The sequence below is a fragment of the Coregonus lavaretus genome (assembly GCF_964263955.1).
Source record: "Coregonus lavaretus genome assembly, chromosome: 21".
In the NCBI taxonomy this organism is placed as follows: domain Eukaryota; kingdom Metazoa; phylum Chordata; class Actinopteri; order Salmoniformes; family Salmonidae; genus Coregonus; species Coregonus lavaretus.
Window position 1 is genome coordinate 10,877,615 of NC_140008.1, and position 144,179 is coordinate 11,021,793.

At 41.7% G+C, this 144,179-nt stretch overlaps 1 protein-coding gene and 1 pseudogene across 2 annotated transcripts; both read left to right on the forward strand.

Annotated features, from left to right (window-relative positions):
• Positions 1–7,739: 7,739 nt before the first annotated feature.
• Positions 7,740–11,718, forward strand: LOC311148826 (ladderlectin-like; annotated as a pseudogene). Its single transcript has 5 exons — positions 7,740–7,815; positions 8,003–8,118; positions 8,495–8,644; positions 11,362–11,470; positions 11,627–11,718. The product of its transcript is annotated as a ladderlectin-like (transcript).
• A 1,872-nt stretch (positions 11,719–13,590) lies between these two features.
• LOC311148532 (chemokine-like protein TAFA-5) lies at positions 13,591–119,669 on the forward strand (the record flags this gene model as incomplete). Its single annotated transcript, XM_084185514.1, has 5 exons — positions 13,591–13,702; positions 80,069–80,218; positions 108,146–108,273; positions 116,964–117,098; positions 119,582–119,669. The coding sequence occupies 4 exons, from the start codon at positions 13,591–13,593 to the stop codon at positions 116,970–116,972; spliced, it is 399 nt and encodes a 132-aa protein (XP_084041640.1). The 3' UTR covers positions 116,973–117,098; positions 119,582–119,669.
• Between the last annotated feature and the right edge of the window lie 24,510 nt (positions 119,670–144,179).

Sequence of the window (144,179 nt, forward strand, 5' to 3'; positions counted from 1 at the left end):
TATTTCATTGTAAAGGACCTAGACGCAGCTGTCTGGTATCATAATCACTTGGACACGATAACAATGAGAGATCAACTGCTCTGCTAGTTTATTCTTGTTGGTTTTTGGTTGCAAGCAAGCTTGCTTTAACACGCTGATGCATGTAATCTCCCGTTAGTAGCGTTTTAAGAAATCCAGCGGTAATGCGTACCACAGCGCTACATTCTGCCTGTTGGTTGCAATTCACTCACACTGTATAGTCTGAAAACATGGTTAAAACTATAATGTTGAGATCATGGATTGTCAGCCCCTGCATCCATAGCTGTCTATGAACTTCAGTGGTTACATTTCTACAGCCCCATCCCTCACCTTTATACCTAAACAGAGGCAGGGTGCCGCTTTGTTATTGATTCAATAAAGTATTGTAGCTTAAAGCCAACAACATATCTTGTATACACTAAGTACAGTTTTACACAGGAAACCTTTAACATGACATACTATGTCCCAGATGGCACTGTCATAATGTGAGTGTAGGTGGGGGTGAAGTCAGGCGCAGGACACCGAGGCTTAGTCCAAAACGTTTACTAAAGTCCACAATAATCAAAGTACAAAACACGATGTACGGCCACAAAACAAACAAGGTGGCTAAAGCGCAATTACGCAAACCACGCGTAATTACCAAAATTTCAAAACATGAAACGAACACAACACGACAGGAAAAACAACACACAAGTAATCCATACAAACACAGGGAACTTATAGGACATGTAATCAACGTTAACCAGACACAGGTGAACAGGACAGACAAAAGCAATCATACATGAAACATCCAACGATGGCAGCTAGTACTCCGGGGACGGCGAACGCCTTTGCCTGCCCGAACCAGGAGGAGGAGCAGTCTCGGCCGAAACCGTGACAGTACCCCCCCCTTGACTCGGGGACGGCCAGGAGGACGCGGACCCGGGCGCGTGGGATGCCCATGGTGGAACTCAGTCAGGAGGGATGGATCAAGGATGTCCCTCCTGGGCACCCAGCACCGTTCCTCCGGACCGTACCCCTCCCACTCCACGAGATATTGGAGACCACTCCTCCGGCGCCTGGAGTCCAAAATGGTCCGGACCCTGTACGCCGGGACCCCCTCGATGTCCAAAGGGGGCGGAGGGGTCTCTCCTATCTCCTCTTCTTGGAGTGGGCCAGCTACCACCGGCCTGAGAAGAGACACATGGAACGAGGGGTTAATATTTTTATACTCAATAGGCAGTTGTAATCTGTAACACACCTCGTTCAATCTTCTCAGGACTTTGAAGGGCCCCACAAACCGCCGACCCAGCTTCCGGCAGGGCAGGCGGAGGGGCAGGTTTCGAGTCGAGAGCCAGACTCGATCTCCCGGTGCGTACACCGGCCCCTCACTGCGGTGGCGATCGGCGCTCGCCTTGTGTTGACGGATGGCACGCTGCAGATGGACATGAGCAGCGTCCCACGTCTCCTCCGAGCGCCGAATCCACTCGTCCACCGCAGGGGCCTCGGTCTGGCTCTCGTGCCACGGTGCCAGGACCGGCTGATACCCTAAAATACACTGGAAAGGTGTTAATCCGGTGGAGGAGTGGCGGAGAGAGTTCCGAGCCATCTCTGCCCAGGGGATATACCTCGACCACTCCTCCGGCCGGTCCCGGCAATAGGACCTCAAAAACCTACCCACATCCTGGTTCACACGTTCAACCTGCCCATTGCTCTCTGGGTGGTACCCCGAGGTAAGGCTAACCGAGACCCCCAGGCGTTCCATAAAAGCCCTCCAGACTCTGGAAGTGAACTGGGGACCTCGGTCGGACACAATATCCTCGGGGACCCCATAGTGCCGGAACACGTGGGTAAAGATGGCCTCGGCGGTCTGCAGGGCAGTAGGGAGACCCGGCAGTGGGAGGAGACGACAGGCCTTAGAAAACCGATCCACAACGACCAAAATGGTGGTATTACCCTGGGAAGGGGGTAGATCGGTCACAAAATCCACCGAGAGGTAGGACCATGGTCGCTGTGGAACGGGCAGAGGATGTAACTTACCCCTGGGCAAATGTCTAGGTGCCTTACACTGGGCACACACCGAGCAGGAGGAGACATAAACCCTCACATCCCTGGCTAACGTTGGCCACCAGTATTTCACGCTAAGGCAGTGCACCGTCCGACCAATACCAGGATGTCCAGAGGAGGGTGATGTATGAGCCCAAGAAATAAGCCGATCACGAACCTCGAGCGGAACGTACGTCCGCCCCACAGGACACTCGGGGGGAGTAGGGTCGGTACGCAGCGCCCGCTCGATTTCCGCATCGACTTCCCATACTACCGGGGCCACCAGACAAGACTCCGGAAGTATGGAGGTGGGCTCAATGGACCTCTCCTCTGTGTCATACTGCCGGGACAGTGCGTCCGCCTTACCGTTCTGGGACCCAGGGATGTATGTGATCTTAAAAACAAACCGGGTCAGAAACATGTTCCACCTAGCCTGACGAGGGTTCAATCTCCTAGCTGCCCGGATGTACTCCAGGTTACGGTGATCAGTCAGAATGAGAAAAGGGTGTTGAGCCCCCTCAAGCCAATGCCTCCACACCTTTAGGGCCTGGACTACAGCTAACAACTCCCTGTCCCCAACGTCATAATTGCGCTCCGCCGAGCTGAGCTTCTTGGAGTAGAACGCACAGGGGCGGAGCTTAGGTGGCGTGCCGGACCGTTGTGATAGGACTGCCCCAATACCTGTCTCGGACGCGTCCACCTCTACTTGGAAAGGCAAAGAGGGATCCGGATGCGCCAGCACCGGGGCCGAGGCGAAAAGGTTCTTCAGCTTAACAAATGCCCTGTCCGCCTCAGCTGACCACTGCAAGCGCACCGGACCCCCCTTTAGCAGAGACGTAATGGGAGCGGCAACCTGTCCAAAGCCCCGGATAAACCTCCGGTAGTAATTAGCAAAACCCAAGAACCGCTGCACCTCTTTTACGGTGGTTGGAGTTTGCCAATTACGCACAGCCGATACCCGATCTACCTCTATCTCCACGCCAGACGCGGACAACCGATAACCCAAAAAAGAGACGGACTCTTGGAAAAACAAGCATTTCTCTGCCTTGACATACAAGTCATGCTCCAACAGTCGTCTCAATACTCGGCGCACCTGGGCTACATGCTCGGCTCGTGTAGAAGAATACACTAGAATGTCGTCAATGTACACCACTACACCCTGCCCATGCATGTCCCGGAAAATCTCATCAACAAAGGATTGGAAGACTGAAGGAGCATTCATTAACCCATACGGCATGACGAGATACTCGTAATGACCCGAGGTGGTGCTAAATGCTGTTTTCCATTCATCCCCCTCCCTAATGTGCACCAAATTGTACGCGCTCCTGAGATCCAACTTTGTGAAGAAACGCGCTCCGCGTAATGACTCCGTCATCGTCGCAATCAGTGGAAGTGGATAACTGTATTTTACAGTGATCTGATTGAGACTACGGTAATCAATACACGGGCGCAATCCCCCGTCCTTTTTCTTCACAAAGAAGAAACTCGAGGAGACCGGAGAAGTAGAGGGCCGTATGTATCCCTGTGCCAAGGACTCGGCTATGTAAGTCTCCATAGCCGCAGTCTCCTCTTGAGACAGAGGATACACATGACTCCTGGGAAGAGCTGCTCCGGTCTGGAGATTTATCGCACAGTCCCCCTGTCTATGAGGCGGTAGCCGTGCTGCCCTAGCTTTGCTAAACGCTAATGCTAAATCCTCATACTCGGGGGGAATGCGCAGTGCGGGCACTTGGTTCGGACTCTCTACCGAGGTCGCCCCTATGGAAACACCTAGACATCTCCCTACACACTGGGCAGACCACTCCGTAAGAGCCCTCTGTTGCCACGCTATGGTAGGATCGTGGGTGCTTAACCAGGGAAGCCCCAACACCACTGGATACGCAGGAGAGTCAATCAGATAAAACTGAATGATTTCCTCATGACCCCCCTGCGTAGTCATCGTCAGCGGCGCTGTGACATCCCTGATCAGACCTGACCCCAACGGCCGGCTGTCTAAAGCATGGACAGGGAATGGAACTTCTACCGGCCGAAGGGGAATTCCTAACCTAGCACAAACTAGCGCCTTATGCTGGGAATGAGGTGCCACCTGTGGAAAACGCACAGGAATGCTCATGTGACCAACAGAGAGCTCTGGGTAAGTGGGGCGCCTACTCACCTGAAATGACTCCCCAGTGCGTGACCTGTTGTCCCCTCTCTCAGAAAACCTTCCCCAGCACCTGGCCGCGGTGTGTCCTCCACGGCCACAGTTGGTGCAGGGGTTGGCCCTCCTCGGGTTCTCCCTCCTCCTCTCTCTAGCGCCAGCACCTCCGAGCTCCATAGGAATTGGCTCAGAGGTGCTGGAGGATGGAATGGACGACCCCCACTCGGGACGTCCGCGGGTGGCCAGCAGGGTGTCAAGCCTGATGGAGATGTCCACCAGCTGGTCGAAGCATAGATTGGTGTCCCTGCAGGCCAGCTCACGACGAACGTCCTCTCGCAGGCTACACCGGTACTGGTCGATGAGGGCCCTCTCATTCCATCACGAATCCGCAGCTAACGTCCGGAACTCCAGTGCGAACTCCTGTGCGCTCCTCTTCTCCTGTCGGAGGTAGAACAGACGCTCCCCCGCCGCCTTCCCCTCAGGTGGGTGATCGAAGACTGCCCGGAAGCGGCGGGAGAACTCAGCGTAGGTGATAGTAGCTGCGTCCATTCTCCTCCATTCGGCGTTGGCCCATTCCAACGCCTTGCCGGATAGACAGGAGATGAGGGCGGAGACGCTCTCGTATCCCGAGGGCGCTGGGTGTATAGTAGCCAGGTATAGTTCGATCTGCAGGAGGAACCCCTGACACCCGGCTGCAGAACCGTCATATGCCCCCGGGAGCGAGAGCCGAATGCCACTGGGTCCCGGTGTAGAGAGAGGAGGACTGGTCGTTGGTGATGGGATAGTGGGTGATGGCGTGAGCACTTCCCTAGTCGCCAAACGACACAGCTTGGTGGACACCTCGTCAAGGGCGGCCTCAAGTTGCTGGAATAAACTGTCTTGATAACGTAATTGTTCCTCCAGCAACCTGGGTGCCGCCTCTGCTCCTGCTGACTCCATAGAGGTGTGTTGTTCTGTCATAATGTGAGTGTAGGTGGGGGTGAAGTCAGGCGCAGGACACCGAGGCTTAGTCCAAAACGTTTACTAAAGTCCACAATAATCAAAGTACAAAACACGATGTACGGCCACAAAACAAACAAGGTGGCTAAAGCGCAATTACGCAAACCACGCGTAATTACCAAAATTTCAAAACATGAAACGAACACAACACGACAGGAAAAACAACACACAAGTAATCCATACAAACACAGGGAACTTATAGGACATGTAATCAACGTTAACCAGACACAGGTGAACAGGACAGACAAAAGCAATCATACATGAAACATCCAACGATGGCAGCTAGTACTCCGGGGACGGCGAACGCCTTTGCCTGCCCGAACCAGGAGGAGGAGCAGTCTCGGCCGAAACCGTGACAGGCACTTTATTCCCTATAGCCGATATAGTGCACTACATTTGACCAGAGCCCTATTGCTAGATTATTATGAGGTTTATGGTGTTTTTTCACTTTTTTTTTCACTCCTGCCATCAAAGACTGTAGAAGACTGATAAGATAGTCCACCAGAACGTACGCAAACTTTCACAACCTCTACACTAGAAGAGGTCAGAGGTTAGGCCACATTTAGTAGCCTGATTGTAGAAGATGAATGTGATAGTAGACTGGTCAGGTTATCAAGGGGCAGACTTTAGACTCCATGGGTGTGTCCCTAATGGCACTCTATTCCAATGCACTTCTTTTGACCAGGGCCCATAGGGCTCTGGTCAGAGGTAGTCAACTATATAGGGAATATGGTTCCATTTGGGACATAAACCATCCATCTATTCTATAGTCCTGTTTTTCCAGAAATACAGAAACTTACCTTGATGACCGGGTTTGGTGAGAGAGAGATGCTTCCCCCTCACAAAGACAGGAAAGGCTAGCTATTCACCCTCTCCTCTCCTCATCTCCTCACAAAGGAATGCTGCTGGTCCTACTGCATATCTCTCCCCCAACACTTCAGCTTTCAGACATTGATCCATCTCCTCCTCCCCTGTCATCTCTTCTCCTCCTCCCCTCATCTCCCCCCTCCTCTCTACTCCCCTGGTCCTGCAGCATATCTCCCCTCCAGCATCTCAGCCTTAAGAAATTGACCCATCACCCCATCTGTAGAATTATAGAATGAATAGAATTAGAATGACAGCCATTCCTGTTCCGTTGCAATGTTCCGTGCTGCCTGGACCGGACCGATAGCCTTAAAGGAGTTGTTGTTACAGGGTGTCATGTTAGGAATGTCTCATTCATTTATTCTCATCAGAAGCCTGGATAAAAAAAATACAAGTTCATATAAAAATCCTTCCTTAACCTGTCTCGTCGTTCATCTACACTGATTGAAGCGGATTTTAGAAGTGACATCAATAAGGGATCAAAGCTTTCACCTGGATTCACCTGGTCAGTCTGTCATGGAAAGAGCAGGTGCAGGTGTTCCTAATGTTTTGTCCGCTCAGTGTATAAATGCCATTTGGGATACAGCCTTGGTAAGCCCCTAAGGCGTGGAGTGGCCCATCTGGTGTAGTGACTTTGGGATGCCTCCTTCTGAAATGTAATTGTGTTTCCAAGCCACTATAATGCGCTTTAGACTAAATCCTTATCAGCGGCAATTAGGTAAAATTAAGTAGAACGTTCAGTCGGGCAACAGTGTTCAAGAGAATCTTCATAACAATATTGTGACGCAGCATGCAACCCATGAATTTGTTTAAAAAGTTGTTAATTTTTTGAATTTTAAATACAAATGACTATCTTCAAATTGGATTGACCCCAACTCTGTCAAACAGGTAGCTATCGGACAGGTCCAGCAGGTCTGTAACGTGTACGCTGGGAGTCAGGAAGCAAGAACAGGGAGTGCATTTAATGGTAAATAAAACTAACCACGATTCACGTACAGACATGAAACACAAAAACAGGGTCAATAACGCATAGGGAAAGAACCAAAGGGAGTGACAGATATAGGGGAGGTAATCAGGAAGGTGATGGAGTCCAGGTGAGTCCCATAATTAAACACAGGTGTGTGTAATGATGGTGGCAGGTGTGCGTAATGAATGTCAAAGACAGGACAGAGAGAGAGATACCAAGTGAAGACATCTGAAGATCTCAGAAGAAGTGAAGCTACAACTGAAGATTTCAGAAGGTGAGATTTAAACATCTGTTCATCTAATACTGTATCTTCTAAATACCAAATGACACCCTATTCCCCTTTTGAAGTATATAGTGAATCTAAGACAAGATATAGGATGCCTCCCATTCCCTATGTTATGCACTGTAGGCCCTGGTCAAAGTGCATGACCTAGGGAATAGGGTGCCATTTGGGAGGCATGCATATTCCTGTCTGCTAGGGTAATCTCTATGTGGTGGAAGAGATGATACCTGGTATTCCTCAGCCCTCCTTAGCTGAATCTGCTCTGATGTGACAGTACTGGAATGCATCAGTGGAATGGCTGGTGGTACTCGAAGAGAGGTTAGGGAAACTCTGCACTCATCTACACTCTGAAGTACTCATTGAATTTGTGTTGATGGCTTCTCTTTCACTGTCTGTCTATCTGTGTGTCTCTTGCTCTCTTTCTCTCTCAGGGGACTATCACCATGGTAATGTTGATAATTCTTCTGCTTCTCAGTGCTGCCTTTGCACTGGGCAATGCCTTAACTCTGGACGAAGCAAGTAAGAGTTCACCTCACACTTTACATCATTAATTTTAATGTTGTAGCAGAGGTTTGTGTTGAATGACTGCTCTACATATAATTTGAGTAGTTATTTATGATGCCAGGTGATTTGTAGATCAGTCAGTTTTGACTCGCCTTTAAATTCGTCTGCAATTTCGAAAGAGTCCTGTGTCTTCTCCTTACAGATGCTATGGTGGTATTTGCAGCAGATGGAGCAAGGCCATGCCCCAAAGGCTGGTACTGATTTAATTCACACTGCTTCATGTTTGTCGAGACTGCAAGGACATGGCCCGACGCAGAGGTATAATGCTTACCCTCTACTGTGAATTAAAGAAGTTCAATTGACATCAACTCGCTTATTTGGTTTGACGTTGTCTTACCACATGCCTCATGTAAAATATTGAACTTCCCCTTTAAGTTACTGTCTAATTTGAATGTTCTATAGGCTTTGCAATATTTATTTAATGTGTGGAGTCAGGCCTCCTGTATATTGGAACCCACAGGCCATGGGTTAAGACCGAGATAAACTAATATATCTAAGAGCCTATTTAAAAGAACAATAGTTGTGATGTCCAATATTTGATTGTGAGTCCTAGAACACAAATTCTCACAAACTGAACAACTGACTAATACTTACATTATGACATGTCTTTGTCCCTGTCTACTGCTTGCTTTAGCGCCACTGTATGTTCCTTGGAGCAAACCTGGCATCGGCGCACAGCTCTAAGGAGTCCCAATTTCTACAGGCGGTGGTGTTGATCAAGATTGGCGATTTCCCTCTTACCTGGATTGGAGGATATGATGCTGTTCAGGCAAATGTGGAAAAGGTACCCAATTGTCATATTTGAGTAAAAGTTAAAATGCCTTAATAGAAAATGACTAAAGTGAAATGTTTACTCTACATGAACAGGTCAGCTAGAGTATAATCACAGATTTACAGGATTTTTGGTATGCTCATCAATGTGTCAAGGGTCTCTTGTGAAGTCAGGGTACATATAATTTACGCCTGACACGATCTCTTTGCATACTCTTAACTCTTGCCTAATATGTTGGCATACATAATATTTTTATTTTGATGACCAATACTGGTATTTTGAATAATGTGATAGGCATACTGCACTGAATCACACAGTATAATGGTTGTTAAAAGCAGAATTTAAAAAAATAATATTACTGTTATATCCACACACTCGTCACTCCCGTTTAACAATTCTAAATCACTTTGGCACAGTAGGTATCGAGTTACTTTCCAATGATGTTGTATAACACATTTGAAATGGGTAATATTTTTACCGAACACTATTGAAGTTTACATAGCCCCTAGATGCTGTCAATTGCCCTACTTTTTAACAATTGCATCTTTTTTAACAACGTGATATTTTGCTTGAAATAACATGTTGGTTAATGAAATAATACAAATAAAGATATGTGATCATTTATTAGCCTAGTGGTTAAAAGTATTTAGGCATATCATGTGAATAAGACCTCATGTGAAAGCATTGCCTAAATAACAAAATACTGTTGCATGTAGGTGTAGATTATTTATGGGTTGATCATATAAAAATATAAAAACATTGTTTCAACAACTCCAAAGCAGTTGCCTGTCTATGGCAGAGGAACCACTGACTTCCTTTTTCTATTATCAAGACACCTGCTGGTAACGCCTAACTGGTTTGGACAGCTCATGAGGGTTCCTAAATTTCTGCCGACTAGGTTTGACTCTTCTGACTAAGGCTTCATGCAGAGCTTATATTTTTATCCGTAAGAGTAATTTGTCTATTCCCAGTACTTAGGACCACTTTTCTTCTCTGAGACCCTTTGTGGATACGGCCCCAGATCTAGGTTTGGAAGATCTTATAGATGCCTACTGCAGTATCCACTGACACATAGTGGGCTAGCATAGTAGGCTAGAGTGAGTACTATAGCATCATACTTTTATTTTATTTTTTTATATCTAAACATGTTTCAGTTTTAACATTCTGAAGGGTCTGTGGCAGTGATTTCAGTTTAGAATGTTGAAGCCTGCATTCCACCATTGACATGAATGGGGATAGAACACACTTTCCATTAGCAAAAAGCATTGTTGAAGCAATCTAAGTTGAGTCAGTCTGCACATTTCCATGTTTGGTTGGTGTTTGTAGCTTAAAAGGATCAAGAGCAGTGGCTAATCCGAACCTGCCTTTGAAGTCTATGGAGCTTTTATGCAAATGTGAAATGGTTGTTACTTCTTGAACAATAATCTTTTGACCAGCAATCTATATAATTTGACCAGCAATCCAAATACTTCCCACTGAAGAGGATGGAGCTTTTATGCAAGTTTACAACGGTTATAGTTCAAAAAGTATAAATGGTATCAAAAAGCAACCTATTCCAGATCGGTCTGCCCATTTTTTTTTTTAAGTTTGTATGGCGTTTCTACCTTAACGCTGTAATCCTTAATGGTGAAACGGCCACTTCCGTTTGCGATATTACAACAAATAATTTGTTTTTTGTAGTTTATTTATTTTTCCCTCTGATATCATTGCACGTGCGATAGAAGAGCACAATATGTACTGCAATTATTTTTTCACCATGCTGCACAGCGCTCCGAAGCTCAGCAACAAAAACAATAACAGTGGTGGGGCAGTCAGTGGTGCTTTTTCCCCCTACTGCGGATTCCATTCTTAATCGGTTGTAGACATGTTATGACAATCATTTTTACCATTGACGTCTATGGCCATTGAATTGCATTGTGATTTTTGAAAATGTGGTTGTAATTTGAAAAGTATGTAGTGTAAAAAAAGTTTATTTTTAAGGAACAGTACCAGTTTTAAAGCTGTTTTAGTAGTGACCGCTTTTACGGTTTGGGCGCTACAGGAGGTGGAGGAAAGACTATAAATCAAATCAAATCAAATTTTATTGGTCACATGCGCCGAATACAACAGGTGCAGACATTACAGTGAAATGCTTACTTACAGCCCTTAACCAACAGTGCATTTATTTTAAACAAAAAAGTAAGAATAAAACAACAACAAAAAAGTGTTGAGAAAAAAAGAGCAGAAGTAAAATAAAGTGACAGTAGGGAGGCTATATATACAGTAAAATAAAGTGACAGTAGGGAGGCTATATATACAGGGGGGTACCGTTGCATAGTCAATGTGCGGGGGCACCGGCTAGTTGAGGTAGTTGAGGTAATATGTACATGTGGGTAGAGTTAAAGTGACTATGCATAAATACTTAACAGAGTAGCAGCAGCGTAAAAAGGATGGGGTGGGGGGGCAGTGCAAATAGTCCGGGTAGCCATGATTAGCTGTTCAGGAGTCTTATGGCTTGGGGGTAGAAGCTGTTGAGAAGTCTTTTGGACCTAGACTTGGCACTCCGGTACCGCTTGCCGTGCGGTAGCAGAGAGAACAGTCTATGACTAGGGTGGCTGGAGTCTTTGACAATTTTGAGGGCCTTCCTCTGACACTATAAGTATGTCGGATTTTAGAAGTTGTTCTTGCTTTCAGCAAGCACATCTAATATGGGATTTCATTGATACTGAGAACTCACTACTTCCCCACAGGACAGGCTATGGTTCTGGAGTGACGGCTCCAAATTTGATCACCAGAGCTGGGCGAAAGATGAGCCCAATAACGGTGCCAGAGAGCCATGCATTCAGATGAACTTTGGAGGTACAGTAAGCTCACTATCAATCACTGATCCATTCATCAAATTAAACTTTATTCATAGTAAGTTTAACAAATAAATCTGACACACACTTGTATTACATTTTTGTGTGTACATCTGAGTTGATTTGAGGTAATTTCTATTCCACATTTCCTCTTAAGGAGAACACCGCTGGAACGATGAATTATGTGGAAAGAGCTATCCCTCTGTGTGCTCCATAAGAACCTGTTCAATCCATCAAACTATCAACTGAAACCAAATATACTACTCCGTAGTGTCAGCATCCTAACTGAACATATTTTATGGTAAAATGTGTTGCTGTAAAATGAAAGTTTTAGTTACTTGTTGTACATAAATGTTGAGTAATGATTTTGTGGTTTGTTGTCAATAAAACGTGTGTCTGCATTTTTCTCATGAGTTTTTATTAAACATGAATGATAGTGCCATAATTGTCAAATCCTTTGAGAGGTTTCTTAAAGAGAGTCTAGGATCTGGGAGTCTATTCAGTGGTCATTTCAATGATTTGATATTTATCTATTGATTCTTGAAGAATATAATTAATAAATGATTCTCTTGTATGACCCAAACGGTTTTATTACTCTACAAACAACAGCTTAAAAATACGTTGTTTTTTTTATGTGGATGTCGGAGCGCAGTCTATGAATTTGAGAGGCGTTACATTTCAATAAATCATCCATTCCCTGTACACCAAGTATTGGGCAGCCGTTTGTTCGAATCCCAGAATGTAGCTTTGCGTTTCCGAACTCTCACTGGGTATAGACGTGAGTACAAGATGTGCTTGTCAGAGCCAAATGTATTAGACTTGTATGGAATGGCGTGATACACAGTGTGATAGGTTTATTCTCTCAGTGAACAGCTAGCTAGTATAATATCATACTATAAAACAGCTGAAGAATCGAACACTAAGTGTGGGGAAAAAATCGATAATGTAATAGTTGCAGGTTGAAAATACAAGCTACACAGGACCTTCTAATCAGCAGGTTAATCATGTGTGGAGTTTTGGCTTGCCTGGTGACATCACGAGGCGGTATAAGTTAAAAGACATAACAGAGTTTGAAACCTCTGCCAATAACAGCACATTTTCAGGTTACATATCCCTCACATTAGGCCCCTCCGCTCTGGTGGATTGATCCACATGTTGCAGTTCCTCCAGGATTTGTTGAGATATTTGCTAGCAAAAAAGCTTTGTTTTTCTGCGGCAATTCCGACATTTTCCATGGCAATATGATTTTGTCCAATTTGTCGGGAAAATGCGCCGACAATGGTCGAGGGAAAAAGTTTGAAGTGTCTTGATTAAACCATATAATGCGCTATTATGTGCGTTGATTGGTTGAAATTGCTAGCACTCTTTTTGTACTGCGGTGATGGGTCAGTCTTGTGTGATAATTACGATGATTTGACAGTTAACTCTTTCACCCATGTAGCCTGCATGTGCCTGAAGTCAAAACGCCCCCGAGACCGGTTGGAGGACGCAGACCTTTGGGCATTATCTGAAAAACGCGTGGTCTCTCTCACTTACTGGTCACGTTCACTATCTTCATATTATTTTGGGGCTTTTCACGTTGCTTGAGTTAACCAACTCTGCTCACTGTTGAGCCAATCTGTCGTCATTCGAGTATCTTTCTTCCCTCTTACGTCACAGCATTAATTTTACGGGGATTTTACAAGACTTCTCCACTTTCTCATTCTCTATCTCCGTGACCAAGTTTCAGATTGTTTTATACCCCTCAAGTGTGTGGCATGAGGTTGCGAGAACATTTCACCCTCTATTTTTTGTCAACGACCTGCTTTCAATTCATTGTATCCATTCTCAGAGAAGACGGATACGTATAACACGTACCTTTGAATCATTCACGTCTAATTCGTAATTGGATCATATCCTATCTGAAGAACATTTACTATTGTAACGGACATCCATCAGGCACCAGACAGCATTCATTTTCACAGTGCATTAGCCTACGCTCGGACACCGGGGTTTATCTTGGACTAGCACACTCTGGAGATGTCTTTTTTGGGGATTACTTGTGGCGAGAGGCGCTCCCTTCGAGGGCGACCTGGCTGGTGAATTGTAAAATTTATTTTCGCTCCGGGGTACTGAAACTCAATGGCTTCGTCTCGTAAACTGGGTCGGCGGAGGAATGTCACTACCTGGCCAAGAATGTCTTCAACTTTCTGGGCTGCGGTTCTACTGACCAGTCTGCTCATCATTTACTGCGGTAAGGAATGGACCGTTTCAGTAGGTTATTACTGCGCACTTGCTGGTGTTGCTGGTTTAAGTGTGTTTTTAATGGATTTATGTCTATATTGGTTTTTGATTGGCTGATTACGGTCTTGGATAGAATGTATTCAGATTGTGTTTGTGAACATTTTGATTGGTAGAGATGAAGATTGAATGTCTTCAACACTAACATTTTCTCTCAGCTCAATGGAAAAATGTGTATAATTGCAGAAAATTTGCTTTACAACAGCAACATTTTCTCTACACCACAAAGATAACTGTCTAGCTAATAGACTATGTTAGAGTTTACACTTCCTCAGTAAAAATACGTTTTTTCCCACCGTTTTTTCTTGTTAACATATGATGGGGGTCCCTGGGTCACCGGTTTGCCTGGGTGGCTGTCCCCGGTCAAGAAAAGTTTGAAAACTCCTGACCTTTCTTCGTTTGCTGTCCGCAGCGCTAGTGCTAAAAGATGCCCGGCGGGAAATTATCCCCACATCGAAGTCTGACTTACCTTGTCAGCACTAGCTCACTATTCCTCTTGTAGAGCACCGCAGTTCAGCAGTGTTTAGGAACAATAGTCACTCTCAATACAATTTGTTGTCACTCATCCTTCCTGCAACAAAAGGTTAACTTTTTTGTAAAAGTAATAAACCATATAGTGCGCCATGAAGGTGTACCCAGCGCAAAACGTGCTGTAAGCCTATACACATTGAAAGCCTGTACACAGTGGTTTTGAAATGTCACAGGTTTTTTACTGTGCAAACATTCTGAGTATGGCAACCAAACTTCTCTCTCTCTCTCTCTCTCTCTCTGTCTCTGTCTCTGTCTCTGTCTGTCTGTCTGTCTGTCTGTCTGTCTGTGGCCTTTCAAATAAATTCAAAGGGGCTTTATGGCCATGGCCAGAAGTACACTACAGTTCAAAAGTTTGGGGTCACTTAGAAATGTCCTTGTTTTCCATGAAAACATACATGAAATGAGTTTGAATAGGAAATATAGCAAAATGAATAGGAAATGTAGACATTGACAAGGTTAGAAATAATGATTTTTAATTGAAATAATAACTGTCCTTCAAACTTTGCTTTCGTCAAAGAATCCTCCATTTGCAGCAATTACAGCCTTGCAGACCTTTGGCATTCTAGTTGTCAATTTATTTGTTGAGGTAATCTGAAGAGATTTCACTACATGCTTCCTGAAGCACCTCCCACAAGTTGGATTTGCTTGATGGGCACTTCTTACGTACCATACGGTCAAGCTGCTCCCACAACAGCTCAATAGGGTTGAGATCCGGTGACTAAGCTGGCCACTCCATTATAGACAGAATACCAGCTGACTGCTTCTTCCCTAAATAGTTCTTGCATAGTTTGGAGCTGTGCTTTGGGTCATTGTCCTGTTGTAGGAGGAAATTGGCTCCAATCAAGCGCCGTCCACATGGTATGGCATGGCGTTGCAAAATGAAGTAATATCTTTCCTTCTTCAAGATCCCTTTTACCCTGTACAAATCTCCCACTTTACCACCACAAAAGCACCCCCATACCATCACATTGCCTCCACCATGCTTGACAGATGGCATCAAGCACTCCTCCAGCATATTTTCATTTGGTCTGCGTCTCACAAATGTTCTGCTTTGTGATCCGAACACCTCAAACTTCGATTCGTCTGTCCATAACACTTTTTTCCAATCTTCCTCTGTCCAGTGTCTGTGTTCTTTTGCCCATCTTAATCTTTTATTTTTATTGGCCAGTCTGAGATATGTTTTTTTCTTTGCAACTCTGCCTAGAAGGTCAGCATCCCGGAGTCGCCTCTTCACTGTTGACGTTGAGACGGGTGTTTTGCGGGTACTATTTCATGAAGCTGCCAGTTGAGGACCTGTGAGGCGTCTGTTTCTCAAACTAGACACTCCTAATGTATTTGTCCTCTTGCTCAGTTGTGCATCGGGGCCTCCCACTCCTCTTTCTATTCTGGTTAGAGCCAGTTTGCGCTGTTCTGTGAAGGGAGTAGTACACAGCGTTATACGAGATCTTCAGGTTCTTGGCAATTTCTCGCATGGAATAGGCTTCATTTCTTAGAACAAGAATAGACTGATGAGTTTCAGAAGAAAGTTTCTGGCCATTTTGAGCCTGTAATCGAACCCACAATTGCTGATGCTCCAGATACTCAACTAGTCTCAAGAAGGCCAGTTTTATTGCTTCTTTAATCAGCACAACAGTTTTCAGCTGTGCTAACATAATTGCAAAAGGATTTACTAATGATCAATTAGCCTTTTAAAACGATAAACTTGGATTAGCAAACACAACGTGCATTTGGAACACAGGACTGATGGTTGCTGATAATGGGCCTCTACACCTATGTAGATATTCCATTAAAAATCAGCCGTTTCCAGCTACAATAGCCATTTACAACATTAACAATGTCTACACCTAACTCTCCCGAGTGGCGCAGTGGTCTAAGGCACTGCATCGCAGTGCTAGCTGTGCCACTAGAGATCCTGGTTCGAATCCAGGCTCTGTCGTAGCCGGCCGCGACCGGGAGACCCATGGGGCGGCGCACAATTGGCCCAGCGTCGTCCAGGGTAGGGGAGGGAATGGCCGGCAGGGGATGTAGCTCAGTTGGTAGAGCATGGCGTTTGCAACGCCAGGGTTGTGGGTTCGATAAAATAATGTATGCGCTAACTGTAAGTCGCTCTGGATAAGAGCGTCTGCTAAATGACTAAAATGTAAATGTACACTGTATTTCTGATCAATTTGATGTTATTTTAATGGACAAAAAAATGTTTTTCTTTCGAAAACAAGGACATTTCTAAGTGACCCCAAACTTTTGACCGGTAGTGTATGTGGACACCTGCTCGTCGAACATCTCATTCCAAAATCATGGGCATTAATATGGAGTTAGTCCCCCCTTTGCTGCTATAACAGCTTCCACTCTTCTGGGAAGGCTTTCCACTAGATGTTGGAATATTGCTGCGGGGACTTGCTTCCATTCAACCACAAGAGCATTAGTGAGGTGTTGGGCGATTAGGCCTGGCTTGCAGTCAGCATTCCAATTAATCCCAAAGGTGTTCAATGGGGTTGAGGTCAGGGCTCTGTGCAGGCCAGTCAAGTTCTTCCACACCGATCTCGACAAACCATTTCTGTATGGACCTCACTTTGTGTGCAGGGCCATCCCCAAACTTTTGCCACAAAGTTGGAAGCACAGAATCGTCTAGAATGTCATTGTATGCTGTAGCGTTAAGATTTCCCTTCACTGGAACAAATGGGACTAGCCGAACCATGAAAAACAGTCCCAGACCATTATTCCTCCTCCACCAAACTCTACAGTTGGCACTATGCATTCGGGCAGGTAGCGTTCTCCTGGCATCTGCCACGCCCAGATTCGTCCATCGGACTGCCAGATGGTGAAGCGTGATTCATCACTCCAGAGAACGCATTTCCACTGCTCCAGAGTCCAATGGCGGCGAGCTTTACACCACTCCAGCCGACGCTTGGCATTGAGCATAGTGATCTAAGGCATGTGTGCGGCTGCTTGGCCATGAATACTCATTTCATGAAGTTCCCAATGAACAGTTATTGTGCTGACGTTGCTTCCAGAGGCAGTTTGGAACTCGGTAGTGAGTGCTGCAAACGAGGACAGGCAATTTTTACGTGCTACGCACTTCAGCACTCGGCGGTCCCGTTCTATGAGCTTGTGTGACCTATCACTTTGCGACTGAGCCGTTTTTGCTCCTAGACGTTTCCACTTCACATTAACAGCACTTAAAGTTGTCTGGGGCAGCTCTAGCAGGGCAGCAATTTGACGAACTGACTTGTTGGAAAGGTGGCATCCTATGACGGTGCCACGTTGAAAGTCACTGAGCTCTTCAGTAAGGCCATTCTACTGCCAATGTTTTTCTATGGAGATTGCATAGCTGTGCACTTGATTTTATACACCTGTCAGCAACGGTTGTGGCTGAAATAGCCGAATCTACTACTTTTAAAGGGATGTCCACCTACTTTTGTATATATAATGTATGTTTACATTGCCAAATTAAGTGAGGTAAATAATAAACAGAAGTGAGAAGAAACAAAAAACTAATATAAATTAACAGTAAATATTGCACTCACTAAGGTTTCAAAAAGATAAAGACATTTCAAGTTTTATATTATCAGCTATGCAGAGTGTTTTAGCAATGTGCAAATAGTTTTAGTACGAGTAGTGGGGGAAGATAAATAAACAGATAAATATTGGTGGTATTTACAATGTTGGTTGTGCTCCACTGGTTGCCCTTATCTCATGGCAATGGGCCTCAAATCTTGCAGTATTTCACCTAACAAATATGGGAGTTTATCAATGTTTGATTTATTTTCAAATTCATTGTGGGTCTGTGTGATCTGTGGGAAATATGTGTCTCTATGTGACCAACCACCTCGTTTCGGTCTTACGTTGCAAAATTTTGTTTTTTACATTTGATGAAAATAGAGACTAAGAGCTACAAAATGGTATATCATACACAGCATTTTGAGGAACAGTGGGAAAGTAATTCTGCTATAAAAGTTGATAATCTTGTAACCTCACTTTTGAGAAAATGGACCTTGAATATTTTGGTAAACCTACTGGAAAGCTCTTTGTCTACGCCTATTCAGCATCGTTCACACCCTCTTAAGCCTTAGCCCGACCCATCTCTTTAAGGATTCACATGTGAGACCAAGTGCTAAACAGAGTGAGTAAGGTTGTGTAGTAAACAACCAAAGATTTCAAGACTAAAATGGTGAAAGTAGTAGCCTACAATAAGGAAAAACTCCAGGTAAAAATACACTTCATCTAGTCCTTGGCCTATATCCTAGTCTGACTTTGGTGCAGGTCATGTTGTTCTTCACATTACCGTCTCTGGTAAACACACACTATATCAAATAATCAACGTTTATTTGTCACATGCACAGGATACAGAAGGTGTAAATGGTACAGTGAAATGGTTACTTGCATAGTAGCCATATCCAAAATAGAAAGTGTCCAGGTAAAGATATTTTATAAATATTTTATAATTATTAGATGATGCTTAACCAAACACACTTGTCTAAATTGATGGGTCATATGAAATAAATGCTATAACCACCCCCCAGCCACATCTAGCTAAGTGGATGGGTCACTATTGTCTAGACATGGACAGATGTTCATGAAATACAATAGATGCCCGTAATCACCCCCAGACACACCAGGCTAACTTGATGGATCATGTAATCCTCTGGTGAAGTGGAGTCTTTTGTTTAGACATGTAGCTAGCTAGCTAAACAATGCACCATAATTCCAACCCATACAGTACAAATGGAGTGTTATAGCTAGCCACCATGCACGAAATGCTGTAGTATGAATCTGCAGGTAGCTAAAGCTAACCAACTAGGTTCAATGTTAGCTAGCTAGCTAACATTAGGCTATAACTACCAATGCAAATAGTTTCTGAGATACAAATAGTATTACTACACAGATCATACACATAACAATAGCTAGTGAGCCAGCAAGCTAACATTCGCTAGCTAGCTAACAGTACGCTTTAACTTGCAATGAAAATGACTTTCTGACAAAATTAGAAATGTATAATATCTGAAAATGTAGCTAGCTAGATGGCAGACTGGAACTACTTTAGCTAAGTAAGATGTCCTGTGTCGTTTCCGTTTTGTTTGTTGCTACAGCTTGTTTGGCCCATTGTGTCAAGTCACTGTTTCACACTGACAGAATGTGCAGAATGTAGTCCATCACAACGTTTTCCCACTGATCTTTGTCGATAGCGCCTGCTAAATTCAGGGCAGCAATGTTGTTGAGAGCAGTAGCATACGCCTTGCTTCCTGAAATGGGTCACATATGGACATACATTTGGCAGGAGGTTAGGAAGTGCAGCTCAGTTTCCACCACATCTAGCTCTCTCTCTATCTCTGAATTCTGTTGGTTGCGCACCTCTGCTTGTCCTTGACTTGTTTTTACAGTGGGAAGCAGAGGTCTTGATGCATCACTTCACAGCAAAAAAAGAGTCTATGTGACAGGATGGTGGTACCAGGCAGTCATTATTTTAGGGACTGTAACTGGATTTGTTTTTGTAATATTGAATGGTAATACATAATGCACCGTTTTTTCATTAGGCACCAATGCAGAAACACCACAGTGTAGTATCAATGTGTTGTCCGTGCACATTTTTTTACATTTTAGTCATTTAGCAGACGCTCTTATCCAGAGCGACTTACAGTTAGTGAGTGCATACATTTTCATACTGGCCCCTCGTGGGAAACAAACCCACAACCCTGGCATTGCAAGCGCCATGCTCTACCAACTGAGCTACATAGGGCCAAGGAATAGGAAATCAATGGCATTGTTTGATTGCCATTGGTTTGTATTCAGTATGGCCCTTAGATCTTGATTGGTATTTTGGGGCTATGGCTTTGAACAGGAAGGGATCCAGTGGATTTGACCCTCCCATTAACACATAATCAATAATGTCTTGGTCAAATCACTAGGGCTTCTCTACCTATTCAGGTCAATGTCCTTAGGCTGAAATACACAAACCTTGATATATGTATAATTTAAGGCACCTTTAACAAATTATGTTAGTGGGTTATGTCAGTTATGCAAGAATATTGAAGAGTTTATTTCCAAAACACTATATCCACCAATTTTCCACATTTGTGTTTTTTCATCAGAAATGATTGCTTATGGGTAGGGTTGCTCCTGTAAGTCACTCTGGATAAGAGCATCTGCTAAATGACTGAAATGTATATGTTCCAAAATTCAGGGAATTTTGCAACCCTACTTATGGGTACCTTCATGTGTGTAAAATATTACTGGTCTCAGATTTTTTAAATGATAGAAAATGTGTTTTTTTGCTATACGCTACATATCCATTGGTTTAGCTGGAATGGAATATTCGTATCCTGTACATTGACTGTGATATGTGCTTGTCTCACCTAGCTATCTTAAGTTGAATGGATAAGAGTCGCTCTGGATAAGAGCATCTGCTAAATGACTAAAATGTCAAATGTAAATGTTTTACATACAGATCTCATATTACTGTCTAGATTTTTTATATATATTGATGTCATAAATGTAGAATTTGGACAGTTCTTATTAAAAATGTAGTTATTTGTTACGTTTGACTGTGTAAAACAGTACTACTTATTTCTCTGAGAGTGAGGTGGATATATATCATTTTGCCCCCCAAAAATGATTATTTGTCTCTCTGACATAAAACAAAGTATTATTGTTTAACATCATTTTTAATGATTACTTCATTTCTGTACTCCATACATACAATTATCTGTAAGGTCCCTCAGGCGAGCAGTGAATTTCAAACACAGATTCAACTACAAAGACCAAGGAGGTTTTCCAATGCCTCGCAAAGAAGGGCACCTATTGGTAGATGGGTAAAAAAAGCAGAAGCAGACATTGAATATCCCTTTGAGCATGGTGAAGTTATTAATTAAACTTTGGATGGTGTATCAATACACCCAGTCACTACAAAACAGTTACAGTGTAATGTATATGATTTGAGAAAACTGAAGATGGATCAACAACATTTTAGTTACTGCACAATACTAACCTAAATGACAGAGTGAAAAGAAGGAAGCCTGTACAGAATAACAAATATTCCAAAACATGCATCCTGTTTGCCACAAGGCACTAAAGTAATACTGCAAAAAATGTGGCAAAGCAATTCAGTCTTTGTCCTGAATACAGTGTGTTTGGAGCAAATCCAACATATTACTGAGTACCACTCTCCATATTTTCAAGCATAGTGGTAGCTGCATCATGTTATGTGTATGCTTGTAATCAGTAATTTTCAGGATAAAAAATAAACAGAATAGAGCCAGGCAAAATCCTAGAGGAAAACCTGGTTCAGTCTGCTTTCCACCAGACACTGGGAGATGAATTCATCTTTCAGCAGCATAATAACCTAAAACACAAGGCCAAATCTACACTGGAGTTGCTTACCAAGATGACAGTGAATGTTCCCGAGTGGCCGAGTACACATTTATTTTAGCACGTGACCTAAATCATACATTTGATAAGATTAACAGACGTAGTAATACAAAAGGCAAATTTAGGTAGCCTCCTAAGAGGCTGAAAAATGGATTCTCTACAAATAATTTACAGGACACCTGGAGATTACAAATCCCAACTACAAAAGACTATTCATTTTTTTCCTCAAAGTAAGAAAAGATATTCAAGAATTGAAACAATTTACTGAATTCAAAAATTCATGATATGGTGATATCGGATCATTCTCCGGTATCATACTTATCATACTTAACCATAGTGAATGTTTCCGAGTGGCGGAGTTAGAGTTTTGACTTAAATCTGCATGAAAATCTATGGCAAGACCTGAAAATGGTTGTCTATAAATAATTTGACAGAGCTTGAATAATTTTTTGAAAATAATAATGGGCAAATGTGGCACAATCCAGGTGTGAAAAGCTCTTAGAGACATACACAGAAAGACTCACAGCTGTAATTGCTGCCAAAGGTGAGTCTAATGTGTTTTAGGGCGGGGCGATATGGCCCAAATATCATATCAAGGTATTGAACAAAAATTGGACGGTTTGACGGTATTTTATGTTTTTAAATAATACAAGTTCTACATTTGCTTGATGAGTAGGGCATGACCCTAGGGTGGCAACACATACAATATATATAGAAAATAATGTGGAAACCCCTTCAAATTACTGGATTCGGCTATGTCAGCCACACCCGTTGCTGACAGAGGTATAGAATTGAGCAAACAGCCATGCAATCTCCATAGTCAAACATTGGCAGTAGAATGGCCTTACCGAAGAGCTCAGTGACTTTCAACATGGCACTGTCATAGGATGCTACCTTTCCAAAAAGTCAGTTCATAAAATCTGCTCTGCTAGAGCTGCCCGGGTCAAATGTAAGTGCTGTTATTGTGACGTGAAAACATATAGGAGCAACAACGGCTCAGCCTCGAAGTGGTAGGCCACACAAGCTCACAGAATGGGGCCGCTGAAGTGCGTAGCACGTAAAAATCGTCTGTCCTCAGTTGCAACACTCACTACCGAGTTCCAAACTGCCTCTGGAAGCAACGTCAGCACAATAACTGTTCGTCGGGAGCTTCATGAAATGGGTTTCCATGGCCGAGCAGCCGCACACAACCCTAAGACCACCATGCGCAATGCCAAGCGTCGGCTGGAGTGGTGTAAAGCTCGCCGCCATTGGACTCTGGAGCAGTGGAAACGCGTTCTCTAGAGTGATGAATCACGCTTTACCATCTGGCAGTCTGACTGACGAATCTGGGTTTGGCGGATGCCAGGAGAACGCTACCTGCCCGTAATGCATAGTGCCAACTGTAAAGTTTTGTGGAGGAGGAATAATGGTCTGGGGCTGTTTTTCATGGATAGGGCTAGGCCCCTTAGTTCCAGTGAAGGAAAATCTTAATGCTACAGCATTTAATGACATTCTAGACAATTCTGTGCTTCCAACTTTGTGGCAACCGTTTGGGGAAGGCCCCCCAACAGTTTTGCGAGCCAGGCCTAATCGCCCAACATCATTGCCCGACCCCACTAATGCTCTTGTGGCTGAAGGGAAGCAAGTCCCCACAGCATTGTTCCAACATCTACTGGAAAGCCTTCCCAGAAGAGTGGAGGCTGTTATAGCAGCAAAGGGGGGACCAACTCCATATTAATAATGCCCATGATTTTGGAATGAGATGTTCGACGAGCAGGTGTCCATATACTTTTGGTCATGTAGTGTACGTTCTAAGGGATTTCAATGGGTCATTCTCCATTTTGATTTTATGCTGTTCAATTCAACCAAAAATAAATTTCAGCATTTTTATACATTTCTTTATTTCCTGCACTCATTTGAGATAATTTTCACACTGCCACATAGGGCTACACGACATGGGCAAACAATCTAGGCCTTATTTTTAACCAAATGTTGCAATTTAGATTTGACTTGTGATTTAGAGCAAAACACTTCAGTGAATTGTTGGAATCATGGAAATACAATGATTTGTCTAATTCTATAGTTAGAATACACTTTGAATACAGTGTTGTTTGACATTATAACGAATGAATATGCCAGGGAGGAGTTATTGTGACAGGGTAGGAACCAAAGTGTTGATAAGTGTTTCCTTGGTGACCCTATAATCTTTGGCTACATTAAATGTTTTGTCTTAACTACTTCATGTAGCTAACATATTCTTTCTTTGTGTAAACCTCGTTGATTTAGAAGATACTGTTGCCTGTTGCACAAACAACATGCTGATTTAGGTCTACACCTTCACTGGTATTATCAGGCTTTATAGCTAGTTAGGTTTGCTCTGACTCACATGTATTAGCTAGCTAGCGATTAGCATTAGCGGCTAACAATTAGTGGCTAACAAGAGTTAGGCTTGCTAAGAAAAGACAAACTAGCTGTTTGCAGATGTAAGAAATACACACAAATGATGTAATTACAAAACGCTAGTGGATTTACATGTATATTAAGAAGCAAAGTGAAAACAGCATCATAATCATAAACATTGTTGCATGTGCTGCATTAACCATGCAGACTGAATGCAAGTGTGTCGTGGTCAAGGAACAACAAATGTGCTCCTTGAGTGACAGGGGGTGGGGCTAGGTCTGTGTGGATAACGGCATGGAGAGAGAGAAAGCGGAGAGAGATGTCTCAAGTAGCGAAGTAAACTATAAAAATGGACGTTACACACGGTGTATCACATTTAACGAACCAAACATTCAAATACCGTTATAGAAGGTAAAGTAAATACCCAAACCGGTAAGTGCATCAATACCGGTATATCATAAAGTACAGTATACCGCCCAGCCCTAACATGTATTGACTCAGAGGGTTGAATACTTATGTAATCAAGATATATATATATATATATATATATATATATATAATTTTCTCATAAATTCTAACATCTCAAAAAAAAAGAAAGAATCTTCCACTTTGACATTACAGAGTATTTTGGGTAGATGGTTGACCAAAAATGACAGTTAAATCTATTTGAATCCCACTTTGTAACACAACAAAAATGTGAAAAAAGTCAAGGGGTGTGAATACTTTCTGGAGGTGATTTGGAATGAAACTCTTCATATCAAGAATATCGATGGAAGCTACCCACATTGCCAGACTACAGCCATCCTGCTAATGCTGTACCTTATGTCCTGTGGTACGATGCAGTAAATGGGGAGACTGAAAAGGGCTGTTAGGTTCCACTTGGATTTCTTTAATGCTAGTATACCCAGGCGTTGTTTGTTTTGGTGGGTCAAAATGGATAGGTATATGTGGACCATTTTCACAGCTGCCTGAAAGCAAAAGCACCTCTGCTCTGTTTGGGATGATTAAAAGCCACTACTCCCTAAATGGCACTGAAAACACATCTCATCCATGAGACCTGTCATTATGGAGCAAGACCACACACACACACACTCTACCTCTTTCCCTTACAATGCATTTCCTTGTTACTCATTCTTGTTGCTCTGAAAAGCATTGGGAGGACTGGCAGCTTGTTAGTGAGAAGGGTTGCATTGATTTCAGTGACTCATGCAGTAGATGACTCCTGACATCAGTTTACTATGTTACTGGCTTTCAGAACCTCAGTCAGTTTGGAGTTGTGTGTGTGCGTGTACTCTGGTACGTCTGCACAGCTCCCCTCTGTCTCTTTCTCTCTCTCTCTTTCTCTCTCTCTCCACACACTCACACACACACACACACCACATACACACACATACACACACACACACACACACACACACACACAGAGGAGCAGAGTAAGACAGCGAGTGGGAGAGAATGTGATTAGAAAGTAGATGAGTCTAATCTAATTACAAAGTCATTTGCATGAATGGTGTCAGGCTAAGGTCGCAGCTGTCCTTATTAGGTCTTGAGTGTGATGTGACAATGGCCACGGATTAAGAATATTAGATTTTAAACATTAGACAAGCTTGGCATTGTGGCCTTATATTGTGTGCTGGCTCCCTCCCCTGGTTGCTACCTGTCATGCAATCTTATCATTCCATTGTGTTCTAATCAATCATGTTAGCGGCACTGGGGGACCTGCATGTTTTAGATTTGGAACCTGATGAAGCCGGATAAGGCAATTCTGTCATATATCTAGAATTTCTCCAGGACATATTGCTACATTGGGACCCACAATGAATGGAAATACATTAATTGAAACCTATAGGGCTTATATGTTGCTCTGGTTTTATGACATCATTGTCTTATCATTTGCGTCCTTATCCTGCCACATGCCTAGTACTGAATTAGTTCCAATACTGTAAAATGGCTTCCTTTCTTAGGGTGAAATGTGTCTTTATTTCTCAGTTCAGTCATTTACTTCCATGCGGGCGCAATCTCATTGGTTTTCTGAAATCAGAAAAAAAAGCTCTCACCATACAATGATCATGAGCCCCTTGAGGAAATGAAACAGGATTTACAGAATCACCATTGTCAGGCAGGGGCGTCACCAGAGTTTCATAACATTCTGGGCTCAGCCCTGAAGACCAGGGGCTGAGAGGCTTGCTATGTGCTCGTGATGTGACAAAACACAATCCACAGCAATTTTTTAAAAGAAGCTATTGATACTCTGTGGCTAAATTATGCTCTCTGGTTTGGTATTTTCAGTGATTTAATTCATTTCTGTACAGACAGGAGTAGACTAATTATATCATTTGGCAAATGTATTTCAACTTATCTGCAGCACTTCCAGCACCCCTTCCTGCTGCTATGATTTCGTCCATGCACTGTGCTCTCCCCAAGGCCAAATAATCAACACTTCTCCTTACTAATTCAATGGATTGTATTCAGTAACCCCAAATGAGGCTATTGCGTAGGTAGGTCTACTGTTACAATAATATAAAAAAGTATCTATCAGCACGTAGCCTATAGAGTAAATTCAGTAAGTCAATGAACAAGTGTTTCTATCTAATCAGTAATTTTTTTCTGTTTAAGCCAATAGTGGTTTCAGCTATATTGTAATATAAATGATATAGGACTATATTTAAGCAATAAGGCCCGAGGGGGTGTGGTATATGGCCAATATAGCACGGCTATGGGCTGTTTTTAGGCACGACCCAATCAGGTAGGCCATAGGCCTAATGCGTGTGTGTGTGTAGAGAAGATCTGCATTGCTTTCAATTGCTAGACTGATGATCATGAGCACTCACCTCAACTTAGCTAACATTTCCCAGCCCAATTGTAACCTAATATCCAAACGGAGATTCCCATGCTTGTCTCAAAGCAGTGCAATGGCCCAATCAGAACGGTGCTGAAATTATCAGTTGACCTACGCTTTACATGTATTATAGGCTAACCAGTGGAGTAGTGCTATATTTTGCTTACCAGAGCGCATTATTTTATTTTTTATTACATCATAATTTCTAAACAAAAGTTGGTATGCTACCGACATGTAGGCCGGTTTGTATAATATAGTTTTAGATCATAGGCCTACATACAATGCATCATCCATTGTCTATGTCTACACAGCCTATTGGCTCAAAGAAAATCGTCTATTTTTTAAATCATAAAACACCAAATTAGGCCTACCTTATTATAAATTAGGCCATTATCAATAGGCCATCATTATAAATTAGGTCAATTGTGACCGATAATTAATCACGTTTTACTGGATCTGCATCTGCATGACAACCATTTGCATGCCAATCATCTGCATGCCAACCATTTGATCCCAATCCTTTTGGGAATATGCATTTCGATCTTCTTTATTGAGGTAAGTAGCCTAACTAATGTTTAATCGAATTTTAGAGTAGATGGAGTTAAACACGGCCACATGCATAGTTAGCCTATAGTGTGCAATGTTGAGTTCTGGCCACATGATATATTTTTTTTCGGCATTTCAGCACAATCATCCTAAATTGTCATAAGAAATTACATGGTATTTTTGGTCTAACAGTAGCGTAACATTATATCTGCTATTATATTCGGTTTGTTATGTAGAATACTAATTAATCGTTAAGTGTTCGTGTGAGACATAGCACCATTCTGAGAAGTGGCGGAACGTCGCACCGGCAGCACTACACACCTGAATATAATGTTTGGATGACTTCGGGAGTTTCACATAACCATGACTCTATGAACTAACTAATAGGTGCATTCAGTTGGCAACAAAAAATGTTTTACACCATTGCAGCAGCACAAAAGATTTGGGGCTGACAAAAATAATTCGGGGCTAAAGCCAGGTCCTGGTGACGTGTTGGATTTTTTTATTTCACACTTGGCAAAGAGCTGTAAAATGGCCCTCAGATATGGGTGTAGTATGAACACAGCAACTTCTCCTTTCTCTATCCTTATTCTCTAGCTTGTTTTAGTCTAGCCCATTCAGACACAAAGGCAGTGTCCACTTCAAAGGGCATTGATGTTCATCCTTAACCTCCTAAACTGTTAGACTTTGACCTCAGAGGCATGAACATAATGTTCCTTTGGGCAGGACGAGGATGTAGCCGAGTTATTAAATGAATGTTTTATCAGTTAGGAACACTTTATGGCCAAATATGTCATTTTTGGAACAAACAGTTCTCTCTTCCACTGAGAGGTGCAAAATGTCACTGGCAGAATGTTAATTGAAACTGAGGAAAATGGAATGTGAAAAACACTTGGTTGTGTTCCATATAGAGTCAAAATGTCCTGGTGTGAGTGTTATTGTGTGAGCGTTATTGAGCATTTTCAGGATGGTTGAACATCATTGTCGGCTGTGCATGTGTAGGCATGGCTTACTCGATCCTGCGTTGGCCAAGACCTGAATGGATACTCTCGGACCCGAGACAACTTTGCACTAAATCAACTCTTCCAGATGTACCACTCAATTAGCACACCACCCAGCATATTTATTTATTTATTTATTTTGTTCGATTGCTTCCTTTTTCAGAGTGTCACCCTGATTACTTTGAGGAACACCACAGGGACGTGTTTGATTATGTTCCCTGGCAGACCATCCATCTATGGACTGGGGTAAACAAAAGAGCAATAACAACTCAACAAAGATAAGATTTGATTTATTCCCGTTCCCTTTTATCACTAGACTATACAATTACCTCAAGCCATTATATTTTAGAAGTCGTCGTTGAACCCCTGTATACGTTATCTTTCCCAAAAGTGCTGACAGTTTGTTTGCAGGGTGTGCAGATTCACCATCATATTTTCAGGATCCCAAGACATCAGAATGAGGCATGCTCAAGTAGGGTTGGGGTCAATTCCATCTGAACTTAATTCACTGAGTGGAAGTCACAAATTGGATTGAAACATCATTCATGATTAAGAAGATGTATAGTTACCTTACTTATCACAAGCTAGTATTAAGGGACATACTCACCCTGAAGCTGATGCCTGATGCTATGTTATTTATACCACAGCATTGATGAATACTAGTTTCTGATTGGCTAGAAGGGCAACATGAATTTCTCCGTCCCTTTTGTTGCAGTCATGACCCACATGTTTCTAGTTTGACCAGCTGTTTTCAGCAACGGATATTTTTGAATTCGGTTGTCATATTGGCAGGTTTGATAAGTTAGGAACAAACAATTTAGCTAGCTTCTAGCCTAGTGTTTGATATGCAATACGATCTCCTCGTAATTAACAGTGACGACGAGTGTCCTGACGAGAAGGCAAACTTTTCTATCTGTGCCAGGCAAAATCAGACATCATCAGCTCATTGTTATGGATGTATACAAATTCATGTCAATAGAAAACAGCTTAAACAAATGCAAATGCAGCTACTTTGCTGTTATTCTGGCTGCAGAGGTTGTGATTGTGTGATGCCCCAATCACATGAACCATAAACACTCCGTTATGTTGCGCCGGATGTCATTCATTTGAATGGGGACGGTCCACAATGAAGGCTCCGTTGTGAGCCAGACGCTGCATACTTTTAAGAACAGGAAGTTACATTTACTTCCTACAAGATGATGGGTTTACATTTTAGTCGACGCTCTTATCCAGAGCGACTTACAGTTAGTGCATACATTATTTATTTATATATTTTTCATACTGGCCCCCCGTTACCAAACCACAGAAGAAGATGATGGGTTTCCATTTACATTTTAGTAATTTAGCAGACGCTCTTATCCAGAGCGACTTACAGTTAGTGCATACATTATTTTTGATATTTTTCATACTGGCCCCCCCATGGGAATCGAACCCACAACCCTGGCGTTGCAAACGCCATGCTCTACCAACTGAGCTACATCCCTGCCGGCCATTCCCTCCCCTACCCTGGACGATGCTGGGCCAATTGTGCGCAGCCCCATGTGTCTCCCGGTCGCGGCTGGCTACGACAGAGCCTTGGTGTCCACATCACCAACGAACTATCATGGTCCAAACACACCAAGACAGTCGTGAAGAGGGCACGACAAAGCCTATTCCCCCTCAGGAGACTGAAAAGATTTTGCATGGGTCCTCAGATCCTCAAAAAGTTCTGCAGCTGCACCATCGAGAGCATCCTGACTGGTTGCATCACCGCCTGGTATGGCAACTGCTCGGCCTCCGACCGCAAGGCACTACAGAGGGTAATGCGTACGGCCCAGTACATCACTGGGGCCAAGCTTTCTGCCAACCAAGACCTCTATACCAGGCGGTGTCAGAGGAAGGCCCTCAGAATTGTCAAAGACTCCAGCCACCCTATTCATAGACGGTTCTCTCTGCTACCGCACGGCAAGCGGTACCAGAGCGCCAAGTCTAGGTCCAAAAGGCTTCTACCCCCAAGCCTCCTGAACAGCTAATCATGGCTGCTGCTCTATTATTTATGCATAGTCACTTTAACTCTACATATTACCTCAATTTTTACATTTTTTAGTTATTTAGCAGACACTCTTATCCAGAGCGACTTACAGTTAGTGAGTGCATACATTTTTCATACTGTCCCCCCGTGGGAAGCGAACCCACAACCCTGGCGTTGCAAGCGCCATGCTCTACCAACTGAGCTACAGGAGGGCTCATCTACCTCAACTAGCCGGTGCCCCCGCACATTGACTCTGCACCGGTACCCCCCTGTATATAGCCTCCCTACTGTTATTTTATTTGACTTACACTTTTTTGTTGTTCTTGTTTAATTTTTTTATTAAAAAATAAATGCATTGTTGGTTAAGAGCTGTAAGTAAGCTTTTCACAGTAATGTCTACACCTGTTGTATTCGGCACATGTGGCAAATAAAATTTGATTTGATTTGATGAAACATTTTCAAATGAAAGGATCCCCACCACAATGTAGCTGAAGAGACAATGCAACAAATGCATTTCAGCTTTTTTATGGGGTCAAATCTCTTCTAGGAATCTTCAGTAATGGTGTTGTTAGAAGTGTTTGTATCTTTCAGAAGGAGTGCTTGGGTTTGTACATGCTGGCTACTCCATGACTCAGCCTCTCTAACCTGCACCATGTTCACCAGCCAGTCATTACACTAATGTAATTACCTCAAGGTTCCGTATTTCTTCACTGCAAGAAGACTTACCTGGAAGCAACTCAATTTTCATTAGGCAAATTAATTCATGAGATGCTTACAAATAGATAGAGAGATTCTTGGTTTGAGTTTATCTTAGACATTATAAAGAAGTGATAGCATAAGTCTTCAATATTCATACAGAATGTGAACATTGTAAACATTTAAATGTTGTGCTTGTCTTATTGGTGGTCTATGTTCTAGCTGAATTTAAACAAGTGAAACAGATCATAGTGAATATGAGAATTTTTCATGTAAAATATACTGAACAAAAATATAAACGCAACATGCAACAATTTCAACAACTTTACTGAGTTACAGTTCATATAAAGACATCAGTAAATTGAAATAAATTCATTAGGCCCTAATCTTTGGACTTCACATGAATGGGTAGGGGCGCAGCCATGGGTGGGCCTGGGAGGGCGTAGGCCCAGCCACTTGGGAGCCAGGCCCACCCACTGGGGAGCCAGGCCCAGCCAATCAGAATAAGTTTTACCCCATAAAAAGGCTTTATTACAGACAAAAATACTCCTCAGTGTCATCAGCTGTCCGGGTGGCTTGTCTCAGATGATCCCGCAGGTGAAGAAGTCGGATGTGGAGGTCTTGGGCTGGCGTGGTTACACGTGGTCTGTGGTTGTGAGGCCGGTTGGACGTACTGCCAAAATGATGTTGGAGGCAGTTTATGGTAGAGAAATTAACATTCAATTCTCTGGCAACAGCTTTGGTGGATATTCCTGCAGTCAGCCTGCCAATTGCACACTCCCTCAAAACTTGAGACATCTGTGGCATTGTGTTGTGTGACAAAACGTCACATTTTAGAATGGCCTGTTATTATCCCCAGCACAAGGTGCACCTGTGTAATGATCATGCTGTTTAATCAGCTTCTTGATATTCCACACCTGTCAGGTGGATGGATTATCTTGGCAAAGAAGAAATGCTCACTAACAGGGATGTAAACAAATCTGTTCACAACAGTTGAAAGAAAATGCTTTTTGTGCATTGGACTAACACTTTACATGTTGCATTTATATTTTAGTTTGGTATATTATCTCTATATTATCTCAAAAATACTTACAAATGTGGAAGACACAGTCCTTTCATGTCTGCTTGAAGTATACATTTGCAAACATGTTCCTGTGAGAATATACTGGCTTGTGCCTTAAAACTTTAAGAACGTCAGGTGGTCTGTTAAAAGGGCCTTTAAACTATTTGGGAGGGTATGAGGCAGAGCATCTCAGAGGAGTCTGAGGCCAAGGAAGATGGCTTTTAAACTTGCTCCCTCTTTCCTTGTGGGGTTGGTTAACTAGCAGCCATTTACAGTGCCTTCCGAAATTATTCACACCTTTTGAACTTTTCCACATTTTGTTGTGTTACCAAGACGACATTGAATGTTCTTGAGTCGTGTAGTTACAGTTTTGACTTAAATCCGCTTCAAAATCTATGGCAAGACTTGAAAATGTCTGTCTAGCAATGATCAACAACCAACTTCACAGAACTTGCACAATAATGTACAAATATTGTACAATCCAGGTGTGCAAAAACTCTTAGAAACTTACCCAGAAAGACTCACAGCAGTAATCGCTGCCAAATGTGATTGTAACATGTATTGACTCAGGGGTGTGAATATTTATGTAAATGAATATTTCTGTATTTAATTTTCAATAAATTAGCTAACATTTCTAAAAACATGTTTTTTACTTTGTCATTATGGGGTATTGTGTGTAGATGGGTGAGAATAAAACATATATTGAATCAATTTTGAATTCAGGCTGTAACACAACAAAATGTGGAATAAGTCAAGAGGTACAAATACTTTCTGAAGGCACTGTATGTGTCAAAACCATTTACCAGGTCAAATTTTACATTTTAGTCATTTAGCAGACGCTCTTATCCAGAGCGACTTACAGGAGCAATTAGGGTTAAGTGCCTTGCTCAAGGGCACATCGACAGATTTTTCACCTAGTCGGCTCGGGGATTAGAACCAGCGACCTTTCGGTTACTGGCACAACGCTCTTAACCACTAAGCTACCTGCCGCCAAATACTGTATGCCATTCTTCTTCAGGTCAAGTAATCTCTATTATCCCAGCATTCCATTGGCAGTCAGCGACACACAATAGCAATACCACAATAAAATGCTTATTTGAATTAATATTGTTAACAGAGCTATGTTTACAGTGTGTACGCATGCACACACACACACACACACACACACACACACACACACACACACACACACACAGACACAATCACTGAGAGGGAAGGCTTTATCCACATTGGAGAAAGAATGTTAAACCCATTCACACACTCGTAGATGTCTATGAAATTAATCGTTCACAATATGAAAAAAGGCAAAACTACTGCTAGGAAGAATCTAGGAAACGTCTCTCAGAATTCCTGGAGGGCCACATCAATGGGAATCGGCTTTCGCTGCTGTGGCAGAAAGCGTCTGAAGGACAAGATGAGGCAGGGAGGAGAGAACAGCTACGGCAAGACATAACCAGTCAGAGGAAATTGTTCAGTCCACTGATTCAACAGCCAAGGGAGTAAACAGATTTCATACAATAAATAAGTTAGGCCCAAACCGGCAGGGAGGGTAACTTCAACGAATGACATGAATATGAATGTAAAAAAGACAGACTAATATTTCCTTGAATTTAAGCTGGTGTTTTACTTTGGGAGAAATACCAACCATATTTTGAATTCAGTCACATCTAGCTTGTATGCAGTAGACCTGTAACATGGAGATGTTACCTGACTGTAAGGTAGCCTGTGGTGAAAGCTACACTAAATCCATTAGTGATAGTCCAGTGTCACATCTTTTTAAAGAATAATCCATTGGATAACTCTGGTGTAATGTGTCATATAGCATCTATATATCGGCTCTGAAGTAACTTCTGAATGTTGTCATTCATTTCCGGGGAGTGAAACTACACTATCAACATCAACAATGTTTTATATTTATGGGTTATGGATATAACTATGAGGGCCCGCACATGCATACCACCCTGCCCACACACATAACATGTGAACACATAGGTTATTATATTATTGCAGAGAGGATGTTTTGGCCCATTTTGTTGTTTTCATTAATTCATTAGTACCCCAAAACATTAAATAATAATAATACATTAAACTTTAATAGCGATTGTCATTACAGACAGAATCTCAAAGCACTTGTTAAGCAAAATAAACAAGAAGTAATTTAAAAAGAGATATAGGCTACAACAGTAGCTGGATCAAATCTGTTTGTGTGCTTCTTGAAGCCTCCAGATGGGCAGCCACAGTCATGAGAGGATCTGGAAGCTCATTGCTAGATGGTCAATGGAGGGGGTGGTCAGGTCAGCATGTCCAAGGGCAGGCAGGTAGGCAGACAGCTCGATGTCATCAGGGCATCTCCATGTCAGGTGTCTATGTGCAGCGGTAGGACGGAGTCAGGCGCAGGACACAGAACTGAGTAATAGACAAACTTTACTCGAAAAGCAACAAATCTAATTTCCACGCAGGGAAATACATAAGCTCACAGCAGACAAAAACACCAAACAACGAACAATCACGCACAACACCATGAGGGAACCAGAGGGTTAAATAGGGAAGCAAATTAACGTGATGGGAACCAGGTGTGTACAATACAGACAAAACAAATGGAAAACAGAAACGTAGATCGGTGGGAGCTAGAAAGCCGGTGACGACGACCGCCGATAGCCGCCCGCACAAGGAGATGCACCAACTTCGGCGGAAGTCGTGACACTCCACTGATTCTATGTATTGGGACTCACAATTAAAGTAATTAGTGATTATGCCAGGTGCTCCAGGCGATCTTCACAAGTCTATTCACTCTAATGCTCTCTGGCTTATAAATCACATATAACGTGGATAATTCCTGCTGATGCATCTATACATGTAAAACATAGCTGTGTTAAGCTTCGTCATTGGCTACTCACGTTGGGGCTAGACCCCCCCCCCCCCCCCTTCTTTCATCATCTTTCTGTCTCTGCTCAGTCGCTTGCCTATCAATGACATAACTGTATTTCTTACACTATGTCCATTTTAATGGCCCCTCAGGGATTAAAGGGTCATTGTGACACTCCAATTTGAACCCATTTCAAGTAAATCACCTTTCTGTTCCACTATGGTTGAAGTGTCTCAAGCATGCTTACTTTGACCACCTACTGATTGGTTGGTCATGCAGGTCCAGAAATCACTTGTCTATCATGTTTCCAATCTAGTCAAAAACGATGAGGTCAAAATAGCCAGTTTGTGATGTTTTCGTGTGGTCACATGACTCATACCCCTCTTTTCAAGCGTAACAATGATATGCTTGTTTACATGCTTCCCCCCTTTATTTTCTGAATAGATCAGTTGAGGCATAATCCGGTGTATGTTTTCAGTATGATTCCAAGTAATACCATGCATAATTCATAGAGCACATTTATACCACATAAAATAATTTGTTTGGATCTTATTTTCATTCATAGGTATTAGGACTTATCTCTCCAAGCAAATGTTTTGACATCTGTTGTCGCAAACATTCTAGTGGGCGGTGACTCAGAAAATCACTTTTACTCACCTAATACCACCCAACAGAGGACAGATGTCGAGATGCTAATTAGCTAATCCGCTGGTACTGTTACAGAATATTTTAAGGTTTAGCATCCACAGCTTTAATGGTGCAAGGTGTGCTTAGTGTGGTATTATGGGCTTACCTGGGGAAAACGTAGCAAACTAACAAATCTGTAAATGGAGGCTGATTTAAACACAATCACCTTTTCCTAAATTGCAAACATCTAATTGGTTGTTCTACCTCGTACCCAGTGGCCGATGGTTGTGATTGTTTTGTGTTCAGTCATTATTTGTGAAATGTCTTTAATCCTCATTTTCCCTAATATTTCTACCTTGATGGAAATTTGTAACACTCAGTTAAGACAGCACTGGATCAGGGGATAATTGATGGGAAGGTTTGGTGGTTCAAGAACTACGAAAACTAAACGGAGTAAAGCTCAAACTTATTTTTAAGGGCAACAGATTCCCTCCACTGGCAATGATGTTAGAAATAACCATGTGGTCGATCTTTTCATCTGCCCACAGAGATTCTCCTGCTAATGTAATAGGCATATTATTCAACCTGCATCTATTAAAGACGAGCACTCTTGGATTTATTGCCCAGGTTTAAGTCTATGGTAAAGGATCACATTAGGCAGATGATATCGCAGTATATGGAATGATTATGCACCCTTGCTGAAGAGAAGGGGAAGGCTGGCTTAATTAAATGCAAGGCCTTGGTTATACATCAACGGCTTCCTCGAGCAGTCCACTTACCCCAGCCCGGTCTTATACCAGGAAGCTGCAGGCTAAGCAACATATTTTTTCACACCAATTTCAGAGACCTTTTCCTAAATAATAAATAGAACTCCAAGCCTGGGGTTTACCTTGAGCAGTTAAGGCTGTGTAGTGGCTAAACCTTCACTTTTTCCCTGCTCTTAAAGACCTTACTTGAACCTATGTTTGCTTCATGCTAATTGCTTACACCCATACTAGATTTCCCATTACATTCTATAAAAGACAAATTAGGGGAAAGCATACTTTCAGTAATCATAGAAACAACCATTGTTAAATCCAACCATAGATCATTCCTGCTGCCAAAACTGAGAGGATAACACAGTGCTTGGTTTAAATCTGAGTCATGCTGTTTTTGAGCTGTGTTGAGAGAAGAAAAATGATGTTTGTCACTGTGGTTCCAGTCACAATATATTTCATGGAGTTAGTGCCCATCTCGGGATAATTCAATTTGAAGCACAGATTCCCTCCAGGGTTGACCCACAGTATTGTTTCGCGCCCGCAGGCCGCTACAATTTCTACACTTCTCAACACTGTAACCCTTGTAAATTGTGTCCCAGTACACGGGGCAGTGGAGGCGATATTGCCAAAAATGTATCAATGTGATGGTAAAGCAATAGAAAAAAGCAACAAATACTTTTGCCCTCCAAAAGGCCGTTCGTCAAAAGGAGGCATTGGCAAAGCCGAGCTTTATGGCTTCTTCCTATCTGCGAGGCATTTGTTGTGTGGGATATCACTGTTACTGAAATTGTTTTTCCCACTTCCGTGACGCATCATTGCCATGTGCAACCAGCCATCATGCCCTTTACGCTGAGCTTTTCTTGCTAAACTAAATCAAGTTAAAGTTAAATGTGCGAGGCATGCCAAAGTGGAGTCTTGCGGTCCCTGAATAATGTAAAGAAATTGCTCTTTTGGCTTGTTCGGGAATCTGCTTGGGGTTGAACTAATTTAAAGAATGCTTTCAAAACAGTTACATAAGCGTAATGACTGTGTTTCCATGCTTTTCCAAAGCTCTCAAAACAAATTACCGCAGGCACAAGACCTGACCTTTCATCCATTCATTTATTTATATTGAGAAATGCTTATCTTTTCCCCATCCAATTTGCAAGCCCAGATTTGTTGGTGCTTTAGCTGTGTTCCGTGGCAGGGTACCTGTATGGGATGAGGAACATCTAACATAGCTTAGGCTTATGTTACACTGCAAGAGGCTTTTACGTTCAAGTGGAACTCTGAGTCCATTGGGTTCCCACTGAATATTGTGGACATTGTCGGGATAATATGAGGTGTGTGTGTGTCTCCGTCTCTCTCTCTTTGTCTCTCTGTGTCGCTCTCTGTCTCTGTCTCTCTCTCTCTCTCTCTCTGTATGTGTGTGTGTGTGTGTGTGTCAGGCAGACAGAATACAGAGAGAGAGAGATAAAGGGAAAGGAGTAGTCTATGTATTTGTCTGTATTTAGTGGGCAGTAGTGTGAGGAAGTAAGCTCTGGAATTAACGCAGTTAGGTAGAACTAGGACTCGCATTTACTAAGCTGGTGTAAACGTCTTAAAAAGTTTACAAAAAGGATACAGTAATGAGCCACTTAATTTCAAACCACATCGGCTTCTGAGGGAGTGGCCTTACATTGATGCAGTCAAAGCTCGGAGTACGCCTGTAGCTACAACCCTAGGTAATACCCCGCTGAGATCCATTCAATGTCGTAATGCCTCGACCATGGGTTAAAAAGACACAGGCTAACACCTGTCCTAGTGTCACTTTCTAATCCTCTTAACTTAAGTATTCTAAACGATTTGCAGCCTTCTACATAAATCTCTCTTTCTCTCTCTCACCCACTCACCCACTCTCACACACACACACACACACACACACACACACACATCCACACATCATACCCAGGCACACCAGCCCTATAAGACTTAAAGCATCTAGTCACTCAGATAACGTCATAAAACCCATTCACAGAATCACCTGCTGTCAAAGGCCGGGGCCCAGGTATGATTTGAGTAGACAGGAAATGCACATCATGTTCAGGGGTTGGTTATTATCTTCCCTTTCATTTAAACCCTCCTCTTCCTCTGTAGAGTTTAGTTCAGTGAGATTGTTTCTGGAGCTCGGTAGCCACAGGGACAGCTGGTTTATGGCTTGCCTTGAGAATGTCCTTGTGTGCTTTGCATAGCAATGACCGGAAAACAGATATAATTTCCGAGCTGAATTTAGAATAAATGTATTCCCATTTGACCTCCAGCAGTAAAATTCATAAAGTGTCCTATCTTTTATGGGTACATTCACTTTTTTCCCCTCCGCTCCCAATACAATGTGTGATGTTGGAGCAGGAAATGTGGCTATCTTCAATGGAATGCTATAATGTCGTTACATCTCTGGCCAAAACTATATTTTAGCCAAAGCATTATTTTATATCAGCAATATCTCAAAAGGATATTGCTTTCTATTTTTTTTTGTACCTATTCAAAGCCCTTGCTGAAATCCAGTGTTCATATTTATCTGAGGTCAGATTGGCAATTGGATCATTAAAACGCACAGTTGAGTTTCTCTGCATATCCCTAATATTTTTTGTGACATTACCGTAAAAAGCCTTAGTTATGACATATTTGAATTTAAGTGCAAGACACCTCCAATCGGTGCAGACACTCCAGATGCACCACTCCAAGAGGCAAAGATCTGTTTTATTGTGTTACATGCTGATAGGGTCATCTTTCGTCAGCAGTGTGATTGACTACGCCAGGGTTCTTCAATTCCGGTCCTGGAGGGCCGAAACACTTCTGTTTTTTATTTCTACCTGGTAGTTAATTGCACTCACCTGGTGTCCCAGGTCTGAATTAGTCCCTGATTAGAAGGAGAGGATGAAAAACAGAGGTGTTTCGGCCCTCCAGGACCGGAATTGAAGAACCCTGGACTACGCTGTCATGGTTGTCATTGATTGTATGATGACAGAGGCGATGTATCACCAGGTGTTGGGATTGGCACGCTGCCACTTGTCTCTATGGGATCTTTGGTTAACTGTACAGTTTGCGCTTGCACTTGACTGGTTCACATCTTCTTAAAAGTTACAAACCGTAAAACTTCAATTAAACGCTGAGTCTCAAATAGCCGCCTGTCCCTTTTAATAGCCGGGCAACGGCACACATTTCAGCAAATAAACGGCCGTTTCAAATAAACCCCAGGTCTAAATGAATTGTTTACAAGGTTACCATGAATTACCATGAATTGTTTACGAGGTTTAATGTTTGATTTGTTACATTAAATAATTCAGTAATGACTCAAAAAAAGGATGGGATTTTTATTGCCAGTAGGAAACAGTTAGCCATTGGCTGCTAACAGCGGAGAACTAGAGGCATACTAAGACAAAGGAAACGTGACACAGTGTCTCAATATTTATTTATTTATTAAAATGCTGGAAGTGAATGCTGGAATTAAACAATTAACTATGCAAATGAGCAAAAGCTGAGTGCATTAAGGAAATAGACGCCTGGCTCAAATAGAAGCCTGTCTCTAGTAAGTGCCTCTTGTATTCAGTGATTTAAGCCAATAAACGCCCGGGCTATTCATTGAAGTTTTACGGTAGCTATAACTGTGTAGCCTAACCTCAGAGCCCATTATCAGATCTCGCACAAGCTAGCTAACTTGATTTACTTCTCGGAGAGGAAGTCTGAACTAGCCAAACTAGCGGACAGAGGATTTTCCCATATCTCTGAACCAACTAGGGTGACTACATTTAAAATACCCAAATGCAGAAAAAAAAGACACACACACACAGATCCCCCTCCCGCTGCACCGAAAAGCTAATTGAAGCGTGCCTATGGACTACTCTTTTGCCTCGTGCAAAATTTGGTCATGCAAAACCAAAATACCAAATGTGTGACTGTTTTTATGAAAATAAGGGAATATTTGGCCACGGAAACATTTCTGGTTGGTCTCGGGGAACGTAAAACAGGTAGGAAGGGAGACTTTGAAAACTGGATTGTTTGAAGTAGGCTAGCAGCAAATATGTTTAATGAGCAACTAATGAGCATGGAGAGCCTCACAAGTTTGAAGAAATCCCCTTATATATTTTCTGTCTAATACGGCTATTTACTTACTTTTGTAGCTCTTCGTCAGAAGCACGCTTTTTGTAAGTAGTTACATTCTGTTTTGTTGTATCCATGTAGTGAAACAGAATGTAAGCTCGCAAGATCAGGATCGTTCGTACGAGGCTAGCGGAACGCAGGACAAAGGGCCAAAATGCGGGACTGTCCCGCACAATCCGGAACATGTGGTTAACCTAGAACCAACCGAACTAGGGTTCACAGCATTTTCCCATATCTCTGAAGTAGCAATGTTAAATAATTACTACACTGTTATTATAACATTATCAAACAATATCAATATCAGAATGGTTTGTGTGAATGCTTCCCTATGGGATATTGAAGAGTACATCACACATCAAGATACTGATGATTGGGATAGCTATTAAGGTACGAACAGCAAGGGTAAAATTATGTACCTATAACTAAAGGTACAAAGGACATACCTTACAGGGTACCACTACAGTGACAAGCATTTGTACCCCTTTAGTAAACAAATCTACACCTTTATTTCTGAGACTATATATCCTATGGAGTGACTTATACCTATTGCCGGCCCATCCATTAGGCGGCTGCCTATGGCTGCAGTCACAAGGGCGGTATTCTCAAAGCTAAACTGACCAAAAGCACCTCCAACAACCCATAAAACTTCACATAATTCTGCCCAAAAACAATTACAATTTCTCTCAACCAGTGGCATATAGGCTTTTAAGGTGAGCGCATATGCCACCCTGTGATAAGCAGTTCCCACTTTGTCAAAGGCAGGGGCGCAAAATATTTAGCTTGTCCATTCACAGCACTCCTCTCCAGGGTGCTGTTGGAGAGACGCATCGCTGTGGCGCCCCACCAACATTCTGTCAAAACAAATCAACTAACACAAATCATGTAGCAGATATAGCCAGGGCCGGCTCCAGGCATAAGCAAACCTAAGCGGTCTAAACTTGTAGTAATCATGGCCGAATACCGACTGGGCACGCAGGGCATGTGCCCAGGGGGCCCTGACATCTAAACTTGTAGCAATCATGTCCGAATACCGAACAGGCATGCAGGGCAAGTGCCCAGGGGTCCCTGACCTCCAGGGGGCCCCCATTGATTTATGTTTGTAATAAAGCCTGTTTGTGGGGAAAAACTCATTCTGATTGGCTGGGCCTGACTCCCCAGTAAGTGGGCCTGGCTGCCAAGTGGGTGGGCCTATGCCCTCCAAGGCCCACCCATGGCTCCACCCCTGCCCAGTCATGTGAAATCCATAGATTAGGGACTAATGCATTTATTTCAATTGACTTATTTCCTTATATGAACTGTAACAAAAAAAAAAATAGAAATTGTTGCGTGTTGCGTTTATATTTTTGTTCAGTATAGAGACACTACATAACCAAAAGTATGTGGACAAATGCTTATCAAACATCTCATTCCAAAATCATGGGCATTAATATGGAGGTAGTCCCCCCTTTGCTGCTATAACAGCCTCCACTCTTCTGGGAAGGCTTTCCACTAGACGTTGGAACAATGCTCTGGGGACTTGCTTCCATTCAGCCACAAGAGCATTAGTGAGGTCGGGCACTGATGTTGGGCGATTAGGCCTGTCTCAAAGTCGGCGTTCCAATTCATCCCAAAGGTGTTCGATGGGGTTGAGGTCAGGGCTGTGTGCAGGCCAGTCAAGTTCTTCTACACCGATCTCAACAAACCATTTATGTATGGACCTCGCTTTGTGCATGGGGGCATTGTCATGATGAAACAGGAAAGGGCCTTCCCCAAACTGTTGCCACAATGTTGGAAGCAGACCATTATTCCTCCTCCACCAAACTTTACAGTTGGCACTATGCATTGGGGCAGGTAGTGTTCTCCTGGCATCCGCCAAACCCAGATTTGTCCGTCGAACTGCCATTTGGTGAAGCGTGATTCATCACTCCAGAGAATGCGTTTCCACTGCTCCAGAGTCCAATGGCGGCAAGCTTTACACCACTCCAGCCGACGCTTGGTATTGCCCATGATGATCTTAGGCCTGTGTGCGCTGCTCAGCCATGGAAACCCATTTCATGAAGCTCCCGACAAACAGTTATTGTGCTGACATTGCTTCCAAAAGCAGTTTGGAATTCGGTAGTGAGTGTTGCAACTGAGGACAGGTGATTTTTACGCGCTATGTGCTTCAGCATTCGACAGTCCGGTTCTGTGAGGTTGTGTGGCCTACCACTTTGCGATTGAGCCGTTGTTGCTCCTAGACGTTTCCATTTCACAATAACAGAACGTACAGTTGACCGGGGCAGCTCTAGCAGGGCAGAAATTTGATTAACTGACTTGTTGGAAAGGTGGCATCCTATGATGGTGCCATTCTGCTGCCAATGTTTGTCTATGGAGATTGCATGCCAGTGTGCTCGATTTTATACACCTGTCAGCAACGGATGTGGCTGAAATAGCCGAATCCACTAATTTGAAGGGGTGTCGACATACTTTTGTATATATAGTGTAACTAGCATAGCTTTCACCATTATAGTTAAATCACAATGGATTAATTTTTGAATGAAGCAGCTGCCTGTTAACTGTCATGAGTCGGTGGAGAAGCGAGCTTGCTATGTTGTATGCAGCTTTATTGTTTTAGATACAGTAGCTAGAACAATTCTGATGGAAAGGTGGTGGATTATACCAGGAAAAGTTTGGTTGTCACTAGTTACCACTGCCACAATGTCAAAATATCCTATATCGTAAAAACGAATGACATTTTTTTTTCTTCAGATTTTAAGAATACATTTTTTTGAAATTTGGCGGGGTTTACCTATAATGATGAATTTGTGGCTGTGGTAACTAGTGACGACCGAAAAGTTCCCTCTCTTTTCCACTTCTGTCGGCTCCCCCACGTGGAGGTTTGTCAAGTTCTAGGCCACAAGTAGAAATGGCAGGTTTGTTGGTACCAGGTCAGTAAACAGCAGGGACGTCTTTTGTTCTAGCAAGGGAAGGAACGTTCTCCTACTGTGCTAAATGCCTATGGGCAGTCAGATTTCTCAGTGTGTCTATACCATTAGTCACTCTAACTCAGATGTCATTAACATGGCATAAGTCATGGCAAAATGTGTAGAATTGCAGGAAATTAGTTTTAAAACTGAAAGAATGTCTCTCACCCCATGGAAAATGGGTGGAATTGCAGGAAATAAGCTTGAAAACGGAAAAAATGTATCTCTGCCCCATTGCAAAATGTGTAGGATTGCATGACATTTGTAATAAAATTGCGAACTTTCTCTCCGCCCCATGGAAAATGTGTAGAGCTGCAGAAAACTTGCTTCAAAGCTGCAAACCCTAACCCTAACCAACCAACTCCCACTTAGGGCCCCCAAAAGGCTAGAGTCGGCCCTGGATATAGCCTATGGTATGTGGCCTTTTCTGTAGCATACTGGCTGGAGATAAAATGTATGACAATGTAATGAGACTGACACTTTTTACAGCATGCACGTGTCTCCGATCAAATAGCCTAACCTAAATGGCGCCCAATCAAGTAAAAAATGCACTGACATGTTAACAAACACCATATCCTAAAAACAGGACAGGTCAAAGTAAAATGGACAATCAGGCTACTCACAACTGCTGTCCAGGAGTTTCACCCCGTGGGCTAAATTGTCATGATCAGTGGTTTCACTTTTTGTCAAGCTAGCGAAAAAAAAAGTACTTCCGCATTTCCGACTGTGTAAACACATTGATTCTCATTGCAGATAGGCTCAGGATAACTCCTGATAAAGTTGGGTAGCAGATAGTCAGTGCTTAAATAGCCAAATTGATTAGTCACAGGAATCAGAACTAATAAAGCCAATGCAACTGCCTGTTTTACAAACGGTAGGCCTACCACATGGATGGGCATTCATAAAAATCCATTGCGGCTGACACTCATACAGTAGACGTCCATGTTTGGTTCAGATTTGGTCAGGTCTGGACCGGCCTTGATTTGGTCCAAAAATGTCAACTTTTATTCAGAAGTGAAAATGAACCTGATTTCAACATCTGGAAAATACATATTTTCAATGTCCGGAAAATAAGTAATTTCAACTTTCATTCAGAGCTGAAAATGTACCTGATTTCAACGTCCGATAAAGACGTATTTTAACCTTTCATTCAGAACCTAAAATGAACCAAAATTCTACGTATTTAAAATACTATTTTAGATCTCTTTTCAAGTTAATTTCGCTTACTGAGACTATTGTAGATTTGCATGGCAGCTTAACGGCCAGGACTGGGCCTCCTATACCAAACAATACTTTCAATATGGAATATGACTTCATGTTTAAATTACAGTATGTGTCTTTTGCTTTTAAGGAAGTAATTGCTGCACCAATAGCACAAATAACAATAATCACCCCCCTGTAATTCATAACTTGGTTTGAGGTGTCTCTTCGAATTTTCCAATTCAGCCATTGCTGTGAGAGAGAACTGAACACACACGTACACACACACATGCAATCTGAAAGTGAGGTAATCATACTCCACACATGGTCCTCTGTAGCTCAGCTGGTAGAGCACGGCGCTTGTAAAGTAGTGGGTTCGATCCCCGGGACCACCCATACACAAAAAAAAAAAAAATTATGCACGCATGACTGTAAGTCGCTTTGGATAAAAGCGTCTGCTAAATGGCATATTATTATTATTAGATTTGTGACACTTGGAGACCTTGATTTGATTCTTCTGTCTATCTTTGACAGTTACCTTGACAAGTTACCTTGAGGCTCGACCTCTGTTTATCTCTGAGAGCTTAGAACTTTTCACATAGGCAAACAAACTGTCCAATAATGGATGAATAGGTCTTGTTATGCTAGACACCACAGGAGGTTGGTGGCACCTTAATTGGGGAGGACGGGCTCATGGTACTGACTGGAGCAGAATATGTGGAATGGTATCAAACACATGACTTCCAGGTTCCATTATTATGAGCCGTTCAACCCTCAGCATTCTCCACTGTTAGACACACATCATGCAAACAGATGCTCTGCCCTTAGATATTGGTTATTTTAGTGGTTCTTATACTTTTTTTCCCAACAACATATTCAGTGATGCTTTGCTCTTCACAACAAGCCTATTTCAGATGTTTTGACGTGTGTCCTTGATGCATCACTAAAGGAATGAATCCAAAAATAATAACCCACCCACCTGCACAAGCTGCTTCATGTGTAAAGCAACCTGCTTATCGGGTAGTGTTGGCGACATGAGCGGTACATCCCAGGTGTCTGCATGACAGGTTACTTCAAAAGGTGGATTTACAGTGCAACACTTCGTCTACATTGCCAAACAGCGAACCATCATCTTCAAGGTCACCAACTCGTTACTGGGATACCATCCCAGTGCAGGCATCAGGAGCCAGCCTTAACATATTCAAGTTCCCTCCAACTGCCATATCTCATCTTCTTTTATTCTCCCTGTATTCATCTCCTTAGGATACCAAGGACACTAATGGCTGTTCCTCTTATGTGGGAGACATTAAAATCTCAGTGTCATTAATGTTGTCTACACTGGTACTGGCTGGATATCATTAATGTATTTGACAACGAGCCACCTAGAGGGACAAGTATTGCATAGGGTATAGTAGTGTTGCCAATGGCCATATTATTATAATAAACTGTAGAGCTGAGAGCTGTTATCAACTTGCACTGGAAATACATTTAGAATTGACCAAGAAAGGGAGGTGGGTGGGCATAATGCTTATGTATGACTGCATCTATGAATTGTTGTGGCTCACAAAAGGTTTTCAGGCACAAATATGCAACTGTATGGTTGTCTAGGCGTTCACCGTATAATTTATTTATGAGCTATAAAAAGTCTAGAAAGGTAAACAAACAGTGGTGATGTGTAAATTGCATTTTTGAATTCATTTCTATGCAGAGCCTCCACCCTCACAAACATGCACAGACACATACTCTTGTGGTGGAGGGACCTGAGAGGTGTTTGTCAGCAGAGTCAATCAGAAGCTTTATCTATACTCACCCTGTGCTTGAATACAAGGAGTGACACACAAACACAAAATAACGTTTTGCAGCACCCACCACAAAACCCACTTCCCAAAAACTCAAGATAAGACAAAACAATGCAAAAAACCCTAACCCTAACCAACCTATCATAGACAGTGACATACCGGTATACACACACCACCTCCCACTACTCACAGCCTGAGACAAAACCCTGCAAGATTACACGGCAAGAAACCCTAACCCTAACCAACCTATCACAGACAGTCACATACCGGTATACACACACCACCTCCCACTACTCACAGCCTGAGATAAAACCCTACACGCTACACCCTACACCCTACACGCTACACGCTTACTCCGTCAGACTGCATTACAGCCTCAGAAACAGGGGGTTAAAAAGGGGCGTGACACTTATAGAGGGAGCAGAGGGGGGTTGGGGGACTCATTTAAAACGTTACTCTGCCCAGATTCTTTCTAGTTCAGCAGGTGTGCTCTCTCTTCACCGGCTCCCAGGCCTCCCGGTGGTCACCACATGCCAATTAAATTCCATTACTCAAGAGGAATCTCACACCGCCACAAATTAATTGCAGAGTGGAACAAAGGACAGAAAAGAAAGGCGTACTCTAATCTTCAGTGTAATGTTACTGCCTCAGGCATCTACAAAGCCCTTACTCTGAACCTCCCCATTGGTTGGTGGCTGGGATCATTTCGAGAAATGCACCACGCACCCCATTTCAGTAAATCCAGTTTTACGCAAGGCACCCGTACTAATTTATTGTGTGCAATACGCTCACATTTACATACATTTTATGGTGATTGAAGTGTATGCGGATTGTTTGCATATTCGATTCATATTGAGAAAAGGATGCAGTGGATTCTTTCAGCAGTTTACCAACAATACGGTCTGTGAAATGTCACAAGTTTCCATACAGTTAATCATGTCTTCCTCACACATGCAGTTTACCCTTGAAATGTTTTGCAATAAGTGCAGGACACTAAAATCTAGTTAAAGTTGACTGCTCTCAAAACTTCCTACATTTCCTCATGCCAAACAATCTCTGAACGTCAGAGATACGGAATGCAATAAAATGGCACCAACATGTGGAGGGTTGGGCAGTTCCATTTTCTTCATGATTTGAAGATGGGATGATGTCTAAGACTGTCCAGGTTGATATCTCACTTTCTGTTCACATGAAATAAGAGACCATTGATGGACATCAGTGAGAGAAAGGTAATCGATGAGAAAAAAGCACACAATCAAAGGGTGGCTGGGGACATTGATGGAGTTTCATGACAGATCCGGAAGTGTTGAAGGATTCGATAAGGTCCTGGGCCTCTGTTAACTCTCCTGTCCTCAAAAGCTTTGCGATCAATCTCCCTGCTCTAGAGTAGCAGTGGTTGGTGTTTAAATCTGTAGAGATGGGCCCCAGGGGTCTGTAGCTAGAATTATTTCAATACTTCCTTTCCTTGTGTCCTTTCCCTCACAGCCACTGATCAGACAGGATTACAGAGGTGAGTGTCGTCTGGTGGAGTCCTATCCAGTCCTGTCTGCAATCAGTGGTCATGGAGGGAGACTCATCAACTGTCCCCTACCTGTATCCTACAGAGTGCTCCACATCCATCAGCATTGCAATCATTATCCATTTTAACATGGTAAGATTAAATTCAGTTCATGAACTGGAACCTCCCTCATTGAAATGTATGGTCTCTTCCCAATACATTTAATGCATTGAACTATTGACCCCGATGTCTAATTACTGAAGCCATCCTTCTCCCACAACCCTCCTTGCCTCCTTGTCTGCCTCAGAGCACCCCAGGCCCATCTTTATCAGTGCAAGGCCAGATGCATCATGGGTGGTTTAAGCCATCCATTATCAACACAAGGCCAGGTGCTTTGTGGGACGGAAGATCAGAGGTCTCCCAGGAAGCTGATTGGGTCCTGTTCCAGTGGGGATGGAGAAGCCTGGCCGATAGCAAAGAGGCACAAGGGACAGAAGGCCAGCACTGTAACTTATGGCAATGTGATGATCTGCATTAAAAAGGCACACACTATTAGCTAGCTATGTGGCTATTTCTCGACTACGCCATTCTGCAGTAAAGAAAAACTGTTTGGCAGTAATAGCAGTTAGACAGAAAGTATGTCAAGGGAATGTTCTTTATGTTTCAGTGACTATATGTGGACCCAGCAACTTCCATACGCACGTTGTTGGAAACAGGTTGGTGTGGGCAGAAATATGTATTATGAACATACAACAATCCCTACACTATTCAGGCTACGGTAGTGGTGTAAGCCTTGGAGAGTGTACACAGTATTCAATAGTCAATTGCTTTGACATTTCTGGTCAATAATTCAACCAACATAGACATGGCCTGTTCCTGAAAATGCCCCCACACAAGGATACGTTTTCTGCAAGGTATCATCACGATTCAATTTCTGGTTGATCTTTGATAATGCTCTTATGAAAAAGTCAATGCCAATTTGTTACTGGTAAAGCAAATATGTAGAATTAACTACAAGATCTTTGATTTTGGCAAATCTATTTTATTTACGGAAATCCCATTGAGACCCAAGCATATTTTTTCAAGGGATCCCTGTACACAATCATACAAATTCACAAATTCATAAATGTCACTATTTCTAAAACAAGCCATAGAAAGTTGGTTGCAATTTCAATTTAATCCTCCAGAAACGACAGAACAAATAATGCAACAAATATTGTGGTTAAATTCAAATATACTAATTGACAAAAAACCTTTATTTTTTGACAAAATTTTTAATAAAGGTATAATCTTCGTAAATGATATCATCGGTAGGACTGGTGGAGTTATGTCGCACATGCAGCTAACAAAAACATATGGAAATGTCTGCTCTACCCAAAATGACAACCAAATAATTGCAGCCTTACTGCAAAAATGGAAGAGGAAAGTGGAAGGGGGAGAAAGTAAGGAACTTGTCTGTCGGCCTTGCATTAAAGAACATAATTGGTTAAGGAAAACTGTGATAAATAAAAAAGTATATCAGTTTCATTTAAGGACCAAAGGATTGACAGCCGTCCCATATAGATTGCAAAATAGTTGGGAAGAGATTTTTGACGTACTGATCCCATGGCATAGTGTTTATGAACTGACACGCAAAACGACACCGGATTCAAAAATTAGAATCTTTCAATTTAAATTATTATATAAAATTCTTGCTACCAATAGAATGTTATTTATATGGGGGATAAAATCTTCCCAGCTCTGCAGATTTTGCTGTGAGGAGACAGAATCATTGGATCATTTGTTTTGGTTCTGTCCATTTGTAGCTTGTTTTTGGACACAGGTCCAGGAATGGCTAAAGGATTGCAATATTTACCTGGAGCTAACCTTGCAGATAGCATTACTGGGTGATCTGAAAAGTCATAGTCAATCGATCAATAATATAATAATACTTTTAGCAAAAATGTTTATTTTTAATTCACAATCTGTAGAAACAATGAGAATAGAAAGGTTCAGAACTTTTGTAAAACATCACAGTACAGTTGAAATATATATGGCAAATAGAAATCCTATATGGATGGTGTTAAGAGATAGATGGGTGGTGTTGAATGGAGTTGAAGGATGGGACTAATAACAACTAACAACAAATAATAACAAGATAACTAATAATGTAAGCATACTGTGTCCATAATAAGTATATAGGTTGTATGTTGGGAGCTTTTGGGAAAGAGCACAGTTAGAAAGATATGGCATATAGAAGCATACCGGCTGGACATCATGAAAATGATCGGAGAGGTTGAGGGTAGAGGAAGTTCAGGAGTAAAAACAAATTGACTGTGTACATAAATTTAGATAGTAAGTATGAGCTGGAAGTAGAGGCCTAAGCATTGTTGTTCACTAATTTACCCCAAGTAGGGAAAGGATGGCGTGGTTGAAAAGTAATAAAGTGGAGTATATATTAAAAAATATATATATAAAAAAATAAAAAAATAACAATATTTACAATTCCAAGCAATAAAAACAAACAATATTTATAAGCAATTTAAGAAAAGTAACTTAGAAAACACGATCAATCCTCAGTAAATAAAAAAGTAATCAACCAGCCGTCTGAACTACCCTAGCAGCACCAATTCATGGAACTTTAGAGAGTTCTGGAGACTAAACACAGATCTACCTAACTCTGTGGAGACCGAAGGGATCTCCAGAATTAGCCATCGCTGTGATCTGGTCTAGTGACTCATATGTCTGTAATTTAACAATGAAGTAAGGTATGGCGGATGTTTGCACAAGAGGGCTTTATAAACAAAAAGAGAGCAGTGCATTACGAGACTTAAGAGAAGGCCAGGCTACTTTCTGATACAGTGATGTGTACTGAACCTATCACCCGTAATAAAGCATATTACGCTATGATAAACTGCTTCCATTGGCTTCAATAGAGTGGCAGCTGCATTCATATAGACAATATTGCCATAGTCTAATGCCGGAATGACCGTCGACTGAATGATTTTATTTTCTGCTATTTAACAAAAGGCATGTCTTATTCCTATAAGGGAAGCCCATTTTTCGTTCTTAACTTCTTAACTAACTCATCAATTTGAAAGATAGCTTTTCATCAATCAAGATACCCTGATATTTATATCAATGTGGGAACCATTTTTTTAAATAACATATACTTAGTTTTACCTGCATTAAGGACCAATTTCAGTTCAACAAAGGCTTTCTGTAAAGCAAAAAAAGGCAGATTGTAGTCATGAAAGAGCCTTGTCAGTAGCCTATAATCTAAAGATAATTTGCTCTGCAGAATGACCTTTTATAATGTTTTTCAAGTACATGTACCATGCTGCCATGGAGACAAAGGCAGAGAATCATGCGTGGTTAGGCTTTTCTACAGGGCTACAAAATGTATAATTTGTTCCCATGGATGAGTATACAGTATTTGCTGTGCACTCTCCTAAAATAACTATATTATGACACACAGTTATTAGAAGAGCCAATAGTGTAGGTCTACCTTAGGAGACAAGATAGTATATAAGATAGATATATTACAGGTACAAAAACGTTGGAAAAGGGGAGGACACCTTAAAGAAATATACACTATATATATATATACAGTATATATAAAAAAAGGAAAGGTGTGGATTGTTCTCCATCCTCCCCAGATTAAGAATATATAATTTTCATAATCAAGGCACGCTTTGTTTAAAAGCTATTGGAGATTGAAATACGAAATCTTAAAAATATTTTTTGTAAATAGAAAAAGGTGTTGATTGTTCTCTACCCTCCCATGATTCAGAATATACAATTTGCGTGGTTATTGACGAGAGAAAACCGAATATCCAATATAAAACTAATTTTAGCTCGGTGTCTAAAACATGGTCCAGCTATAGCAAGTGAAAAATATTCCCAATCCCTTGCTGAGTGAAAATCGCCCACAAATCGATTTCATTCATAAACTCAAGCTAGCATCATCAAAGCAACTTTGTAACGGACCCGTTGGTGTTTTCAAATCTGTGTGCATCATCAGCTGTCAGACAGACAGATGGACAACCAGTAGCCAATATATAAACCGTTAGAACACACATTTGTCTGCTGAATTACACTTTTTTATTCTGTATCACTCAACTCTCAGTTATACAGACTCTTGTTTATAATAAGAGGGATATAGATAGGCCTGTTTGTATTGTTGATGTGTTGCTGTAGTCGTGGATGGATCAGAGGAACAGATAGGCCTAGAACGTGTGCAAGGAAATTATCAATAACAAGCGTCTTAATTAGGATACCTGGAGAAATCTGACCTGCAATGTGTAAACAAAGCCGCTGTACTTTGAAGTGACACAAATGGCCAATTAATTAATTCATTTTCATCTATCTATTTCAAGATATATTAAACAAGAAAATAAAACATTTATTTGGGACTTACTGAGTCTGGCTTTAATCCTCTGACTGAGAATTAGTGTTTAATTTGTCCTTTTGTCCTTTTTAATTGAATACCACTTTCTCATATACCATTTAGAAGCAAAAATATCATTTTTATAGCACTACTGAAAATATATTTCAAAGTGAAAGTGACTTCAGTGCTTTGCTGTGTATTGTCTAAACCTGAGCACAGTTCATGCTTGTAGCAGCTAAGTGTGGCCAACAGTGAGGAAACAGTGAAGAAACAGTGATGGAAACAGTGAGGAAATCAAGGCATGAAAATACAGTACCTACTATACAAACAGTTTCTAACCTTCAGCTCAAGATACCTCAGCATAAAACTAAAGTTGGTGGTACAATGTTTTGCCTTGTTTCTATAGAAACACTGAATATTGTAGAAATACATAACACGGTAATTAGGGGGGCAGGTAGCTTAAGAGTGTTGTGCTAGTAACCGAAAGATCGCTGGTTCTAATCCCCGAGCCAACTAGGTGAAAAATCTGTCGATGTACCCTTAAGCAAGGCACTTAACCCTAATTGCTCCTGTAAGTCACTCTGGATAACAGTGTCTGCTAAATGACTAAAATATAATTATTTTGGGGGCTAATGGAACCAGACTGTAGAGTTTACCTGCCATGATTTATTTTGAGATGTTCATTAGGATAGAAATGGCTGAGCTCTCTATTGCGTCTCTTCTTCAGTCCAGCTAAAAATATGAAATACTGAAGAACAAAGCATGACTCTGGAGGAAACACTGTAGGCCTAATGAATAAGAAAAGCTATACATGAGTCAAAACATAATCTATGCCTATAGACAGGTGTCAATGTGTCTGGTTCGTGTTAAGATACGTTTTTTTATTTCCAAAGTATAACTGAAATCAGAATGGCAGCATTGGCATCAATGGCTGCAGAAAGCATCATGTTGTAGTTTACTGGCTTGCGTCATCACTCAACCTCTTGCCTCCAGTAGTCTGACAATGACAATAACACACCGTGTTTGATAAGATGGCATTACCAAGGCTTTAGTTCAGCAGGCTAACATAGTATTGTGGTTTGCAGGAGACACGGGTTCTAACCCAACCCAGTCCCAGACAGACACAGACAGTAACACCAGCAGTTGTCCAGCTCTCTTTTTATTTTAACCACTTTAAAATGGACATATATCAATAATTTCAAAACTCACTACATTGTAATACACAATTTATAAGCCCATTTCATAGAGAGTGTTAACACTGGACTATATTTAGTAACTTTCTTTGAAGAGATGGTGATTGGGTCTAAATAGGCGTTTGGTAGTATTAATTCAGTGTACTTGTCTTTAACTGCCATTTCCCAATAGTCAGACTCTTCCCATACGGCAACTAATTTCTCTCAGCTTCAGAAGCCAAATATTTAGGCTGTCTTCTTCCAGTATCCAGAAAAATGGATTTGCACAATATGAGATATCACCTCATTTGCATATTTTAATAAAATATTTCAGGAAGATAGTAATACCAGAAAGTGTTATATTTCTGTCTAAATTCAACTGGTAAAAGTTGATTGTGATATGATTAAGGGTGTGGTGCCTGTCCTTGAAACCGTTTACTGCAGTGGGCTAAATCAGGGTCACATAGAGGGTTTATTGGTAGTCTTAAACAAATCTACTTTGAAACAAAAGTATACACCTCACACACATGGTTATGGGCTTACAAAAAGAAGACACCTGTACCATGTCAGATATAGAGTTGAAATGTATTCAATGTTGAGTTTTCACCCTAATATTACACTATATATACATCAAAGAAGACTGAAATATAACAAAACAGTTTGACATAGAAACACCAGATTTTCGTTGGGTTTTTGAAATAAAGTTTATTCATAATGAAATTATGAACAATATGAATAACATTCCACCCATGAGGCCACTAGAGGGCGATTTGGTCATTTGACTGCAGGAAAGTGGTACAGCAACCCCCATAGTGTATTGATGGGTTTCATAAAGGTGTTTTGAATGCATGTAGACTATATTCAAATGTTACTGATTTATTTTTCCCTCATAGTGTATTCCTGCACTCCTCCATTTATTTATGTTACGCATTCTAAGGCATGTGCATAATGGATGCATGCACTCAATCTGGACAGGGACATGAATTAAATGGAAATGAATTAAAAGCTAGGCTGCAACACCACATTAACATTTCCAAATGATCATCGATGCATGGGAGGAATCAAAGTCTTTGTGCGAAATGTGAGAGGTAGTCATGGGTCTAACGGAATCATGTCCCCCGATATGCCCTCAACCAAAAACAGCCTGTGGAATTGCCCGGAGATAAAACATTAATGGCTGTGACGTCACGCAGAGAGCTCAGTGAAAGTCGCTCGTGAAGCTGCGGGTAAGAACGGGGGCAAGCCCGCAAGGTATTGGTATATCGAACAGCATAGTGACGCAGCAGTCTCCACGAGCTGCCCATCATTCATTTCACAAGTTATCAGGGGCTTTGCATTACATGGCACTGGACCTGATGCTCAGCGTAGTCTGTGAGCAGTGAGCTCCTATTTGATGTGATTTCATCTTGACTTCTTATCCATCCGTTTTGGGAATATTGTGAAGAGAGATCTAACTTGGAGACAGCGAAAATGGACGTTTCCCAAACCGGCAGCCACTGTCTAGTTAGTGATATATCTAATGCGGAAAATATCGAGACAAAATTAATTTTACGCAATTGCTGCAAAGTGGTCCGGTGGCGCAACCGTCTCATATCATACTAGGCATCCCGGAGAGTGGGGCTCGCCGAGTCACTGCGCTCCAAGCTCAGAGAATAATTTGCGGTGACAAGCAGGTTAAATTAAAGTGAGAAAATGCCTCACTTCAAATTATGTGATAGTCTAACGACTTGAACTTTTCTCTCCACTATAGGCTATCTAAAGAACGAAAAGGTTGCATTAATTTGGAATTGAAGGGATCATTTAAATTATCTGTCATGGATTGTGCCTATTTTGTATCTTACTTTGAATTTAAGCCAACGGAGTAGCCTTAGGGAATCAACTCACTTTTCTTTTCAACACTGCTGCACTGGATCAGAATGGATGTGTCATTGTAACATACTGCTGCTGCTGAAGACCGCGCTCCGTCGGGTATTTTTGACTTTTTTCCTCAACGATGCAGCTCCTTCGACTAGCGTGGGCTTTAACGGGAGCCGCAGTCTGCTGTTTTGTTATCCTCCTCATTCACTCACACGTTCTAAAAGAAGGTAATTCCTTATCTATCACTCTTCTTGCCTTTGTAGACCACTATTCTGAAACACATTTTCTATTTCACAAGCCTGTTCAAATACCATAGCCTATATTTATTCATGCATTCATGAGTAGCCTACATGCGTTGTGAAGAGGATTGGGGGTGAAGAGGATTGGTGGTCTGTGCTTCAACTATAAGACTCCTCCATGTCGCCTAAAATATTGTTTTTAATAATTCATACATTTGTAAGGTGTAGTTAATAAAATATGTCAACATGTATTATTACATTAAATAACATGCCTGGTGCAGAGAGAGAGAGAGAGAGAGAGAGAGAGAGAGAGAGAGAGAGAGAGAGAGAGAGAGAGAACAGTGGGTTGGGAGCTAGAATAGAGAGGTGTTTGGTTAAATGATTTATTTCGTTATTCTTCAATAGATGGCACCAGAGTCACACTGAAGGACAATGCCATGGTCAATTGTAATGACATTTTAGCAGAATAATTTTTTGTGACTAAGACATACAGTACTCAGTTCGATGTTGCAACTGACATTCGCACTTGAAGAGAATGCCAGCCACATGTTTTGGCGTTTTGTAAGGGTCTGTTGTAATCATACATTTACAGACACAGTGGTTGCACACACTTCATGAACTTTATTTTCATTCACAATAAAATGTGTGTCCACTAATGTGTGAATGCAATTGTGACAGAAAATAATTACATTAAAATGAATGTCATGGGGAGAGTTGTTGCAGGCAAGTCAAACACAAAATAAACTCTCCTTCTTCCTGGGTGAGTGGGTAGTCCACTGCTTTGTGAGAGGTGCCTGTAATGGGTGACGCGGCGTGTCTCTTTCTCCTGCAAGGGGGCTTTGTGGCAAACCATTTCTAATCCCCCTTCGCCCAGTGTTCCTTCCGCATCTTGGTGAGAAACGCCGTTGAGAATGAGCCATTGTGAGCAGTAATTGCTCTCCCATACTGGCTTTTTATGTGACCAAGTGATTAACTGCGAGTTCACAACTTTGTTACAAGATACATTTTTTCATAAGCTTTATTGGAATGGATGAGGTTGTACACATTCTGAAGCTGTGAGAGCATTTGAATGTGGCTGCGTTTGCATTGAGCAGATACAGTGAGACATGCTCCTATTTTCCAAAGCTGGTGGGATGTGGGCCATCTTATTTCTCGCTAAATTATAGTCAAATGCTGGTTTCACACACATTGTGCCCTTGTGTGGGATCTCTTCCTTAGTATTGGCTCATCTCAGATTGTATTTTATTTGATTGTGTACAACATACAGTCTACTTTCGCTACATGAAAAAAAAAAAAAAAAAAACGTATGGAAAAATCACATGATTTCACGTGACATTTCCACATCTTTTGTTTTTGGAGCACTTAACATGTGATGATGTGGATTTTCACATGTGAAATCATGTGTTTTTGGAAGAGTTCACGTGTGATATGTCACATGAAGTTTCACATGTGGGTTCAAATTTTTATCGAGATTTCACAGGTGATGCCCTGCAAACAAAAAAAAGTATTTATGATACACACAGTGCTTTTAACGTAGTGTTTTCAACTTACATATATGACACACTGATATACATAACTACATTGTGTTTTTATTAACACAGCAATTGTTATTCAACATGTGCAAAAGAGTTTAAAAAATAGTATAGGTAATGAATGTGTATAGGAATGCTACAGACTTTGTGGCACAGCAAAAAGGTCAGTATACTTTAAGTACAGAAGTTGTGAGGTCAAATCCCGGGGTTGGGTCTACTTAAACTGAACAGTGATAACATGTGCCAAAAACACATATTTTCACATGTGAAGTGTTCCAAAAACACATATTTTCACATGTGAAATGTAACGTGAAGTGTTCCAAATACACGCTTTCACATGTGAAATGTCACGTGAGGTGTTCCAAAAACAAGTTTTCATATAATTTCAAATGTGGAATGTCACAAAGTGTTCGAAAAACACATTTTTCACCTGTCGTGTGAAATCATGTGATTTTCCACATGTGAAATCATGTGGTTCAACATGTGACAACATGAAACTACACTGTTAGCCATTGCTGTTAATTTTGCAGAAAATGTGTCGTTTTACGGTACATTTCTACAGTAGTAGTGTTTTGCAATATATTTGCTGTGAATCGCAATACAGTTAGGTACTTTTTGTCCCGTTCTGCAAATTAACTTGGCACTCCTCACTTGCAATTGCATTTAAACTTATAAGATACTTGTTTAGATGGGCTTTTGGCACAAACTGTTTGTTTTTTAAATCCTGTAATTTTGTATTACGTTACCGGCTACTGAGTTGCGGTGAAAATAGTGGAAACAACCTTTTATGTATTTTTACAGCTGAACTGTTTTTTTACAGTAAATATACTGTACAACAATTACATTTTTGTCATTTAGCAGACACTCTTATCTAGAGCAACTTACAGTTAGTGAGTGCATACATTATTTTTTATTTTTCATACTGGCCCCCCGTGGGAATCGAAACCACAACCCTGGCATTGCAAACATCATGCTCTACCAACTGAGCTACATCCCTGCCGGCCATTCCCTCCCCTACCCTGGACCAATTGTGCGCCTCCCCATGGGTCTCCCGGTCGCGGCCAGCTACGACAGAGCCTGTTTTCGAACCAGGATCTCTAGTGGCACAGCTAGCACTGCCTTAGACCACTGTGCCACACAATGAACTGTATTCAGGAAGTACACAGAAATTCCAATTCCAATTATTTTAAATACCCGGAAGATGTGGAATTTGGTTCACTTTCTGAAGTGACTGGAACTTAAATGGAATTGACATCAACGTTGGTTAGCACACCTGGGACCGTCACAACAACACCTAGGATTTGAACTCACAACCTCTTGGATACCAGCAACTTGAATTCCCTGCTTCACCTCCAGGTCTGTGGCCGTGACAGAGATCGGCCACAGATTTATTGGCAAGAATACATTTCTGCACTTTGCTAAAAGTTGCTCGAAATCAAGTCAATAATCATGCAATTATCTGACAACACCAATGAAAAAGTAGCTGTGCTCAGGGACACTTCAATCAGATTAAGCATAAATACGTGATTGCCAACACCAGCAGAGCTGGTGCAGATCTGATAGAATCTAGCCCTAAGTGTGCATAAATGCTCTCGGGATTTGAACTTGCAACATTTTGGTCGGGAGTACATTAATGTCTCAGCAGTGCCACAATATGGTTATTTGTAACCAAGAACATGTATCCACACACTCTCAAATATAAGAGTATGGTTATGGTACAGTGGTTGTTCCCTGGTGTACAAAAAGGTCAAAGGTACACATAAGGTGCCTTCATAGGTACACATAGGAACTCACATGGTACTTTTTAGGGTACATGTGCAGATACTCTAGTATAATGGTACATTTTCTACCCAATATATTCAATATAATGCTGCGTTCGTAACCATGTGGGAGGTGGGAATTTACCAGTTGTGAAGTCGTAAATACAGGTTGGATGCATTCATGTGTTTTGAATTTGTTGAGAAATGAAAGTAAGAAATACAAAACGAAGAACGGGAAGCATAGAAATAGCTCACATTGAACATATCTACCGCTTCTTAGACTTGCTTTCATTGAGAATGACAGCTCTATAACACACATTTCAATGTGAATTTGGTCTGGTCGCCCAAAAATGTACATATTGCAGCTTTGTAAGAAATGACAAATTCAAATCAACAAGTTTCCATTAAGTTACTGGAAAATGGACAATAACATCTTTACAGTGCAGCTCATTCTCTTGCAAAGTTTGCAGAACAGGGTCAAAGGAGTTGCTTAACTTGCATCGCCATAACTAACCATCAAACTACTGCAACACTTCCACTGACGGTTGGCACAAATACACATATATTTAACCACTCCCCAACATATGCTAATGAGCCCCAACCAGTACATTGGCCACACCCATATTTTAAAGCGCAGTGATGATCATAGCTTATATTCAAAATATTGGGTAGAAAAATATCCCATAACTACAAGGTACCAAATTGTATTAGTTCAAATCCCATTTAAGGCCCAATTTTGTTCACAGTACAAAATTATACAAGATTTTACAGTAATTGAAATAAAACAATAATTCAGCAGAATACTGTCATTTTATAGAAATAACACTGTCAAGTTTTATACATTTACATTATTTTTACTGCAACTTTAGGCAAAGTGCAGAAATGTATTCGTGGCAATAAATATATAGCCAATCTCCATTATGTCCATAGACCTGGTGGCTCAGCAGGAGCATTATACAATATTACCCCTCACCAGATTATATCAACACTCTAGTGAATGCTCTAATGTGAAATGGTAACCGTAATACCTTTTGATTGGTGAAACAGTGGAGGAGGTATCCTCTCACAACATTGAATGTTTTGGTCTTCATACCCACCATTCATTGACTGAACATGTTTAACAAAGTGTTGAATCTTCTCTCATGTACAGTATGTAGTGATGAGTACCCAATACTGCCTGTAAGTATGTCTAAGCTCTGAGTGAACTCTCAATCATCTATAAATTATTTAACCACAACTGCTACAATGATACCTTATTTTAAAGTGGCAATCCACTGACCATTAACAAATGAGCTACCAACATAAATAACTGCTGAAAAGATACCATTAAAGAAAGTGGAAACCTACTGACCATTTATTTTAAAATGTAGCTTAAGAGAAAGTGGAAACCTTCTGGCTATAAATGTAGCTTAAGAGAAAGTGGAAACCTTCTGGCTATTTATAACACCATATAATCTCCTCAAAAATGCAATACATAGTGAGAATAAAATGTAATTTAATAGAAGGATACATTGGGAAAACAATTTTATTTGCAGTGACTAAAATCTGTAGCCTATCATTGGTATAGTGAGTAGTCTAGCTAATTCAGATAAACTGGGTCTTTTTCTCCCGTTTTTAACAGTATAAGGCAGAATAGAAATCGAAAACAGATTAACTATTTAAAATACAACATAGGGTCGCATGGTCCCCTTCTGTGTCTTCATCTGTTTCTTTCTTGTTAAGCATTTTCAAATCCTGGAGTCTGAGACCTTATGGGAATCTGTGGGAGAGAAGTGGAATTTATGACGATTTAGCATAGACACTCTAGCTGCACATGATGAAACCAAGATTGAACTCTTTGGCCTGAATGCCAAGTGTCACGTCTGGAGGAAACTTGGCACCATCCCTACAGTGAAGCATGGTGGTGGCAGCGTCATGCTGTGGGGATGTTTTTCAGCAGCAGGGTCTGGGAGACTAGTCAGGATCGAGGGAAAGATGAACGGAGCAAAGTACAGAGAGATCCTTGATGAAAACCTGCTCCAGAGCGCTCAGGACCTTAGACTGGGGCGTAGGTTCACCTTCGAACAGGACAACGACCCTAAGCACACAGCCAAGACAACGCAGGAGTGGATTCGGGACAAGTCTCTGAATGTCCTAGAGTGGCCCAGCCAGAGCCCGGACTTGAACCCGATCGAACATCTCTGGAGAGACCTGAAAATAGATGTGCAGCGACGCTCCCCATCCAACCTGACAGAGCTTGAGAGGATCTGCAGAGAAGAATGGGAGAAACTCCCCAAATACAGGTGTGCCAAGCTTGTAGCGTCAGACCCAAGAAGACTCGAGGCTGTAATCGCTGCCAAAGGTGCTTCAACAAAGGACTGAGTAAAGGTCTGAATACTTATGTAAATATGATATTTCCCCCCCCAAAAAACATTAATTTTCAAAAAAAATCTAAAAACCTGTTTTTGCTTTGTCATTGTGGGGTATTGTGTGTAGATTAATGAGGAAAACAAACAATTAAATCAATTTTATAATAAGGCTGTAACGTAACAAAATGTGGAAAAAGTCAAGGGTTCTGATTACTTTCCGAATGCACTGTATTCGGGACAAGTCTCTATTGAGGCTATGTTGAACTAGTTGTGTGAACCAGTTTTAATTTCAAATCAAATCAAATGAAAAGTATTGGTCAAATACACGTGTTTAGCAGATGTTATTGCGATTGTAGCGAAATGCTTGTGTTTTTAGCTCCGACAGTGCAGTATATCTAACAAGTAATATCTAACAATTTCACAAGATATACCCAATACACACAAATCTAAGTAAAGCAATTGAATTAAGTATATATAAATAGCTGATCTACCCACCAAAATAAAAAATAATTATTAATATATAAATATATGCAGTACCGGTCAAAAGTTTTAGAACACCTACTCATTCAAGGGTTTTTCTTTATTTTTACTATTTTCTACATTGTAGAATAATAGTGAAGACATCAAAACTATGAAATAACACATATGGAATCATGTAGTAACCAAAAAAGTGTTAAACAAATCAAAATAGATGTTATATTTGAGATTCTTCAAATAGCCACCCTTTGCCTTGATGACAGCTTTGCACACTCTTGGCATTCTCTCAACCAGCTTCATGAGGTAGTCACCTGGAATGCATTTCAATTAACAGGTGTGCCTTGTTAAAATATAATTTGTGGAATTTCTTTCCTTCTTAATGCGTTTGAGCCAATCAGTTGTGTTGTGACAAGGTAAGGTTGGTATACAGAAGATAGCCCTATTTGGTAAAATACCAAGTCCATATTATGGCAAGAACAGCTCAAATAAGCAAAGAGAAACGACAGTCCATCATTACTTTAAGACGTGAAGGTCAGTCAATACGGAACATTTCAAGAACTTTGAAAGTTTCTTCAAGTGCAGTCGCAAAAACCATCAAGCGCTATGATGAAACTGGGGACCTCATGAGGACCGCCACAGGAAAGGAAGACCTCTGCTGCAGAGGATAAGTTCATTAGAGTTACCAGCCTCAGAAATTGCAGCCTAAATAAATGCTTCACAGAGTTCAAGTAACAGACATATCTCAACATCAACTGTTCAGACTGTGTGAATCAGGGCTTCATGGCCGAATTGCTGCAAATAAACCACTACTAAAGGACACCAATAAGAAGAAGAGACTTGCTTGGGCCAAGAAGCACGAGCAATGGACATTAGAACGGTGGAAATCTGTCCTTTGGTCTGGAGTCCAAATTGCCGATTTTTGGTTCCAACCGCCATGTCTTTGTGAGACGCAGTGTGGGTGAACAGATGATCTCCGCATGTGTAGTTCCCACCGTAAAGCATGGAGGAGGAGGTTGTATGGTGTGGGGGTGCGTTGCTGGTGACACTGTCTGTGATTTATTTAGAATTCAAGGCACACTTAACCAGCATGGCTACCACAGCATTCTGCAGCGATACGCCATCCCATCTGGTTTGGGCTTAGTGGGACTATCATTTGTTTTTCAACAGGACAATGACCCAACACACCTCCAGGCTGTGTAAGGGCTATTTGACCAAGAAGGAGAGTGATGCATCAGATGACCTGGCCTCCACAATCCCCCTACCTCAACAAAATTGAGATGGTTTGGGACAAGTCGACCGCAGAGTAAATGAAAAGCAGCCAACAAGTGCTCAGCATATGTGGGAACTCCGTCAAGACTGTTGGAAATGCATTCTAGGTGAAGCTGGTTGAGAGAATGCTATGAGTGTGCAAAGCTGTCATCAAGGCAAAGGGTGGCTACTTTGAAGAATCTCAAGTATAAAATCAATTTTGATTTGTTTAACACTTTTTTGTTTACTACATGATTCCATATGTGTTATTTCATAGTTTTGAAGTTTTCACTATTATTTTACAATGTAAAAAATTAAGAAAAATTAAGAAAAATATTGAATGAGTAGGTGTTCTAAATCTTTTGACCGGTAGTGTATATAGACGAGCAATGTCAGAGCGGCATAGACTAAGATACAGTAGAATAGTATAGAGTACAGTATATACAAAGTGACTAGTGTTCCATTTATTAAAGTGGCCAGTGATTTCTAATCTATGTATATATGCAGCAGCCTCTAATGTGCTAGTGAAGGCTATTTAACAGTCTGATGGCCTTGAGATAGATGCTGTTTTTCAGTCTCTCTGTCCCAGCTTTGATGCACCTGTACTGACCTCGCCTTCTGGATGATAGCGAGGTGAACAGGCAGTGGCTCGGGGGGTTGTAGTCCTTGATTATCTTTTTGGCCTTCCTGTGACATCGGGTGCTGTAGGTGTCCTGGAGGGCTGGTATTTTGCCGACGGTGATGCGTTGGGGAGACCGCACCACCCTCTGGAGAGCCCTGCGGTTGTGGGCGGTGCAGTTGCCGTACCAGGCGGTACCAACAGGATGCTCTCAATTGTGCATCTGTAAATGTTTCTGAGGGTTTTAGGTGCCAAGCCAAATTTAATCAGCCTCCTGAGGTTGAAGAGGCGCTGTTGCGCCTTCTTCACAACACTGTCTGTGTGGGTGGACCATTTCCGTTTGTCAGTAATGTGTACGCCGAGGAACTTGAAGCTTTCCACGTTCTCCACTGCGGTCCCGTTGATGTGGATAGGGGGATGCTCCCTCTGCTGTTTCCTGAAGTCCACAATCATCTCCTTTGTTTTGTTGACGTTGAGTGAGAGGTTATTTTCCTGGCACCAAACTCCCAGAGCCCTCACCTCCTCCCTGTAGGCTGTCTCGTCATTGTTGGTAATCAAGCCTACTACTGTTGTGTTGCCTGCAAACTTTGATGATTGAGTTGGAGGAGTGCTTGACCACGCAGTCATGGGTGAACAGGGAGTACAGAAGGTGGCTGAGCACGCACCCTTGTGGGGCCCCATTGTTGAGAATCAGTGAAGTGTAGGTGTTGTTTACATTTACATTTACATTTAAGTCATTTAGCAGACGCTCTTATCCAGAGCGACTTACAGGAGCAATTAGGGTTACCTTCACCACCTGGGGGCGGCCTGTCAGGAAGTCCAGGACCCAGTTGCACAGGGCGGGGTTCAGACCCAGGGCCTCGAGCTTAATGATGAGCTTGGAGGGTACTATGGTTTTGAATGCTGAGCTATAGTCAATGAACAGCATTCTTACATAGGTATTCCTCTTGTACAGATGGGATAGGGCAGTGTGCAGTGTGATGGCGATTACATCGTCTGTGGATCTATTGGGGCGGTAAGCAAATTTAAGTGGGTCTAGGGTGGCAGGTAATGTGGAGGTGATATGATCCTTGACTAGTCTCTCAAGCACTTCATGATGACAGAAGTAAGTGCTACGGTGCGATAGTCATTTAGTTCAGTTACCTTTGCTTTCTTGGGTACAGGGACAATGGTGGTCATCTTGAAGCATGTGGGGACAGCAGACTGGGATAGGGAGAGATTGAATATGTCCGTAAACACACTAGCCAGCTGGTCTACGCATGCTCTGAGGACGAGGGATGCCATCTGGGCCGGCAGCCTTGCGAGGGTTAACACGCATAAATGTCTTACTCACGTCGGCCACGGAGAAGGAGAGCCCACAGTCCTTGATAGCGGGCCGCGTCGGTGGCACTGTATTATCCTCAAAGCGGGCGAAGAACGTCTTTAGCTTGTCCAGAAGCAAGACGTCGGTGTCCGCGACGTGGCTGGTTTTTCTTTTGTAGTCTGTGATTGTCTGTAGACCCTGCCACATACAGTGGGGGAAAAAAGTATTTAGTCAGCCACCAACTGTGCAAGTTCTCCCACTTAAAAAGATGAGAGAGGCCTGTAATTTTCATCATAGGTATACGTCAACTATGACAGACAAATTGAGGAAAAAAAATCAAAAAAATCACATTGTAGGATTTTTTATGAATTTATTTGCAAATTATGGTGGAAAATAAGTATTTGGTCACCTACAAACAAGCAAGATTTCTGGCTCTCACAGACCTGTAACTTCTTCGTTAAGAGGCTCCTCTGTCCTCCACTCGTTACCTGTATTAATGGCACCTGTTTGAACTTGATATCAGTATAAAAGACACCTGTCCACAACCTCAAACAGTCACACTCCAAACTCCACTATGGCCAAGACCAAAGAGCTGTCAAAGGACACCAGAAACAAAATTGTAGACCTGCACCAGGCTGGGAAGACTGAATCTGCAATAGGTAAGCAACTTGGTTTGAAGAAATCAACTGTGGGAGCAATTATTAGGAAATGGAAGACATACAAGACCACTGATAATCTCCCTCGATCTGGGGCTCCACGTAAGATCTCACCCCATGGGGTCAAAATGATCACAAGAACGGTGAGCAAAAATCCCAGAACCACACGGGGGGACCTAGTGAATGACCTGCAGAGAGCTGGGACCAAAGTAACAAAGCCTACCATCAGTAACACACTACGCCGCCAGGGACTCAAATCCTGCAGTGCCAGACGTGTCCCCCTGCTTAAGCCAGTACATGTCCAGGCCCGTCTGAAGTTTGATAGAGTGCATTTGGATGATCCAGAAGAGGATTGGGAGAATGTCATATGGTCAGATGAAACCAAAATATAACTTTTTGGTAAAAACTCAACTCGTCGTGATTGGAGGACAAAGAATGCTGAGTTGCATCCAAAGAACACCATACCTACTGTGAAGCATGGGGGTGGAAACATCATGCTTTGGGGCTGTTTTTCTGCAAAGGGACCAGGACGACTGATCCGTGTAAAGGAAAGAATGAATGGGGCCATGTATCGTGAGATTTTGAGTGAAAACCTCCTTCCATCAGCAAGGGCATTGAAGATGAAACGTGGCTGGGTCTTTCAGCATGACAATGATCCCAAACACAGCGCTCGGGCAACGAAGGAGTGGCTTCGTAAGAAGCATTTCAAGGTCCTGGAGTGGCCTAGCCAGTCTCCAGATCTCAACCCCATAGAAAATCTTTGGAGGGAGTTGAAAGTCTGTGTTGCCCAGCGACAGCTCCAAAACATCATTGCTCTAGAGGAGATCTGCATGGAGGAATGGGCCAAAATACCAGCAACAGTGTGTGAAAACCTTGTGAAGACTTACAGAAAACGTTTGACCTGTGTCATTGCCAACAAAGGGTATATAACAAAGTATTGAGAAACTTTTGTTATTGACCAAATACTTATTTTCCACCATAATTTGCAAATAAATTCATAAAAAATCCTACAATGTGATTTTCTGGAATTTTTTTTCTCATTTTGTCTGTCATAGTTGACGTGTACCTATGATGAAAATTACAGGCCTCTCTCATCTTTTTAAGTGGGAGAACTTGCACAATTGGTGGCTGACTAAATACTTTTTTTCCCCACTGTACGTCTTGTGTCTGAGCCGTTGAATTGCGACTCCACTTTGTCCCTATACTGACTTTTTGCCTGTTTGATTGCCTTGCGGAGGGAATAACTACACTGTTTGTATTTTGCCATATTCCCAGTCACTTTGCAATGGTTAAATGTGGTGGTTCGCGCTTTCAGTTTTGCACGAATGCTGCCATCTATCCACGGTTTCTGGTTAGGGTAGGTTTTAATAGTCATAGTGGGTACAGCATCTCCTATACACTTCCTGATAAACTCAGTCACTGTATCAGTATATACGTCAATATTATTCTCTGAAGCTACCCGGAACATATCCCAGTCCGCGTGATCAAAACAATCTTGAAGCGTGGATTCCGATTGGTCAGACCAGCGTTGAATAGTCCTTAGCACGGGTACTTAATGTTTGAGTTTCTGCCTATAGGAAGGGAGGAGCAAAATGGAGTCGTGGTCAGATTTGCCGAAAGGAGGGCGGGGGAGGGGCTTGTATGTATCCCGGTAGTTGGAGTAGCAGTGGTCGAGTGTTTTAGCAGTGTGAGTACTACAGTCGGTGTTGATAGAACTTCAGTAGCCTTTTCCTCAAATTTGCTTTGTTAAAATCCCCAGCTACAATAAATGCAGCCTCAGGATATGTGGATTCCAGTTTGCATAAAGTCCAGTGAAGTTCTTTGAGGGCCATCGTGGTATCGGCTTGAGGGGGGATATACACGGCCGTGACTATAACCTAAGAAAATTATCTTGGGAGATAATACGGTCGGCATTTGCAGTTACACCCCCAAAATGGCTGACTTGCCTTGTGTTCAGAAAAGAAAAAAACATCTCTGACATTGGGTGCAAGAAGCATCATGACACAAGATGATAGGGTCTGGGTTTGTTTACACGCCATGGTAATAGAGATACTAACCATTATTAGAAGAACAGCAACCGACGCTGCATGATGTCAAAAGCAATTTCAACCTAATCATTATTTCCCTGTCTTGACTTGAAGGCCAAACAAAGGAACCTTCATTTGTGGCATGGCCATGTAATGCACTGCGTGATTGTTATTCCTATTTTCAATTTGGAGGAAATTAAAAAAAAAGATGGCGTTTAATGAATATCCCATATCAATGAATGTCACTTTCCCTTATTCCCTCATCCTTGAATAAATTGCATGCCAGTTGCAATTCTATCCCAACTGAATGCAATTGGAAAATATTATGATTCAGGCTATGTAGCAAGTGAAAAAGCAATATCCCCACAGAAAGCTCTCTCTCATTTCCTGCTATAATTTCATTATTTGTGATCATGAGTGGGCCTGGTTATGCCTGAGATGTTTATTCCACAATGAAGAGCATCACATGGTGTTAATTTGCTCTCATTGCTTTTGCCTTTCACCAGTTGATCACTAGTCATGATCTTCAGTTTAAAATGCAATTAGTTTAATCAGCTGTGGGATGGGGAAAAAGTGTGACCGGCCCCTGAGGACTCGAGTTGCTCTACCTGAAATAGGAGAAATGGAAGACACGTTTGGTCTCAAAGTAAGGAAAGTGTGCCTGGTTAACAATGTTTGAATTTCATGCTTAAAACAGATCTTTCTTTTGTCTCTATCTTTCTCTTTGTGAATCTGTACATTAACTTTACTTGTCTTCTTCCAGTTAAAAAGCTCTCTATAAAGTAGTATATGCACAATGCTAGATGATATGTTCAAGAATAACTCACCAAAGGCTTTCTCTGCTAGTAAATGTCAAACTGAAACACAGATTAAACAAGGAAGTGCTCTTGACAAATGGCTCTGAATTTCATATCTGTATATTCATGTACTGTATCTATCCTGCCTATCATCTATCTACCCAACTTTTATTTACAATGTATTTTAATCATCCATCCATCCATCCATCTTCCTTCCATTCATTCATCCATCCATCCATTCATCCATCCATCCATCCATCCATCTTCCATCTATCCATCCATCTTCCATCCATCTATACATCTTCCTTCCTTCCATCCATCCATCCATCTTCCATCCATCCATCCATCTTCCATCCATCCATTCATCTATCCATCCATCCATCAATCCATCCATCCATCCATCCATCCATCCATCCATCCATCCATCCATCCATCCATCCATCCATCCATCCATCCATCAATAATCCATCCATCTTCCATGCATTCATCCATCCATCCATCTTCCATCCATTCATCCATCTTCCATCCATCCATCTTCCATCCGTTCATCCATCCATCCATCCATCCTCCATCCATTCATCCATCCATTAATCCATCTTCCATCCATCTATCCAGTCATCTTCCATCATCCATCCATCCATCCATCTTCCATGCATTCATCCATCTTCCATCCATCCATCTTCCATTCATCCATCCATCTTCCATCCATTCATTCATCCATCCATCTTCCATCCATCCATCCATCCATCTATCCATCCACTCATCTTCCATCCATCCATCCATCCATCCATCCATCCCATCCATCCATCCATCCATCCATCCATCCATCCATCCATCCATCCATCCATCCATCCATCCATCCATCCAATAATCCATCTTCCATGCATCCATCCATCCATCCATCCATCCATCCATCCATCCATCCATCCATCCATCCATCCATCCATCTTCCATCCATTCATCCATCTATCTTCCATCCATCCATCTTCCATCTGTCTCTTCCTCCATCCACCCATGTCTGTAATGTCTACATGTTAATGGTTTTAAATGTATGTAAATTGTAAAGTATTTTTGTCTTTTTCGTAATGTCAGACCTCAAGAAGACTAGCTGTTGTCATAGCGTCAGCTATGAATAAAATAAAATCATCCATCCAACTTCCATCCATCCCTTCTTCCATCCCTTCATCCATCTATCCATCCATCCATCGGTCTTTCTAAGCAACCACAACATTAATTAGGAAACATTGTGTTTGTTAAGGTGGGGTAACATGCAGGTGTATATGTACAGCATACATTGCACTGTATTGATTGTAAAGCGGTAACACTCCATGGACCATTTGTCTACATTTTATGTTACCCACAAAATGGTTTAGGGTAAAATGTGATAAACATTACATTTTTGCTGAATAATCTCAACAGTGGCTGACTTTTATAATGATGTTCACACCATATACAGAAATGCCATCTTTGCATATTCTAACAGAGAGCAGATTACTGACTGTACATTGCACAATAATAATTGGTATTCCCAACAAAAACTATTTGGAATGAAGTGAATGTGCCCTTGCCAAACTGGGAATACATTGAAATAAAAACAGTAGAAGTTACTGACTTCAAAGTCATAATGGTCAGTCAGTAAATATACACACAAACGTTTTTGTATTAATTCCAAGTTCAATTACATTTTAGTCATTTAGCAGACGCTCTTATCCAGCGCGACTTACAGTTAGTGAGTGCATTAATTTTTTCATACTGGCCCCCTGTGGGAAATGAACCCACAACCCTGGCGTTGCAAGCGCCACGGTCTACCAACTGAGCTACACGGGGCCACACAATGCAGGGCCTTGCAGCCTTTCTTGATTTCCAGTCCTCTAAGAACTCTCTCTGAATGCCCTGTAGTAGAAAGGCCAGCCTTGTGATGGAAAGTGACCAGTGGAAATTATGAAACGATCAAGTGATGAAGAACTTGACCAGTCAAAATGACACTTAACGTCTCAACTTAAAGTTATTGTGTGAATGTAGGCTTTTTGAATTTGGTGAAAGTCCTCAATGGCGCCGCCCATTCTAAAACAGACTTCGGGGCACTAGATTCCTCTATGTATCTCTTTATCAGCACCCCATTGAGCGCCTCTTTTTTTCCTAGTCAGTTTCCATCCAACCTTTTTATGCTAGTATGGTACATGTCGTAAAAAAGTTTTTAATGACAGGCCTGATGGAAACAGAAAAATTGTCGGTAAACCAAATGTTGACAAATGATGACAATATTGATATATAATAACCATGGTGTGTGGTCCTCCCTCTACGACTCGGGAAAGCATGCAGTTTATTACGCTACAGATGAAATAAGTTATGATGAACTTCACAGGGTGGTGAAAGTGCACGGTGAAGAGCTTGATGCTCCTTTCCAATAAATATCAAGGGTCTAATTCTGCTGACATGATGATCGATGCTTGGCTGCTGTTTGACAAATACAAATAATACAATTAAGTTATTTTTATGTGCACTATGTCACCACGCACATCCTAACCCTTTTATCCTAACCCAATTCAATTTGATGGAAACACATCTCTGGCGGGAAAATGTGCATATTGCTTTTATGCGGTTTTAGAATATTCACATTAAAATCTGTCACCAATTGGATTGAAACCTAGCTATTGTCTGTTGGCTCTATTTCTGTGCAACATGCTAGATATGGAGGTGTGAAAGACAGCAATGAACTGGAGGTGGTGAGCAGATAGAGCAGGGGAGAGATCGGCAGATAGAAGGAACGCTACTGCCATTCTCTGTGGTTACCATGGGATACCCATTACTAAGTTTCCTTTTTGGCCCTTCGACCGACGCGTCATACATCATCTACATGTTGTCAGAATGAATGACTGCAAATAACTACCTTTCTCTTGGGCTTCAACTGGTGCTGAACCAGGCATTTTCTTCAACATGTGATCCAATAAGTAAAAAGCTCTGTTTGTGGCATTCAGAATGGGGTAGAGAGCTTGGTATTTACAATAGTGTTTCCCAAATGGTCTGTTGAGGCAAATTCCTTTTGGATGGTAGCTTAAGACATGTTCTTGTTAGTAGGGACAAAGGTCTGGTTGACCTGGTGGGTCACAATACATTTTCAAAAGCTTTACAAGGATCACAGTATGTTTATGTCAAAAGTAAAGACCTTTGTCTGTCAATGTTAGTACTTTATTGAAACCATCTAGGTAGATGGAGCGTTTCCATAGTTTGATGACACATCTTTCATGTTTACCTTTAACCGTGCACAGAAGCTACATTCCACTCGAATGCAAAATAATGTTTGACCTCAATGTCACACGTTAGCCCCTTTCTTCATGGAAAGAAGCCTTCACACTTCTGAAGTAGCTCTGTTATCTCCATGTGAGCAGTGAGGGGGTGGGGGGGGTGGGGGGGGGTGATAACCATTATCAGACTCTCTTTCACTGGCTGCCTGAGCAGCGAGAATACCAGTGATGAGATATATTAGCTCCCATATAGCCCTGAGGCTGGGGAATCACAATGTGGCCCAGTGATTGGAGTGGCCCAGTGATTGGAGTGGCTCAGAGTCATATCTTTATACAGGCTGTCAAACGCAATTACAAGGTTAGTTAATGTTATGGCTAGACAGACACACGCACTGCAGATTCCGACATGCTTTTGGGGTTCGTATTGGAGGAATTATTGTGAAAGCCAGGAAGACTGCCCTCTCCTATTTTGTGGCACTTTTGCTGTGGACTCATCTTGCTAATTTATCCTACAATGTGTTTTTCTATAGTGCATTTTGCTCTAAATGTGATTTGAAAGCTGACATCTCTTTTTAAATGTGTCTTGGAATAGCGATCAGTGTTGGCTATAGACCCTAGTAGTAGCAATGGAGCTTTAGTGTAGTCTATCCACCAAGCAGGGTGACATTTATTGTCATGAGTCTTGTCTTGGAGGCAGAATTGAGTGATTTCCCTGTATATAGGCCAGCTGCAAAGTCAAAATTGGCTATATTGTAAAAATGTATAAAAACAATGTTCATTTTTGGTCTTAATTTATGGTTAGGGTTACAGTTAGGTTTAAAATCAGATTTTATGACTTTGTGGCTGTGCCAGCTAGTGACCACTCTGCAGAGCTGCCTCCAGAACAAGATTCATGCTGAGCCTCAGCAGATGTCCACATCTCCTTCTTTAAAACATCTACTCAACCAAACATGAGCCAGTGCACTGCATTACAATATGTCATTTGGACAGGAACATTAACATTGCATATCTTTGGCTTTTTCACTAGGAGTGAAACCTAGTAGCAAAGAACTGAAGTACTCTCCATTGCCAAGTAAATCACATCTCTCTTTTTTACAGAGACATGCAACAAATTTGATGATTTATTTTATTTTATAAACAAATCCTGATTTTTTTGTTTGATTCATCTCAAAGGACAAGCTACTTAGTCTCCTAAATCATCATGAATGTATACAAGCTTGGTGTCCTTGCTGTCTTCAACTCCTAGATGTGTATGTACTTGCACACGAACAAGTGTATATGTGGGCACATATCCTTTGGAACAGACATATTTTCTGATACTGTACTGTGTTAATTTTTTCAATCCACTCCTGTGGGACGGGTATCAATGTCAGTGCTGCCTTTTGGCTGTGGTAAGCCACGGATGGGTGCCAAAATGATCTGGCAAGGGGACAGACAACCAGCAGACTCCCTCCACAGTATACCCAGGCCTCCAAGGGGTCACCACGGAAACGTTCTCTTCTAAGCAGCCCTCTCTATATCCCATCAGCCAAAACAGGGAGGTCAGTTTGGTTTTTAAGCTTGATGAACTTGTTGTTTATGTGTTCCTGTAGCATCCATGTTGGATTGTTGCATTCCATCTCCCTGATTGTTGGTGTGTCAGACGAGGCTATTATTAGCATGTAGATTCTGTCTGTACCTCCATTTCATATCATTGTCCTTGACTATTTCAGTAAGCACTTTACATTAGATCAGAAATAAATTAGCTCCCTATCAAGGAAATATAATGTTTGAATGGGTAGCATTCGTCCTTTAACAGTAAGACGGCTTTTCACACTGACTCGTCTTTGTTGTAAAAGAGGGGTTTTGAATAACATGACATTGTCAGGGGCAAAAGCCTCTTCTGGATGACACAGTTGTCAGTTTGACAGCCATAAAAACGAAGGACTAACTGAAGTGGAGAGTGGTGGTTGATGTAGCAAGCAGTTGCACTGTCACTCGGTACGTACACACACCCAAGACACGTTTATCTTGTCAATGCTGCCGTTGTCGCCCATCACGATTTAGGGGTACTTAGTAGGGCTCAGCCTTATCACTAAAAGACGTTTGGGTGGATTAGTGTCTGTTTGATAAGCTAAATGGATGAGGCTCATTTTTCCTTCCAAACAACATGGTCCTTGATTTCTACTTCTACTTAAGAACAAAACCAGCTTTTTGTTTCCCGTAGAAGAGAGTCAACAACTGAGTGTTTGCCATATTTAATAAGGAATAATTTTGCTTCTTAAGTACATAAACTGTACAATAGGGACATATTAAGGGCTTGGATTGGGTAAGCATCTCTTTTCACCAATGCCATGAGAGAAATAATACATGTTGAACATCTTACATGTTTGAAATAAGACGTCCTAAGCAATTTTCTTAAAGTGCCTATTCAAGGTCAGAGTTTTGCTCACCAAATGATGTTGAAATGCTCTGCATATGAAATTATTATGCAGTACTGCGCTTTGGTATCTTACTGCTTTGCACTGTGATTTTCCTATCCAGAGTTATTTTTGCTATCCTATGTCGGAGCACCTTTGATCAAGCATTTTCTGAGGGTAGAAAGAAGTCAGGGATTGAGATCAGGGAAAAGGAATCGAACCCTGAGAGGAAAGAAAAGACAGGGAAAGTCACACAGGGGGAGATAGTACTAAGACAAGGTGTGGAAAGTTACAGAGGAATGGATCAGAGAAAAAGAGGGAAAGAGAGAGGATGTGTGTGAGAATATTTACCATACAGCTGATCCACAGCACCATGTCTGAGGCTGAATGAATGGATGAAGGCGAGAGGGGAGAGATTAAAGCCTACGCGTTGGGAAGTCTGCATTCAGTCACTGCAGTGACCGCGGGTGCCCTCTCGCATGCTGATGAACTCCTATGAATGGCCCCATGGACTCTCCCTACTCCAATTTCTACCAGGCCCCAACAATTATGGCCTATATGCAGCAAAGGACCACAGACAAACGGCAGTGTTTCTCTGCAGCGAGACCAGAGGGGTATACTACGTACCTGGTTTGAGGAGTTACCGAGGTAACTTTGGTCAACTCTTGAGTTCAAGTCAGGATAACCGGTATCACACAAAAGTGGCTCATCTGTTAGCCAGATTAATTTCTATGGCAACGAATGCTTCAGAACTATCCTGCTCTGGAGCAGGCTAACTCAGAGTTAACTCAATTTATCCTAAATGAAGTGTCTGAGCCACGAGTTGAGGACCAGTTAAATCAGATTCCCTCCCTCTCGCAAATATTCTGTCATCATCCCCTTCATTTGAGGAGACAACCAATTTAAAATATTTTATTAATCAAATGTATTTTTTAAAACAAAAATACATTAAAATACATATCACAATACATATTTTGTAGTGACAGGATGCATTTTAAAGTTCACGTACAGTAAAACGTTTAAATGACATTATAAAAATATTTTATCGATAGGAGTGGGGAAAAAGGTGCTGTGTTCATTGATAAGCACACTAAAGCACGTCAAAGACGGCATTAACTATACGTAGTAAAAGAAAGACGGCACTTCTAAAAGCCTATTTCACATCACAGGCTGCTGAATTTACAAGATAACTTTAATTTCATGTTGATTTTGGCTAAAATGTTAATGTGGCACTGACTCGCTCATTGATTGATGTTTCAGCATTGTCTCAATGAAGAGTTCGGAGTTCGACTAGCCACGTGCAACATGCACGATCAGTTACAAGCCTGTTAGAGTTAGCGGCAGACGGACGAGCAATATCCACCATTGTGGTACGGATGAAGCCTGTCCTGGAATGTGAAACTAACTGAAGCTAGCACATTTTTTAAAAGCCTGGGTACATCTAACTACGTACAGTATATCGTATACCCCTCAGGGTTCCCCAGGGTCCAAATAAGGTGGTGGAAAAAAGCCAACAACATTTCTGGTTTCTCATGGAGGGGGATGGGGAAGTGTGTAACGAGGGGGAAAATATTCAGTATTTAGACCCTGTGGAGTATAAGCGGATCTCGTAGGGGTTTTGAATACATTCCATTAAAACACAGCACTTTGCATAAAGATGAGGGTTCACTTATCGTTCTTCATCTTCCCTCTTTAATGGTGTTTCTAGCTGTTTCTTGACATGGAAACATAATAGGCCAAACGAGAGAAAAATAATTACTGCACATAATGTGGAAAAATAGCAGATTTTCCCGTGACAAAAGATAAATATCTAAGGTCATGCAGTACAACAAGCCACCTTGGTTCTAATGGAAAATGTACTTGATATGTAATTAAAAGGTACAGCTTGGGCCTTATGGGTTAGCTGCACACTCACCTACACAACTTCTGAACAATGGTAGCATACCAAGACTTACGACATGGGCGTTTAGAAATGTTTTATGTCAAAAGGCTGCAAAGTTATTAAGAAGGTAACATTGGAAGAGAGTGAACATTGAAATAACTTTGAGAGTTATTTGGACGAGGTGAAAGGGAGAGGAGAGAGAATCAAATCACCTCTTGAAAATCTTCCAATAATCACTGAAGTGCTCAAGCAACTCATCTGCCTGAAATAGATTATATTAAAAGTTTCAGTTTTCTGATGAGAACAGTTGCAACAAGGCTCATCCAGACAAAGGTTTTCTTTGGCAGCTCTGACAGAGGTGTAATATGTATTCACTGTTGTAAATGTAGGCTGAATTATGATGGGTTGAATTATGACGAGTACTAAACTCTGCCTTGGATTCAGCAGAATGGTTGATGGTCAGTGCTATCCGGGATCCTTGGGACGTCCCTACCCTAACCTTAACTCCTACCTTTACCCTAACCTTAACCATAACCCTTACCTAACCTTAACCCTTACATTTTACATTTCAACTTCAATGGGTAAGGACCTCGCAAGGATTCCGGATAGCTCAGACCAATGGTTGACGAGGCAAACGAAGACAGGGGAAGTATTTTGGATGAACACCAACAGGAAGTTTATCTGTTGGGTTTTGGGATTCATATGATTACAGTATGTACAACTTGTTATTGACATTATGCACCATTGTGGACATACGCAGTAGTGAATGAAGCATTATTTAACATTGGACTTGTGACTGGCTATGACCTACAGTACGCGATGATAAAATAAATGTCCTTTGTGTTTAACAATGTTTGTTGAGGTGAGCACTCTCACATCCATTCAAGCTCAGCAGGCGCAGGACAGAAAATAGACAGCAACAATGGAAAACAGATTGAAGCATGGAATGATTAGAATGACATACTTTTCCCTGTAGCTGAATCGCAGTGTGCCGTATCTTACTTTCAGTAGCCTCTTTTGAGAATGTTCTACCTCTGGAAAGCAAGCATGTGATAGATGGTGATATGATCATTCACAAATAAATGTAAGGCACTCATTAGATCTAAGGTGACCATGATGTGATAGCGAATGTTGAGCAATATTGAATCCAGTTAATCCAGAAGGTTTTCTATTCATATAAATGTGAAGAAGATAATGGCCTTTTGTTGTCTATGATTTAGCAGATGAATAAGGTAGAGTTAAAATGGGAGCAGTATTTTACTCAACTCTTCCTCACAAAGAATATGTCACAGACCTAACAAGAGATAGCTTACAAAAGTATGTTTGCTTTACCTCAACTTGAACAGCGAAGGACAAACCAACCCCTTTTTTTAGATAGGTGTACTGTGATACTAAAGGAAAGAATCTGCTGGGAAAAATGTTTGATTTTATTGCTGAAGGTTGTTTCTTGGCATGCTTGAAAAGGAGAAACATTATGCAGAATAAAACGTTTTCACAGACAAGATGCCATGTCCATTTTGGAGTTTCATTTCCAGTCAGCAAATCAATCCAAATGAAGCTGAGCAAGGCAGGGAATGTACAAAAACCCAGAAAGCGCTTGAGTGAGATGTCAATAATCATATTGATGATGTAGTTATACAGTAGAGACTGCTAATCCGTCTCCATCTTTTAGCTTTTGATGGAGCGTTTATTTACCCCCTCTGCACATACATCTTCATCTAGCCATCATTAATGTGACAGGCCTATTTTATGGCAGCATAATGTATATTTATGGCAGACTTGGACCTTCGCTTTCTCTCCTTAAAGCTACCTACTGTACAGGTAGGGCCAATTCTAACGGGGTCAGTGCTATCCGGGATCCTTGGGACGTCCCTACCCTAACCTTAACCCTAACCATAACTTTTACCCAACCCTAACCTTAACCCTTACCTTTACCATTTTATATTTCAACTTCAATGGGGTAGGGACATCCCAAGGATCCCGGATAGCATGGACCATTCTATCGGGTTAACGTTCATGCCTCGCTTGTCATGAGTGATGGGACTCCATCTATCTTTCAGGTGGAATATGAGGTACATGTGGAGCACGGCGGATTGTTCCTTATGTCACGGGGCATGTCTAACAGTATGTAGGAACGTGGGATTGGATTGTGACCTTCACTGTTTCTCCGGGCCTATGGATATAGCTCAAGTGGCCCAATGGTTGTGCATTGACAGTGCACTGTTGTGTATACAGTATAACATATGACAGTGATTTCTTCAATGCTATAGTTACTGTACTGATGGAGTGAATCTGCATATACCAGTGAATCTGCATATTCAGTTATTTCAATCTAAATGTAATACAACTACAAAGTAACTGATCTATAAGGAATATGGCACTAACAGGTGTGGAATAAGTCAAGTGTAATGTTTCAGAACTGTCATGCCTTATCAAAGGGTGTGACCTGCATTACTATGGAAATAATTGGATGGAGGGCAGGAAGTCTAATTCAAATGTATTAATATCCTAGTATTTATCCTGACATTAATATTACTCACAAACATTTTAGTCTTTTAGCAGATGCTCTTATCCAGAGCAACTTATAGGTGCAATTAGGGTTAAGTGATTTGCTCAAGGACACATAGACAGTTTTCTCACCTAGTCAGCTTGGGGATTCAAACCAGTGACCTTCCAGTTACTGACGCAACGTTCTTACCCACTAGGCTACCCGCTGCGGTTACACCAGAGAGCAGATGTGTTGTGCTTCTCCCCATCGCTGTTTTAACTGGGAACCCTGTGAGAGGCTGGAACATTTCTCTCTGAATCACTATCCGACAGCCCACCATTACTCTGGATGTGTCCCTGCAGTAAACTTAATTAACTCCCCAGAACCTCTACACTGTGACTTGGGGCCAGATTAAATCACCACACAACGCTGCTTGCAAATTACAACCGCTGACTCTGAGAGCCCACTGAGTCCCTATGGAGAAGACCCCAGGGCTAGTCCAATCACACAGGTTAATCTCCAATCAGGAGCTAGGTCAAAAGGTCCCAGGACTTAGATACATCAACAACTCTGGTGTCCAACCAAACCACTGTCCCACCTCATCCATTCACTGAGGAAGGGAAATGAACACTGAAATATGACTGGGAGGTATACGTGGATAAGGAGACCTCTAGAGACCGTTTTATCACATGTGTGATGGTGTCAAAGCACAGGAGGTTGGTGACACCTTAATTGGGAAGGACAGGCTCCTGGTAATGGCTGGAGCAGAATATGTGGAATTGTATCAAATACATTTACATTTTTACATTTTAGTCATTTAGCAGACGCTCTTATCCAGAGCGACTTACAGTTAGTGAATACATTTTTTTATTTTTTATACTGGCACCCCGTGGGAATCGAACCCACAACCCTGGCATTGCAAACGCCATGCTCTATCAACTGAGCTACATCCCTGCCGGCCATTCCCTCCCCTACACTGGGCCAATTGTGCGCCGCCCATGAGTCTCCCGGTCGCGGCCGGCTGCGACAGAGCCTGGATTCGAACCATAAAATTCGTCATAGCCTTGTATAAAATGCATTATGAAAGGAAATTGTGCAATGTGGGCTCCACAAAATATGAACTGCATTATGAAGAACATTGTGTAGGCATAGGCCCACACGAAAAAAGGGACTTTCTGACTACAAGTGCACCAGTATCCCAAAGTATTAAGCGAAAACAAGCATAGAAAACAGTATTGGCAGTAATCTAGTGGCACAGTTAGCACTGCGATGCAGTGCCTTAGACCACTGCGCCACTCAGGAGATCAAACACATGGTTTGATGCCATTCCATTTACTCCGTTCCAGCATTATTATGAGCCGTCCTCCACTAAGCAGCCTCCAATGTGTCAGAGATGATGTTAGCCTATAGGATGTGAGGGGAATGGTAATGGAGAAGGACACTGGTCCTTTGTGATTGGTTATGATTGGTGGTGAATGATTGATTGATCAATGTTCTAGTTTTGCTAAATGTATCCATTCAATGGGACCTTTCACCACAATGTGTCTAAGCACTGGAAGTGCAGTATGTCCCTCTAAATGGTCATTCTGCCATGTGGAATAGCGTTCACTTCCCCTTGTTATCTGTCTGACATCATTTCCTCTTCTTCTTCCTATCTTCAGGTCAGTTGGCAGCGGGTACGTGTGAGATTGTCACTCTGGACCGGGACAGCAGTCAGCCGCGGCGGACCATAGCACGACAGACGGCGAGGTGTGCCTGCAAGAAGGGACAGATTGCCGGCACCACAAGAGCCAGACCGGCTTGTGTAGACGGTAAGAGCCAAGAGCCACCTCCATCCTTCACTTTCAGAGAGAGCCCCCCAAGCAGAGGGATTGAGAGGGGCTTAGAAAGCTCCCCTCGAGGGCCTCTTTGGGCCACCACCCCCTGTGTATCCCCAGGACCATTTCTGATGTTGTGGATTACTCCGTTATCTCTGTTGAGGTGGTTTAGGCATCTCGTATGGGAATGGAATGTTGCATTGCATTTCATCACCTGCTGTTCTTGACCTGGTTGCTGTCTGGGGAGGATTGGAAAGCAGCTACTGGCTGCACAGAGAATTGTCTCTCTCTGTGGGGATTCCATTGAGCTTATATTACTTTGGACGTTCTATCAAGTTACAATACCTTCTCTCCCTTTGTGCAAAGATGATTAACAAAAGCCCTCCTGGATCAAAACTCCTCAACTTATTAGGGGTTTAACGATTCGTTTTAACAACGATTCGATTTGTATCACGATTCGTGGTTGTCGATACGATTCAAGGGCGATATTGGTTCATTTAGAACGATACGATCCGAAACGATTCAGTGACTTGAAATCGATTCAGTAACCTTTTAGCCAAAAATTCAACCAGTGTGACTGAAATAAATACCTGGATACTGGACAGTGCAGGTGAAGTTTCCTAGATTCCTTTTTCTTGTAAGGACTGCAATAGTGGCTTGATAATTTCTCGCTCGTCGGCTTCTCCTCTGTCGTCCGCCATGCTATGTTTTGTTGTCTTTGCGCTTTTGCGCTGCTGCTGGCGCGGGGCGATGACGTCACGGATAGGCAGACTGAATCGAGTAATGTTTAAAGCCTTTATCATTAAAAGTGCTAAGAAAAAACATCCATATAAAGTCTGACGTGCTTAAATCCAATGGGTTATTTCCTAGTATCGATACAATCGATTTATTACATTTTAAAACGATGTTAGATTGATATATGTTGTCCAAAAGGCCAACTCGCCGAGCACAGATCGATGTAGTTGGATCATAGGAATATAAATCGATACATCGATGTAGTAGATGGATCGTTACACCCCTACAACTTATAAAGGCTGAAATTGGCATTTTGCACTAGTTGTGACAGAAATGTGTATCCTTTCTATAATGTTGCCTAGCACCAAAGTGACTATTTTAGGCACCCTCAACTTTGTTTTGTCATTTTGAGAATGCTGCTGGTCGCTGTGACCTGTTTTTCCAGATTTAGTGTTGACAACTTGCCTTTGACACTCTTCCTGCAGCTGTTGTTGCTATGATACCGCTCTACCTAAGTGAAATGCATAACACAACATCCTAATGACAAGTTTAACACCTGAGGTGTCTCGTGGTTGTCGTTGCTCTTAAAAATATGTCGGCATACAACTTCAGTGACCTTTACTTACATAGAGCATGCCGTATCTTTGCAGGCTTGGTATTTATGTCAGGTCGCATCTTAGCTTGGCCACTCACTTTCTTTTGTTGTTTGTTCCAGAAATAAACATTGGTGAACGAACCATAGAGCAGGGTTTACTCCATCAGAGTGAAAAAAACAAATGAGATTTCAATCATTTTGAATCTTCCCCTCAGTCCTCAAGGTCCCCAAGCAGCAGTACCACGTGCTCTAAATGATTTAGTCCTCTATCCCCATTCCTTTGTTCCACAGAGGTCACATTTCTAACAGGATCATCCATATATCCATCACATCTTAAGCCCTCTGCTCCAGCCAAACTGCAAGGATGTGGGCAAAAATATCTCAAAAGTCAACAAAATCAGTAATCCTCCATGCAGTGTTGTCTTTGGCTCAGAAGGAGTTGGATTATATTTACAAAGGCACAATCAGAGTTTAGATTGCCTCTGCCTTTGTGGAAATGTTGCCATGTAATGATTTCACCTGTGACTTTGATCTCTTTCAAAGACCCTCAAGCCCTTTTTCTAATCACACAAGGAACAGCTGCCATTTGCCGTCACAAATTACTCTCAAAGAAATATTGTGTGAAACATTCCTTCAGCGTGTGAGTTCATATGAAATAGAGACTTCAACAGAATCAACAAAAGCAGGAGTTGGTAGCCATTGTTGTTTATATAGCCTTCGCTTCTCTGCCATTTCCTGCTATCCGGCCCCCTTTCAACATCTCCCTGAAGTGACAGGGTGCCTGGTATTGATTTCAGTTAAAGAGAGAGTGAGAGATGAAAAGGTGCTGTTGTCAGGGTTGAGGTACTGTTGCCACCAGGTAGATTAGTGGCATTGTTGAAGTCTGCGCTGGATCTAATGATATCACTCCAGTAGACCAGGAGAATGACTTACGGGGCAAGGTACAGTTCATCTTAACTGGAGACCCATTACTCTTTCCGATTGTGATTATAAAATAAGTTACACCTGAGACCTTTCAATGTGGACAAAAGGTCACCAAAGGGGCAGATTTGTGTGCTGTGGCTTTGCTGTTGACTCTTTTCAATTGATCGCCGGTGTCTTCGAGAGAACAAAGGAGGTACCTTACAAGATTATATTCTTTACTGCCTTTCAAAAGGCCTAGAGGCCAAAAAAACATCCACTGAAAAAGTTGCCTCCTTTTCAACATGTTTCAATGGCGTTTTTCTGCTAGTGATGTAGAGCATCATACCATCAAAACTGTATAATGACGAGATGCTCATTTTTCCGCCCTAACAATGGGAGTCGTTGTCCCAAAGGTGGGAAGGCAGGCGGTCTGCTTATCAGTCTGCTTATCACTGTATTCCCGCATGGACCGATTTTGACGTGAGTGGACCCTCTCGCTTCGCCTCTTCCTCTCAGATCATACTGAAAGCATCAAGAATCATCAACCTGTCCAAGAGCAGTTGCTGAAGGAAAGATGTAGACTGACGGTAATGGAGAACTGTGTTTTCCAGTGACTGCTGTTCCAATTCAGTATAATTTGAAATGGGATACAAGCCATTCTGAGCAGTCTGAGCTTACTGCTTTCCGTGATCATATTATGTTCTACCTACGTAATTGTGATCCCCTTTTGATCCATGTTATGTTGTTATGAACATTATGGACATTGAAAGTTTCATTTGGGAGAAGAGTAATTGCAACTGACCAAAAAGTTCAGCTGTAAAGATGACAGAGGTTCAAAATATGACTGCAAAGTTTCTCTAAAGTCTCTCATACAATTCTAACTCAGGAGGGAATTATATTTTTGGAAGGCAAGAAAGAAAAAAAAAGAAAAAAAAAGGAGCATTGTTGACATGACAGGTAGAGAAATATGAGGAAAGAAGTCTAATTTGCCTGTAAGGCTACAACTTGACATGTGACATGAACATTAGCATAACAATAACACAATTTAGGAACATTAGCTTTGATTCTGAGACAGAGCTGAGCCACCTATTCAAAAAGTGTTTTAAAAACTATTTGCCCTCTTTTAACACCTTTTCTGACACAGATTTAGGAAAATTATGACAGGAAACCCCTAATATCACATTCAATTATTTTGGTCACTTTTCTCCAAACACGTACAATTCAAACCAGACAACATTTCATATGAATAGGTCTAAATATTACAATCTCAAATGTTGGGGGCATTACGTGGACCACATTATGTACAGGTGCAAACCAATTGCAATCATTGCAGGCCAATTACAACCATTCATGGCCACCAGATTATCGCCATCTGATCTGGCGTTAAACCATCAATCACCAGAACAGCTGATCTCAATTGCATCCATTATAGGCCATCGATTTACCTCTCCCTATAGTGGATGTCGGGGTTTACTCTTAATCCTGATTGCTGCCAACATGTTTTATGAATATTTCGCACTCTGATGGGTATTATCATCGGAACAATTTAATCCTTCTAATTGAGCAGACTAATGACGACTTATCTTTTTGGCAACCATTCTGTACAATTTAAATAAAATATTACATTTCTTTGTTTACCACGGCAAATCTACTATGGCAATGTAGCCATACCCTACACATTTATGAATGGAAGAATTATGGTTTAGGATTACATTTTCGTTTCCAATTTATGTAATGCATTAAGGTCCAATGCAGACATTTTTAACTCAATATCAAATCATTTCTGGGTAACAATTAAAGTACCGTACTGTGAATGTTTTAAATTAAAATGGTCGATAGGAAACAAAAATAGCTTCTTAGCAAAGAAAATTTTGCTAGGACTGTCTGGGAGTGGTCTGAGTGAGGGGACTAATTGGATGAGCCTAATATATAATATAATATAATAATATAATATGCCATTTAGCAGACGCTTTTATCCAAAGCGACTTACAGTCATGCGTGCATACATTTTTTTTTGTGTATGGGTGGTCCCGGGGATCGAACCCACTACCTTGGCGTTACAAGCTTCGTGCTCTACCAGCTGAGCTACAGAGGACCACCCATAATGGCAGGGATGTGTAACCTGAAAACTAGCTGCTATTGGCAGAGATGTTTGAAACTCTCTTTGTTATTGCTCTATTAACTTATACCGCTTGGTGATGTCGCCAGGCAGGCCAAAACTCCATCCCACCAAAACAAGCTGAAATTTCAAGTGGTCTTTTCAAACAGCACTTACACTAAAAGGGCATTATCATAATTTTCACAATTTCACAGAATTATTCTAAACCTCATAGTGTGGAAATATATAATTATATATATATACAACACAGGAAAATGTAGTTTTTCACTGGACTGTACCTTTAAGGATTTTACTTGTCTTATTAAAATATGGCCATTTCTTATCAAGAGTGGAAAAGGAAATATTCCTGAACTGTAGGCTACACATTTGACATTTGAAACTATATAAATTGGGATTGTGATGTATTTTTAATCAAATCATGTTGTTATTTAAAGTTTCACAAATTATATATATATATATATATATATATATATATATATATATATATATATATATATATATATATATATATATATATATATATATTTTTTTTTATCGTGTTCATGGTAGTGAAGGGTAACATTTCCACTGTTTATTAATAGAACAACAGGATAAAACTCGATAGTAAACCTTTATATTTCTTACAGGTCTACAGTAATTAGGTCAGTAGGCCTACAGTGGAATAGTGTACTTTATTGAAGAATCAATGTCTGAATTGGAATGTGGTAGGGAGAGTCATTTCTTATTACCCTTTTTTTCAATTTTTGCCTAAAATGACATACCCAAATCGAACTGCCTGTAGCTCAGGACCTGAAGCAAGGATATGCATATTCATGATACCATTTGAAAGGAAACACTTTGAAGTTTGTGGAAATGTCAAATTAATGTAGGAGAATATAACACATTAGATCTGGTAAAAGATAATACAAACAAAAAAACATGCGTTTTCATATACTGTATATATATTTTTTCATCATCTTTGAAATGCAAGAGAAAGGCCACATTCCAGAAGTTTTCAATGGGGTTCAGGTCTGGAGATTGGGCTGGCCATGACAGGATCTTGATCTGGTGGTCCTCCATCCACACCTTGATTGACCTGGCTGTGTGGCATGGTGCATTGTCCTGCTGGAAAAACCAATCCTCAGAGTTGGGGAACAATGTCAGAGCAAAAGGAAGCACGTTTTCTTCCAGGACAACCTTGTACATGGCTTGATTCATGCGTCCTTCACAAAGACATATCTGCCCGATTCCAGCCTTGCTGAAGCACCCCCAGATCATCACCGATCCTCCACCAAATTTCACAGTGGGTGTGAGAAACTGTGGCTTGTAGGCCTCTCCAGGTCTCAGTCTAACCATTAGACGACCAGGTGTTGGGCAAAGCTGAAAATTGGACTCATCAGAGAAGATGACCTTACTCCAGTCCTCTACGGTCCAATTATTATGGTCTTTTGCAAACCTCAGCCTGGCTCTTCTTTGCTTCTCATTGATGAAGGGCTTTTTTCTAGCTTTGCACGACTTCAGCCCTGCCCCTAGGAGCCTGTTTTGAACTGTCCTCGCCATGCACTTCACTCCAGCTGCCGTTTACCATTCTTTTTGTAGGTCACTTGATGTCATCCTACGGTTGACTTATTCGAATAAGTTGGCGGTCATCCCTGTCAGTAGAGAGTCGTTTTCGCCCTCTGCCGGTCTGTACCTTTGTTGTCCCCAATGTCTGCTGCTTGACCTTGTTCTTATGAACCGCCAACTTTGAAATTTTAAGGATGGAAGCAACCTGATGCTCACTGTATCCCTCTGCCAGTAAAGCCAGAATTGACCCCTTATTTTCCTCACTCAAAACGTTCCTTTTCAACTCTTTTGGCATGGTCAATAGTTATTTTTTTATTAATATTACTTCTGAGGTACTATTAGCACTGTTTATGCCATCCAGCTGGTCCTATTGCAAGAGGATAGTGATGACCACAGCAGTGGTTTCTATACTTTTCCTCGTTAAATAAGATTTGGTTCATGTGATCACCTAATCAGTACCTAATTCAGTAGAATGAGGTGTGCCTGTGTTGGAATTCAACAGACACTGGAATGGAATGGCTGTCATACATGTAGAGATGCTGATTTAAGAACAATTTGCAGTGGTCTCTTAATTTTTTCCACAGCTGTTTATATACACATACATACATACATACATACATACACATACATACATACATACATACATACAGTGGGGGGAAAAAGTATTTAGTAACCCACCAATTGTGCAAGTTCTCCCACTTAAAAAGATGAGAGAGGCCTGTAATTTTCATCATAGGTACACGTCAACTATGACAGACAAAATGAGAAAAAAAATGCAGAAAATCACATTGTAGGATTTTTTATGAATTTATTTGCAAATTATGGTGGAAAATAAGTATTTGGTCAATAACAAAAGTTTCTCAATACTTTGTTATATACCCTTTGTTGGCAATGACACAGGTCAAACGTTTTCTGTAAGTCTTCACAAGGTTTTCACACACTGTTGCTGGTATTTTGGCCCATTCCTCCATGCAGATCTCCTCTAGAGCAGTGATGTTTTGGGGCTGTCGCTGGGCAACACAGACTTTCAACTTCCTCCAAAGATTTTCTATGGGGTTGAGATCTGGAGACTGGCTAGGCAACTCCAGGACCTTGAAATGCTTCTTACGAAGCCACTCCTTCGTTGCCCGGGCGGTGTGTTTGGGATCATTGTCATGCTGAAAGACCCAGCCACGTTTCATCTTCAATGCCCTTGCTGATGGAAGGAGGTTTTCACTCAAAATCTCACGATACATGGCCCCATTCATTCTTTCCTTTACACGGATCAGTCGTCCTGGTCCCTTTGCAGAAAAACAGCCCCAAAGCATGATGTTTCCACCCCCATGCTTCACAGTAGGTATGGTGTTCTTTGGATGCAACTCAGCATTCTTTGTCCTCCAAACACGACGAGTTGAGTTTTTACCAAAAAGTTATATTTTGGTTTCATCTGACCATATTACATTCTCCCAATCCTCTTCTGGATCATCCAAATGCACTCTAGCAAACTTCAGACGGGCCTGGACATGTACTGGCTTAAGCAGGGGGACACGTCTGGCACTGCAGGATTTGAGTCCCTGGCGGCGTAGTGTGTTACTGATGGTAGGCTTTGTTACTTTGGTCCCAGCTCTCTGCAGGTCATTCACTAGGTCCCCCCGTGTAGTTCTGGGATTTTTGCTCACCGTTCTTGTGATCATTTTGACCCCACGGGGTGAGATCTTGCGTGGAGCCCCAGATCGAGGGAGATTATCGGTGGTCTTGTATGTCTTCATTTTCCTAATAATTGCTCCCACAGTTGATTTCTTCAAACCAAGCTGCTTACCTATTGCAGATTCAGTCTTCCCAGCCTGGTGCAGGTCTACCATTTTGTTTCTGGTGTCCTTTGACAGCTCTTTGGTCTTGGCCATAGTGGAGTTTGGAGTGTGACTGTTTGAGGTTATGGACAGGTGTCTTTTATACTGATAACAAGTTCAAACAAGTGCCATTAATACAGGTAACGAGTGGAGGACAGAGGAGCCTCTTAAAGAAGAAGTTACAGGTCTGTGAGAGCCAGAAATCTTGCTTGTTTGTAGGTGACCAAATACTTATTTTCCACCATCATTTGCAAATAAATTCATTAAAAATCCTACAATGTGATTTTCTAGATTTTTTTCTTCTCAATTTGTCTGTCATAGTTGACGTGTACCTATGATGAAAATTACAGGCCTCTCTCATCTTTTTAAGTGGGAGAACTTGCACAATTGGTGGCTGACTAAATACTTTTTTCCCCCACAATGACACAGGTCAAACGTTTTCTGTAAGTCTTCACAAGGTTTTCACACACTTTTGCTGGTATTTTGGCCCATTCCTCAATGCAGATCTCCTCTAGAGCAGTGATGTTTTGGGGCTGTCGCTGGGCAACACAGACTTTCAACTCCCTCCAAAGATTTTCTATGGGGTTGAGATCTGGATTGGTGGCTGACTAAATACTTTTTTTCCCCACTGTACATAGTATATACATTTTATGGACACAGTCAATTTTACAATAATTCAATTTTGTTTGTTTTTACTCCTGAACTTCCTCTACCCTCAACCTCTCCGATCATTTTCATGATGTCCAGCCGGTTTGCTTCTATATGCCATATCTTTCTAACTGTGCTCTTTCACTCTCAACCTATAACCTATATACTTATTATGGACACAGTATGCTTACATTATTAGTTATCTTGTTGTTATTAGTTGTTGTTAGTTGTTATTAGTCCCATCTTTCAACTCCATTCAACACCACCCATCTATCTCTTAACACCATCCATATTGGATTTCTATTTGCCATATATTTTTCAACTGTACTGTGATGTTTTACAAAAGTTCTGAACCTTTCTATTGTCATTGTTTCTACAGATTGTAAATTGAAAATAAACATTTTTGCTAAAAGTATTATTATATTATTGATCGATTGACTATGACTTTTCAGATCACCCAGTAATGCTATCTGCAGGGTTAGCTCCAGGTAAATATTGCAATCCTTTAGCCATTCCTTGACTTGTCCAAAAACAAGCTACAAATGGACAGTCCCAAAACAAATGATCTAATGATTCTGTCTCTTCGCAGAAAAATCTGCAGAGCTGGGAAGATTGTATCCCCCATATAAATAACATTATATGGGTAGCAATCATTTTATATAATATTTTAAATTCAGCAATTCTAATTTTTGAATCCGGCGTCGTTTTGCATATCAGTTCAAAAACACTACGCCATGGGATCGGTACGTCAAAAATCTCGGCTGTCAATCCTTTGGTCCTTAAATGAAACTGGTATACTTTTTTATTTATCACAGTTTTCTTTAACCAATTATGTTCTTTAATGCAAGGCCGACAGACAAGTTCCTTACTTTTTCCTCCTTCCACTTTCCTCTTCCATTTTTGCGGTAATGCTGCAATTATTTGGTTGTAATTTTGGGTAGAGCAGACATTTCCATATGTTTTTGTTAGCTGCATGTGCGACATGACTCCACCAGTCCTACCGATGATATAATGTACGAAGATTATACCTTTTTTAAACATTTGTTTTTTTAATCAATTTGTGTATTTGAGTTTAACCACAATATTTGTTGCATTATTTGTTCTGTCGTTTCCGGAGGATTAAATTGAAATTGCAACCAACTTTCTATGGCTTGTTTTAGAAATAGTGATATTTGGGAGATGATTTCCTTTTCAAAAAACTGAAAGTGAGAGGTTGTAATCTGAATAAAGGGAAAAAGGCCATTCTTGAACATTGGTTGACACAATCTTACTAATTTACTAGACAACCAGTTCGGATTTAAGTATAACTTTTGTATGACTGAAGCTTTTAGTGATAGGTCTAATGCTTAAATATTTGATAATTTCTGTCCTCCGAATTCATATTCATTATATAAATAGGCCAGTTTAATTTTGTCTGGCTTGCCGTTCAAAATAAAATATTTTTTTCTCATATGATTTTAAAAAACTGTTCGCTAGGCGTAGGTAAGACCATAAGCACATAGGTAAACTGGGATAATACTAAAGAGTTAATCAGGGTGATTTTTCCACAAATTGACAGGGATTTACCTTTCCGTGGTAGCAAGATCTTATCTATTCTTGCTAACTTTCTATTAACATTTATTGGAGTGAGATCATTTATTTCATTTGGGATATGTATTCAGAGTATATCCACATCACCATCAGACCATTTATTGGTAAACGACATGGTAATGTAATTTATTTTTATTTTTTAGTGATCCAATACGTAATATAGTACATTTATCATAATTTGGTTGTAATCCAGAGAGGTTAGAAAAGGTATCTAGATCATGAATCATCAGCGTACAATGACACCTTTGTTCTTAAACCCTGGATTTCTAATCCCTTGATATTATTGTTGGATCTGATTTTAATAGCTAACATCTCGATGGCCATAATAAATAGATATGCCGATATTGGACAACCTTGTTTCACTCCTCTTGACAGTTTAAAACTTACGGAGAAATAGCCATTATTTACTATTTTACACCTAGGGTTACTATACATGATTTTAACCCAATTTATAAGAGATTCTCCAAAATTGAAATGCTCCAGGCATTTATATATAAACCCCAGTCGTACTTTATCAAATGCCTTTTCGAAGTCTGCTATGAATAGCAGGCCTGGTTTCCCAGATTTGTCATAGTGTTCTATTGTTTCCAGTACTTGCCTTATTTTATCTCCAATGTATCGTACATGTAAAAAACCTGTCTGATTAGAATGAATAATGTCCAACAATACCTTTTTAATTCTATGCGCTATACATTTTGCTAGAATTTTTGCATCACAACACTGAAGTGTAAGGGGCGTCCAATTTTTTTAATGGACTGGATCTTTATATTTTCCACTTGTATCCTGTTTCAGTAATAATGAAATCAGACCTTCTTCTTGAGTGTCTGATAATCTACCATTTACAGAGTGGTTAAAACATGCTAATAACGGTCCTCTGAGTTGATCAAAAAAGGTTTTTTGTTGTTGTGCACTCTCCTCAAACGAAAGTATGGTATGTTTTCACTGTAATAGCTATTGTAAATTGGACAGTGCAGTTAGATTAACAATAATTTAAGCTTTCTGCCCATATAAGACATGTCTATGTCCTGGAAAGTTTGCTGTTACTTACAACAGTCATGCTAATCACATAAGCGCACGTTAGCTCAACCGTCCTGTATACGGGACACCGATCCCGTAGAGGTTAACTAAATCATTGTTATTGGCATAGGCTACATTTCCAGTTTAATAATTTTATTTCAGTTGTAATATGTCCTTCTTCCATTTATCTTTTTCCTATTTCGATTTCGTTGTACTTTGGTGCGGGAGTAGTGAATGCAGACAATGACGATTTCCGCTGTCTTGTATCAAGCCGGCTTGACACCGTAACAACGTCAGATCAGCTGGTCTGGTAGTTTATTAGTGTAATCTCCCGTTAGTAGCGTGTTCTGCAGTAGCTACATCCAGTTTTGGACATATAAATTAATGATATGTACTTACCCATTGATTCTTGAAGAATATAACTTATAAATCCTCATGAGCTTAGTCAACTGTAAATATAGGCTTGTTTTACTCCAATATTTGTAAACAAAGTAAATGTAAACAAACACTGTGTAGCCTCAAAACATGGTTAAAACTAGAATGTTGATATCATGTGTGGTCAGTTGCATCCATAGCTCTGTCTATGAATTTGAGAGTGGTTACATTTCTCCAGACCCATCCCATTTCAGTGAAACAGTGGCGGGGAGCACTTTGTTATTGTTTCAACTCCAGATTGGCGCTTTAAGCAATCCAGCGGTAACCTGCAGGAGCGCATTAAGTTCTGCCTGTTTGTTGCAATGCACACATGTTTAATGATAGCTACAGATATTATCCCTGTATACGTCTGCATCAAGAAGAGCAGGATGTATTTGAACCATAGACAGAAGGACAGTTAAACAAACATAGGTCAATTTGTAGCTTGCCTTCAAATGACTCTCACCAATGTGCTACATCAGTGTATTCATTCTTATAAACCGGGTGGTTCGAGCCCTGAATGCTGATTGGCTGACAGCTGTGGTATATCAAACCGTATACCACGGGTATGACAAAACATGTATTTTTACTGCTCTAATTACGTTGGTAACCAGTTTATAATAGCAATAAGGCACCTCGGGGGTTTGTGGTATATGGCCAATATACCACGGCTAAGGGCTGTATCCAGGCACTCTGTGTTACGTCGTGCATAGAACAGCTTTTAGCCGTGGTATTTTGGCCATATACCACACCCCCTCAGACCTTATTGCTTAATTCTACTTTCTCTCCTGATGTTACTCTAACTACTTCACTCATTTACATCCTCTTGCTCCTCCCTTTCTATCCCTCCTTCTAATGTAGTTGTCCCTTGTTTCCTCAAGGGACATGCAAGCAACCTTCTTTCTGGAAGGACCTACCATATTGATGAATGACGTGATTACTAAATGGTTCCCTCTGAATAAATTGAGTTACTTACATGGAGGATGCTTCCTATGTATTTGCACAAAGCAACAATAAATCTGAATACACAATGATAAAGTGTTTGCAGGTGTTCAGGTAGGTTCAGAACAATTGATATGTAAGATTCATAAAATGTTCTGCTACCACCGATGCTTTGCTGCAGTTAATTAGTTATGCAATTGGTGAGAGTTGCAATTCATTATTCTGCAGTCTTGTCAACACATTGTTTACCCATTCTCTAAAAATATTATTCTCTCAACTTTCCTCTTTTTTATAATGGTCGTGGTCTCTAGTGAAACAGTATTTCTCTCACATCCTTCACTAATGCACCTCTCGAGCGATGAGCGTAGATGCTCAAAAAAAGTAATGTACCATAACATCTGTTTATAAGAATCCTCACCATATTTTATTTACAGACAAATTGTCAAATTGAATTAAGCGTTAAAGAGTGAATTACGATTGAGCATTAAGACGAGTGAGCCTTGAGCATCAATAGCAGTGATAGCATCTGTGGCTATAACAGTCAGGCCAGGGTTTGTTTCCACTCTGCTTGGAAAACCACATTCCAGCAGTACTCCGGCCTGAAGAGTAGGGATGTCTTTGAGGTTGCCCTCTCTTTATGTAATGCATCGCATGTGTTCTCCATTCTCTGATGTAAATCTTTTCTTCTCTTAGAGTAGTGGATCCTTATGATAGCTCCTCTTTTTTACTATAGAAGACCTTTAGCATTTACACAATCCTTCAGGCTCTTTCCGAACGTAAGCTAACCACATCTTTGATTGAAGCAGCATGAGACAAGGCGATCCTCGAAAACGATTAAAGTTATCGTTAAAATTGCAGTTCTTGTTTGAGGGAATCGAACATGGTACAGTGTGAGTAATGCAAGCAATCGAGGCATGTATACCATTGCAGTAATTGTCAGATAATAGACCACCATTTTCAGTATGCATTTCAACACTACACATGCTAGTGCATTGGAAGAGATTTACACACACTTGTTTTGCTGTCATCTATCACTGTGACATGTTATTTCAGGTCATTTAGAAATCTTCAGAGAGGATCTTTAGAAGTGCTTAAAATGTGCCATGGAGACAAGCATGTTGTAATGAATTCTCGGGGCACTAAAATAAAGGCTGGATTTGAGGATTGTAATCTGTCTATTGGAAAGAAGCTATGGTCTTGGTCCTTTCATGTGCTGGTGTTTAGACGATATGACGGGACTCCTTAACAGCTTCTAGTCATTTAAAATAAGGAACGATGTTGTTCATTAGTCCATTAGCATTCACAGAGATGCTTGTCTTTCTGAGAAAGCGTAGTGTACAGCTAAGGGACTCATTTAGCAGGCACTAAATCATTTTGCTGGAACACAAATAGTCAACTTTCTCATATCATGACCTGCCTTTTGATTAGCTTTTCATTATTTTCTATATTATTGTAATGTAATAGACAGATTCAATCTATTTAGTGTTTAGGGATGTTCCTGGGACGGGAACGGCTTTGAGTTCCTTACTTTCTCAACAAATTGACAAATTGATTGAAAACCAGCATTGAAGACATATATTTCAGGAGTGTGTTTCGTTTGCACAGCAGTCTGTCGCATGAAGGTAGTTTACACTTGATTGAGACACGGGCAGTCCCTTGGCATGATCCATTCAGTTCTGATGGCAAACCTGGCTGAGAAGTCACGCAACCTGACTATTTCAACCAGCTGTGCATACTGGGAAGTTCTCTTTCATGGGGGGATTTGAATGGCAAATCCAGTAAGGGACTAGTCGTCTGTGTGATACTCTTTACTGCCTACAATTATGCTCTTTTGTTATCGCCAAACGATGTCCTAAAATAAATTGGAAAAAATAGGTGAGCAGGCCAGACCTTCGTCCTTCGAAATGTTCGCTATTACAGCAGTAAAACATGATGTGCTCTCACAAGTCCCCTTAACGCATGAGGACATACATCATTATCCCACACAACATCCATTTGGTATGGGGCCACATAAAAAAGCAACAACCTAAGAAAGTGCACATCCTTCCACTCTGTCACTCCAGGCAATTTTCATAAGAGGGTGTTCATGAGATATACGGAGTGGGGGGGGGGGGCCCTCAAAATCTGTTTTATGACCTCAGCGACAAGCCTATACGGCTGAGACAAACAAGTGAGGAATGGCAAAAGGGCAAATGATTATAGATGATATCTACAATGAAAGAGGATGAATGATGCATGAATTAATATGTACTGTAGCATCATGGCAGATTATTTTCCCCCGTGACACCCTTTCCCAGAGAGACCTCTCAAAGGATCCACTCAATACGAGCTAAGAGCTGTAAACCGATGACAAAACGTTCCCTTTATACTATTATCATAACATGGATGAGTTTAGCTTCTTTGCATGAGTAACTGGCATTACAGACACAAACAAATGACATAAATACAAATCAATCATCCAAAATGGCTTCTATTAAAGAATTGAATCAGTGTTGCAAGTGATTCATGCCAATTAAGTGTAAATAGCAAGGATCTCTGCCTAGATGACTGGAATCCCACTTCTCTTACGATGTAATACACATTTTGGTCATGCTAACAACCAACTGAAATGTGGGGAAGAAAAGTCAGAGATCGTTTCTTTTTTTCATAAATTCACTTTATTTGTGGGTTGAAATTTCACACAACAACATATAGCTTTTCTTGTGCTTCAAATGGAATCAATGAAAACATTTGTCAAGGAAGCACCTTTCTTCTTTCTGGATACATTTGATTTGAACTTATACGTGTATGTATGAATGGTTGTATGTGAGCCACACTTGTGTGATGAGTAACGGTGCCTGACACCGGAGGACTTGTGTTAGCTCCCGGAGCTAATACTTAGGCTTTAGCTCAGTCTTCTGGCGCACAGGAGACCCGGGTTCGAAACCTGTCAGACACACAAACTCACATTCAACCCTTGTCATCTGGAAACATTACAACCACCATCATTATGAATGGAGCTCATTTGCATGGACACTATTAATATTGATGAACCCTATGTTTGTGACTTGCTGCGAAGCAATTTCCTAGAAGAGGCAAGAGGGCTTATTCATGCAGCTGTCTGCAGCTTAGGGTCAAGTGCAGCCACACGACTCTCCCAGCGAAATGTGGGTCATTTGAGAAATGTTTTGGGGGGGTCAATGATGTTTCACATTTAACCATGGTAATTGTGATACTACATAATTTAGACTGCATTTAGGGGAGATGTTTCATTTTATGATGTCTAAGATCAAATATATATATTGGCCAATTGCTGATAGGAGACATGGAAACCAAGCTAGTTCAGACTTAAGACACATCTGGACTGTTGACTCAGCCAGTGCTTTTTCAACAGTCTTGAGATCAATGTAATCAACTGCACATAACAAATATAAAATAAAAACATTTTGTATCGGTGCAACTCAAATTTGGCGAGCCCTGGAGATTTGAACACAACTTGAAGTGTTGCAATGCTGAACAGAGATATTTGTTAGAGGGCACTATAACGACTGCAGAACCTTTCAAATATCTTAGAATTTGTCCAGGGAACCGGCAACCAGAAGAATAATACACCTGCCACTTTCAGTCAGCTTCAGGCTGGACGGGGCACTATGCTATCCATTTAGACCCAAATGCCAACGGGGCCTAGCAAGACTCTTACCCCCCCCAGAGTAGTAAAAAGATTACTAAAAAACAGACTTGTTTTGGCATTTGGAGCAATCAGCCTTCATTTGAGTTGTAGCCCCTTTCACTTGATAGTCTCACTAAAGTTGAAATTGATTGGCTCATTTTGGTTAAGGAAAAAGCTGGAATTCCCCTAACTTGCTTCCTTGTGACTCCAGTGACAAATTAACTATTGATTAGTTGTTTACCATTGGGTGAATATCATGATAGACCTATAACGTTTCTGAGAGAGTGGCTCTGTTGTGGTAGGCATGTGTGTTGTGTTGTAAAATACCCAATCGCTAATTGTTATTGGTACTTCCATTCCATAATTGAAATTAGGAACTCCCTGGAACTCGTACCTAGAATAACTTATGTATTTTTCAAATTTGACTGTTAAACTGTCTGATACATTTTGCCAATGATATTATAAAACAATTAGCTTGGACAGAACACCTCTAAGCCTCTGAAATCCACAGTTAATATCCGTCCTCCGCACTTACAACACAACAATCCCAAATGAAGACCTCATAATGTACTTTAGGGCTACCAGTCTTTTTGGAGCGGCTTACGTCGTTTCCAATCGATCGTGGAAGGGAACCTGCTCTGAGACGGTCAAGTGTTTAGGGGAGGGAGAGGGTTCAGCACTAAGCAGACTGACTCCATTTAGCATCGCTGAGGCCCGGAGTGTTGCTGTCGTAACCTTTGCTATTGATTCAAGCTGATTTGTTTAAAATGTCAAGTACAACACCCGGGCAGACGGTGCTCACAGATGTTAGCTCTCTGACTATCTGAGCTATGAACTCTACAAGGTAACTGATGGTTACCCGGGCCAGTTTATGTGTTAAGTGCTACTGACATTTTCATAAATTGCTAATCTTCTCTGGATTTTTATCAACTAAACTATTGCCCAAATAGCATATGATGTTTTATAGTACTTGCTGCCATAGTGTTGCTCTTAATTATTTTTTTACTGCAATTTCAGTGGGAAAGCTGTTAACAGGACTTTTTGGGGACAATAAACGAAAGGGACTTGTGATGACCAAGTTGCAATGACCAAAGCTCTCCCAACTTGTTGCAGTATCAAGACGAGTTTGGTGCTTCTTTTTGTTTGTGTCCGTGTGTCCATGTCTCTGAGGAAAGCCCACAGGGGTGGTCTTTTGCTTTCCAGAGGAACACAAATCACAGACAGCAACGCAAGGCTGTGTAGTATTTCCCAAAAGTCTTTATCAAAATATATAAATAATCTCTCGTACACCGCAACGCGAAGCCCCTCTCATTTATCGTCTCAATAAATCCTGTCGGCAGGTCTCTGCATCGGTCATCAGTCAGCGCCTACCTTAACTGGGTCAAGACCGCCAAGGCTCTAGAGACCGCTTCCCCCTCTCTGTCTGCAGAACGCTGGCGGAACACAGCTGGGACCGGGCCATCGCTCAGGCCTAATAGGGACCTGCAGAATGCAGGAGGAATTCAGGGGGATGTGGTGGGGCATTTACCGTTTGGAGAAAAGAGGGCTGTTCCGAGTCAAGGGCGTGATTCAACTGTCACACTGCACCTTTAGTGCAACTCCATTGTGCAATGAATGGTATTTTTTCACATGAACCTCTTTTTAATGACAAGATGTCATTTGTGCCAAGCTGTCCTTTGTGAATCATTTTTCTCTATATTGGTAGCCTGTGTATAGTAGACTTGTTCTCTTAGCTACCTGCCCACCACAGTTGCTACATACTCCAGGTGCCTTCAATATAAGGGAGACCCAATGCCTTCTTTCATTGCTCTTCAGACAGAGCTTGAAGTTGGACAGTGCATCATGCTGCAGAGCAAGGAGCCCGTTGATATCCTTGTGTTTCTAGTATCCATAAGGCATGTCCATAAGCAGCGATACCATGAAAGCTTGCGCTTTAGGATCGAGCTGCAAGGCTTCCGATGAAAGCTGTTCCGAGGACCAGCAAAGACAGGCGGCTGAATTAATTAAAGCGTTATCAAGAGAAGCGTGTGGCGCACGCACTTAGGGAAGGTGTCCTGGGATGATGGAGGATAGAGATGTAGCTCCAGACATTCCCAGGGAATTAGATTAAGAAACAATGTCTCCACAAGAGCACACAAAGAAAAACGTCCTCTATCCTGCCGAGTTTAATACACTCTGCAAGAAAATGACAAGACAAAACAGCCTTTATTCATTGGATCTGTGATTAAATCTTACAGGGAAAATAGGTGACTGCTGTGTTCTCTCTCACTCTATTTTCTTTAACATTCCACCCCTGACACTTCTAATTACACCTTTGAATAACAATGCCCACACATATTACATAGTTTATACGAGTATATTTTCAAAGAGAAATTCTGTACATTCCCCATGAAACTCGTATAGTTCCCCATTTTACTCAGTCAGGTAAGCTAAGGCAATACGAGGTGGCTCTGCTAGGTACCTTGCGAATAAACTCAGGTGTTCAGGAAGCCCAGTCTTACTGTGCAGGTTTCTCCGACTAGATTCGTCACACGCCTTTTTGTTTGTGGGCATTTGGCTGGCAGTTCTGGGTTCAGGCTGAGTACAGCGCTTTGATGTATCGATTTACAAAAGGCTGCACTGGGAACAGCTGCGTTCCTCCATAGTCTGCGTCCCTGCCGAGTGACAGGCTCTCCGAGCGGCAGAGACAGCGTCTGTCTCATTAGAGAGGGAGTCTTAGTGTGTGGCTCTGTAGCCATGACAGTTAATAGGGGGTGGGAGTCTGTTTGTTTGTTTCATTAAAGCCTGCTCCCATTTATCCAACCTAAGTTCAATTCCCCTATGTAGAGGACTTTCGTTATAATTGAATTGTTTTATCAAGGCATATCAAGGTAATTCGCTTATAAATCAACTTCTGTTAGGCCAAATCGCTTCACGACAGTTCTGGCTGAAAACCTCGCTTTGCTGCTTTAATTCAGTTGGCCAATGACCGGCCTGGAGCTGGTGGTGGTGGGGAGGTGGAGGTTTGTCAGTAAATTGTTGCTCTAACACGCAAGTGAAAGAAACTAGGGGTATGTTGACATAAATACGTCACAAGATTTATGCCCATTTGGTGAATAGATTAAGGGGATTATTGTACGAGTGAGCCCATAGGTGCTTCAGCTAGCGTGGTGGAGTTGTATTAGTGATTTATATAATTATTATTATTTAGCTGAAATCAAGTTATCAATTTTACATTTTGGAATTGAGACCCTGCTCAGTACAGTAGGATAGGGAAGGTGTGTGTAGATGCAGAGACACCGCCTGTCATCTCCATCACAAAGGTCTGTGTTGTCTACTGACCTGGGGCATCATAGAAGTACCAGAATATCCATAGAACACTGATGGTATGTCATAGATGCTCAGCTTGACTAGAAATTCAAACTTTCAACAGAACCCTCAGTAGCTTCAAAAACATTTCTACATTTTCACCTCTGCCATGTTGACACCTCGTTTTGTAGACTCGTTTAGGGGCCATGTATGAGTAATTATGTAGAAGGAATTTTTTCTTATCGTGAACACAGCACTGCATAGTAACGCCTGTGATTTGGTGAGAAAGAGAAGTGACTCGCACCAGTGAGCTGATGAATAGAGAACATTGTTAATTAGGCGAATGACTGCAGCATAGACATAGAAAGCATGGATGTCTCTGGAACTTTCCAGACTGCGTTACTCAGGAACTGTTTATAACATCAAAGCAGAATACAATTTGACAAACTTTTAACCTCTTAAAGGCTTAACCCTTCCGTTGTCCTAGGGTCAAAATGACCCGCCACTGTGTTGAACCAACTTTATTTAATTTTTATATTTTTTGGATCATTTGTGAGAAGGAGGCAGTGATACTTTCTTTAAAGTCTCACTGCCTCCTTCTCACAAATGATCCCAAAAATATAAAAATTAAATAAAGTTGGTTCAACACAGTGGCGGGTCATTTTGACCCTAGGACAAGGGGAGGGTTAAGCAGTTAGGCCTACAAACAGTTTAGGAAAGCAGAACATCATGATCGAGATAGACTATCACTGTTTCTATAAATGAAGTGAGTGGTGACTCCTGGAATGTTTTTGTCTCTGTTGAGGGTTTGGTAGTTCTCTGTGTATTCCCTGTCCTGTCCTTGGGGCAGATTAGCAGCCCCAGCCCCTCTCTTGCCAGACCCCCGGCTTCACACCATATTAAGCAGGATTTATCACCCGGGGCGGCAGCTGTTGACGGCTCAGTGATATGCTATTTCACAGACATACTGCCCCACTGGTGGATGTAATGATGTTATTTCTGTCTTATCTCCGCAAGATGAACTGTGCCCCCATCCGCGCCCACCTCCTCTCCATCTGCACACACACACACACACACACACACACACACACACACACACACACACACACACACACACACACACACACACACACCTTCATGAAGGTAGATTCTGTTTCTTCTTCTTTTCATGATTATTATTCCACAACAGAGATTGCCTTTGGATCTCCACGCGCCCCCAGCTGTTTCAATTGAGTGGCCGCCACAGCTAATGGTGGGATAATGAAGGAGAACAATAACGTGAATTGATTGTTATCTAAAGGTGGGAATGACCTTGGAAGGCAGGCGGCATGGTGATTGGGTATTATTGATATACTTATCACTTCCACTACCCCCTCTCCCATCAGATAAAGGAATGGGGAAATGGAAGAATTTAATTAAGGACCATTTCTGAGAGGGCATCATGCCCTATGGTGATGTTCAATGGAAATTCAGATTGATAATTGAGGCTAACAGGTTATCACTATAAAATGTCCAGTCACAAGACACCACAGGAGAATGTATTACCTTGTTAAACAGTCCATATACCATTTAATTTTCTATATCATCCTCTGGTTGCGCTAGGAATTTAGCAGGGTATCTGAATGCGTTTTGTATAGTATAAATGGTTTGGCCTCTCCCTGTAAATGTGTTATCCATATCTCTGGCTTTCAAATGCCTCCCCATGCGAATTGTTCACTTCCAGAAGGATCCCCGCAGCATCCCTGGCAAAGTTTCATTTCACTGAGGTGGACGGGGATGTGAATTATAAGGATCTGTTTCACTTAAAGTTACAACTTTAGTTATTTTTCCCTTCACCCTCATCTAGTTTTTTTGTGATTACATTTTGGTGTTTGGTATTTTATTAGGATCTCCATTAGCTGTTGCAAAAGCAGCAGCTACTCTTCCTGGGGTCCACATGTGTCCCGTTTAAGAACATTGGTGGACTTGCGCTGACAATGCATTTGTTATTTGTCCAATGCTGTTAATCTGCCTATTGATTGAGCATATCATTTAAACAACTATAAAAAAAAATCAAATAAAATTGCCATCAGGTATTCCCATGACAACATTGAAACAAATGTGGTATAGGCAGTTGCATCAACAGTACAACAGAGAGGAAAACATGTATTTTACCTCTCTATTACAGCTTAAATCTACTGTAACTTCATTGAGTTTGTACAATTGATTTATTTGTATTGCTTGTAGCGGTAATTGAGTGTTCTTCCTTGTCATTGCTTTCGCTGTGTGAACACAACTTTGCCCTTGGCTTTATGTACGTGCAAAGGTGACTCCTTTTTCCCCTGATGCTGTATGTGCTTCCATTTGCATAGTTTAGTTTTTGTTTGTTATAAGCTATATTCTGCTCAATTATTATTTTCCCCTGGACCTAAATATGCAACTTTCTGTCTTTCTGTCTTTCTGTCTTTCTGTCTCTCTCTCTCTCTCTCTCTCTCTCTCTCTCTCTCTCTCTCTCTCTCTCTCTCTCTCTCTCTCTCTCTCTCTCTCTCTCTCTCTCTCTCTCTCTGAGGGCCAATTGGGATGTCATGATATGCAAATGCAAGGGTGCGAATGCCCTAGTTTCTTATAAATAGACGTGTGTATAAAAACAGGTCTACTTCAAGAGGAGAAGGCTCTTTGTACAGCTAAAATGTTCTGTTTCATACTCACAGATCTAATTATTCATTTTATTATTCATTTTATTCTGGCATTTTTCTTTTCCTGTAGTCTTTGTGGTTATGGTTACCCTTGTTGTGTGTTGTTTAACCTCTGAGCGTGCTAATGAACATGAATGGGGTTTAATAACACCTGAACACACACTCTCTCCCAAAATGTGGCATTGTGGAGGGCTGCAGTCGCCGGTGTTGAGCAGGTGTCTCTCTCTCACTCACACACACACACACGTACACGCACACACATATACACACACACATACCTTTCACTTCGTTTCATCAAAGAGTATGGTTTGTAAAGGTCGAGAGAGCCTTGCCGCAACCCATCGTGAAATCTAAGCGCAGGCATTGGTTGGTTCCCTCCAGTGGGCTATGAATTATAACAACCTGAGCTCAGATGGTATACAGCAGTGTGCTGATCATTAGAGCGTTCCTGCTTCATAAGCTCAATGATCAATGGTCTTTCATAACATGTCCCCTCTCCATCCCTGTGCTGCAAATCCTACATGTTCTCCAATGTTTATCACTTTCCTCTCCGTCTCGCACACTTTATCTCGCATCCTCCATTAAGGTGATTGAAGTCCCTTTGTCAGTGTGTACAGTATATAGTAGATTATTCTCTCTCTCTCTCTCTCTCTCTCTCTCTCTCTCTCTCTCTCTCTCTCTCTCTCTCTCTCTCTCTCTCTCTCTCTCTCTCTCTCTCTCTCTCTCTCTCTCTCTCTCTCTCTCTCTCTCTCTCTCTCTCTCTCTCTCTCTCTCTCCCCTCTGTTTCTGCCTTTAAACCTCCAGTCACTGCCATCCACTTGGACAGCGTTTTCTCTCACAGATGTTGTGCTAAACATGCGTTCTGCTTCATCTGACTTGGTGCATTTGGATTTTGTTAATTGATACCATTTTGTCATTGTGGATCAAACTTATTGTATTTATTATATTTACCATTGACTTGTGATCCATATTGAGAATGTAGATAGATAGATAGATAGATAGATAGATAGATAGATAGATAGATAGATAGATAGATAGATAGATAGATAGATAGATAGATAGATAGATAGATAGATAGATAGATAGATAGATAGATAGATAGATAGATAGATAGATAGATAGATAGATAGATAGATAGATAGATAGATAGATAGATAGATAGATAGATAGATAGATAGATAGATAGATAGATAGATAGATAGATAGATAGATTCCAAGATGGCGTAGCAGTGCGGTCGCTTTTATTCATTCTCCTTGTGTAAATATCCCGTTTCTTGTTTTTTTTTGTCTATTTTGTATATATTTCTCAATTTTTACTTTTCATTCTTTAACTAAATATACTTTCCTGCAACCCGCCTCACCCAACGTGGAAAGGATTCTATTATTTCTTTATAACTTTCATCAAGAACCGTAAGCTGAAACTAGCTGAAACTAGTGTAGCTGCAACTGAATGGCTACTTGATATTAGTCACCGTTAGCGTCTTCACCACTGTCCGTGGCCTACACTATCCACCAGCCAGCTCTAGCTCTAGCCTGGACAATTCGTCGGCCAGTCTGCACAGCGTGCTATCGACCCAGCGTGCTATCGACCCAGAGCTTATTGGACTTTCTGCCGGAATCACTGGACCCTAGCGCCGGATCATCGCAACCAGCTAGCTAGCTGCAACCTGTTGTTGGCTGATTACCATTGTCCTGTAGCAAGCACCAGTTAGCCTTGAGCTAGCCTCAGGCCCATCTCCCGGCTATCTACCTCTCTGTCAACCGGACGCGACCTCCTAGTGTTGACACTGAGCCCCGCCGATCCAACACGACTGGTTTGCCGACGAAATAGTCTGATGTGGTTTCAACAGGCTTCCCGTTGCGACGACCATGAAGATCCATCTGCCAGCCCCGGCCCGCTAGCACACGCAAACTACAACTGTGCTCCCTGCTAGCTGTGCTGAAGCACCAATTTGAACTGCTCTCGGACTCACATATTGCTGTTTACTGGACCTTATGATCACTCAGCTGCACAGCTGATGCCTGCTGGACTGTTCCTTTACACGGTACCCTGTCCTGTTTATTCTGTTTAGCCTTAGCCCAAACGTTATCGCTATTTCCAGCTGTTGTCTTAGCTCTCTCTAATAACACCTGTGACTGCTTTATGCCTCTCTCCCATGTCAATTATGCCTTGCCTATTGCTGTTTGGGTTAGTTCTTATTATACAATTTCACTGTAGAACCCCTAGTCCCTCTCAAACTGCCTCAAATAGTTCCTTTGTTCCACCCCCCATACACGCCGAGACCGGCTCAATCGGTGCCTCCAGTGACGCTATCTCTTTCATTGTTACCTAACGCTTAGGGTTACCTGAACTGTACTCATATCCTTCCATATCCTTTTCTGTACATAATGCCCTGAATCTTTTCTACAACGCCCGGAGAACTGCCCCCTTTATTCTATGTACCCAACGCACTAGAAGACCAGTTCTTAAAGCCTTTAGTCGTATCCTTATTCTAGTCCTCCTCTGTTCCTCTGGTGATGTAGAGGCTAACCCAGGCCCTGCAGCCCCCAGTATCAATCCTACTCCCCAGGAGCTATCATTTGTTGACTTCTGTAACCGTAAAAGTCTTGGTTTTCTGCACGTAAATATCAGAAGCCTCCTTCCTAAGTTTGAGTTATTCACTGCGTTAGCACACTCCGCCAACCCTGATGTTCTAGCAGTGTCTGAATCCTGGCTTAGGAAGGCCACCAAAAATTCTGAAATTTCCATCCCCAACTATAACATTTTCCGTCTAGATAGAACTGCCAAAGGGGGTGGAGTTGCAATCTACTGTAGAGATAGCCTGCAGAGCTCTATCATACTATCCAGGTCTGTGCCCAAACAGTTTGAGCTTCTACTTCTAAAAATCCACCTTTCCAGAAATAAATCTCTCACTGTTGCCGCTTGCTACAGACCCCCCTCAGCCCCCAGCTGTGCCCTGGACACCATATGTGAATTGATTGCCCCCCATCTATCCTCAGAGTTCGTACTGCTTGGTGACCTAAATTGGGATATGCTTAACACCCCGGCCATCCTACAATCTAAACTAGATGCCCTCAATCTCACACAAATTATCAACGAACCTACCAGGTACAACCCTAAATCCGTAAACATGGGTACCCTCATAGATATCATCCTAACTAACTTACCCTCTAAATACACCTCCGCTGTCTTCAACCAGGATCTCAGTGATCACTGCCTTATTGCCTGCGTCCGTAACGGGTCCGCGGTCAAACGACCACCCCTCATCACTGTCAAACGCTCCCAAAAACACTTCAGCGAGCAGGCCTTCCTAATTGACCTGGCCCAGGTATCCTGGATGGATATAGATCTCATTCCGTCAGTAGAGGATGCCTGGTTGTTCTTTAAAAGTAATTTCCTCTCAATCTTAAATAAACATGCCCCATTCAAAAAATACAGAACTAAGAACAGATATAGCCCCTGGTTCTCCTCAGACTTGACTGCCCTTGACCAGCACAAAAACATCCTGTGGCGTACTGCATTAGCATCAAATAGCCCCCGCGATATGCAACTTTTCAGGGAAGTTAGGAACCAATATACACAAGCAGTTAGGAAAGCAAAGGCTAACTTTTTCAAACAGAAATTTGCATCCTGTAGCACTAACTCCAAAAAGTTTTGGGACACTGTAAAGTCCATGGAAAATAAGAGCACTTACTCCCAGCTGCCCACTGCACTGAGGCTAGGAAACACTATCACCACCGATAAATCTACAATAATCGAGAATTTCAACAAGCATTTTGCTACGGCTGGCCATGCTTTCCACCTGGCTACCACTACCCCGGCCACCAGCTCTGCACCCTCCGCTGCAACTTGCCCATGCCCCGCCCGCTTCTCCTTCACACAAATCCAGACAGCTGATGTTCTGAAAGAGCTGCAAAATCTGGACCCCTACAAATCATCTGGGCTAGACAATCTGGACCCTTTCTTTCTAAAACTAGCCGCCGAAATTGTCGCAACCCCTATTACTAGCCTTTTCAACCTCTCTTTCGTAACGTCTGAGATCCCCAGAGATTGGAAAGCTGCCGCGGTCATCCCCCTCTTCAAAGGGGGTGACACTCTAGATCCAAACTGTTACAGACCCATATCCATCCTGCCCTGCCTTTCAAAAGTTTTTGAAAGCCAAGTCAACAAACAGATCACCGACCATTTCGAATCCCACCGTACCTTCTCCGCTATGCAATCCGGTTTCCGAGCTGGTCATGGGTGCACTTCAGCCACGCTCAAGGTCCTAAATGATATTATAACCGCGATCGATAATAGACAGTACTGTGCAGCCGTTTTCATTGACCTGGCCAAGGCTTTCGACTCTGTCAACCACCGCATTCTTATTGGCAGACTAAATAGCCTTGGTTTCTCAAATGACTGCCTCGCCTGGTTCACCAACTACTTCTCAGATAGAGTTCAATGTGTCAAATCGGAGGGCCTGTTGTCTGGACCTATGGCAGTCTCTATGGGGGTGCCACAGGGTTCAATTCTTGGGCCGACTCTTTTCTCTGTGTATATCAATGACGTCGCTCTTGCTGCTGGTGACTCTCAGATCCACCTCTACGCAGACGACACCATTTTGTATACATCTGGCCCTTCATTGGACACTGTGTTAACAAACCTCCAAACGAGCTTCAATGCCATACAACACTCCTTCAGTAGCCTCCAACTGCTCTTAAACACTAGTAAAACTAAATGCATGCTCTTCAACCGAACGCTGCTTGCACCCGCCCACCCGACTAGAATCACTACTCTCGACGGGTCTGACCTAGAGTATGTGGACAACTACAAATATCTAGGTGTCTGGTTAGACTGTAAACTCTCCTTCCAGACTCACATTAAGAATCTCCAATCCAAAGTTACATCTAGAATCGGTTTCCTATTTCGCAACAAAGCCTCCTTCACTCATGCTGCCAAACATGCTCTTGTAAAACTGACTATCCTACCGATCCTTGACTTCGGCGATGTCATTTACAAAATAGCCTCCAACACTCTACTCAGCAAATTGGATGTAGTCTATCACAGTGCCATCCGTTTTGTCTCCAAAGCCCCATATAATACCCACCACTGTGACCTGTACGCTCTTGTTGGCTGGTCCTCACTACATATTCGTCGCCAAACCCACTGGCTCCAGGCCATCTATAAATCACTGCTTTGCAAATCCCCGCTCATTAGTCACCATAGCAACACCCACCCATAGTCTGCGCTCCAGCAGGTATATCTCACTGGTCATCCCCAAAGCCAACACCTCCTTTGGCCGCAATTCCTTCCAGTTCTCTGCTGCCAATGACTGGAACGAAATGCAAAAATCTCTGAAGCTGGAGACACTTATCTCCCTCACTAACTTTAAGCATCAGTTGTCAGAGCACCTTACCGATCACTGCACCTGTACACAGCCCATCTGAAATTAGCCCGCCCAACTACCTCATCCCTATATTGTTATTTATTTTGCTCATTTGTACCCCAGTATCTCTATTTGCACATCATCTCTTGCACATCTATCATTCCAGTGTTAATACTAATTGTAATTATTTTGCACTATAGCCTATTTATTGCCTTACCTCCATAACTTGCTACATTTGCACACACTGTATATATATGTATTTCTGTTGTATTTTTGACTTTGTTTTGTTTTACCCCATATGTAACTCTGTGTTGTTGTTTTTATCGCACTGCTTTGCTTTATCTTGGCCAGGTCGCAGTTGTAAATGAGAACTTGTTCTCAACTGGTTTACCTGGTTAAATAAAGGTGAAATAAAAAATAAAAAATAAAAATAGATAGATAGATAGATAGATAGATAGATAGATAGATAGATAGATAGATAGATAGATAGATAGATAGATAGATAGATAGATAGATAGATAGATAGATAGATAGATAGATAGATAGATAGATAGATAGATACGACGAGAAATAACCAACCCCCTTTCTCTCCTCTCTCCACAGCTCTCATTGTGAGGAGCCGGCAGTGGTGTGAGATGATGCCTTGCTTGGAAGACGAGGGCTGTGACCTCTTAGTAAACCACTCAGGCTGGACCTGCACACAGCCGGGGGGCCGGGTGAAGACCACCACGGTAAGACAAGACTGCCAAGCCTCGTGACCACAATCTGTCACAGTTAAAGTGACCAGAGTTCATAGTCATAACACCTGTCCAGAGACCTGTCATAACACCTGTCCAGAGACCTGTCATAACACCTGTCCAGAGATCTGTCATAAGACCTGACCAGAGACGTCATAACACCTGTCCAGAGACCTGTCATAAGACCTGTCCAGAGGCCTGTCATAAGACCTGTCCAGAGACCTGTCATAACACCTGTCCAGAGACCTGTCATAACACCTGTCCAGAGACCTGTCATAAGTCTTGTCCAGAGACCTGTCATAAGACCTATCCAGAGACCTCTCATAAGACCTGTCCAGAGACCTGTCATAACTCCTGTCCAGAGACCTGTCATAAGACCTGTCCAGAGAACTGTCATAAGACCTGTCCAGAGACCTGTCATAACACCTGTCCAGAGACATGTCATAAGACATGTCCAGAGATCTGTCATAAGTCCTGTCCAGAGACCTGTCATAACACCTGTCCAGAGACCTGTCATAAGTCTTGTCCAGAGACCTGTCATAACACCTGTCCAGAGACCTGTCATAAGACCTGTCCAGAGACCTGTCATAACTCCTGTCCAGAGACCTGTCATAAGACCTGTCCAGAGAACTGTCATAAGACCTGTCCAGAGACCTGTCATAACACCTGTCCAGAGACATGTCATAAGACATGTCCAGAGATCTGTCATAAGTCCTGTCCAGAGACCTGTCATAACACCTGTCCAGAGACCTGTCATAAGTCTTGTCCAGAGACCTGTCATAACACCTGTCCAGAGACCTGTCATAAGACCTGTCCAGAGACCTGTCATAACTCCTGTCCAGAGACCTGTCATAAGTCCTCTCCAAATCAAATCAAATCAAATCAAATTTTATTGGCCACATGCGCCGAATACAACAGGTGCAGACATTACAGTGAAATGTTTACTTACAGCCCTTAACCAACAGTGCATTTATTTTTAACAAAAAAGTTTACAAAAAAAAAATATAGATATATATAAATAACAACAACAAAAAAAGTGTTGAGAAAAAAAGAGCAGAAGTAAAATAAAATAACAGTAGGGAGGCTATATATACAGGGGGGTACCGGTGCAGAGTCAATGTGCGGGTGCACCGGCTAGTTGAGGTAGTTGAAGTAATATGTACATGTGGGCAGAGTTAAAGTGACTATGCATAAATAATTAACAGAGTAGCAGCAGCGTAAAAGGATGGGGTGGGGGGCAGTGCAAATAGTCCGGGTAGCCATGATTAGCTGTTCAGGAGTCTTATGGCTTGGGGGTAGAAGCTGTTGAGAAATCTTTTGGACCTAGACTTGGCACTCCGGTACCGCTTGCCGTGCGGTAGCAGAGAGAACAGTCTATGACTAGGGTGGCTGGAGTCTTTGACAATTTTGAGGGCTTTCCTCTGACACCGCCTGGTATAGAGGTCCTGGATGGCAGGAAGCTTGGCCCCAGTGATGTACTGGGCCATACGCACTACCCTCTGTAGTGCCTTGCGGTCGGAGGCCAAGCAGTTGCCATACCAGGCGGTGATGCAACCAGTCAGGATGCTCTCGATGGTGCAGCTGTAGAATGTTTTGAAGATCTGAGGACCCATGCCAAATCTTTTCAGTCTCCTGAGGGGGAATAGGCTTTGTCGTGCCCTCTTCACGACTGTCTTGGTGTGTTTGGACCATGATAGTTCGTTGGTGATGTGGACACCAAGGAACTTGAAGCTCTCAACCTGTTCCACTACAGCCCCGTCGATGAGAATGGGGGCGTGCTCAGTCCTCTTTTTTTTCCTGTAGTCCACAATCATCTCCTTTGTCTTGGTCACATTGAGGGAGAGGTTGTTGTCCTGGCACCACACGGCCAGGTCTCTGACCTCCTCCCTATAGGCTGTCTCAGCGTTGTCGGTGATCAGGCCTACCACTGTTGTGTCGTCGGCATACTTAATGATGGTGTTGGAGTCGTGCCTGGCCATGCAGTCATGGATGAACAGGGAGTACAGGAGGGGACTGAGCACGCACCCCTGAGGGGCCCCCGTGTTGAGGATCAGTGTGGCAGATGTGTTGTTACCTACCCTTACCACTTGGGGGCGGCCTGTCAGGAAGTCCAGGATCCAGTTGCAGAGGGAGGTGTTTAGTCCAAGGATCCTTAGCTTAGTGATGAGCTTTGAGGGCACTATGGTGTTGAATGCTGAGCTGTAGTCAATGAATAGCATTCTCGCGTAGGTGTTCCTCTTGTCCAGGTGGGAAATGGCAGTGTGGAGTGCAATAGAGATTGCATCATCTGTGGATCTGTTGGGGCGGTATGCAAATTGGAGTGGGTCTAGGGTTTCTGGGATAATGCTGTTGATGTGAGCCATGACCAGCCTTTCAAAGCACTTCATGGCTACAGACGTCAGTGCTACGGGTCGGTAGTCATTTAGGCAGGTTATCTTAGAGTCCTTGGGCACGGGCACTATGGTGGTCTGCTTGAAACATGTTGGTATTACAGACTCAGTCAGGGACATGTTGAAAATGTCAGTGAAGACACTTGCCAGTTGGTCAGCACATGCTCGGAGTAATCCGTCTGGCCCTGCGGCCTTGTGAATGTTGACCTGCTTAAAAGTCTTACTCACATCGGCTACGGAGAGCGTGATCACATAGTCATCCGGAACAGCTGGTGCTCTCATGCATGCTTCAGTGTTGCTTGCCTCGAAGCGAGCATAGAAGTGGTTTAGCTCGTCTGGAAGTCTTGTGTCACTGGGCAGCTCGCGGCTGTGCTTCCCTTTGTAGTCTGTAATAGTTTTCAAGCCCTGCCACATCCGACGAGCGTCAGAGCCAGTGTAGTACGATTCAATCTTAGTCCTGTATTGACTCTTTGCCTGTTTGATGGTTCGTCGGAGGGCATAGCGGGATTTCTTATAAGCGTCTGGGTTAGAGTGCCGCTCCTTGAAAGCGGCAGCTCTACCCTTTAGCTCAGTGCGGATGTTTCCTGTAATCCATGGCTTCTGGTTGGGGTATGTACGTACGGTCACTGTGGGGACGACATCATCGATGCACTTATTGATGAAGCCAGTGACTGATGTGGTGTCCTCCTCAATGCTATCTGAAGAATCCCGGAACATGTTCCAGTCTGTGCTAGCAAAACAGTCCTGTAGCTTAGCATCTGTGTCATCTGACCACTTTTTTATTAACCGAGTCATAACACCTGTCCAGAGACCTGTCATAACTCCTGTCCAGAGACCTGTCATAACACCTGTCCAGAGACCTGTCATAAGACCTGTCCAGAGACCTGTCATAACACCAGTCCAGAGACCTGTCATAACACCTGTCCAGTGACCTGTCATAACACCTGTCCAGAGACCTGTCATAACACCTGTCCAGAGACCTGTCATAACACCTGTCCAGAGACCTGTCCTAAGACCTGTCCAGAGACCTGTCATTACACCTGTCCAGAGACCTGTCATAAGACCTGTCCAGAGACCTGTCAATACACCTGTCCAGAGACCTGTCATAAGACCTGTCCAGAGACCTGTCATAAGACCTGTCCAGAGACCTGTCATAAGAGCTGTCATTAGACCTGTCATAAGACCTGTCCAGAGACCTGTCATAAGACCTGTCCAGAGACCTGTCATAATACCTGTCCAGAGACCTGTCATAAGACCTGTCCAGAGACCTGTCATAAGACCTTTCCAGAGACCTGTCATAAGACCTGTCCTGTGTTTTCCCTTGATGTGTTTGGTGAAGGTGCAGAGGCCCCTGTGGAAACATTCAAAACTGCCCTACTTGTCATTTTCAGGATAACTCAATTGAATGACTCTTTGTCACCTATGTCTATGTGGTCAGTGACTGATGCAATCAGTTTGTATGGCTGCGTCACGTAGCTCTTTCAATGTGTTACAGAATGTGTTTTGTCTGTCTTTATGTGATAACAGAAAGGAAACCAAAGCTTAAGTGTGTTGATGAAATAATTCTCACTCATGCGCACTTAATGCCACTCCCTGAATGGTACTTCTGTCGCTCTCTTGTCAGGGCATCCATTTCATGGGTGATCAAGGAGCTCCATTTCAATAGGGTCGTTATGCTGCGTTCATTTGCATCCCCATCATAGGCACGTCGTCTGATGTTCATAAATGTAGCAGAAAGGTTGTTCATTTATAACTACGCCATACAGCGTTTGCAGAACACCTGCACTGCAGCTCATCAACCTAATCGCTTTTTTGATAACATTCATACAAAGATTAAGGCATTACCTAAAAGCTTATAATTTACAAATTTGTCATTGCATTAATTAAGGTTGCATACTTCTGTCTGTTATCAAAAGCAACTAACATACACATCCTCCTAACATACAGATCCTATAGGGGTCTTCTGACTATCATAAACACCTGTGATATTCTTCTGCATCGCAAAGAATCAGGTAGAATTCGCTGAATTTCCCCCCAGAAATGTCTTGAAGGCTGAGGGGTAGTCATGCATGCTCAGGCCTTCAGTGCCATGGTTGGCGGCCTGAGACAGGAGGCTGGTGGGCTGTCAGTCTAGGCACTGAATAATGAAACCTGTCAACCCAAGGATAGCATTGAAAGTCCAGCATTTTATGTGCAGAAACCCTCTGTTCAGGCGCCATTGCTTTCAATGGGGCTTGTTTTAAAGATGGACAGGGGGCAAGGGAGCTGCTAACCCTGTAAATTCTGTGTAAAATAACAGTTGTCTCTTGGTGGACTGTTAGAACCATCTCCTGTATGGCGGTGGCAGGCTTGTGGCCGATGCTAAGCGATTCTGCTATGTAACCACAAAGCTTTAGCAGGGATAAGAAAACAAGCCTTTTCTTCTAACTTAACAACAAACAGACCTCCAAAGTTAAGCCCTGCCCTGGCTGACTACACAGAAACTAATGAATTCAGATGTTGTTATAGAGTACATTTAACTAAATTATGTTGAACCGCTTTGCCCCAGACTAAAAAATAAAAAGTATTGTGCAAGTCACAGTAACCAGTGACATTTTCATCCAAGGGCATTGTCTACAGGTGGTCTCAAAACTATGAATTGGGCTTGAGTACATTTTTATTTTTGTATAATCACATACAGGACATTAACACATCACATTACATAATGTTTGCAAAATGTTTAGGCATGTTACCACATGTATTGGATTATATATTTATATTTTATACAGTACTAAGTAGTACACAATGACCCAGAGGCAATACTGATTTCTAATTCATGAAATAAGTAGTGGTTATGTCAAACTGTTCTCTCCATACTTAAAACTTGAGCATTTTGACTTGGATATCGTTGAGATATGCCAGCGTTCTCTAACTCTGGTCATGGAGAGCCACTGGGTGTGCAGGCTTCCGATCCAGCCCCATGGTAACACCTGATATAGCTAATCAATAACCTGGTGAGCAGCTAATTAGTCGAATCAGGTGTGCTAGGTTAGGGTTGGAATGAAAGCCTCCAGTAGGGTACAGCAGCTCTACTGGAGCCTGAGGTCTAACATATAGCTTAGTACATGATAGCCAAATATGTGCAGCTTAATGTGTATAAAAGTTACTCTGTTTTTTTTATGAGACTATAAAGATGAATATAACAGCTTCAATATATTTTTTACAGCATGCTAATGCAATGTATATAAAATGCCTTTTACAGTGTGAAAGTTACAATATTAGACTCATTAAACTGATTTTCTTAAAATTTCCAAACGTTCTCATATGGGACGCCCTTAAGCACGTCAGCATATTCTGCAATTCAATTTCCACATTTATTTTACGGAGCCACGTTTTACTTTATCTAAGATTAACAAGCATGATTTCAGCTTTCTTGGAAAAGGTAGATTTGTTGTAGCTCTGTCTCTTGGCTGTTTTGTGTCCCCTGATGAATGTTCCTCACAGCATGGCAATATCTTCTGTCATTCAGTGGATGCTGAATCATGTTCAGACTTAGTATCATGTTCAAACCAAACTCCTTGTGCTTGTACCTGGATATTGTGTCATGGGCATCTAAAATGGTGCAATGTAATTGGACAGATTTAACAATGGGAGTGGGTGTTCTTCCCTGCATGACTCTATTGCTGAGAGAGAAGGAAAGGGATTCAGAAAGAAAGAAGAAAAGTGAGGCAGAGAGAGTGGGGAGAGAGGAAGTAGAGAGGAAGTAGATAGAGTCACCTGCCAAATCAACTCAGGATACCTGGTGACTTTTCTGACAGTATAATAGGCTAACAATGGCAGAGGAATTAGTTTTTTTGCTATATAAAGACATGGATCATTTGATCAGTGAACCCCAATATTACGGCATGTTTAACATAATATTTCCATCTTATAAGTTTCAAGCTGGTAAGAAAAATGTAGGCCTATTTTCCATTTAGCAGAATGATTTAGGGGCAGTGGCGGTTCATCACATATCTGTGTAGCCTATGCTTTAGTCTTTTGTCATTCATTGTCATGCCAAGCAGTCTGGGCTCGCTGTCATCGTCTGTCTAGATTTTTTTGAGCAATAAGGGCGAGGAGTAGAGCAGGCCTTATCCTGATTCAATAAATACCTGCAGCCACACAATCTAATCACAGACATTGTTGACACAGGCAGGTATGCAGCTAGCAAGCCAAATTCATTTGAAACTGTCCTTACTGCACATACTCTAGTCTTGACCTGCATTAACGCACTTGTGTTGACATGTTTAGATATTGTCCATGAGATACTCTGTGTAACGTCACAAAATCAAGTGCCGTGGGATCTTTAGTGACCACAGAGAGTCAGGACATCCGTTTAACGTCCCATCCCAAAGACGGCACCCTACACAGGGCAATTTCCCCAATCACAACCAGTTACCCTGCCCAAAATCTCTTTGCATATGACCAGCTAAAGCAGTGGACCAGAAGGTTTGGCACAACAAAGAATAAGGTGGAGCTGTTACAGGCTAATGCACAAACAGGCTAGTTTTTTTTTTGCTTTGAGATATTTGCCAATTGCCTATTTAACTCAATCAAAACTCATCTTGTTTTGTTCTCAAAACAAATTCCTTTTATTTATTTTGACCAAAACGTAATTATGTGCATACCCAGGAAACACAGCTCCTTTTGTTTTCCCATTAATTTGAACAGGGCCTATGTTATCACAAAAGAATTATGACAGATAACAACATGCATTTTATTAAAAACCAAAAAGCGGTTATTGCCATCCCATATTCACATTCACACTCTATTTGTAGATGCAGTGAAAGTTCTTAATTATATGATAAAGCTCATCGGTTATTACCTCTTTACTGTGTGGCAGGCTAGAAATGAACATTCTGTGGTACATCATCATTAACACTGAGGTATGAGATTACTGTAATCAGTCATATTTGGCAGCAGGCATGAACATTCAATGTGAAGAGACGGAGACAAGGAAGTTATGGTTCATTTTCATGTACTGTCAGGAGCCCAACTCTTTTCCTATGTATGCAACACATTTTTAATAAAGAATATTGGCATGAACTGTATGAATATATCTGCCGTGTGTGTGTGTCTGTGTGTGCGTGTGCGTGTGCGTGTGCGTGCAAGTGAGTGCCCAGCTCTTCCTATTCTATAAGAAGATCTATAAGAAGACAGGTAGACTGGGCTGTGGTGGAGCTGATTCTCTTTCCCTAATTGATCCCATTGGGCAGCCAGGCTTTACCAGGACCAATCAAATCACAGTTCGAACACAATCACCATGGAGAGGACAGCTGCTCGTCTAAACGCAGTGCAGAATGACTCAAGGTTGTAGGATCAGCCTACCCTTCACAAATCCTAAAATTATGCATTATGGAGGTGAAATGTTATATATACTGGTCATAGGTCAAAACATAAGAGGCCATGATAACCTCATCTCAGCATTCTCCAAATGTCAACACTGTTTCCCCTCTCTGCGGGAAACAGCAACTTTATTCCTCAGAATTACATTGAAATGTCAATTGCTGTTGACTAATCATAATTGATCTTGAGCATATGGTTCACCTTGCATCTTTATTATCTGTATCAACAACACTGTATCCTTATGCATTTATGATTTATCCCTGTATTCCACTTGTTGTGGCATCATTGCCCCATGCTTCCAAGCATCACTGTGCTTCGTCCTGTGCTAGCTATGCTACATTGCCATGAGTATCTATACATTGGGCAATACATTGGACAATTAAAAATCGAATAATTTTTCTATCAAAACAAATAACTGGGAATTCCTGGAGAAACGATAGAGGTGTAGCACTGCGATAGAGAATGTTTCAATTGCTACATATTTAAGATTGTTTTTGTTCACACAGAAAACGGGATTATATTGAAATATTGAACCCAAGTATACATTTTCACTGCGCAAAAACAAGTTTAACCTAACCAAAGAAAATGTAGCATCACTCTTAATTTAGTATAGGACCATGCTTCACTTCATCCCTATACATACCCTCTTCAAAAAAAGGGTTCCAAAAGGGTTCTGCGGCTGTCCCCATAGGAGAACCGTTTTTGGTTCCAGGTAGAACAGTTTTTGGTTCCAGGTAGAACTCTTTTAGGTTCCATGTAGAACCCTCTGTGAAAAGGGTTCAACATGCAACCCAAAAGGGTTCTACCTGGAACCAAAAGGAGTTATTCAAAGGGTTCTTCTATTGGGACAGCCAAAGAACCATTAAAGGTTCTAGACAGCACATTTTCTGTATGACGAAAAAATGCAAGAAGCTCTCCCTGTGATTTCAGGCCCTATGACGACACACACACAAAGACAGAACGCCTTGCCAGCCAGACAGACAGCGAAAGTCAACCACTTTTCAAGGACAGACAGGAGAGAAACAACTAACTGCAGATCCTGGCAGTCTAGAGCGACACAGCAAGGTACAGATGAATTCCGTTTCCCCTAAATGTCATATGCATGATTACTCCTTTGTGATGGCAAATGACACACTTGTTTTCTCTTCTGTAATGATGTTGGGCAAGATGACGCCGACAGACGTGCCAGCTCTGCTTCTAGCTCCTAAGCACAAGCATTTCGCTACACCCACAATAACATCAGCTAAATATGTGTATGTGACCAATAAAATGTGATTTGATTTGAACAGCATCCGGTGAAATATTGAACGCATTCAGACATGAACAGTGACTTGTCCGAGATGAACCTGTAGGGTTTCGATGTTAACACAGTAATGATATCTGTAATGATGGATACATTTATATTCGATCCCTGTTTAATCAGCTTGAGTCAATAATACAGGGGAGATTCAATTGGCAGGGTGCCAAAATCAAATAAATAAAAGTCTAGAACCCTGGTTCATTGGCCTTACCTTAATGTTTTGCCTCTGTTTTGGAATTCCTATTACAGATGTACAAGATGGTTACAAGACGGTTATGAATTATTCAATGCATACTCACCCCAAAGGTGCACTTGTTCGAAGTCTTCACCTGGAATCAACTACGAAACTTCCCTTTAAGGGACACAAATATTTTTCCTGCCCATATCCTCTTCCGTTGTTAATGTTTCTAGAAACCTTTGAGTGCGATCCCGAAATATAAATATACTGTCTCCCTATGTCGGGGCATCTGTGCTATGCATGATTTCCACTGTAGTCTGGTTTGGATTCAAGCAGGCAAATGATGCTATGGCTAAAGAAAACCAACCATGGTATATTTAAGCAAAAAGGCCTGAGGGGGTGTGGTATATGGCCAATATACCACAGCTAAGGGCAGTTTTTTAGCACGACACAACGCGGAGTGTCTGGATACAGCCCTTTGCCGTGGTATATTGGCCATATTCCACAAACTAGAGGTACCTTATTGCTATTATTAACTGGTTACCAACGTAATTAGAGCAGTAAAAATAAATGTTTTGTCATACCCATGGTATACGGTCTGATATACCACGGCTGTCAGCCAATCGGCATTCAGGGCTCGAACCACCCGGTTTATAATTGTCTGTAGTCTGCTTGTGGATCTCTGTCAGGGAATGTTTACTTGTGAGGTCATTTTTGATAATGTGTGTTTACTGATATTATTGTCCACTTGGGGAAATAATGTTTACAACATCATGCACAGATTAAAGGGCATTAAACATGTAGGACAACAATAATTACGTACAACTACAATACAGTCAACACAAAATATACAGTCAATATAGTGAAGGATAAACTGCAAGTTCATTTGATATCGGGGTTTGTAACGCATGGTTGAGATGCAAGGGGATGCTTGAATTATCAGTCATCAATATAGCAAGAATGACCTCTATACTGTGTCCTCTATTGCAATGGGGTAGGAAAAATGACGCCTGCATGACATTGTATTGTAAGTGTGGGGGCAGTAACTTATGCAGAGCACTAAGGCAAACTTCAGTTAAGTTGCTTTGTGAATGCCCTGAGAGCAGGGAAGACATTTTGCTTTGCTTTGTCATTTCCTCTATGATGTTGTCATAATTTGTAGCGTAACCAAATGGCTAGAGGGCAGTGTGGAGCCCCACACTATCTTTGGTACATTAAGGGCCGTGACAAATCGCCGTGATTTTGAAACGACTCTGATTACATTTAAAATCTTTATCTGTGTATGGAGAAGATCTGTCACACCCTTTAACCCCTGTAATGTTGGTTCATCAAAAGGGATGTTATTTAATTGAATGAAGGCTCAGTCAGACAGTGAGGTCTGCCTCACGACACAGTATTCACCACTTCATTTACGTCTTGTGCGCGTCTAATCTCAACCTGAGCAACAGCTTGGCATCATTAGAGAGAGTTCATTAACTGAAATGAACGTGACACAGTCAGAGAATAAAGAACATTCTGTGCAATTTTATCTACAGAATGCAAGAAAAAAATGTATTGTTAATATTTCAAAGTATTTACGAGAGAGAGAGAGAGAGAGAGACTTTAACTATTTGCACATTGTTACAACACTGTATATATACATAATATGACATTTGAAATGTCTTTATTCTTTTGAAACTTCTGAGTGTAATGTTTACTGTTAATATTTATTGTTTATTTCACTTTTGTTTACTATCTACTTCACTTGCTTTGGCAATGTTAACACACGTTTCCCATGCCAATAAAGCCCTTAAATTGAAATTGAATTGAATTGAAATTGAATTGAGAGAGAGAGAGAATATCTGCAGCTCGAAACATTCAGACTCCTGATGTCAACCCCCAATGTTTTCTGAATCACACATAACATACTGCATTGAGTCCCCTGAAGTGATGGGCTTGCCATTTTATCGACAGTAGCGTCACCATAAATGCATTGCTTACACAAGCAGAAGGGCTCTCAGAGCCAGATGTCGCATGTCGTCCTGCATTCTCTTCTCCCCTGATGGCTGTTGTGTTCCTATCGATTTCCAGGTCTCCTGACGATGGCGGGGACAGACGCTCCCGAGAGAGAGAGGGGATGGTGTGTGAGCTGCTTGCTATAGTCCATCGTCACCGCCTGTGTGGAGCATACGTCGTCTTATCATCAGCTGTCCGTCTATTGTTCTGTGCAGCAGCGTGAAGCCACGTAGAACCTACGTTGCCAAAGGCCCGGACTTCAAATACAGGAGCTGGAGCTTAACATTGAACATATGAACTTTGCAATGCTCTATTATTCCATGGGAGACCGAACATATTTTTCAGTTGAGTTTGGATAATTCTAATGTGTGTCGTCATGAACTTCTGGATCTGACCCAACCTAGACTTTGGACACGGGACACAAATGTTCTTTTGGAGTTTTACGCTTGGCAACTCCTCTGTAGTGATTTTACAGACCAAAGAAAAAGATAGCCGACTGCTCCATGTTTTGGAGGACACAGTGGACTTTGGGATAAGGGGTTTAGAGACTTCTCCAAGTTGATGAAACATGCAATCCCATATTCCCACTCACACTATTACAGACTCTAGACATACCCACAAATGTACACATGGTGATAAAAGTGATGTGTTGTGCAGAGTAATTGTGTACAAATGAATGACGGAAACTGGATGGCAAAAGTCAAGGGACATTGTGTAATTTGTCAATTATGTTTCTCTTGGACTACTAAACTGTACTTGTATACTCACTGCTCTATTTTGAACATACATTAAATCAAATATACATTTTCAATTGCTATATTTGGACGATTTTCAGTCAGCATGACTGGTTATAGTGAAACAAGCAAATCATTTCTCACCAGTAAAGAATTGGAGGAAAATAGTAAATCCGTCATATCTGTTTGGGGGAAAGAAACATTAAATGTATTTTCAAAAGCCTAAAGTTATATATTTAACAGTTTTATATGTTGTATCTTTGTAGAAAACCTTATTTAACACTGGAAATGTGGTCACATTGCCAATCATAAACTGTGGATACACAATGAGCTATGTCCTTAAGCTACTGGTCTCTCTTGTTCATTTGAACAAGTTTTTTCATCATAAAAAGTCAATTATTTAACATGAAATGAGGAAAGTACAGAATTAAAGTATTCAGATAATAGTACAGAGCCCATTTCTGAAGAAAGGTCATATGTTCTATATGTTCTACTTTTAAAGTCCCTCAGTAACCTTTGTGAAAATGTTGCACAATTTGGTGTTTTACTTTTCAAACCACTTTAACTACATTCAACAACCAAGTTACCGCCATTTTCAATGGAAGGGGGAGACATTTAGTGAGTTACCCATTGACGACTACAGTTCGCAACCAAAGCTCAGAAAGTTACAAGGCAACTTTGCAATAGCCAATGGGGGAAGGAAGCTCTCGAGCTAGTGAGCTTTGACACTGCTGGTTAGGCTACCACCAACATGCTGTTTTGCATGCTGTTCAAAAGAAACACACATGATGGACATTTTGGCAATATGCTACTGAAGGTAGTGAGCAGTATGAGCGTCCTGTTAGTAGTGCAAACCTAGTGGTGGGATTATGCCACAGCAGCTCAAAGTATTCTTCCTTGATCAGTATTGGATCAATGAGTGGCAAATACATACTCTATATGGGCCAATTTAAACACAACTTCTACCACTGTCTGTAGTCTCAATGCAAGTTTTCTCTGGGATTCTGTAAAGATGTTATGTTATATCAGAGACACTTCATGGGAATATCATATACATAGGTAAACATTGATTTACAACATCGATCATCCTACAGTACCATCTAGACAAACATGGATTTCATTAATTGTTTCCTCATAATTTCAACTGACTTTATCAACATAATCCGGTTGCATCAATGTGGCTAATTGGTATAATTAGTAAAAACGTCTCAATAACATACAGATTATACACAATATTTCCTTTAGATTTTGAGGATGGAAGACATGAGTATCATGCTCTTTAGATGTTGTTCTCACATGGCCATTTAAATGCCTTTGTGCCATCAAAGTAAAATTACAGCAAAGAGGATATCAAATCACTTGCATTGAGTATTTCCATATGACGTACAGTCCAAAATTAGTGGCACTCTTGATAAAGATGAGCAAAAAACAAATAATAAACATACTGAGCTCCAAAAAATGTATTTGTATTTATATAAATTACCACAGAAACAGAGCATCATATACAGTTGGGTGTGAAATTATTGACACCATTGATAAAGATGAGCAAACATCACTGTATAAAATAAAATATTCAAATACAATTTACTTAATACTAATGCAATTGCTCAGAGAAATAAATTTTGTTAAACAAGTAATATCTTCTTTTTTTTCTCAAAAAGATAGGGGTCAAAATTATTGGCACCCCGGTTTTCAATGTCTTTCAATACCTCACCTTGCGAGGATAACGGCACTGAGCCTTTTTCTGAAATGTTTTATGAATTGGAGAACACATTGGGAGGGATCTTAGACCATTCCTACATACAGAATCCTTCCAGATACTTGATATCTTTCATCTGTGCTTATGGACTGCCCTCTCCAATTCAAACCACATGTTTTCAATGGGGTTTAAGTCCAGAGACTGAGATGGCCATTGCAAAATGTTGATTTTGTAGATAAGTAATACTTTTTTTGCGGATTCTTATGTGTGCTTGGGGTTATTGTCTTTCTGGAAGATCCACTTGCGGCCAAGTTTCAGCCACCTGGCAGAGGCAACCAGGTTTTTGGCTAAAATGTCTTGGTACTGGGTAAAGTTCATGATGCCGTTAACCTTAACAAGGGCCCCAGGACCAGTGGAAGCAAAATAGCCCCATAACATCAAAGATCCACCACTATATTTTACAGTAGGTATGGGGTTCTTTCGGCAAGATCCACTACTGGTTTACGTGGCCAAAGAGCTCTATTATCATGTCATCCAACAAATATAAACGGCAAGACTTTTCTAAACGGCATCGGCACTTGGATTGGAACCTGTGCTATGGTCAGATGACATGAAAATAGAGCTCTTTGGCCAAGCACACCAGTGGTGGGTTTTGCATCGCAAGAAAGATGCATTTATCAAGGGTGCCAATCATTTTGGACCTGACTGTGTGTGAATATATTATCTTAATAGAATAGTTATGAGGCTTTTGAAAGCACAAAAAATACAGAATGGTTCAAATGTAGGACTTTAGTCTCAGATGCTGTGGTTTTATTACATTATCCGCTTTTATTTATGAACTTTATTCTGGCCTAGTTTTTGTACCTACAGTACTATTAACCCACTTAAACTGAGAGTAAAATGAATTTTGCTTCTGAAAGTCCTTATGCCATTTTGGTTTAAGGTATTTGGTAATAAATGTACTGTATTTTAAACAAAAGCTAAGTCATAGAAAGACATCACAAGTAGTTGACAGTAGGTTAACGTATACATTTTGCAAGATAGACTGTATGTGATTTTAGAATGTACTTGAATGTACTTCACCTTGTTGGCTTCGCACAAAATCGACCACGGAGACAGTGGCATGGAGGTTATTCTTCGACTGTGACTTTTTTAACCTCGGTTCCAGAATAGACCCCTTAAAAGGTGAGTGTATTGATATCAGGTGTTCCAAGAAACAATATCTTTCCCTTTAACCAATTTTACCATCAATCCTCTTCAGTCAATATTTGTGCAGTGAATGTACTCAGTAAATATTTTCTGCATAAATGATAGCTACCAGCAATCAATTTGTATAGTTGTATTTTATCATGGATTTCCTCAGGATCAGCAAACAACCGGGAGAAGAAAATGGCATGAAGTTGCTTAATAATAATAATAATAATAATAATAATAATAATAATAATAATAATAATAATAATAATAATAATATGCCATTTAGCAGACGCTTTTATCCAAAGCGACTTACAGTCGTGCGTGCATACATTTTTTTGTGTATGGCTGCCTAACAAGGTGGCTGACATATTTCATTCCCCTTGATTGAATTCCAATAACCTGCTGGTATCCTGGAGGCAAATGTGTTAGAAGTCATGCCTCTACATATTTAATTTGGGTATTAAAATAATCATGTGGGGTTTTCTCAAGCTATGGATTTTTCAGGTAAAATGATGGCAAGATGGACTCCCTTCTAATGTTCTAAACCAGGGGTGGCCCATTCATTCCAGCCCGCGGGGGGTTTGAGTAAAATTATATATATATATATTTATACATTTTTTGAAGGGGAGAGACATTTTTTGGGGGGGTTAAAAAAACACTCCAGGCCACACTTGAACGTCTAAAACTAGATAGAAAGTATGTAGAAATGATATTGGATCCATATATTTATATATTTTCAATTACCTGCATTTTGATTTTGATGGACAAATAGGTCCCCCAAAAAATCTGTGCAGCCCTCCATTGAATTTTGGTCCTCGAGCCAAAATCATTGCCCACACCTGCGCTAAAGGCATATCAAATGGGTCACGTATTAATGGCATAATGTTCACAAAAGCTGACGCATTGTGTGTGTGTGTGTGTGTGTGTGTGTGAGAGAGAGTGAGAGAGAGAGAGAAAGAAAGGTCTCTATTCAATATGTATCACTGAAGTTCAACGTGACAGTGTGATTGAAATTTAAACACAATGTTCCCGTGTTAGCGGAGACTACATTCACGGTAAACGGTGCATTGGAAATTACCTTTAAATGTTTATTGCACGATCTGTAACTCTTCAGCGATACACATTCAATAGAGCCCAAAGTATCTTCCTCCAACACAACACTGATTTTCTATTTGCGATGAAGTCCATGTCCTTTTACAGGTGATGAAAAAGACCTGACCATTTGAAACAACTGAAGATTTATAATATGGTGTAAAGTTATTTTTGTTTTATCCTTGAAACCTTTGGTTGACTGTCCAGGGTCTGTGCTGTAACAAAGTGACAGACCATTTTTCTAATCTCTATCTTTAGTTCCCCACCAAAGAAAGTTCCGCGTTACAGAGAGGAACCAAACACATCGGACACAAACCTGATGTTTTAATATGATTGATGCATACTGTAACATTAACTTTCAATTAAATTGTCACATTGTACATTGTTGCTTGAATTACATACAATATGGAATGTTTTACTGTGCGTGCAATGGGGAAAGTACAATCAATATGCAATATACCTTCCACAGCTGCTTCCCCTACGGCTAAGGCAGCTATTATTTTCCCTCAGGCGAAAGATGTCAGGGGGAGAAAACATGGAAACACTACAAAGTCCCTGTGGTGTCATTAGTGTGTCAATATGTACAGTGTTTTATCTTAGACCTGCTGAACTATGCAAAACGGGTCAGCAATACAGCAAAACACAATTGCCATTTTTTTTTAAACACTAAAAAAACATAGCAGATAATGCACAACAAAAACAAACAACAAAAAAATTATACTTTCACATACATTTTTCCAAATTACCAGGCAATGAAATATGTGCACTCCCTCTCACATTCAATAATAAACCATGTAATTGTAGCTGCTTGGTAGATTACTTCTATTGACAGATTTTCCTGTTCTTCCTTTTCTCTCACTCTTTCCTCCTGAGTCACCCCAGCTCTTGTCCTTCACTCATCCTCCTCTTCGCCCTCGTCCTCCATGGGCTCGGCGGAGATCTGCCTGTGTCAGCCAGGCGTCAAGGTCCATTTAACATCACTAACAGCCTGCATACATTAGCTCTTATTACACAGCTACCGCCTGGCCACTCCACCATCGCTGCAGCAGTACTCTGGCATGTGGTGTGTGCAGAGATGGGCAAAAATACAATTACAAAATACCACAAAGATCAATGTATGAAAATAAACATCTAAATAGTTGTATTTTGTAATGTATTGAATTAAAATACATATATATATATTTTATACATTTGCAAGTAGCCAGCACGAACATTCTCAGTAACGGTTACAAAAACATTTTTCTCGCTATGACTGTGATATGTTGTTGTTTATCTACCTTAGTTGAGCAAGTCACTCTGGATAAGAGTGTCTGCTGAATGACCAACATGTAAATGTAAATGTGAAAATGAACATAACAAAATGAACTGCAAAGCACACTGGGTATTATTATTGGCATTGTTTTGGGGCGGAGCTCATTAGAATAATATTCTGCATGCTTTGCAATTGTTCATTTTTACATTTAAATTTAAATTTTAGTAATTTAGCAGACAGTCTTATCCAGAGCGACTTACAATTAGTGCATTCATTTTAAGACAGCTAGGTGAGACAACAACCTGTCACAATCGTATAAAGCACATTTCCCTCAGCAAAGTATTTATGAACATTTTTACATATACATTTATATTTAGTTAATTTAGCAGACGCTCTGATCACACCATAGTGCTATCAGACTTCTGATACCAATGCAGGGTGAAAGGGGGTTCACAAGATGTGAACCGCTATAAACAATATAAATATATAGAAAAGTATTTTGTATTTTGAAAATACAAATTACAGTATTTTGAAAATACTAAATATATTGGAGTGTAGTTCAGCCCAGTGTAATTCAAACCACAAAATACGTATTTCAAATACATGTAACAGAAATACTACCCGTGTGTGTGTCTCTGTGTGTGTGTGACTGCTAACACACCTCCCTCCTCACCAGTCAAATCCATAAAGTGTGCTAGGGCTTCTGTGTTTGATTATTGAATGGCTGAATTATTGAATGGCTCTAGGGTGCATTAGGTAATACTGTATATTTGTAACTAATTGACCTTATGTTTTCATATTTTCATTCATTTCTCTACTGAGACTCTAGCAGGGTTGAATTCCTCATGCAATATTATAGAGATTTCTTTGTATTCCATTTGTGAATTTGAGAGTGGTTACATTTCCCCAGACCCATCCCTCAGCTTTATACTATACCAAGCAACTCAGTCTGTGATAAGAAAGGTTTCCATTGGGCTGAAACACCAAATCAGGATTTTGGATTTAATCAGTTGTTTTTTTGTCTTTTCAAGCCGGTCCAGCAATTCAATCTGTGATAAGAAAGCATTGCAGGGGCTGGCTTTCCCTGAAACCGGCTTTAGAAAGGCTAGTGGAAACGAGCACTGTCATTATCTGGGCACGAGGGAACAAACTGAATCTTCTAGTCACCCTGCATGTGCACGCAAAATGGACTTGGCAAAGCCAGAGAAGGGTCTATTAAAACCTACCAGCTTCATTGACTGGATGCCATTAAAATGTTACCAATGTCTTGATCAGATAGTGGCCTCTCTCCCCCCTCTTTAATTTAGTCTGTAGAGCCTGTGTTTTACATTCAGACAGCATCTGCCCAGACATAAAGACCTATCTGGGATTGCATACAGAAGGTTTGGGTAATGATGCTGCTTCAACAGATGGTTTCATGGCTGCTCTGCCTCTACAGGGGCAGTGGAGGAGTCTTGAAAGGGGGCCAGCGAGAAAAGGTATGCAAATAACCACTACTCCCCCCCCACCTCCTGACCTCACATCTGATAGGACTGAGGTGGGTGGAAGCAATATGGTGGAAACCCTCTCAACTATCATTGCTCACAACAATGAAAGTAGACAAGGTACTGTTTGCCAGGCTGGACTAACCAAAAAACTAAATTCCTTTCTTATGTTTTTCAAAGCTACCAATGCAAAGCCAAACAACAGTGATGAATATGTGGAAATGAGGAGACCTCCCGTTCATCATCAGTTTCTGGTGCGTTGGGTTTAGCTCCACTGCATCCAGATGAACCAAAGCAGCTGGAAGCCCGGCCTGCTCATTCACAGCCTAAATGAGAAAAATTAGCACCTTTGCCAGTTCCTTTATAACCCTATTTCCATCCTGTCAGCTCTTATTAGGAACAGAGAGAGGTGACAATAGACCAAAATATGCATGAGAGAAGGCCCAGCCCATCCCATCAAGGTAATTCTGACCCCCACTTACCAAACTGCCAGCTGATTTCCTGGTTGCATAGCTGCTTTTTTTCTCTCCCTTTGCTGAAACTGTAGATGGTAACAGCAATTGCCTGATATCCTCCCTTAAGCAGTTTTACACAATTATATGTGCCAGAAACAGTATTAGCGAAAGGATTAGAGTTGCTAAATGCTGATCCATGAATAAATTATCCCCAGGGTTTTGCATAAGCAAGACTAGAATGGAAAGAATTAGAGATAATAATTATCTTTCAAAGAAAAGTGTTGGTATGCTGACATGCTAACCAAGGCCAACATATCAAATCAAATTTTATTGGTCACATGCGCCGAATACAACAGGTGCAGACATTACAGTGAAATGCTTACTTACAGCCCTTAACCAACAGTGCATTTATTTTAAACAAAAAAAGTAAAAATAAAACAACAACAAAAAAAAGTGTTGAGAAAAAAAAGAGCAGAAGTAAAATAAAGTGACAGTAGGGAGACTATATATACAGGGGGGTACCATTGCAGAGTCAATGTGCGGGGGCACCGGCTAGTTGAGGTAGTTGAGGTAATATGTACATGCGGGTAGAGTTAAAGTGACTATGCATAAATACTTAACAGAGTAGCAGCAGCGTAAAAAGGATGGGGTAAGGGGGGCAGTGCAAATAGTCCGGGTAGCCATGATTAGCTGTTCAGGAGTCTTATGGCTTGGGGGTAGAAGCTGTTGAGAAGTCTTTTGGACCTAGACTTGGCACTCCGGTACCGCTTGCCGTGCGGTAGCAGAGAGAACAGTCTATGACTAGGGTGGCTGGAGTCTTTGACAATTTTGAGGGCCTTCCTCTGACACCGCCTGGTATAGAGGTCCTGGATGGCAGGGAGCTTTGCCCCAGTGATGTACTGGGCCGTACGCACTACCCTCTGTAGTGCCTTGCGGTCGGAGGCCAAGCAGTTGCCATACCAGGCGGTGATGCAACCAGTCAGGATGCTCTCGATGGTGCAGCTGTAGAATTTTTTGAGGATCTGAGGACCAATGCCAAATCTTTTTAGTCTCCTGAGGGGGAATAGGCTTTGTCGTGCCCTCTTCACGACTGTCTTGGTGTGTTTGGACCATGATAGTTCGTTGGTGATGTGGACACCAAGGAACTTGAATCTCTCAACCTGTTCCACTACAGCCCCGTCGATGAGAATGGGGGCGTGCTCAGTCCTCTTTTTTTTCCTGTAGTCCACAATCATCTCCTTTGTCTTGGTTACGTTGAGGGAGAGGTTGTTGTCCTGGCACCACACGGCCAGATCTCTGACCTCCTCCCTATAGGCTGTCTCATCGTTGTCGGTGATCAGGCCTACCACTGTTGTGTCGTCGGCAAACTTAATGATGGTGTTGGAGTCGTGCCTGGCCATGCAGTCATGGGTGAACAGAGAGTACAGGAGGGGACTGAGCACGCACCCCTGAGGGGCCCCCGTGTTGAGGATCAGTGTGGCAGATGTGTTGTTACCTACCCTTACCACCTGGGGGCGGCCCGTCAGGAAGTCCAGGATCCAGTTGCAGAGGGAGGTGTTTAGTCCCAGGATCCTTAGCTAAGTGATGAGCTTAGAGGGCACTATGGTGTCATTCTGTCAGTTGGGAGATTTAAAAGCACACATCACTCATTACATATTTGTTTATTAGCTTAAATCTATTATGACGTATTGAGCATGTGTTTTTGTAATGTTCAACTTGATAATTACCAAAGTTTCCGAGATTAATTTCCCACAATCAATTATCCATTCTAGTGTTCCAACTGGATGCATGCTGAATGTTAATTATGATTTATTGTTGCGGATGATTATCAACATTATGGTTAATATCTGGTGGCAATTATTCAGTCACCATCATGTCCCAATGCACTAGAAGACCATACCCAACGCACTAGAAGACCAGTTCTTAAAGCCTTTAGCCATATCCTTATTCTACTCCTCCTCTGTTCCTCTGGTGATATAGAGGCTAACCCAGGCCCTGCAGCCCCCAGTATCACTCCTACTCCCCAGGAGCTATCATTTGTTGACTTCTGTAACCCGTAAAAGACTTGGTTTTCTGCATGTTAATATCAGAAGTCTACTTCCTAAGTTTGAGTTATTCACTGTGTTAGCACACTCCGCCAACCCTGATGTTCTAGAAGTGTCTGAATCCTGGCTTAGGAAGGCCACCAAAAATTCTGAAATTTCCATCCCCAACTATAACATTTTCCGTCTAGATAGAACTGCCAAAGGGGGTGGAGTTTCAATCTACTGTAGAGAGAGCCTGCAGAGCTCTATCATACTATCCAGGTCTGTGCCCAAACAGTTTGAGCTTCTACTTCTAAAAATCCACCTTTCCAGAAATAAGTCTCTCACTGTTGCCGCTTGCTACAGATCCCCCTCAGCCCCCAGCTGTGCCCTGGACACCATATATGAATTGATTGCCCCCCATTTATCCTCAGAGTTCGTACTGCTTGGTGACCTAAATTGGGATATGCTTAACACCCCGGCCATCCTACAATCCAAACTAGATGCCCTCAATCTCACACCAATTATCAACGAACTTACCAGGTACAACCCTAAATCCATAAACATGGGTACCCTCATAGATATCATCCTGACTAACTTACCCTCTAAATACACCTCCGCTGTCTTCAACCAGGATCTCAGCGATCACTGCCTTATTGCCTGCGTCCGTAACGGGTCCGCGGTCAAACGACCACCCCTCATCACTGTCAAACGCTCCCTAAAACACTTTAGCGAGCAGGCCTTCCTAATTGACCTGGCCCAGGTATCCTGGATGGTATTTAGTCAGCCACCAATTGTGCAAGTTCTCCCACTTAAAAAGATGAGAGAGGCCTGTAATTTTCATCATAGGTAAACGTCACTGTGACAGACAAATTGAGGAAAAAAAATCCAGAAAATCACATTGTAGGATTTTTTATGAATTTATTTGCAAATTATGGTGGAAAATAAGTATTTGGTCACCTACAAACAAGCAAGATTTCTGGCTCTCACAGACCTGTAACTTCTTCTTTAAGAGGCTCCTCTGTCCTCCACTCGTTACCTGTATTAATGGCACCTGTTTGAACTTGTTATCAGTATAAAAGACACCTGTCCACAACCTCAAACAGTCACACTCCAAACTCCACTATGGCCAAGACCAAAGAGCTGACAAAGGACACCAGAAACAAAATTGTAGACCTGCACCAGGCTGGGAAGACTGAATCTGCAATAGGTAAGCAGCTTGGTTTGAAGAAATCAACTGTGGGAGCAATTATTAGGAAATGGAAGACATACAAGACCACTGATAATCTCCCTCGATCTGGGGCTCCACGCAAGATCTCACCCCGTGGGGTCAAAATGATCACAAGAACGGTGAGCAAAAATCCCAGAACTACACGGGGGGACCTAGTGAATGACCTGCAGAGAGCTGGGACCAAAGTAACAAAGCCTACCATCAGTAAAACACTACGCCGCCAGGGACTCAATTCCTGCAGTGCCAGACGTGTCCCCCTGTTTAAGCCACTACATGTCCAGGCCCGTCTGAAGTTTGCTAGAGTGCATTTGGATGATCCAGAAGAGGATTGGGAGAATGTCATATGGTCAGATGAAACCAAAATATAACTTTTTGGTAAAAACTCAACTCGTCGTGTTTGGAGGACAAAGAATGCTGAGTTGCATCCAAAGAACACCATACCTACTGTGAAGCATGGGGGTGGAAACGTCATGCTTTGGGGCTGTTTTTCTGCAAAGGGACCAGGACGACTGATCCGTGTAAAGGAAAGAATGAATGGGGCCATGTATCGTGAGATTTTGAGTGAAAACCTCCTTCCATCAGCAAGGGCATTGAAGATGAAACGTGGCTGGGTCATTCAGCATGACAATGATCCCAAACACAACGCCCGGGCAACGAAGGAGTGGCTTCGTAAGAAGCATTTCAAGGTCCTGGAGTGGCCTAGCCAGTCTCCAGATCTCAACCCCATAGAAAATCTTTGGAGGGAGTTGAAAGTCTGTGTTGCCCAGCGACAGCCCCAAAACATCACTGCTCTAGAGGAGATCTGCATGGAGGAATGGGCCAAAATACCAGCAACAGTGTGTGAAAACCTTGTGAAGACTTACAGAAAACGTTTAACCTGTGTCATTGCCAACAAAGGGTATATAACAAAGTATTGAGAAACTTTTGTTATTGACCAAATACTTATTTTCCACCATAATTTTCAAATAAATTCATAAAAAATCCAATTGGTGGCTGACTAAATACTTTTTTCCCCCACTGTAGTTGACGTGTACCTATGATGAAAATGACAGGCCTCTCTCATCATTTTAAATGGGAGAACTTGCACAATTGGTGGCTGACTAAATACTTTTTTTCCCCACTGTAGATCTCATTCCGACAGTAGAGGATGCCTGGTTGTTCTTTAAAAGTAATTTCCTCTCAATCTTAAATAAACATGCCCCATTCAAAAAAAACAGAACTAAGAACAGATATAGCCCCTGGTTCTCCTCAGACTTGACTGCCCTTGACCAGCACAAAAACATCCTCTGTCGTACTGCATTAGCATCAAATAGCCCCCGCGATATGCAACTTTTCAGGGAAGGTAGGAACCAATATACACAAGCAGTTAGGAAAGCAAAGGCTAACTTTTTCAAACAGAAATTTGCATCCTGTAGCACTAACTCCAAAAAGTTTTGGGACACTGTAAAGTCCATGGAGAATAAGAGCACTTCCTCCCAGATGCCCACTGCACTGAGGCTAGGAAACACTATCACCACCGATAAATCTATAATAATCGAGAATTTCAACAAGCATTTTGCTACGGCTGGCCATGCTTTCCACCTGGCTACCACTACCCCGGCCACCAGCTCTGCACCCTCCGCTGCAACTTGCCCATGCCCCCCCGTTTCTCCTTCACACAAATTCAGACAGCTGATGTTCTGAAAGAGCTGCAAAATCTGGACCCCTACAAATCATCTGGGCTAGATAATCTGGACCCTTTCTTTCTAAAACTAGCCTCCGAAATTGTCGCAATCCCTATTACTAGCCTGTTCAACCTCTCTTTCGTAACGTCTGAGATCCCCAGAGATTGGAAATCTGCCGCGGTCATCCCCCTCTTCAAAGGGGGTGACACTCTAGATCCAAACTGTTACAGACCTATATCCATCCTGCCCTGCCTTTCTAAAGTTTTTGAAAGTCAAGTTAACAAACAGATCACCGACCATTTCGAATCCAACCATACCTTTTCCGCTATGCAATCTGGTTTCCGAGCTGGTCATGGGTGCACTTCAGCCACGCTCAAGGTCCTAAACGAAATTATAACCGCGATCGATAATAGACAGTACTGTGCAGCCGTCTTCATCGACCTGGCCAAGGCTTTCGACTCTGTCAACCACCGCATTCTTATTGGCAGACTAAATAGCCTTGGTTTCTCAAATGACTGCCTCGCCTGGTTCACCAACTACTTCTCAGATAGAGTTCAATGTGTCAAATCGGAGGGCCTGTTGTCTGGACCTATGGCAGTCTCTATGGGGGTGCCACAGGGTTCAATTCTTGGGCCGACTCTTTTCTCCGTGTATATCAATGATGTCGCTCTTGCTGCTGGTGACTCTCAGATCCACCTCTACGCAGACGACACCATTTTGTATACATCTGGCCCTTCATTGGACACTGTGTTAACAAACCTCCAAACGAGCTTCAATGCCATACAACACTCCTTCAGTAGCCTCCAACTGCTCTTAAACACTAGTAAAACTAAATGCATGCTCTTCAATCGAACGCTTCTGGCACCCGCCCACCCGACTAGAATCACTACTCTCGACGGGTGTGACCTAGAGTATGTGGACAACTACAAATACCTAGGTGTCTGGTTAGACTGTAAACTCTCCTTCCAGACTCACATTAAGAATCTCCAATCCAAAGTTAAATCTAGAATTGGCTTCCTATTTCGCAACAAAGCCTCCTTCACTCATGCTGCCAAACATGCCCTCGTAAAACTGACTATCCTACCGATCCTTGACTTCGGCGATGTCATTTACAAAATAGCCTCCAACACTCTACTCAGCAAATTGGATGTAGTCTATCACAGTGCCATCCGTTTTGTCTCCAAAGCCCCATACACTACACACCACTGTGACCTGTACACTCTTGTTGGCTGGTCCTCACTACATATTCGTCGCCAAACCCACTGGCTCCAGGCCATCTATAAATCACTGCTAGGCAAATCCCTGCCTTATCTTAGCTCATTGGTCACCATAGCAACATCCACCCGTAGTATGCGGTCCAGCAGGTATATCTCACTGGTCATCCCCAAAGCCAACACCTCTTTGGCCGCCATTCCTTCCAGTTCTCTGCTGCCAATGACTGGAACGAATTGCAAAAATCTCTGAAGCTGGAGACTCTTATCTCCCTCACTAACTTTAAGCATCAGTTGTCAGAGCACCTTACCGATCACTGCACCTGTACACAGCCCATCTGAAATTAGCCCACCCAACTACCTCATCCCTATATTGTTATTTATTTTTTCTCATTTGCACCCCAGTATCTCTATTTGCACATCATCCTTGAACATCTATCATTCCAGTGTTAATACTAATTGTAATTATTTTGCACTATAGCCTATTTATTACCTTACCTCCATAACTTCCTACATTTGCACACACTGTATATACAGTGGGAGAAAAAAGTATTTAGTCAGCCACCAATTGTGCAAGTTCTCCCACTTAAAAAGATGAGAGAGGCCTGTAATTTTCATCATAGGCACACGTCAACTATGACAGACAAAATGAGGAAAAAAAATCCAGAAAATCACATTGTAGGATTTGTAATGAATTTATTTGCAAATTATGGTGGAAAACAACGTCCTACACCCTTTGTTGGCAATGACACAGGTCAAACGTTTTCTGTAAGTCTTCACAAGGTTTTCACACAGTGTTGCTGGTATTTTGGCCCATTCCTCCATGCATATCTCCTCTAGAGCAGTGATGTTTTGGGGCTGTCGCTTGGCAACACAGACTTTCAACTCCCTCCAAAGATTTTCTATGGGGTTGAGATCTGGAGACTGGCTAGGCAACTCCAGGACCTTGAAATGCTTCTTACGAAGCCACTCCTTCGTTGCCCGGGCGGTGTGTTTGGGATCATTGTCATGCTGAAAGACCCAGCCACGTTTCATCTTCAATGCCCTTGCTGATGGAAGGAGGTTTTCACTCAAAATCTCACGATACATGGCCCCATTCATTCTTTCCTTTACACGGATCAGTCGTCCTGGTCCCTTTGCAGAAAAACAGCCCCAAAGCATGATGTTTCCACCCCCATGCTTCACAGTAGGTATGGTGTTCTTTGGATGCAACTCAGCATTCTTTGTCCTCCAAACACGACGAGTTGAGTTTTTACCAAAAAGTTATATTTTGGTTTCATCTGACCATATGACATTCTCCCAATCCTCTTCTGGATCATCCAAATGCATTCTAGCAAACTTCAGACGGGCCTGGACATGTACTGGCTTAAGCAGGGGGACACGTCTGGCACTGCAGGATTTGAGTCCCTGGCGGCGTAGTGTGTTACTGATGGTAGGCTTTGTTACTTTGGTCCCAGCTCTCTGCAGGTCATTCACTAGGTCCCCCCGTGTAGTTCTGGGATTTTTGCTCACCGTTCTTGTGATCATTTTGACCCCACGGGGTGAGATCTTGCGTGGAGCCCCAGATCGAGGGAGATTATCAGTGGTCTTGTATGTCTTCCATTTCCTAATAATTGCTCCCACAGTTGATTTCTTCAAACCAAGCTGCTTACCTATTGCAGATTCAGTCTTCCCAGCCTGGTGCAGGTCTACAATTTTGTTTCTGGTGTCCTTTGTCAGCTCTTTGGTCTTGGCCATAGTGGAGTTTGGAGTGTGACTGTTTGAGGTTGTGGACAGGTGTCTTTTATACTGATAACAAGTTCAAACAGGTGCCATTAATACAGGTAACGAGTGGAGGACAGATGAGCCTCTTAAAGAAGAAGTTACAAGTCTGTGAGAGCCAGAAATCTTGCTTGTTTGTAGGTGACCAAATACTTATTTTCCACCATAATTTGCAAATAAATTCATAAAAAATCCTACAATGTGATTTTCTGGATTTTTTTCTTCTCAATTTGTCTGTCATAGTTGACGTGTACCTATGATGAAAATTACAGGCCTCTCTCATCTTTTTAAGTGGGAGAACTTGCACAATTGGTGGCTGACTAAATACTTTTTTCCCCCATTGTATATTTTCTGTTTTTTGTATTTTTGACTTTATGTTTTGTTTTACCCCATATGTAACTCTGTGTTGTTGTTTTTATCGCACTGCTTTGCTTTATCTTGGCCAGGTCGCAGTTGTAAATGAGAACTTGTTCTCAACTGGCTTACCTGGTTAAATAAAGGTGAAAAAACACACCCCTTCGATACAGCTACGACCGGAAGTGACTTTTTTGTCACAGGTTAGGAGAACTTACGCAGCAGGTTACGAGAATTAACATAGCAGGTTAGGAGAATTGGGGTAAGCTTAGTAAAAGGGTTAGGGTTAGGGAAAATGCTCTCATAACTTGCTACAAAAAGTCACTTCCGGTCATAGCTGTATTGAAATGGTGTGTTTTTAGGGAATCCCATTCACTGAGAGCTTTATAATATAAAGTGTGGGGTAGGTAATCTGCAATTCAAATCAAAACAGCTAGAAGATGCTCATGGACAACAATGATTGATCCTTATTGTTGCATCTGCAAAATGTCACAATAAATTGTTGGATCTCAGCTGTGTCTACGGGCAAAAAATACCCCTTTTAAAGTTGAAGGGAGAGATTTGAAAAATAATTCCTCTCTTTATAGTGCAAATTTTTAATTGCCTCCATTTGACAAAGATCCACAGATTTATAGGTAATTGTGTGTGGGCAATTATCTATTACCATGATAAAACCTTAGCTCACATGAAAACCCACAAGTTCACACCTGAAATGAACAAACGTGCCAGGCGAAAACTGAAAGGTATTATAGAAAAAAAACACATGAAGAGATCTATTTTTACCATGCTTAGACAGCCCGGCAAAATGAGAAACACAACATCCCGACTGTATTTTCGTCAATAAATGAAATACTTGATACTGTATGTTATTGAAATATGCATATTCTAACCTTTGTTTGCATGCGAAGCAGTTGCGTTTATCTGCTTTTGTTGAATTGGAACCATCTACTCCTGGTTAGAGAGTCACTTGATTACAATTTTATGTTATAGCTTAGTTTTTTATGTTTTATTCATTACTAAAAAAGCAAGTGAAAAAAATTGCAGCAGAGGCACCTGATGAGTATATATAGCTCTCAGCCTCTTCCTTGACTCTGAGAGGTGCTGTGATGGTGCGCACAGCTGAAAACACATTGAGGACCAAATGGTGTTTGAAATGTTTTTAATCTACTCCCGTTTCTTCATTGGTGGAATAATGCCACTCTTGGGGTGGCGTCTTTCTGTAGTCGCTCCTCTCACAATCCCAGGGGGCATAGTTTCATCACCACTGTATGTGAGGGAGAAATTAAAAGTTGTGATGTATCCATACCGTTCCTCCTTGCCAGAATTACCTGGTCCATTCCATTTGCCATGAATCATGAAGAAGAACTCCATTAAAGGCCCAGTACTGCGGCCTTAATATCCATATAAAATCATTTCTAGTTAACAATAATGTTACTTGCTACCAAACTGCAGCGGGCCCCACTTTGGGCACCCCTGGTATATAAGATTTTTTTTTTTCAAATTATATGTCAAATCAAAAATGAATATGTTTTCATTCATATGTACAAAACTTGAATTAAATATCACTTTATGTTAAAATAGGTATTCAAGAAGCATTCCTGTACTTAAGGGATTTCCACCAACCTAACATAATCTTTTAGCAAGCAAATCTCAGCCAATTATGGGCTGTTCGCAATCATTCCTCTGTCAATGTCAAATTAGCAAGGACAATTTAAACGTTATCTTTCCAAATAGAGTTACATTTTTCTGTTTTGTGATGGTGTATACGACATTCATGTAAATAACTGTAGGAATTGCATTTGTTTTTATCATCTTGTAAACTCTAAGCAATGAAATATTCCAACAACTCATAATTAAAAAAATATACAGTATATTGTAAGTGTTCATGGATTATGTGGGTGAAACAGGACAATTTAATTATCAAAATGATAAATGTAATCTTATTCATGAAGGGTAGGGGATATACTCAGGAGAGTTGAGCAAGACTTGGCTCCCAATCTGGGGAGTTGGGTATACACTCAAAAAGGTGCTATCTAGAACCTAAAAGGGTTCTTCAGCTGTCCATATAGGAGAACCCTTTGAAGAACCCCTTTTGGTTCCAGGTAGAACACTTTTGGGTTTAATGTAAAACCCTTTCCACAGAGGGTTCTATATGGAACCCAAAAGGGTTCTACCTGGAACCAAAAAGGTTTCTCCTATGGGGACAGTCAAAGAACCCTTTTGGAGTGTACCCTGTTAAAAGAGGCAGCGAGGTACTGTCCTGTCCTGTCCTACTGCAAATGCCAGGGGCATGTGTTGGGACTGTGAGTTGAATCATAACCCTTCAAGTAGTAGCTGTGACCTAGTCATAAATCATCTGCAGGCAGCGTCCCCCGCTCTCTGTGGAATGGTTTAGCCCTCCCCCCTGCTATCATCGTGTCCACAGAGACCTTGGCCATCCTAGCACCTGTCCACCTCAGCCCAGGGAGGAGCCACACATTCACAGTGTCCGCTGTGTGACCTCCAGCTCCACCAAAAGTCACAGTCCTTCAGGGACTTAGGAAACCTGTCCTCACCCGTCCTATCACTTTATGGTACAGACACGTGCACACAGGAGACTTCCATACTCAGCCATGTATTTCTACATTCCCATCATGTAGCTCTACACAAATAGGACATAGACAGACTCAGACACCCACATCCATTACAATACAGCAGTTGGTCTTGGAATATCCTAAGTTGCAGTAAGAATACAGTATAATCATTATCTAGCTAAGATAATGCCTTCAGGATTGGACGAAGTACTGTATGCTGCTTGTCTAACATCATCTTCATGGTCTCAGCATGAGTGGTTCTTTAAGGCCATGTTTTATCTTTCTTCATTATGAATGTTCTCCTGCTGTACCCTTCTCAGTGAATCCCAAACTCTCACCCTCATGGGCTATACAGCATCTGCTGGTTTTATCCCTTCCTTTTAATCTATACCCAGGAAACCAGGTGAATAGACTCTCATGGGAGACTTCAATCAATGGCTCTAATTGATAAATGAAATACCAAGGAAAAATGCAACGCAGCAGGGGTCGTGTTCCCTAAGGACTGGGATTCCTCTTGCAAGCCTTTCTAAAGCTTTCTACCTTTGTAAAGCTTACTGCTGACTACATTCATGATGTTATATCGACATAAAAGTTATTTTAGACAATATAAGAAAATCTTGATAAAAGGATCAAAAGATGGACACATCAGAACTTGTTTGAAATCATGTCTAAAGAACTGATACAAATTTGCATAATGCATGAGTTAGCTTTCAGTATAAGGAGGGAGATGCGCTGGATGTTGTGGTGTCAGTAATAATCTTCCCTCACATAAACAACAGAGTTTATAACAATGCAAGACATATGAAAGACATATCAAAAAACGTAAATAGACATTTATCAGGCCATGTTCTGATGTTTTTCAAGCCCTTGCCATACCTACAACTTATAAATACATTAAAACCCTGTATTTTTCCTACATCACCAGGTATTGCACCCAAAATACCGGCTATGCAAAAAGCTAATATATTTTGTGCTAAGATTTGCCATTGCATTATTCGATTTGTCAAAATAGAGCCCATGGAGTATTAGCAACCGTATATGGAAATGTAAGGGCTTGATACAATCTGAAGCGCTACTGAAAATGAAAGGTCATTTCCGATTGAGCCGACACATACAGCATTACCACGAATGCAGTCTCCATGAACGCGGGAACATTGCCTTTACATTTCTATCGCGCTGCAGTGCAGGTCTTCAGCGCTACAGATTGAATCAAGCCCTTAGTCACTGAAAACTAAAACATTGCATGAAGGCCATCAATTGGATATGCATATTTGAAATGACCAAGCAAAAGTACATTAGCTTGGATAACTCTACCCTTGGGAGCCATTTTATGTTAAATTAAGAATGTACGAGGTCATGTCACATCAGGAGAGTGAGACAGAGGCAGGACCGGAACATCTGATTCAAACAAAGCAGAAACAATTATTTATTTAGCTAGAGGATTCACTATGTTGATGTAGCAGATGTAGTAGCCTATGTAACATTACAAGTAACATTTACAACATAACATCTTGGTGCTGATATACTGAGACAGAATAATAGAAGAACATTTTATTGTAATGTCTGCATGGATTCAATAACTGATTAAAATTAACATTAGCTATAAAAACAGAAGCAATTTGTAACCTTTATTTACACTACTCATTGCTATTTGAGTAATGAAATAAATAAATAACATATAGGGTTGGGTTGGAATCCCCCAAATAATAATTCAATTATGCTTACAAATTTGTACTAAAGATGTACCCTAAGCCAATACAACATTTCCAAAATAAGTCACCATGTCTGTAAAAAAAAAAAAAAAACTTTATTGAACAGATAATGAGAGGATGACAGTTGGGAAAGATAGAGGTTGTGTCAAAGGGCAGTAGGTTGGATTTGAACCTATGCCGATACCTTAGACGTGCTGGAGGCTGTCAAATTATTGCTAGACCAGCCAGGCCACAGTTACAATGTTAAACAATGTTTAAAAGTTGAACTGAGAGTCTGGCATCAATCATCAATCAACTATTGATTACCTGTCACTATTAACTATGTCCATTGTCTTACAGATGTCCGAACCATAAATAAAGCAAAGAAGGTCCAGTGTCCCCTTATACATTGTACAATGATAATGGTAGACACTTGAAACTATTACCATCAGCTTCTTTTACAGGGTTGCAATTCCTTGAGGAGAGTCAGAGCAATGTGAAAACCAGGTCCGGATAATACAATTCACACCAGCCCTATTTCTGGGTGTCCTAAACCACAGGCGTCATCACAGGAAGTCAGACCTCACAGGGAGGAAGTCCACCGATGCTGCTAGGTTGTCCCTTCACAGGGGCACCGTCCCTTTACAAAAAAAACATTTGAGAAACTCTACTTCTGAGGAATAAACTGAATTCACCTTATTCAAAGGGAAGACATTTTAACCCTGCTCATGGATACTGTCAGTACATGTAATAATGCAGAGAAAAACAGAGAAAAGCAGTCATTCATCAAAATGCATCATTGGTTAGTGCTCATCTATTGGATAGAATCAGCTATTATATCTGTGCGCAGTACATGGGTATACAATATGTACATAGGCTTATCTATTTGCCCATTGCTCTTATGGTAACCCTGTTGTTTTTGTTGGCTTCTTTATGGTCCTGAACGACACATCTAATTTGTTATCCGGGGATCAATAATGAAATGTTTTTATTTTATGTTCCTGACAGGGAATAAATAGTCTGGATTATGATTATCAATCGGGTGCTGACCACCCAGAGGACGATGCAGGAACACTGTGGCTCCATGAATTGAATCATCCTTGACCTTGGAGAATGAGACGTCCGTGAATAGAATGGTTCAGTACACCTTTTTACATGACAATAGACATGTAATGCATCTTCTTGGCGTGAGCATATCTATGATGTCAGCTTGACAAATCTGTCAGTATGGACCGACGGTGGAGGGTCCTTAGAGGAGTGTGTTGAATAAGATCGATAAACAGAGTTCGGACACCCATGGAGTGTTTCACGTCATTGTTGAGTGACTTTAGCGGATGTGCTAAGGCATCAGCATGCTTCAGTTCGGCTGGCGGCTAGGCAAGGTCGGCTAGGAGAACCGAACGAGTATGCTCGCAAACTCCCTTAAAAGTCCTTTGCTTGAAAAACGAGAAAAAAGCTCAAAAGTACTGTTTGTCCATTTTGAGATGACGTAGCCAGTGTACACTTACTCAGAATAGTCCGAATTAATCTAAGATAACTGAAGAAATCTGTAAATAATTTAGACGTTTTTTCCAAGGAGATCTTAGTCGCGCAATTTTACATCTAAGTAAGATGTTTGGTGCAGTATTTCTCAATGAAAACATATGCATGAAAATGAGTCGTCTCTCGTTGAAAAACAGAGATTTTATTGAAGAATCTCTACTGTTGACCAATCACTCACGAAGGGACATAGACTTTGGCTCCCGAACTTCGGCTGACTTTGAGAAAACATTTTGTGTGCCCAAACAGCCGAAAAAACCCTTCCGAAACTAACAAAAACGTCACAAAATGTTGTCATGGTATATGCATGAACTCCAAACTGTTTCAGCTGGGAAGCATGCAGACGCCTTTAGTGTAACGTGGGGGATTTAACCATAAATATCAATATCCTTTAGCCGATAATACGCCAACTTTTTTATACACAAGGTGAGGTCCTCGAGACTAAACTAACACATAGTTAGTTATTTAAATCAAGGAGTGAAGCATTGGAATAAGACAACCATTTCAGCAATGCAACAATAATTTATTTTCTGCTTTTCATAGTTCACCAATGCAGTCATCTACATACAGTACCAGTCAAAAGTTTGGTCACACCCACTCATTCAAGGGTTTTTCTTTATTTTTACTATTTTCTACATTGTAGAATAACAGTGAAGACATCAAAACTATGAAACAACACATATGGAATCATATAGTAACCAAAGAATTGTTTAAACAAATCAAAATATATTTTATATTTGAGATTCTTCAAAGTAGCCACTCTTTGCCTTGATGACAGCTTTGTACACTCCATGGGAGTGTCCATGGAGAAGGAGGGCATGTCCAGGGAGAAGTACAGCGGGTCTAGGAGGACTGAGGATAGTATGCTTAAAACACTATATTTACTTTGTTAAAACCACCATCACTGCTCCAGTCCTCCCAAGGCACGCCAACCTCAACATGGCAAAGGGGATCCTCTGAACGACAGAAAACACACATCTTTTATACAGACGGCCATGCCCTTAATTATCAATTAGACACACCTGCGGCTGGCAAAGGCATGATGGTGTGTTCGCAATACTTCAACGGTTCTACCCTGTCACATTAGTATGCATGGAAGCCATTGAACAGTGACCTGAACAGAAAGTTCAGAAATATAATAGCAACACCACTGTGTGTTCAGAATCAGAATCAGAATCACCTTTATCTGCCCAAGTACATTTATACATACTCAGACCACCTGTTCATACTCATTCCTTATTTCCAAACAATGCAAACAGAGCATTTTTCACTTAATGATTGTATGAAATAGAACGTGAGAGACGGGGAGTACAGTAGAGATGAGATTCACACTTTTCAATGAACCTCAAAGAGAAACACGAACTGGCCCTGATTTTGGTCCCATGGCGACAAATATAAATAAACAGTATGTCTTGAAGCTCTCTAGCCTCCAAATTGTCAGAGAAAGTCTATTCAAATGTCATTCAAAGTTCCATGAGATAAATAGCTTATTTGATTAGTTTGTTTACTTTTAATTTAGTGGGAGGATGGGGGTCTCGAATCAGCGTGAATTAAAGTTAAGGATGGGGGGCTCAATTGAATTCCCTGTATTTTGGGGCTATTTTACACACACAAACGTTTTCACATGCACACACACACACACACACACACACACACACACACACACACACACACACACACACACACACACACACACACACACACACACACACACACACACACACACACACACACACACACACACACACACACACACACACACAGCCCTGGACCCTATTTTCTTTGTTTGTTAACATGGCATGCCTATATCAGATGTGTGGCTTCAGTGGTTCCAAACCAGATAGGACCAGTATGGAGTCTCCTTGATGAGACAGGACCAGGATGGAGACTCATTGATGAAATAGGACCAGGGTGGAGACTCCTTGATGAGGTAGGACCAGGGTGGAGACTCCTTGATGAGGTAGGACCAGAATGGAGACTCCTTGATGAGACAGGACCAGGGTGGAGACTCCTTGATGAGGTAGGACCAGGGTGGAGACTCCTTGATGAGGTAGGACCAGAATGGAGACTCCTTGATTTACATTTACATTTACATTTTAGTCATTTAGCAGACGCTCTTATCCAGAGCGACTTACAGGAGCAATTAGGGTTAAGTGCCTTGCTCAAGGGCACATTTACGTCATTTAGCAGACGCTCTTATCCAGAGCGACTCACCAATTGGTGCGGTCACCCTATAGCCAGTGGGATAACCACTTTACAATTTTGGGGGGGGGGGTAGAAGGATTACTTTATCCTATCCCAGGTATTCCTTAAAGAGGTGGGGTTTCAAATGTCTCCGGAAGGTGGTGAGTGACTCTGCTGTCCTGGCGTCGTGAGGGAGCTTGTTCCACCATTGGGGTGCCAGAGCAGCGAACAGTTTTGACTGGGCTGAGCGGGAACTATGCTTCCGCAGAGGAAGGGGAGCCAGCAGGCCAGAGGTGGATGAACGCAATGCCCTCGTTTGGGTGTAGGGACTGATCAGAGCCCGAAGGTACAGAGGTGCCGTTCCCCTCACTGCTCCATAGGCAAGCACCATGGTCTTGTAGCAGATGCGAGCTTCAACTGGAAGCCAGTGGAGTGTGCGGAGGAGGGGGGTGACGTGTGAGAACTTGGGAAGGTTGAACACCAGACGGGCTGCGGCATTCTGGATGAGTTGTAGGGGTTTAATGGCACAGG